The 144,179-nt window shown below is 41.1% G+C and overlaps 1 protein-coding gene across 1 annotated transcript; it reads left to right on the top strand.

The window, feature by feature from the left end:
• Nucleotides 1-35,099: 35,099 nt before the first annotated feature.
• Nucleotides 35,100-125,271, top strand: LOC124605753 (alanine aminotransferase 1-like). The gene is made up of 12 exons (XM_047137637.1): nucleotides 35,100-35,837; nucleotides 51,017-51,106; nucleotides 51,227-51,335; nucleotides 51,440-51,570; nucleotides 51,758-51,871; nucleotides 51,970-52,099; nucleotides 91,503-91,582; nucleotides 92,145-92,265; nucleotides 92,413-92,534; nucleotides 94,631-94,816; nucleotides 105,482-105,630; nucleotides 124,281-125,271. The coding sequence occupies exons 1-12, from the start codon at nucleotides 35,538-35,540 to the stop codon at nucleotides 124,369-124,371; spliced, it is 1,623 nt and encodes a 540-aa protein (XP_046993593.1). The 5' UTR covers nucleotides 35,100-35,537; the 3' UTR covers nucleotides 124,372-125,271.
• Nucleotides 125,272-144,179: the final 18,908 nt, after the last annotated feature.

Raw genomic sequence — 144,179 nt, 5'->3', positions numbered from 1 at the left:
GGCTCCAGTCCATTGTAGTTAAAAAGTTCTTAGCTGATGCATAACTTTAGGCCTGTCATGTTAGTGTAATTGCTGCATTGTGTAATTACGTATGTAATTTGTTAAAAAATGGTCATTGATGTAATTTTAAATTTAGCTATGGACCGATACCATAAGAAGTTGAGATGATTATCTTTGCCTTGTCATTATATTTATCTCTGTATTATCATCTTTGAGAAACAGTAATGTACTTGAAAATGGGCTTATAACTCGAAATCTAGGTTGTGCAGTAACATTAATAATAAAATTGTTAAAATTGTGCAACAAGGCAAAAAACAATGTTTAGTTAATTTACAATGTTTCACCAAGAACCCACAGTTGATTCAATGAAATGTTATTACGTACTTCAGTGTCTCCTCTCAGAGATTATCAAGATGTCATATTGTTGGGTTGTTTTTTGGGGAGGAGACCAGACAGCGAGGTCATCGGTCCCATCGGATTAGGGAAGGACGGGAAAGGAAGTCGGCCGTGCCCTTTGAAAGGAACTAACGCGGCATTTGCTTGGAACGATTTAGGGAAATCACGGGAAACCTAAATCAGGATGGACGAACGCGGGATTTAACCGTCGTCCTTCCGAATGCGAGTCCAGTGTGCTAACCACTGCGCCACCTCGCTCGGTCAAGATGTCATAGCTAATCTAATAATTTTTTTGCAAATGTTAGCGTATCCCAGAGTAAAAGACCTCTCAAATTGGCTCTGTAGAAGATTAGCAATGAGTACACTACAAAATACGTCAGTACCGGTATCAGAAATCTTATTGCATCTACTGAAATACAATCCTCAAATGGCGAACAATGTAAGAGTGGAAAACCTTAAAGTCATTTTCTGGAATGCAAAAGGTATAAGAAACAAAGTTCCATCAACTAAAACTTTTCATTAGTGAAATCTTACCTCTCGTAATCTTACTCACAAGGGGACTCCACGACGTTGGGATCACAGATTTACTTCAAACTTTGTACACCTTTAGTAGGCCATTAAAATCACATAATGTGAAAGCTGTAAGGTGCACTGCTCTGGCAATTCCGAGAAATTAGCAAGGGAACTTTTACGCGTCTATTATGTGACTAATGTATCTGTGCATAGGTACGGGACATTAGAGTTCATGGTGGCCAAGTGATAAACGTGAGGAACAAGACACCTGCATTATTTCTTCGTACGGTGCAACGCTATTGGAGAACCGAGCATGTCACCCTGGGGGGTTGGACGTCAAACGGGGCGACTTGGAGCAAGAGAGGCGCCACAGGACATTTTAATTTCCACTGTGTATACTTTTACAAATAAATTAATAAAACTTTGTCAGCATGACCTGAAGGAGTCAGGATTGACACTCATAGCAGTGGAAGTTCAAAAACACAATAAAATATTTTTTTTACATGTGAAATTTCATGATTTTTTGACTTTCTATTGGCTTCATTTGTTGCTATAGGTACACTCTTCTTCATAAATAAGAGACATTCTTCGACGAATTTTGCACAGCACACAAACCGTACTTACAGGTGTATGGAACTCTATAGTTTATTTAATTTATGAAAAAGTGAATGAGCTGTTACATTTTAAACTTCATGTTTAGAAAATACTCCAATTTTATAGTTAATTATCTCAGTTTTTACCACAGTTGTTCATAGATTTGGAAAATTCTAGAGTTTCATATAACTGTAAGTATGGTTTATACGCTGTGCAAAATTCATCGAAGAATCTCTCTTACTTAGCAGAAAAGTGTACCTATACGCAGCCAATAGTAAGTGAAAAAATGATGAAATTTCACATGAAAAATTTATTTTGTTATGTTTCTCAACTTCCACTGCTACGAGTGTGAATCCTGAATCCTACCTGGTCATGCTGACAAAGTTTTATGAATTTATTTGTAAAAGTATAGACAGTGGAGATTAAAATGTCCTGTGGCGCCTCTCCTGATCCAAGTCGGCCCGTTTGACGTCCAACCCCCTTTCATGGGCGCTGTGATCAACGAAGTGGCTCCACATTCACTCTGCCCACCAGTCCATGTTGGCTACATCACGCCACCGCTCGCATATCTTCGGGACTTCTTCGTCGATTACAGTTAAGTTCAAGACGGTTTGCAGGAGACTAGGCTGCCCACAATGGAAGACATATATCGACGCTTCCTTCAGTAACAATCTCACCATGCGGTCTAACAGAAGTGCCCGGCGATAAAGTGGCAGAGGATATGGAGAACGGTTCATCTCCCCTCTCTCCCTATGGAGGTACGTGCGTTGTGGTATGTAGTGGTGAACGGCAACTTCCCCAACCGTCAACGACTGCACTCTATTCACATGGTCGACACGCCGATATGTCCCCACTGCGCGGTCGTCGACTCCGACGAGCAGCGTTTGGTTTGTTGCACGGCAATCGACTGTTAGCTTCTAACGAGGAAAATGCGTATTGCGCGCACGTCAATCAAAGCTGACGACCTACTGTTCCCGGACAAAGTATACTTTCCCACCACCAGGACAAATGCCGTAAACTGGATAAAGGGGAGGGCGACGTGTTTCTGTATCGCGCCGATGACAAGAACGTCATATACTTCTGGTGCATACTGCAAGAGCAGCATGTAATCTTGCGGTGACACGTGAAATATACAACATGTTTTTCCAATTGCTTGGGTTCGTTATTCACGCACCGTCCGGCTAGCTGGGGTGCTCCGGGTGTGAGAAGTGAAATGAGAAGATAGCTCAACGTTCAGGAACTAATGTTCATGCCTGATGTATTCAGGGGACTATTTATCGCTTTAAAGTTAGGGAGAAGCCGATCTGGATACACGCCAACAGGGCCGTTGCAGGCTCCCCTCTTCTTTTATTTTTTTTAGTGAACTCTTTAAATCTAGACGGCGTTTGGATGTGTTGAATGGCACCTTTAGTTTCTGTGTTGTGCTTAGTACCTATAAAAGGCAAAAAGATCAATAGCCACAAAAAATACGACAAATAAAAAATAAATAAAAAAATTATTAGCAGTCGAGCTTTGAAAGACGAACGTATCTGAGGAGACAGTTCGAGCCATTCAACCTTAATATTTAATTATTTTTTCTCCTCTAGTCATATTATTTAATTTACATGACATTTGAGAGGTAATATACAGGAAAAAAATCGCGAGGCTTGCATGAGGTTTCAATAATTTTTTCATGTCTGCATGACAAACAGCATGCCGCAACGCGTGATGTCAAAATGGAACTTAACATCTGAGGTCATCAGTCCCCTAAACTATGTGGTACCAGCTGGGGCTCCTCCGCCTCTACCTTGCGATGCTCTGCTTTGGGACTTGTCTACTCTGCGGCGGAGTACTGTTTCCCCGTTTGGCTAAAGAGCGCTCACACCAAGATGGTGGACACGGTACTGAACCAAACTATGAGGATTATTTCAGGTACAATAAAATCAACCCCCATTCACTGGCTACCTGTACTGAGCCACATACCGCCACCTCACTTACGAAGAGAACATGCGCTTCTCAGAGAATTTAAAAAAATACGAGACAACCCGCAACTTCCGATTCGCGCTTTGAGCAATGGCATTGACAGAGACAGATTGCGCTCTAGACATCCACCTCTTATAAGGGCCAAAGATCTGGAGGAAAATGGTTTCTGTCTTGAAGAACGATGGAAAGTTGAATGGGAAGAATCAGCACCACCACAGGTAAACACCTTACTGAAACCGTCGAACAGACCTCCAGGCTTTGGCTTACCACGTAAAACCTGGACCATCCTCAACAGGATCAGGACGGGCCACGGTCGATGTGCGGACTCTCTACACAAATGGGGAAGAGCACCATCCCCAAAGTGCGACTGCGGCGCTGAGAAGCAGACGATCCGGCACATCATTGCAGAGAGCGCTCTGAGAGCCTACTCAGGTCAAACAACGGACTTCCTGGATGCGACTCGAAGTGCAGTTCGATATATTAAAAACCTAAATGTTAATTTGTAATTATATATATGTTGTTCATGACATAACTGTATTTAATTTTTTATGTCTTGTTTTTAGTGTCAAAGTTATAAAGTTATTGTAGCAGCTTATTTCTCTATAAACGTGATTTGTACTAGCCATACGCTAAATAATAAATAAATCAGTCCCCTAGACTTAGAACTACTTGAACCTAACTAACCTAAGGACATTACACACATCCATGCCCGAGGCAGGATTCGAACCCGCGACCGCAGCAGCAGCGCAGTTCCGGACTGAAGCGTCTAGAGCCGCTCGGCCACAGCAGCAGGCGGCGTGATGTCGCCAGCACATTTATTTATTTCCACGTCTAGTTCCGTAGGACCAAATTGTGGAGAAAATCTCCAAGATCATGGAACGTGTCAGCACATGAAATAACAGCGTAAAAGTAATAACAGATAAAATTAAATGTTTATGAACCCAAAAAAGTCAAGCCATAAGTTTAAGTAAACGCAATCAACATTATAACGTAAGAATAAGCTTAACTTTTCAAGGAACTCCTCAGCGGAATAGAGGGTGTGACCCATGAGGAAACTTTTCGGTTTCGATTTGAAGGCGCGTGGTTTACTACTAGGATTTTTTAATTCTTGTGGTAGCTTATTGAAACGGATGCAGAAGTATACTGCACACCTTTCTGCACGAGAGTTAAGGACGTGCGATCCAAATGCTGACTGGATTTCTGCCGAGTATTAACTGAGTGAAAGCTGCTAATTCTTGGGAATTAACTTATATTGTTAACAAGAAACGACAGTAAAGAATATGTTTATTGAGAGGGCAATGTCATAATACCCAGACTAGTGAACAGGGGTCGACAAGAGATTCACGAACTTACAGCACTTATTACCTGAACAGCCCTTTTCTGAGCCGAAAATATCCATTTAGAATGGGAAGAGATACCTCAAAATATAATACCATATGACATAAGCGAATTAAAATGAGCAATGTAGACTAATATCCGTGTCGAACGATAACTTACTTCAGATACCGTTCAAATAGTAAAGATGGCAGCATTATGTCTTTGAACAAGATCCTGAACGTGGGCTTCCCACGACAGTTTACTATCTATCAGAACACCTAGAAATTTGAACTGTTCCATTTCACTAATCATATGCCCATTATATGAAATTAAAACGTCGGGGTTTTGCTGAATTATGTGTTAGCTGTAAAACTGAGTTTTACTGTGATTTAGCGTTAGTTTATTTTCAAAACACAGTGAAGTTACGTCAGGAACTGCACTATTTGAAACAGAGCCATTATTGCACACAAAATCCTGTACTACCAAGCTAGTGTCATCAGCAAACAGAAATATTTTAGAATTGTTCATAATACTAGAGGACATATCATTTTTATATAAAAAAGGAACAGGAGTGGCCCCAACAATGATCCCTGAGGCACCCCCCATTTGACTATACGCCACTCAGACTCCACATCACAGCAATTCTCAACACTGTGAATAACCACCTTTTGCTGTATGTTGTTAAAGTGAGGTGAACCAACTGCGAGCTACTCCCCTTATTCCATAAAGGCCCGACTTATGGAGCAACATTTAGTCATCAACACAATCAAACGCCTTACTTAAATCAAAAAATATACCTAGCGTTCGAAACATATTGTTTAATTCATCCTGTACCTCACAGAGAAAAGAGAATATAGCATTTTCAGTTGTTAAACGACTTCTAAAGCCGAACTGTACATTTGATAACAAATTATGTGATATAAAATGATCAATTATCCTTACATACACAGCCTTTTCAATAACTTTAGCAAACACTGATGGCATAGAAATAGGTCTAAAATTGTCTACATTATCACTTTCTCCCTTTTTATAAAGCAGCTTTAATCTGACTACTTTAATCGTTCAGAAAACTGACCATTCCTAAAGGAAAATAACAAATATGGCTGAGTACAAGACTAACATTTGCAGCATAGTACTTTAATATTCTGCTAGGCACTTCATCATATCCAGGAGAACCCTTAGTCTTCTGTGATTTAATTACTGGCTCAATCTCCCCCTTGTAAGTATCACAGAAGATTATTTCAGACATCAGTCTTGTAAAGGCATTTTCCAAGAGAGTTATATGATTCCCTGTAGAAACCAAGTTTTTATTTAATTCACCAACAATGCTCAGAAAGTGATTTTTAAATACTGTGCGTATATTTGACTTATCAGTAACAGTATATTTTTACTACGAACTGACTTTATATCGTCGACCTTGTGCTGCTGACGAGACACTTCCTTCACTACTGATCACTTGGTTTTAATTTTATCCTGTGAATTAGCTATTCTATTTGCATACCACATAATCTTTGCCTTCGTAATAACTTTTTAAGCATCTTACAATTCCCGCTTTGTTCTACATGATATCCCACTAGTCAGTCACCCTGGCTGCCTTTTACTGTCAGTACCCCGTTTAGAACGTTCTAACGGAAAGCAGCTCTCAAGGAGCACGAGAAATGTGTTGTTGTTTTTGTCTTTAGTCCTGAGAGTGATTTGATGCAGCTCTCCATGCTACTCTATACTGTGCAAGCTTCTTCATCTCCCAGTACTTACTGCCACCTACATCCTTCTGAATCTGCTTAGTGTATTCATCTCTTGGTCTCCCTCTACGATTTTTACTCTCCACGCTGCCCCCCAATGCTAAATTTGTGATCCCTTGATGCCGCAGAACATGTCCTACCAACCGGTCCCTTCTTCTTGTCAAGTTGTGCCACAAACTCCTCTTCTCCCCAATTCTATCCAATACCTCCTCATTAGTTATGTGATCTACCCATGTAATCTTCAGCATTCTTCTGTAGCACCACATTTACAAAGCTTCTATTCTCTTCTTGTCCAAACTATTTATCGTCCATGTTTCACTTCCATACATGGCTACACTCCATACAAATACTTTAAGAAACGACTTCCTGACACTTAAATCTATACTCGATGTTAACAAATTTCTCTTCTTCAGAAACGCTTTCCTTGCCATTGCCAGTCTACATTTTATATCCTCTCTACTTCGACCATCATCAGTTATTTTGCTCCCCAAATAGCAAAACTCCTTTACTACTTTAAGTGTCTCATTTCCTAATCTAATTCCCTCAGCATCATCCGACTTAATTCGACTACATTCCATTATCCTCGTTTTTCTTTTGTTCGTGTTCATCTTATATCCTCCTTTCATGACACTGTCCACTCCGTTCAACAGCTCTTCCAAGTCCTTTGCTGTTTCTGACAGAATTACAATGTCATCGGCGAACCTCAACGTTTTTATTTCTTCTCCATGGACTTTAATATCTACTACGAATTTTTCTTTTGTTTCCTTTACTGCTTGCTCAATATACAGATTGAACAACATCGGGGACAGGCTACAACCCTGTCTCACTCCCTTCCCAACCACTGCTTCCCTTTCATGTCCCTCGACTCTTATAACTGCCATCTGGTTTCTGTACAAATTGTAAATAGCCTTTCGCCCCCTGTATTTTACCCCTGCCACCTTTAGAATTTGAAAGAGAGTATTCCAGTCAACATTGTCAAAAGCTTTCACTAAGTCTACAAATGCTAGAAATGTATGTAAATGTGTTAAGGAAAGCATTATATTTGTCATCTATGTTATCAGCACCATGAACATCCTGTCACTCCTGTTCCTTAACTAGATTTAAAAAACTCTCTATTGCCGATGAATTAGCTTTCCTACATAGTTTGTAATATCCGACGAGTAATTGTATGCTATTGTACATTGTGACTTACTGTATTACTGATTGTGATAAACGTCGTTGGCATCATTATTTATCGAGGTCTGTCTTGGGCATTCCTAACCTACACCTCGTCCTCGAAAATTTAATTAAAAATAGTAAATAGTCAAACAACAACCGCCATGGAAGCCGAGAGCGCGGCTACCTGGACTCAGGTAGGCGCGCCGGCCCCGGATTGAATCTGCCCAGCGGATTAATGACGAGGGCCAGTCTGGATGTGGTTTTTAGGCAGTTTTTCACATCCCGCTAGGTGAATACCGGGCTGTTCCCCATGTTCAGCCTCAGTTCCACGGCTCGCAGACATCTGAACACTTTCTCACTATCCCATGGATTACACTTGACGCAGACAGTTGGGGTACACTGATTCCGTCCCAGGGAATACGGGGTGGCGGCAGGAAGGGCATCCGGCCTCCCCTTAAAACATTAACATGCCAAATCTGATTAACGATGGCTGACCCTGCGTAACTGTGGGACAAGGCTCAAGCGATAGATAGATAGTAAATAGTCAAATAACATATGAAACTCACTAAGGCTTCATGAAAATGCACGGGTTTTTTTGGCTGTATTACCTCTCAAATATCATATAAATTATATAATGTGACCAGTGATGAAAAAAATGGAATAAAAAGTAATTGTCATCAGGACTCGAGCCGCTTCCTCGCCTACGACCCACTTGGGACGCGCGGCCTCTACACGCTCAACAACAACGACTTCTTACGGCTGGTACCTTATCACAGATACATCACTTACATAATAGACTCGTAAAACTTCTCTTGCATTTTCTCGGAGCTGCCAGGTAGTGCACCCTACTACTTGAAAATTATGGTGTTTTAATGGCCTACTAATGGCGTACATTTGAAGTAAATCCGTGATCCCACCGTTGTGGCCTCCCCTTGTCAATGAAACTCACTTGCGACCTTCGTAAACTTTTAAGATACCACGATTTAAATGCTATCGCACCGACAGAGAGCTCCGACGAGGAGTAGGCACTGCCATACTAAATGGTTCAAATGGCTCTGAGCACTATGGGACTTGACATCTGAGGTCATCAGTTCCCTAGAGCTTAGAACTACTTAAACCTAACCAACCTAAGGACATCACACACATCCATGCCCGAGGCAGGATTCGAACCTGCGACCGTAGCGGTAGCTCGGTTCCGGAGTGAAGCGCATAGAACTGCTCGGCCACAGCGGCCGGTTCCACTGCCGTACTCATCCGGCAAAACGTACAGGACTGGGAAATTCTTTTGCTGCAAAGAGTTAACTTAGAAGTGACAACTGTGAAGATAACGAACGTCTCAGGGTGACATAACAATAGCCTCCGTGTACCAGCCAGCCCAAAGAAAACTTCTACCAGCTGCTCCCCAATAGTTTGGACGGCGCTACTAAACCTGTAATAGTAGCGGTTGGTCTAAATTCTAAACATCCCATGCGACAATTAAGGACCACCAGCAACGGAAATATATTGTGTACCTAACATCTGAGGTCATCAGTGGCCTAGACTTAAGAGCTACTTAAACCTAACTAACCTAAGGACATCACACACATCCATGCCTGAGGCAGGATTCGAACCTGCGACCGTAGCAGCAGCGCAGTTCCGGACTGAAGCGCCTAGAACCGCTCGGTCACAGAGACCGGCAAAAAAACTGAGTTCTCACCAGATTTTCTGGACGTCATTGTGTACAAAAATGTGCTGCCCTTTATAACTGTTGATACTCTTTGTACCCTAAATTGTAATCATAACCTTTTATTAGTGTCCGTCGGAAGTTCGTCGTCAGGCAGGGAGGTAATTCATCCGCAGAGGAACATTAACTGGGAACTATACAAGCAACTACGTGAACCAATGAATGATGTCCCTCATATATAAACTGTTGAACAACTGGAACTGCAAGTTGTATTATTCACCTACCTTCTGGCCGGCTGGGGTGGACGAGCGGTTCTAGGCGCTACAGTCTGGAACCGCGCGACCACTACGGTCGCAGGTTCGAATCCTGCCTCGGGCATGGATGTGTGTGATGTCCTTAGGTTAGTTAGGTTTAATTAGTTCTAAGCTCTAGGCGACTGATGACCTCAGAAGTTAAGTCGCATAGTGCTCAGAGCCATTTTTTGCTCCGAGCCATTTGAACAAACCTACCTTCTGACCACGGCGGCTAACACCAGCCCTTGCCCCCCTCTCCGTCGCAGAAATCACACCTCCGAATTTCCTTCTAAGTTTCTTCGGTTAGAGAAAACTAAGAACTACATACGAAAACCCTGGAAACTGATGCATAATCCAGCAGTAAGGAATGAATAAAATCCGCTAACTAGGGAACTCGGCGAAAAAATAAAGTAACGTGAAAATGGCGCATGGTACTATACACTTCAACTGATAAACCCAGGTTGAAATTCTGTCTGGAACGTTACTCGGAAAACCCTTCGTAAGCCGGCCATTATTCCACGACCACATGACGAATCTACTATGGTTACTTCCCAAGAGAAAAGTCGCAGGCTTTGGTAAAAGAAACTTTATCATCCTTTACTACAAATTCTGCACCCTGCCTTACAGCACTGTTGCTGTTACGATTTCACTAATCAGTGAAAAATTGACAAAGTTCTGTCTCACCTATGGTCACGTAAATCCCGTGGTATCGATGGGTAAGCGACAAGATGTTACGAGATTTGCCTCCCAGTGCCTGACAAGTGTTGGTCATCATCATTAATTTAGTATTAAAAATAAGGCATTTTTCCACTCAGTGGAAGCATGCCAAGGTCATTGCTATACCCAAACTAACCAAAGGCCACAGGTACCCCAAAAATTACAGGTCAGTTATTATCTTATCATCAATTTCGAAAATAGCTGAGAGGGTCATACTTCTTCGACTTCACAAAGCATGCAACGATAGATCAATTCTCCCAAATACGCACTTCGGATTTCGACGAAAACATTCAGCTCCACTACAGTTGCTGGGGCTAGTGGATACGACTACAGGTGGTTCTGCTGATGCTCTCTCCACGGCAGTTACATACATGGACACTGGTCAAGTCTTCGATAGGGAATGGCATAATGAATGGTTTACTGTATAAGTTAATAAAATTCCAATCCCTAAGGTACATTGTCGGATTAATTAGTTCATACCTTACGAACCGTACTTTTAGTGTGACACTTCCTCTGATGTCTACCCTGTAAGCGCCGGCGTGCGACAATGTTCCCTTTTCGGACCGACACTGTTTAATACATATTTATCTGACATATGCGACACGCGACTAGTCAACATTGCTTCCTTCGCTGATGATACGGTGGTATACGAGGTGTGTTCTAAAAGAAACCTAATTTTGAAATAGCGCGCCAACCAGCAGACGGGGAAACAGTTTGCAGTTAACGGCAGGTTTAGACAGCAAGCTGCCATTTGCCTCGTGTCGCTCGGGCAATTAGCAGGCGAACCACAGCCGCTGAAGAAAGCACGTGTACAGCCTGCTCGTCGCATTAGTGCAATGAAGGAGCTTGAAGAACAATGAGCGTGTGTGAAATTGTGCTACAAACTTGGCAAAACTTTCACAGAGATATTTCAAATGCTTAGCCAAGCAGGACTGTATGAGTCGCACGCAGCGCTACGAGTGGTTTAAACGTTTTCAACAGGGTAGAATGTCGTTCTGTGACGATTCCAAGTCTGGTCGTCCTTCCACATCAGCAGATGTTGCTTATGTGGATAGCGTTCGTGCTGTGATTCGCGCAAATCGTCGTTCAACCGTTCGGGAAGTTCTGAGGAGGTGGGCATCAGTGTAGAATCATGCCATCAAATTTTGAGTGAAAAACTTGAGACGCACTGTGTCAGTGCCAAATTCGTACCGCGTCTGTTGTCTGAAGATCAGTAACAGACCGTGTTGAAATGTGCGACGAACTGCTTGTCGCTGTTAATGACAATGAAAACTTACTTTAGAGCATAATAACAGGCGATGAAACGTAGTTGCACGGCTATGATGCTGAAACGAAGATGCAGTCGTCACCTCGTTCAAAAAAAGCATGCACGAATCGGTCAAAGGTCAAGGTGATGTTGGTTGTGTTTTTTTACTACAAAGGCATTATCGATCATGAATGTGCCACGTGGTCACATGGTAAACAAGGAAGTCTACGAGGGAATCCTAATGCTCATGAGGGATGTCGTGCGCAGGAAGAGGCCTGAATTGTGGGAAAACCAAAGTTGGATGTTGCATTGTGACAATGCGCCAGCTCACGCGTCACTCCTTGTCTGCAGCTATCTCGCAGAACACCCCAACAGAGTTCTTCCTGTTTCCCAAACTGAAAAACATGTTGAAAGGGCGTCGTTTCCAAACCACAGAGGAGATTCATGGACAATGCGACGAGAAACCTGTACGCCATCCCACAAAATGTGTTCCAAGAGACGTTCCAAAACGGTAAAAAACGATGGGAACGGTGTACTACTAGTGGAAGGGACTATTTTGAAGAGGACAGAGCTTAAAATGTTGTACAATAAGCAACAACGCTGATACAGAAAAAGTTCGGTTTCTTTTTGAACACACCTCTTATTACACTGACAACAACGTACCGAACCTTCATGACAAACTACAGCGGACGCTACTACTGCTTGAAAAATTGTCTACACCACGGTAGGTCCAGATAAAAGTGGACAAAAGTCAAGCCATGTTTTATACAAGAAAAAGACAGGATTGACATACCCGCTGCTGCTATTCAATGAGGGTATTGCTTGGACTGGCTCCGCAAAATCTTGGCGTTCACCTGGATAAACGTCTCGCCGTTAAAGAAACATTATCATATAATCGACGTTGCGAACAGAGCAGACGGTGAATTAGATGCCTTGTATCCTTTAATAAATAGGTCTTTTCTAAACAGGAAAAACAGTCTGCTACTTTATAAACAAGTAACACGAGCAGTCATGTTGTGTACCTGCCCCATACGGAAACATACCGCATCTACACATCTCCATTAACTTCAGTTTGCTCAAAACAGGGCATTGCGTATCATATTTAGCGTTCCGTGGTTCGTTAGGAATACTACGATTCGCAATGACTTACAAATAAGAACTGTTCCAAAGGAGATCCGATCAATATCGGAAAGATTTTACGTCAAACTTCTGTCCTCAACCAACACAGTAATTCGTGAGTTATCCACGCATGATCTCAATGGCCAGCACAAACATAAACGTTCTAATCTGTTGCTGTTTCCGTGTCTGTAATCCAACTGAGGCTGACATCCGACATGTAATGTCCTAAACATTGTTCTCGCGTATTTATGTGCATGCCGGTCATACATCATAATATTGTAAACTACAACGTTATAATTGTAATATTGTGCACTGTAAATTACGTTGTGCTGTTTTATTTCACAACGTATGTTCTCCAGTAGTTATGTATAAAGCTATTTGTAAATCTTCCGTAATTTACAGTTACTAATGACCTAGTCCTTGCAACGCAAAACCTGTATGCAAGTTCTACACTCGTTTATATTTTGTCACGTTATCAGGCTTTTATTGGCTCCATGGCAAATGTTTTGCCCCATTGCTGACATGTTGCGCTAGATATACTGAACGTTATGTAGTTGAGGGTAAGGACCGTAGGGTACAAACACTACACAATAATAAGAAATTTAAAAAAGCCACACTTAGAACGCCACACTGAACACGTACTGCCTATTACCGGTACATCAAAGCAAGCAGGAAGTTAACGTGCGTTCTATCTATTAAAGAAAACCGTATCATAATCCCTACAGCAGTTACTGGGACTAGGTGCAACATAAAGATAGAACCGCTACAGTTACTTTAATCTGTATATGTACAGAAGAGGAAGATAGAATATAATAGAAGAAGAAAGGAAGAAGAAGACAGATAAAACACAGATAGATAGATCAGACATTTCTCCAAGATTCTGGTGCACAGCAACAATGATACTTTTCCTTTTCCATCTTTTAAAGGGCAATGTTATAAAAAGTTATGATGTACATTACAGCTAGAAGAACGTCTGATACAGTTATAAAGACAAAGTACAGTATCACTTGTCTTCCTATCTTTCCCACTCTTACTCTTACTCGCACTAGATTTAGTTTGGTGCAGGGCACAGTTGGCAGATGCCATACACACTTCGCAAGTCACTGAATGGTGCATGGCGTACCACCACTAGTCATTTCCTTTCCCGTTCCACTCGCAAATACGGAGAGGGAAAAATGACTGTCTATAAGAATTCGTACGACCCCTAATTTCTCTCATCTTGTCCTCCTGGTCCCTATGTGAAATGTACGTTGGCGACTGTAGAATAGTTCTGCACTCGGCCTCAAATGCCGGTTCACTAAATATCCTGAATAGTGTCTCCACGAAAATAATTTCGTCCGATTTGAGTTCACGAAGAATCTCCTTAATACTATCGTGTTGATCGAATCTACTGGTAACTAATCTAGCTGCACGCCTCTGAATTGCTTTGATGTCTTCCTTTCGTCCAACCTCATGTCTATCCCAAACACTCGACCAGCACTGAAGAATGGGTCGCAGCGGCGTCCTGCATGCTGTCTCTTTTAAAGATTAACTGCGCTTTCCCAAAATTCTCCCAATAAAACGAAGTCGGCCATTCGCTTTCTCCATCGCCAACCTGAGTGCTCACTCTATTTCATATCGCTCTGCAACACTGCAACCACCTATTAAATCGACGTGGCTGTATGAAGCAGCGAGCTATTAATGCTGTATTTGAGCGTCACAGGGTTGTTTTTCCTACTCATCCGCAATCTCTTACATTTTTTTCTACATTTAGAGCAAGCTGCTATTCTTCACACCAACTAGAAATTTTGTCTAAGTCGTCTTGTATCTCCCGGCCAATGACGTCACCTTCCGTACGTCACAGCGCCACCAGTGGACGGCCGCTGATTGTTTCTCACCCTGCCCGTCAGGTTGTTTATGTAGACAGAGAAAAAAAGCGGTCGTCTCACGCTTCCGTGGAGCACTCCTGACGATACCCTTTACTCTGATGAACACTCGCCGTCGAAGACAGCGTACTGGGTTCTCTTACTTAAAAAGCATTCAAGCCGCTCACATATGTGGGAACCTAATCCGTATGCTCGGACGTTCGTTAACAGTCTGCAGTGGAGTGAAGTGTGAAACGCTTCCCAGTAATCTAGGAATATGGACACCGCCTTTTGTCCTCCATCCATAGTTTGCAGGATTTCATGTGAAAAAAGGTCAAGCTGAGTTTCGCATGAGAGATGCCTGGTAATTTGTGGAAAGAGACTTTTCTTTCTCAGGGAAATTTATGATATTCGAACTCAGAAAGTGTTCAAGAATACTACAGCAAAATGACGTGAAGAATATTGGTCTGTAGTTATACGTGTCTGTTCTTTTGCCTTTTTTATCTGCCAGAATCACCTGCACTTTTCTCTAGTCGCTTGGGGTTTTACACTGGGCAATTCGTGCCAATTGCAAGCTAAGTAGGGGGTCACATGTCATTAACACAGAGCACATTGAAAGCTGAAATGCTAAGCCGATGGTAAGGCCGGTATTACATTATCAAATCTCTTTGTGAAAGAGTTGATCAAATATGTGATCAAATATTCTGTCAAATATATTTGACAAAGATCTTTGACGTAGCGCTAGAAGGGGTATTACACTGTCGTCAAATTTTTCGTCAAAGTTCAAGATGGCTGACAACAACTTGTTATTAACCGCAGCAGTTGCACGTACCACAGCTGCATTGTGTGCACATGCGGAAAAGAAGTGGTGGAAAAAAAGGAACCATACATACGAGGTTGACAGTCTTAAATTCCTGGGATTACAACTTGATAATAAATTCAGTTGGGAGGAGCACACCACAGAACTGCAGAAACGCCTTTACAAATCTGTATTTGCAATTCGAGTGTTAGCAGACATAGGCAACATAAAAATGAAAAAGCTTGCATACTTTGCCTACTTTCATTCCATAATGTCATATGGTATAATATTTTGGGGTAACTCTTCAAGTCAAACAAAAGTTTTCAGAGTCCAAAAGCGTGTAATACGTATTATTTGTGGAGTAAATTCACGGACATCCTGCAGAAACCTCTTCAAAGAACTGGGTATACTAACTACTGCCTCTCAGTATATTTACTCCTTAATGACATTTGTCCTAAATAATATATCTCTTTTTTCCAACAAACAACTCAGTTCACACATACAATACCAGGAACAAAAATGATCTGCACAAGGACTTAAAAGCACTTACTTCAGTTCAAAAAGGGGTCCACTACTCAGGAACACTTATCTTCAATAGTTTGCCAGCAAACATAAAAAATTTAGTGACAAATAAAGACCAGTTTAAAAGGAGCCTGAAAGACTTACTAGTGGCCAACTCCTACTCCATTGACGAAATGTTTAATAGAAACAAATGATGTATTGTATTTATTCATACTATGTTCCACATCCACGAGTATCTCCTCAGCACGGATCTGTGGAAAGAAAAACTAATCTAATCTGAGTGAAGCCGTGGGTTTTACGACGACACGATAAAAGCATTCAACAAAACTTGTTACGTGAGCTTACATTGGAAGACGTCAAGTCGTACATCAATTACTTGAGAATGAATGAGCATACATTTCTGTATTTCTCAGTGAAGTGTATCCTCATATCACAAAGCACAATATTCACTTAAGAACTGCTACGTCTTCAGAAGACAGGCTCACTGTAACACTCTGATTCCCTGCTACAGGAGAGGGTTATGTTAGGTTAGGTTAGGTCAGGTCAGGTCTCCAATCTTCTTAATCTATTTTTGTATTCAGGGTGCCTAACTATGTAAAGCGCCTCATCAGCTTCATACATCTCTATTAATTTCGTAGTTGCCGGCACACACCAATTGTATTTACCAGCAATGTTTATAAAAACACTACAGATGACAGAACACTGCAGCGATGCTAGCGCTCCATGTGGTAACATGTCACATTGCAGTCAACAGAAGACAAGCGATTTCTTTGATCAAATCTACAGCGAGGCCCTAGATTTGATCAAATATTGGACGACATTTGACAAAGTTCCTATTACACCATCAAATATCTTTGACAAAGAAATTTGATAGTGTAATACCGGCCTAAGGGACAAAACTGCAACAAGCACAGCATAAGAAATTAGTATTGAGGCAATTAACATTTTACAGACAGTTTCGACTTGTATCATATAGCTCTTCAATAGTAGACTGACCAATAGGATTATGGAAGACAAATAAAATTCTTCTGAACTCTGCAGCGGTAGGTGTGGTGGTTCAAAAATTCCTGGTACATTAAAACTACAAGACACAGAATCACTTTCTCCTACTTTCCAAACTTTACAGAAGTTCTCCTACGCACCTTGCAGGGTTAACCCACCAGGAAGAGACAATATTGCAGAGAAACAGCTTAGTCACGCCGTTTTAATCTGCCAGGAAGTTTCATATCAGCGCACAGTCCGTTGCAGACTGAAAACTGATTCTGGAAACAATCCCCCAGGCCGTGGCTAATCCATTTCTCAGCAATATCGTTCCTTCCAGTACTATTAGCCCTACAGGGTATGCAGGAGAACTTGTGTGAAGTTTGGAATGTAGAAGGTGACATACTGGCTGAAGTGATGCTATTTGAGAAAGTCATGAGACGTGCTTGGATAGGCAGATGCAGATAATTGCGTGAGAAAACGCAGCAGTAAGATTGAAAAATACAAATCAAACATTCCAAAAGCTGGTTCTAAAAAAAGCATCATTCTCACACAAGAAAACAGCAGTTCCAGATGCAAACATTGATCTCCTCAACGATGAGCTATTGCAACCAAGACCAGTCAAGATGCACATAAAATCACTGGAAATATTAGACCCTTGAGAAAAAGAATACCAGACGACACCTGTCACCTACATACACAGAAAGGTACTAATTTAAACATGCATAGCGAAGTTAGCAAAATGGTAGAATCATTTGAAATGAGTACATAGCGCACATTAAGTGCCTGTACCAATTTCCACCATCACCAATAAAAGTCACCCAAAACAGAATCACACAGCTTTGTACAGCAAAGAATGAGAAACGAAAGATCCAGTTAAATGATTTTCATGAAAAGGTCAAAAAAGTTCTCCATTAATGAGAATCGTATTTACTTGCACGACAAAGTGTTTGGAAATACATAAATGGAATAAAGTCACATTTATCTCTCAATGATTCAGGTACATACATATAGATATATTCTACGTATAAGGTAACAAAAGGAACATGCGTGGCAATACTTACTCTACGGCTTCTCGTAGAAGATAGGTTAATTAAAGGCAAACCTACGTTTATAGCATTTGTAGAAATAGAGAAAACTTTTAACAATGCTGACTGGAATACTCTCTTTCAAATTCTAAAGATAGCATGGGTAAAATACAGGGAGCGAAAAGCTTTTTACAATTTGTACAGCAACCAGATGACAATTGTTAGAGTCGAGGGGTGTGAAAGGGAAGCAGTGGTTGAGAAGGGAGTGAGTCACGATGGTTGTTCAATCTGATGTTATTCAATCTGTATCCTGAGCAAACAGTAAAGGAATAAAAAAAGCCTGAAGTAGGAATTGAAGTCCAGAGTGAACAAATAAAAACTTTGAGGTTCGCTGATGACATTCTAATTATGTCAGAGACAGCAAAGAACTTGGAAGAGCAGTTGAAAGGAATGGACAGTGTCATGAAAGGAGGATACAAGATGGACATCAACAAAAGCAAAACGAGGATAATGGAATGTAGTCGAATTAAATCAGGTGTCGCTGAGGGAATTAGATTAGGAAATGAGATACTTAAACTGGTTGATGAGGTTTGCTATTTGGACAGCAAAATAACTGATAATGGTCAAGTAGAAAGGATATAAAATATAGACTGGCAATGGTAAGAAAGGCGTTTCTGAAGAAGAGAAATTTGTTAACATCAAGTACAGATTCAAGTATCAGGAAGTCTTTTCTGAAATGTAGAGGGTGTAGCCATGTATGGAAGCTTTTGAAATGTGGTGCTACAGAATAATTCTGAAGATTAGATAGGTAGATTACATAACTAATGGGGAGGTACTGAACAGATTTGGGGAGAAAATAAATTTGTAGCACACATTGACTAGAAAAAGGGATTGGTTGATCAGACACATTCTGAGACAAAAAGAAATAACCAATTTCGTACTGGAGGGAAGTGTGGGAGATACAAATCGTAGGGGGAGGCCAAGAGATTACTATGGTAAGCAGATTCAGAAGGCTGTAGGTTGCCATAATTACTTGGAGATGATGAGATTTTCATAGGATAGAATAGCATGGAGAGCTGCATCAAACTAGTATTCAGACTGAAGACCACATCAATAACAAGGTAAAACTATGTATTATTGGTTTAATTTGGAGTAATTGTTTAATTGTTCGAAATAGCAGAATTTTCTTTTGTTGATTTGAATAGGACTATTAAATACAAGTTTTGTGAAGGTGTAAAAAAGAGGTAGCTCCATATACTGGGTGATCAAAAAGTCAGTATAAATTTGAAAACTTAATAAACCATGGAATAATGTAGATAGAGAGATAAGAATTAACATACATGCTTGGAATGACATGGGGTTTTATTAGAACAAACAAAAAACAAAGTTCACAAAATGTCCGACAGATGGCGCTGGACAGCCAAACTTCAGTGACTGCGCATCACAATCGTGTATAAAAGGAGCTGTAATGTTACAGAATCGCATCATCCCCATCCTGGCTGATAAACACCTGCTGGAACGTACAATGTTTATGTAGGATGGCGCTCCACCCCATAATGCTAGCCGCATGAAAGATCTCTTGCGCGCGTCGTTTGGTGATGGTCGTGTGCTCAGCTGCCACTTTCGTCATGCTTGGCCTCCCAGGTCTCCAGGCCTCAGTCAGTGCGATTATCAGCTTTATGGTTACCTGCAGCAGCAAGTGTATCGTAATCGACCGACATCTCTAGGGATGCTGAAAGACAACATCCAACGCCAATGCCTCACCATAACCCCAGACATGTTTTACAGTGCTGTTCACAACATTATTCCTCGACTACAGCTATTATTGAGGAATGATGGTGGACATATTGATCATTTCCTGTAAAGAACATCATCTTTGGTTTGTCTTACTTTGTTATGCTAATTATTGCTGTTCTGATTAGATGAAGCGCCATCTGTCGGACATTTTTTGAACTTTTGCATTTTTTTGGTTCTAATAAAACCCCATGTCATTCCAAGCATGTGTGTCAATTAGTACCTCTCTATCTACAATATTCCGTGATTTATTCAGTTTTCAAATTTATACTGACTTTTTGATCACGCGGTATATATAATTAAAAAATATTTGCCTACAAATTAACATTCACCTATCATTGTTACATGAATGGGCGAAATTTTATTATTATTACATTAACATATTATTGAGTGGTTGACAGTCTGTACTGGCTAAGGGGTATTTGTTATGTGATCTTTGAGGCTGTGTAACTGGTTTTTGTTTCATGGTGTGAACCTAAGGGCTCACAGATATACATGGTTTCTTATTAGAAATTCGCTTCACTGACAAAGGTTGTAAATCCTTTGCTGCTAGAGGGCTCCTAACTGTAGTGTGTAACAGGGTCGTGTAATGTATGTATATCAGTATGTGACAAACAGCATGGTATACTAAAGTTTCACGAATTCGAAGAGGTTGTCCACATACGGAGCTACCTCTCCTTCAGCATGACAATACCAGACCACACACAAACACTGCAACATCTACAACAGTCCTACACCTTGAGTTCACTGTCATTGATCATCCTTCATACAGTCTCGACTTGTCTCATCTGATTCTCATATGTTTCCAAAAGTTAAAGAACACCTTCAATGATATGGTTTCGATAATGACCAAGTGATGCAAGCAGAGGTGAGAGTGGCTCTGTCAACAAAGTCAAACATTCTACAGTGATGGTATCAACAAACTGATCTCTCCTGGGGTGAAATGAGGCCATCACTTAGTTGACTATATTGAGAAGCAATTATGTGTACATGAAAAATAAAGCTGTAGAAGGTTAATAACGTTTGTTTTATTTAAACAGCTTCAAGAGATTTTTGCACAAAAAATTTGGAGGCATAATTTTTCAGCATGCCCTGATAATATTACTCCCAGACTCACAGTATGTTTATTCATCTATGAAACTTGTTATCAAAAGTCCATCTCAGTCTGAGAGTAACAGAGATACTCTCAAGTACAATAATAGAAGGAAAAATGATGTGCATTACCCTTTAATGATTCTAACTTTGGCACAGAAAGGGGTGAAATATGCAGCAGTAAAACTCTTTGATAATCTAACCATGTAAAGAAAAGTTTAACAGACAGCAGAAATTAGTTCAACTGTAGATTGAATGGGTTTTGCCCTTAATAATTCCTTCTATAACAGAGAGGTAGTCTTGAATAGAAATAATTAGTCATTTATACAGAAACAATGTAAGTGGCTAGGATGTACTTTTTTATTCTGTTGACACATTCTACTTCAGTATGCTTATCGTGAATATGATCAGTGAAACAAGTAACTAACTCACTAGCTACCATGAAGACTGTTGGAATGTTGTACTCTGGAGCACTGGTACTACCGCAGCTCTATTGTGCTCCAAAAATATATAAATAAATAGTATCATTATGACCAACAGTGTACACAATAAATTTATTGACAAATGGAATAACCAAACATCTTCTCAACCTAGTGAAAGCCCTCATTGGTGGCAGTCCACCATGTTAATAATAAAACAGAGTTTTGTGAAAATTCTACTAGGGACCAGATTAGACAAGAGCAGCCACCTAATAAATTTTGCTATTGCATGTCTCTCATATGTGTGGCACTAGAAGACTTTGTGTCCTTTTGTTAAGGACGAAGTAGAAATCTTTCGACACATGCTCACCACATCATACTTCCAATTGGTTTCAGTAGTAAATTCTATGAACAAATAGTTTTTATGTACTATCCTCTAGCTTCAGAAGTTGCAAACTTATACACTGTGCAAATCATACACTGTTCCTCAAAAAGTTCTGAGACTATTTTTATCCCTTGCGTGTAATTGAAGTCAGTGCAGTAATTATGGAGGCAACTTGAACTAACAGCTTTAAACAACAGATGTGAATTTGACCAGGCTGTGTAAGTAATGGTCATGCATCTGTGGAGTGTCACTGCTGATGCATCACAAATCACAACAGAGCGACGAACTGTACACCTCTAGCTCTAGTGTTCAAGACATTCCTCAGAATGTTTCAAAGAAGAGAAAAGTGTGTGCTAAGTTTGTCAGGCATACCTTGACTCCCAAATAAAAACATCAAAGAATGAACACGTTCTGTGACTTGATTTAAATGAGAAAAGGGGGACAATTCTCTTCTGGGAAAAATCATCACATGTGCCAAAATTTAGTTTTATCAACATTAAACTAACACAAAACGTCAAAGTGCAGAAAGGGTGTCTGATGGTTCGTGAAGATCGAAGAAGGTGCGAATGTGATGCACAGGTCGAACAACATCGCAGAGAAGAACTTTTGTGACTGTTTCACACAGTTGTGTGAACGTTCTTTATGTTTTACTCAAGTGGGGAGGGGCTATGTGGAACATCTGTCGCCTTAATTTTTCTATGTTTTTTTTTTTTATTAATCCGGCCCTGAAACTTTTTGGATTGATGTGGTACAAGGAACTCTGGGAACCAGAAACCTGAAACCAACATCATTCTACGATTTTTCCGTGGTTTGGCCACGTGGTAAACTCCTTGAACTCCTCAATTTCGTACCTCATGCAGTAAAAAACATGGTGATCCACTCTAAAATGTTGCGAGCCAGTCAAAAAGAAGTATTAAGTACTTAACCGAACAAGAAGTTCACATGCTGCAGACTCATGGTAGCTTGTCCAATCAGCTGAGTTTTGGCTCACAGACCAGTGTATAAACGATTGTACTTTCAGGCCCATGCCTGTAATTTGGTTTTCAGCTGGGCTGACCTCCTCCTTGTCACGCTATAAGCAACTGTAATTCCCTATGGCGTTTTCCTGTACATGTTTCAATTCTTCTGAGATGGACTGTTCACATTGGTCATGACTTTGCCTTTGTGTTGTGGACTTCCTGATGACCTCTTCAGCATAGGTTGCTTCCCTCTTATGACAATCTGGTGCAGCATGGACATAGCTGTTTTCAGTAGTGGTTGATTGTTGTCATAACTGTCCTGTTTCTGAGAATGCAGTGTTTCTTGGGAATTCTAAACTCCGCAATGTGAACAACAACGATTAGGTTCATGTGGATGTAAAAGAAAATGGATGCCTTCTGTTCCAGAACATTCTTATAAAGAAGGATCTGGAAGCTATTCTGTAGCATTCCACCTACGACATGTAGCAGAGTACACCGAAGGATATGTGTTCACTTTTTAGCAAATGAAGGTGCTTTGTCTCGCCACTACGTTCTCTGACCTAATAAACAGCGGCTGGGTCGAAATAAGAGTAAAAGACTATTTTTTCAACTTGGAAAGCGTTTTACAGCTAAGTTCTGCATGAGATACTCCATACCTAATGTTTTGTTATTGTTATTACTTTCATAGTAGCTATTTATGAAATCATTAATACTGTACTGTTGATATGTAGTGAGATGGTAAGTATATCATGGATTAATTTCCAGCTAAGCCATATGTAGCTGTTGCATTACTGCAAACTGTGCAAGCTCATAGTGCTCAAGTACGGTACAAAATGGATAAATAATCCCGGGATTCAATGCATGGACCTTCCACTACAACACTCCCAGTGTTTGGAGCACAATCTTCCAGGGACACATGGTTAGTCCATCACAATCTGCCTCATGAGAGGAGGAGTGTGGTCCTTAATCTACAAAACACTACTTCCTACAGATAACTTTTCACTTGAGGACAAAGAATAGGAAATATTCATATTGCTCAACTGATAGCTTGAAGAGATTTTGTTAATATAAATGCGCTGAGAAAAACTATATTTTTAAATGATACTCTTCTGCCTGCTGCCATGAATTGCTGTAGAATGCTGAAAACCATGTTAAGATTTGCCACTTACCCCTCGCTATCTTAGCAGATATAATGCCCCATAACATGTACAAAAATACTTAAGACTAAGTACTCTTCTTCTAAGATTCAGTTATATTAATGAAAATTATTTTTGGAACAAGTTTCTGTGAAACACTCAGCAGCCATATACCACTATGCAGAGAATTCCTGCTTAACAATACACAAGGATATTTCATTTCATTGTAGACCCCAGACTCGGTGAACTACCACAGGTGGTAGGCACTGAAGTGTCTGGGAGGACCAGAACCCAAACCCCATCCAGCTAAACTGATTTAAGTTGTCTGTGCTTTTCCTAAATCATCAAACATGAATGGAAAGATACCTTCTATGAATAAGACCACAGCCAATTTCATTATCAATTCTTGGCCAATCCAAGATTTTGCTCCATCCTTAATGACCTTGCTGTTAACAGACATGGAAACCTAACCTTACTTTTTTTGCACTAAATGAGATGGCACAGTGGTTAGCACACTGGACTCGCGTTCAGGACTACAATGGTTCAAACTCATGTCCAACCATCCTGACTTAGTTTTTCCATGATTTCCTTAAATTGCTTCAGGCAAATGGCAGGATGGTTCCTTTGAAATGGCACAGCCGACTTCCTTCCCCATCCTTGATCAATCTGATGGGACCAATGACCTTCCATCCCTCAAATTAACCAACCACCCTTTTTTGCAGTGTCCAGCTCACTAGCCACTTTTGAACATAATGATGCTCACACAGCCATTTCACATTACTAGACATAGTATGTTAGAATTATGAGATGGACTGCATTATCACCTGATTTAACACCAATAAACCTTTTCTGTGTGTAAATGGTATGAATCAAAATTCCCTCTGAACACAATGTACGACAAATCTTTAAGCTTTAAAAAGATGAATTCATGTGGAGGGAAAATATTCATCATTCCTTTTACTTCTCACTTACAAAATTAAGCTGTCAACTGTATTTCTCAAAATTCAGTCAGTAATGATACATTTCATGAAATACTCATTATGCATAAAATAACCAATAAGCTCATTTAACTTACACAATACTTTGTTATTTTGTGAAATGTGTACTTCTTCTTATAAAGCAGTTATATCATCACTTGCAGAACCACAGAATGTGGTACTGTCTACAGGTACAAGAGTGATCAACATCAGAAGACAACCATATTGCTTGTACAGGAAATCTTAATGGCTTTGAGTGTTCACAATAAGCTAATATTGCTTCCAGGAACTGCTTTGTTGTTCTCATGTGGCCATGTACAGAATTATCAATTAGTCTACATCTCACAAACAGAATACAGTTTCAGAAATATTTAAGCTCAGGTAGTTCATCAAATATGAGTCATGCCATGTTATTAAACTACTGTCAAACTATTGTTCAGAAGGACAGCTCATAAAAACGAAAATAATCGTATTGGCGCTAAAAATACGGCAGTGAAAACATGTGGATAGTCTGACATGAGTCATTTAGCAGAGAAACAAAATTAACAAACTTACTTGAAAAAGTTGCATTTAATTTTCAATATATCTCTTTTATGCTTCATCAGCTATAAACTATTTTAACAATTTAAGATTGTATTATCTCATACACTTAAACTTTCAGAAAAGTTTGTAATATGAGCATCAAAAACTTAGTTGATTTATTTTCTCTCTGCTTCAAAAAGACTGGTGGAAGCTAGAAGTTTCCTTCGCCATTCATGCTGATATTTACATCTGTGAATGGTGGGCTCCATGTGGTTCCCAAGTCCTGCAGCGACCGTAAACCATAAAATTACGAACTATGCAGCAACCAGTCGCAAAATTTTGTTTTTATTTATTCACTTTTGCAAATCGATTTCAACTGATTAACAGCCATCATCGGTGCTACAAATACAAGAATAACAATAATTAATAACAGTGACCAAATGAATAAATGTACATAAAGCAAAGTAAACCAATTAAATGTATATAAACGAATTAAACTATTTAAAATGACCCAGAAATCGCGTTTCCCATACTGAGACCGTCTTTTTGCACATAAATTTCGACGTTGAACCGGAAAAAGTTGTATTTGAGTATAAGAGACAAAAGGACTATAAACTCCTCGATTTCATTGTCTGTCAAATTACTCAGCATTAAATTATTTTTCACAATATCAATAGTCTCATCTATCGGTTCAATGACGAAATTTGTGTGCAAAAAGACGGTCTCAGTATGGGAAACGCGATTTCTGATTTTTTAGCTGTTGTGTTAATCAGTCACCTTGAAACCAGATGGTTTCATGAGAATGTTGAGTTGGCAAAGAAAATTGTCTTTTACGTTAGGTAGGTTGATGAGACATTATTGCTTGTGAATGGCAATGAAAATGACATTAGCGAAATTGTGTCCTTATTTAACGCTTTACATGCTAAAATATATGAACTTGTAACGAATGGGGTTATTAGTTTTTTGGATCTATACATAAGGAATAGTGACGGAAGGCTTCATTTTGGCATATTTCGAAAAAAGACATATACTGACTGTATCATAAACTATCATTCATCCCACCCTAATCAGCATAAAACGGTGTTTTTCAGATTTGCATTTAATCGTGTTTTCTGTACTCCACTTTCTGGAGAGGATCGTAAAACTGAGTTGGATATTATTTTTTCCATAGCTAAATCTAATGATTATCTGCTATCCCTTGTTCAAAAAATTTATAAAAATTTGTCAATAAATATAAAGACATGGGAGCAAATGAAGTAATTGTAGGGAAAAATGAAAAAATGAAATATATTTCTTTACCATACCATGCGGCAGTTAGTCTTAAAGTTGCAACTATTTTTAGGAAACTCAGGGTTAAGATTGCATTTTCAACTAAGAATAATTTGGGACAAATTTTAGCTCATGGTGTAGATCATGTAGAAGTTTTACACCAGTCAGGCATTTACGGAATACTGTGTCCAAGCTGTAAAACATGTTACGTGGATCAAACTGGACGAAAAATTGAAACTAGATTTGCTAAACATGTCGCCATTGACAGAAAGGATGTGGCTGATAGGTCGAATATTGCAGTCCACATTATAAATAGTGGACATGAACTTCCTCGAATTGAGATACGTGTGAGGTTATTACATAGAGCAGAAAAGGGAAATTATCTTGATTTGCTACAGGATATGGAGATCTTTTGTCATCATAGATCAGCTAGCGTGTGCCTTCTCAATGAGCAGCCGACCGTGAGAGGAGTTCATTTTTGGGACCCCTTCGCCGAACGTTTGCTTGATGGAAATGGAAATGATAAGACAAGGAAAGATGAGAGGAGGTGGAGGAGGGAAGAGTGAAAGGGGGGGAGGGAGATAAATAGATTGGTGATATGAATAAAGTTATTGTGACTTACCTTGCGTTGACGCCCTTTAATTAGTCTTTTGCTGTCTTGTCAGCCACATCAACAGACATATGGTGTAGATTTATGTCTTATGATATACGGGCACACTGTAAAAGCCCATACGAGTTCTCAATTCATCCTATAGAGCCAGTGTTAATTTTCCCATGTAAGAAGTGTGCTAACACTTTATTTTTGCATTTGGCCTTGTTTCGTTAATACATTTGTTTCGTTCTTGTCCGTAATTTTCTTATCTCAACTTAGTTTACATTACATGTGCATTCAGGAATGTGGCGCCATCTGCCAGAAAAAAGTCCGATATTCCTGATTATCATTAACTGTACGCTAGATGGATGCCAACACCGTTTTACGTTTTGGCATTATGATTAACTTTTGCTCTTGGATAAAAATATGAAAAATATGATAAATAATTTTAAAAAATTTTAAATTTTTTTCGATGGTGTGCTTCTCATCTATGTTTGTTCCTTTTTACTAATTTGTACAATCGCGTTTTGGCGTATATAACTGTACTATGTGGTAGACAAAATCTTTGTCAATATATCCACTTCATGTAAATATTTTAGTATTACATCATTAAATTTTACCTCACTTTGCATGTCATACCTCTTTCTTCTTCTTCTCATTTTTATTTTAGCTGTATCTTTCCACATAGAGGGCGAGTTTGCTTTGCAGCGCCCCTTTATGGTTTCTCATTGTCATAGTCAATTCTCGATTTATCACTTTATGTTTGACCTCTGCTTAAGACAGTATTACTACTCAGGGCACATATTGGTTGAAAGGTAAATTTGTATGTTCATTTTAAATGGTTTAATGCATCTATATACATTTAATTGGTTTATGTTGCTTTATGTACACTTATTCTTTGGTCACTGCTATTAATTATTTTTATTCTTGTATTTGTAGCACCGACGATGGCTGTTACACAGTTGAAATCGATTTGCAAAAGTGAATAAATAAAAACAAAATTTTACGACTGGTTGCTGCATATTTACTAATTTTAATTTACATCTGTGTTTAAATAGGCATCCACATTTGCATCTGTACTCTGTAAAATGCTGGAAGGTGAGTGGCAAGTTTTTACATAGTAATATCATTACAAATATTTTTAACACAGCTGTGAAGTTCTTTTTCATGGAGGAGAAGGGAAACTGATCCATAGGAAAATGTCCTATGTATCCACTTTGTATTTTTTCATTCTTTATTGTTTAGTAGTATCATTGCACTTATTGGATGGTTTGCATTAATCACATAATACACTCTGAAGGTGGCAGGGGTAAAATACAGGGAGCGAAAGGCTATTTACAATTTGTACAGAAACCAGATGGCGGTTGTAAGAGTCGATGGGCATGAAAGGTAAGCAGTGATTGGGAAGGGAGTGAGACATGATTTTAGCCTGTCTCCAATGAAATTCAATCTGTATATTGAGCAAGCAGTAAAGGAAACAAAAGAAAAATTCGTAGTAGGAATTAAAATCCATGGACAAGAAATAAATACTCTGAGGTTCGCCAATGACATTGTAATTCTGTCAGAGACAGCAAAGGACCTGGAAGTGCAGCTGGAATGGAATGGACAGTGTCTTGAAAGGAGGATATAAGATGAACATCAACAAAAGCAAAACGAGGATAATGGAATGTAGTCGAATTAAATCGGGTATTAGATTAGGAGACGCTTAAAGCAGTAAATAAGTTTTACTATTTGGGGAGCAAAATAACTGATAATGGTTGAAGTAGAGAGGATATAAAATGTAGACTGGCAATGGCAAGGAAAGCGTTTCTGAAGAAGAGAAATTTGTTAACATCAAGTATAGTTTTAAGTGTCAGGAAGTCGTTTCTGAATGTATTTGTATGGAGTGTAGCCATGTATGGAAGTGAAAAATGAATGATAAATAGTTTAGACAAGAAGAGAATAGCTTTCGAAATGTGGTGCTACAGAAAAATGCTGAAGATTAGATGGGTTATCACATAACTAATGAGGAGGTATTGAACAGAATTGGAGAGAAGAGAAGTATGTGACACAACTTGACTAGAAGAAGGGTTTGGTTGGTAGGGCGTAGTCTGAGGCATCAAGGTATCACCAATTTAGTATTGGAGGGCAGCGTGGAGGGTAAAAATCGTAGAGGGAGACCAAGAGATGAATACACTAAACAGATGCATAAGGAGGTAGGTTGCAGTAGATACTGGGAAATGAAGAAGCTTGCACAGGATAGAGTAGAGTGGGGAGCAGTATCAAACCAGTCTCTGGACTGAGGACCACAACAACAACACATAATTTAATTGCTTTGATTTTAGTACTATTTGTATATAATACTAATGATCTTTTGTTGGTTGCTTGACAGTACATAACAAGGGCAATTAAGAAAAATAAAATGAGAAGAAGAGAATGTGGTCTGTTGAGTGGCTACAGAATTCTACAACAAAGTCTGTCATTAGTTTATCACTCAACAGAACTTAGTATCATCCTCATGGTTATGATCACATTTGGATATGGTTTATAATATAGTATATATCTTATTTCATTATATCTGGAAACTGCAAGATGCTTGTAAAGCAAAATAAAGGTGGCATACTAATGTTCGAATTGTAATACAAAAGAATAATTTTCTTTGCCCCCTTCATGTAAGACATTCACATATAGTGAAATAAATACTATCTTGGTACTCTATCATTGCATCAGTGTTCCTGTTCTCACTGACAATCAATGTAAATTATGTCTCAGTAAAACTTGCAGAATGTAGTTATTTAGTCTACTGTACCTCTAATATTTTGTGAAATTGGAATAAGGTGTAAGAATTGGTATTAAGGATTTCTGGCATAAATACAAGAAAATACTGTGCAATAATACTTAAAATATTTGGTACATCTATCGTAATTGTCGAATTTGGCTAATACAACAGATAAAGTCAATAATCATCACTTTCACTGGTGCAGATCTATGACCTATGACATTTAAATATTTGATTTGATTGTGACACTGTTTACTACTTATTCACGTGAACTTGTCTGTGTGGTCTCTACACCAACATGACATTGAAACCAAAGTATCAAGAGAACTCTTATAATATCAGGACTTTTACAGTGAAGTGTACAAATATAATTTTAGGTAAATACATAACGCAAGAGTAGAAGGCTAGCTTAGAATTTTTCATCAGTCTGGGACAATTGCTGGACTGGATTAATATAGAAGTAGATAACACTGTATGAAGATTGGTATGGTTTGTCACAAGGTTAATAAGTGGTGAAGTGTCATGTATTCACTAATCTAAGTCCAGTGGCAAACATGAGAAGAGATCATTGTACATCACCTTATGGTTTACTGTTAAAATTCTGAGAGCACATATTCCTAGAAGAGCCAGGCAATGTGTTAGTTGCTCCTGCATACATCTCACAAAAAGATCATGAAGGTAGAATTAATGAGATTTGAGGTCATACAGAAGCTTACTAACAATTCAAGACTGCATAACTAACTGGAAATGAATTGTAATTTTTAAAATCTTCTCCTAAGATGTTCATCAAAAGATCTGAGTGTAAAAGGCCCTCAATAAACCTGTGAATTTTTTTAAAACAACATATACATATGTAACTATCGATTAAATTGATGCAAAATATTATGGTTTTTATGTAAGGCAGAACCAATTCATTAGACAGTGTAGAGCAAGAAATATTATTATAATTACATACATGCAAGAGTTTTAATATTATGAACTTACTTTAATTTCAATTAATTCATCCAAATTTTTATGGAAATGTGAGAACTTTTAAATTAAAGTAACGACCATCATTTAACAATCAAACAAGTTTACTTTTAGCTATATTGAATATGTATGTTACATACTATGTTTAATTATGCATGTACGAATTTTGATCTTCACACACTCATCAAGTTCTGGGTTTGCATAGTGACTGAGCTATGTGCTCGTTTTGACAAGTTTAAAGCTCTTTTTGACTAGTTTCATATGTTAGTAATGCGGTATTCAAAGCATTTCCATTCTTGAAGGAATTACATCTCTTAGAAAGATTTTTGTGTTGGGTAGCTTTTAATTTTCCCTACAGATAATAGCATCAAATACATAAGAAGTTTAATTAATTAACACCTACATCCTTTACATTTGATACTTTCTTTTTTTCATTTCAAATTTATTTTTGTCTTTTACAGCATTAGGATGACATTGGAGGCAAAGATGTTCAGGTTTTGGTCTTTTTAAAATGGTTTATATTTTTACTTTTGTTCACTTGAGAAGGCCACCAGTAAACTAAGCTGCTATTAGCGAGCCTCTAGTATGAGCTATTGTGAAGGCCCTGCTAGAGAACGAAAGTCTTGATAATTCAAGATTGTACCGCCAAATCTACGTGAATGTGGATGTGCAATAATTTTTTTTATTTGTTTTGTATTGTTGTTTCTCATTACTCATGAGTAGTGGTCAGAAGTTAGTTATTTTGTGGTTTTGTAGGAATTTATGTTTGTCTGTTGCAGCAGCACATAGTTTTAAGAGTTTATTATAATCGAAACAAATGACCCAAGTCGAAAAAAGTGTTTCTGTGCATCAGGGGGCTAACAAAAACGAAAGTGTAGAGCTGGAAAAGACAATTCTGTTAAAAAAGGACAGATATTCTACTCTTTTTTGTGTCACTCGCTAAACCAACAGTGTTGGGAGAGTCAGAAGGATGTGAAGATGATACTGAGGTGTCCGTAACAAGATTCTCAGAAACAAGGTACGTTGTTATCCACAATCAGCATGCTAATGAAAGTTTTTAGTGATCTCCCTTCACAAATTAAGTGTTTAGCAGATGATGAGCTGTTGTCAAAAATGTTCTTACTGCAAGGGTCATTTTATGCTATAGAGGAGTTCCTGAACCACAATGAATAGTACCCATGTACCTGTAACTCTCAGATATGTTCCCAGATCTTTATTTCTGATCCCTCTATTTATTAGCATAAATTTATTTATTTTTCTATAATTTGTTCTCTGTGACATTTAATTTTTCTGTAATATGTAAAAGTTCTTCTTCTGTAATAGAACCTAGGCTGCCAATACTTTAATATGTAACTATTTACATAACACCATAAAAATTTGCAAAGCTGACAGTTTCCATATCCAGTGATATATTCACAACATAGATCACTGGAAACAGTGCCATTTTTCAGAATTTTGCAGATGTTAATGTGCAAAAAAGACACTTTTTAGAAGTATGTGTAGCATCGCCAGTTCAAAGATGGGACATCAGTCAAGAGATAAACGACAGTAAGAGTTACACTGAGGACAGACGTGCTACTCTTTGTGCCATTCGCTAAACCAACAGTGTTGTGGGATTCAGAAGGATTTTTTAGCTGTTAGACTGATAAGGAATAGGAAACTGTTAGATTTCGATATCTTTCCATGGAGTGAAAAAAGGCACCTCAGCAGTTTGGAAGTAGAAGAACCTACTGGAAGACAAACGGTTGGCAATTTTTCTTCTTGTGCTGCTTATTCGTTGCACCTTTGTGGCATTCATGCTGCGAAGAGCTTTTTTTTAATTTCTTTTATTCAAGTCACAAATGGAAAGTATTTAAAAAAATGGTGGATCGTCCCTTCAGGGTCTATAGGAAACGAAACAGTCTGCGTGGAGTGATGGCATGTGTACTTTTGCTAAGCATTTGTCATGATTACAAAGGTTAGTAGTTGCCGGCCGCGGTGGCCTCGCGGTTCTAGGCGCGCAGGCCGGAACCGTGCGACTGCTACGGTCGCAGGTTCGAATCCTGCCTCGGGCATGAATGTGTGTGATGTCCTTAGGTTAGTTAGGTTTAAGTAGTTCTAAGTTCTAGGGGACTGATAACCACAGCAGTTGAGTCCCATAGTGCTCAGAGCCATTTGAACAAAGGTTAGTTCAACTTGATTTTAACTTTGACTGCGGAGGCACATACTGAACTAAAGGGCATTCAGAAGTATTTTAAATCATTCTAATGTGTCTTGATGTCTTCAGTGTGGTTCAAAGTATTAGCTGCAATAAACATACAAAACGTTTTGCTTTAAGCAAGGAAAGCAACATTAGATGTTGAAAGTGCCAATTTTAGCAGGATGATGGAAGATTTCTGTAAGTGGAAAATATTTGGGAAATTATCAACACAGAAAGTTGAAAGGAGGCAGAAAATATTGGAATATCACCTGATTGAATACACTGAGCTGTGGCACAGAGAAACAGAAAGCAAAAGAAAATGCTTTGAAACCTGCGACCAGAGGTAGTTTGAAACCAAATGATTTCAGTGTTACTCTATATACAGTAGTAGGAGACTTTAAACTATAATGGATGTTGTAGTAAGCAACATTATGGGTGCATTTGGTTTCTTATGGAACTACACAAGCCTAGATGATGTTACGTTAAAATGGCGTCTTTGGACAGTATAGACGTTAATAAGCAGGATTTGAAAGAAGTTTTGCACTTAAAATAGATTCGTGCAATTAATTTTGGGTCTGAGATACTTGCTCCTCTGTGCCTCCTTAATGCTCTTCGTAAGTGCATTTAAAAAATGTCTTTATAATATAAAGTAACAGATGTTGTGATTTTCTGCATTTTACCCATCATTGTTGTCCAAGCAGAGGGTCAAACAGCTTTTCACAGAAGTTAAGAAAGGTCTGACAGCTACAGTGAGGTATGAACGGCTTGTTGGATTAATATGATCGCAGCAGTCAGAGTTAGTTCGCTGTTTGGGTTACACTGAGATTAGGAGAGTCGCTTCTAAAAAAGCTAGAAAGACAGTAAAATTTTGTCGTGTATCAAATTAATACAAATTGCGACCATTAAAAAATTTTCTTAAAAACGGCATTGTTTAAAAATTTGTTGCACAAAATTTTGCGATTTTATCCAAAAAAAAACAAAGTTTAAAATGAAAATTTGGTGGAGGAGCCTAAGAAAGCTTACCGGGCGCCCGAAAATCCTAACGCCAGCTCTGCGTAGAGCCAACAAGCAGCCTGAGCAACTAAATTTCTGCCACGATAAATCTGACTAAGAACAAATTGCATAACTTTTGTTAGAAATAACAGCACTGACTGTGAAAAACTTAAAATTACACCGGTGTTTAGCTCTTAACGTATTAATGTGGGATGAAGAAAGCAGTGGCTCTATCATACAACCTTAAGGAATGATTGACGTAGTCCGTGTCGTAGTGAAAATTATATCCTCGACAACTGGCTGACTCGAGTATGTAGAGAAGTAGCATTGTGACTGTGCATCTCTGTAGCCTGTTATGTCGGAATATTTTTCATACACGCTTATAATTCATACGTCAAAGTATCCAGATTCTACGATCTTCTCCCTCACACTACACGCTTAAAATTCATAGGACGAAATATTCGAATTCTATGACCTCCCTAGTGGACTAGACACATCAAATCAATTATCGCTGACCTCAATTGTATGGAAAATACAAAAATAGCTGCAGGCACACAGCATTTATTCAACGTAACTCTTTTGTTCCCATCTGTGAAAACAGAAAAAAAAAGCTGGAGTTGTGCTATTATGTTTCTTCGTAGGAGCTAAATAATTTTATTTACTCAAACACAGCAGAAACATTTGTACATTAATGAAATGTTGTAGGACTGGTTTACTGAAAAGTAATACCGATGTCGTAGGCCAAAAGTTAGCGCATTCTTTGAATCTAAAATAAGCCCGCGAGCTTCATGATCGTACAGCATGCACTCTTATTCTAAATAGTAAATAATGGTAGGTTTAAAAAGTAACCTGTGTCCCCACTCCTTATCGAAGCGTAAACTCGTCTTGTGTACTCTAAAGTACTTACGGCCACAAACACCAACTTGCATATTAACAGAATAAAAACATATTGCAGCAGGAAATGTACTTTCTCGTACCCTTGTGAAATATGGCTAAACTCTTTTAGGATATAGTACAAACTGTAAAGACACATTGCAAAATTTTCTCATACATTTCATCCATTTCCGAAATGTCTGAACTGCCGACTTCTGAATTACCGACTTCTTCTGCTTCATAGCACACGCGGAAGTCTTAAGTTTATTCTGTGATTTTATTTCAGTGGTGTTCGCAGTATAGTATTGTGTAGGGCAGGAGATGGCACATTGCCAGAAAGGTTATCAAGTGCGGACTTTGACATGTCCAGATGTGTCCTCAGACATAAATTTGGGAATGTGATTCTTGCACTGTTTTTACGGGTGTAAGATCAATTACCTGTAATATGGGTGAAGTGACATCTCGAAAAAGTATACCCGCGCATTAATGGTGATTGACGATAGATTGCAGTGCTTGCTTATCTGTATTTTGTATTTAAGTGATCCAACAGTAATCAGTAAATTTCCCAATATTTCAGACTGATTTATCTGTTGAGTGACGTGATCCCTTATACGCGCTATACATCCGTTGAGGTTAGGCACGACTTCCTTTCTGCTACATATAGTTATAATTCTTAACTTTGGAGATTGAAATTAGTAACATTGCGTTAAAATTATAAGCACAACCATGGCTGGAAGCAATCTGTTACTTTCTGTGCGGTACCTTATCGCGCGCAACGTTATCCCACTAAATGAATGTGCAAACAGACCGATCGTACTATTTAGAGATACCGGAGCAATTTCACCTCATTTTCCTCGCACCATGGCGACAGTCAACAGCTTGGGCGGCGACGATTCCAACAAGTGCGCGAAATCTAAACGATGTGTGACGCTAGAAACATTAAATCCATGCATAAAAGAAATGCAATATGCTGTTAGAGGGCCACTTGTTATTCGTGCATCGGAAATCGAAAAGGAATTGGAAAAGGTAAGTTGACAGCTCACATTTAGCTGCTTGGAGTATACATGTATGCTACCTGTGTTCTGTTATTCTCTGTAATCGTCACGGATTTGTAGTGTAGGCTGACTTAACTTCAGTGTGTCGTAAATGACATATAAATGGGAAGGAAGTTACATAGGAATTATGTAAATCATTGCTCACACTGATGTGGGCGTGCCGAAAATGTTACTCCATGTTTAAAGTTAAGAGAGGAAATTTTGCGTAGATACTTATGAGATACGAAGTCCTATTGTAACTTGAAAGTCGTAGTTTTCTGTAATCATGGAGTATCGTGAAATGATAGGGACACAATCGAGGATTGTTTATGTACACAGATGGAATAAGGCAGGTTAAACGTCACCACCAAGTTAATACAAATGTGATGAAGATTAGGAAAAAAATCGCATAGATTTATAGTGGAGTTTTTTTTGGGGTTGCGTAAAATATACTTTTGTTGATAGATTGTGACAAGCCGTGGGCTTCATGTTGCGAGATTTCTTGTGCTGTAGTTGATGTAAATTTTTGTTTTGAAACTAACATATTAAAGAAGAAAACCGCGTACACACATTTCGTCCGTGTTATGAAGTAGCTGTAGGCTGCTAACAGAAGAAACTTTCGTAGCAATTAGATTTTTGGCTTTTAACTCAGCTCTGCTGTACTGAAACATCTTAGCGCATCTTTTTTATACTACGCAGTTTAAGTTAAAAGTAATGTTTAATGTACAGAGCTCATCTATATCTGACTGTAATCCCCCCTTGCTCCTATCTTCTCCTCGCTCCAGGGAACAATATTGCATACCTTCACTTTAAGGAGATATGAAGCCTTTAGAAATGAAAAGTAACCATAATATGTTATATGTCAGTGACTGCCAATATCATTTATTCTGTGTTACACAATTTTTCCATACATAAATTCATTGATATGTTTTAAGAAATAATCATAGAGAGATGGCCTGTATATGAACATAAATTACTGCGAGGTGTAGCAATCTGTGCCATTGTTTTCATGAGACACAGTGAGAATTAATGTTTAGGATTGATCTGTGCAGTTAAAAAAATCTGTGTAGCCATTTAGTGAACTAATGTTGGTCTGTGTCCAATGCCTCCTTGCTAATCACCTCAGAATATTTTGTTGTGCACTGCATTTACTCTGAAAGCAAGAGTTACTGAGTGCCACACCTTGCATTTATCATAGTTGCCGAGCTAATAATGAACTGTTACATCAATTCCAGGGTTTCTTAAAAATTGCAATCTACTTTAAGGAAAGTGGTTTTAAAAAATATAATTCAAAATTCATATAATAAAATTAAAATGCTGCATGGAACAGTTAAGAACCAGAATATTACTTATGGAATGTGACATTTACTTTTTAAAAAGAATGGCAACATAATAATAAATTGGAATTCAGTAATGAACAGATGTATTTATCAACCCTGGCAATAGATAAGAAATGAATACAGTTACAGGGATAAACCAATATGCTACATAAAAGAAGCAGTGAGCACATATCTGCAGATCACAACTGTGTGTTCTCAGTGCTCTGCCCAAGACATTCTTAATGTAGTAAATCTCTCAAAAACGAAAACTGACATATAGTTGTTTATAACTGAAATTACTAAAATCTTTATCACATATGCGCTTCATCATCATGATGGTATGTATCTCTAGGCAAGCTAAAATATGGTATTGTGGGGTCCCTTTACAAGAGAGATAATAAGGCAGATATTAATTATTTCATAGTCTCACAACTGATTCCATCCTTGAGGGCAATAACAAAGATTGTGCCTGCAAGAACAGTAATATACCTACCCTGAAATAAGGTACTTAATAGTATGTCTCAATATGGATTTCAAAAGTGACTCTCAGAATGCTATTTTTCGGTTCACAAATCAAATTGTGCAAAATTTAAATGCCAAAACATCAACTGACTTTTTCAGTGATTTGACAAAAGCAATCAGTTTGGCAGTTCAGTATTTTCCTAGAGCAGCTCAGATGACTTTGTATATGATGATGCTGGTAAAGAGTTTTCATCTTCTCTAACGAAAATAAAGCATCATTTAGGCCTAAGAAATACTAGGAGAGTACACAATGAATCAGCCTCTTCGTTAGGTAGAATATACACCTTAGGTGTATTACAGGGTGTGATATTGGCCATAATCTTGTTTACAGGGTTGTTTTGGCATTCTTATGATTAAATAGCTAAGTAATATTTAACTACAATCCTACTTCATCACCTAAAAGAATGAGGAAGGGGATTGTCAGTTCCTGATTCAAAGAAACGTTCCAGAATTTGCTTGAAATGGTCAGTGGAACTAATCAAAGCTTAGATTGAGAAGGCCAGGTGGGGAATTAAACACCACTACTGATAAACATAGCTACTCAGGATGTAGCACAATTTGAGTTTGCACTATTTTACATAAAAATAATGTACGGTTGTTATGCTTGAAATGGTTAAGTCAAGATTTCTGTTTTCTATAGCCTGCAACATTTGATTCACAGCTAAGGCTGCTCACCAATGCATGACTAGAGCTATTAGTAAGAGGACTGATAATGCAGACTCTGCTTTGATCAGGATGCTCTGCTACACCAAAACATCACTATGAACCTAAGTATACCAGCTACAGTGTGATATTGGACCCATGAAATCTTGGTTCTGGTGTCAGACAGATTTATAGCATAGCCCGTGGTCTAGGTTAGGTTGAATAGTCATAATTGGAGTTGATAAAGCCAAGGAATGAGTGTGAGTGCCAAATATAGTTTCTGGTAATGAATTGACCAGTAAACATTACTTATTGCCCCACCCTCCCTGCCCTGCCCCCCCCCCCCCCCCCCCCCCTTGCATTTGTCAGTGTGGCACAGATGTAAGCATTAGGCTCTGCTATCAATCAGTTTGTTACCAAAACCAGATTGTCACATTCCAAGCTAAGCTAGACCTCAGGCCATGCTACAGATAAGTCTGGCACCACAACCAAAATTTTGAGAGGGGACAGGAATGGGGGAAGGGGGGAATCCAATATGTAACAATATAGTTAAGATATGGGTTATATAGCCCGTTGACCTGATATTTACATCATCATCATATGTAAATGGACTTTTAAATCATAAAAAAACAAATTGTGAAGTGAATTCAGAAAACGTATGTTAGATGAGAGACAAATCTCTCAAGTATTTTTGAGCATACTATGTACATATATCATTAATTTATGATAAAAAATGCGAGAGGGATCCACTACACAACGTTTATCCAAATTCATGAAAGGGGTAGATTACTACTCATCATATAGTGGAGATGTTGAGTTGCAGATAGATACAACAAAAAGACTGTAAAATAAGTAAGCACTTGGCAAAAAAGCCATTTTGGCTGAAAGCTTACCTGTTTGACAGTCTTTCTGTTGTGCCTATTTCCAACTCAATATTTTTGCTATAAGGTAAATAACAATCTATCCTTTGACATTATTCCAGCCTGGATTTTCCATAGCTCGATTTTTATCCAAATTTCTTAAAAATTTTTGTCGTGATACTGGTACACTACCTCTTGTTTTGTACTTCCCATCTACATAATTTACAAATTCTATCTGTAATATTGTGTAACATTTTAAATGAAAATTTTTATTCTAAATCTTAACATTGCCATTAGATTTCTCCTTTCATTCTCTCACACCTAGTGTTCCATAAATCCTAATATGAAGTTTGTGTGTTTCATGCTGAACTTATGAGCATAACTGATTTTTTGGGAAGAACCATAAAAGATTTATATAAGAGTAATATTACTTGAAACCTGAAATATCTTAATTGTTCGTCCAATCTTCAATAGTCGTCATGACCGACGATTTCATTTTTGTGCCTAAAACAAACTGTGAATGATTTGAAAGTCTCCATTTCTCCAGCACATTATAGTCTTTGACAACAGGAGATTTCAAGTAAAAACTAGAAGTTCTTGTTGTCTCTGTTAAAATTGTTGTCTTATCCTGCAAAGACGTCATTCATGTGTCTCGTTCGTCTGCAGCTTTGATAGTAGTGTTTGTCATTGAAATCTTGATTTATACTGTGGCATTTATTTACTTTCATTTAGGTTTGTATATTTATTCTTTTGTGTATCTATCCATTCATTCATAGATAACATGAACTGTATGAATGTTGCCAAGCCAAATGCATGTAATGTAGAAAGTTAGATACATAGCAACATACATTGTTGGTTTTACTTGTGCAGCATGTTTCCCTATTTTGTTAAATAAAGGTATCGTAGGACACTGTGTAATTATAGCAGTTAATCATTAGCATTGTTATCAGTGTAATTTATATTTTGTTTCAGGTAATACATGATAGTATCAAAAAGCTTTTCTGATGGATAAGTTTTTAGGATATGCCTGAAGGCATGTATTTTAAAAATAGTCTTTCATCCCTTGTGGAACTTTGTTCTGTGATTTTATACAGCACTTTTTTCCGTTGAGATGTATGGTAAGGCGGCTGGATCAGTTTGGTTCCATGTCCATGTAGAGATCTCTTTGTTGGGTATTCATAAATGTCTTTCTGTATGTAAACCAGTACTAGTAAAATCTATTCATGGAAAAACTGTCAGTATTACCATAGACTCGATCAATCAGAGCAGACAGTTCTCCTGCCACTACATGTTATAATCAGTATACGCCTTTTTTCCTTAAAAGATTGTTTGTATATTATATTTACTTGTTCCCTAGACAGATGTGCCATAACTAATTATGGACGGACATAAACAAACTATGTTGTTCTACTCCATGAGCTGCTACACACTGAAGTCATTATTTGAAGTGCATAGCATGGTAAAACTATTCACTATCAAAGACAGTAAGGTGCTTAGTCCCCTTCATCTGTAAATCACCATTTATCTCTGGAAGTTGATTCTGCAATTTCATCTTTATCTTGCAGAATGTGGTTACTGAGTGACTGCCTGCCTATATGAAAACGAATACTGTTGTTTTTTTCTTTTTTTTTCAGGAAGACTTTTGTTCTTTTCTATACACCTGCAAACATATAAAAGTTTTTCTTCAGCTTTATCCCTCATTATACTTGGTGATCTGTAATTGAGTAGATTGCTATTGTCAGCGACAGACGGAACCGTTCCATCGTGTTTGATTCTGCGGGCAAAATCATAAATATATTTTAAGAACAGTGTTGGGCCCAGCACGTTTCCTTGAGGGACTATGCCCCATCATTCGCAAACCAGCTTTGGAATGGTTTACATTCAAAATCTGACACGCCCAGTGCTCGTGCTGGAATCGTTGACTCTCAGAAAGGTAGCTACAAATCTGTACCAATTGACGTTTTCAATCATTTGTTCGTCATTATCTATTTATGCTTTAAGGTATTATACACTTCATTTTTTTAGGACTTACATTTTTTTGTCTGCATCTTGAACAAAATTTTTTGCTATTTGTGTTTTGTCAGTGAACTAATTTTCCCAGCAAGAAACTGTGCAGTACCCTCATACTAAGAAAAACTTTGGCATATGGTCTGACTTATCTAATGTCTTTCACAGTGACAGCTTCTGCTAGGGAATGTAGGTTTCATTTGCTTTGTGTAGATTGTCTTACATGGGATTTGTTGTTAATTTATTTATTCATTCCTCCAAGTTACATTTAGCTGTGACACAGGATTTGTTATATAATACAACAAAAATAAAAGGCTGCCCACTGGTGACTGTGTGAACACATGTCTCCTTCTCCTCCCTGTACACAGTGCTTGCAAAAGCATTAAATTGTGCTCACACATTGTAATGTGACAAATTGTTGTTGCTGCACTTCTTTTATTAAATAAGCTTTAATTTTGTAGTACACATTACTTATGAAATATGTTTAAACTGCATTTTAAATAGATATATTTTAGTAATCTTTTTCCTCTCCTTGGACAAATTATTACGCACTTCAGTTTGTTAATGTTTTATTTTTTCCCCTTGGTAAATGTTAATCCAGACTGGCTTTTGTTCTATAATTAGCTTTAGAACTATCAGTAAAATACTGACTAATGGCTGCCTTCTCTAAGCACGGAACACAAACTCTACTCAATGACAATAAATAACCACTTGACAAATATTACTGAAGCTGTAATTTGTGAACAACATAAATGGATTCACCTCAGGTTGTTCATGCACTGTATATCTTTTTTACTGGGAACATTATAGAAAAACAGACAGAATTTAATATATAGAGACCTGTATGACCTTTTTCAACCTTGAGGAGGGTTTTGACCATGTGAGCTGTGATAGCCCTGCAAGATTGTCTGAATGTTGCTATTCTTATCTCCCAATAGAGATAATGAAAAGTCTCTACAAAACTACACACATTGTAATAAATACAAGTGGGAATCAAGTGGAAGAAATAATTATTAACAAAGTTATATGACAAAGATTTAGACGGTAGTATTGGCTGAATAGGAAGAGAGATATTGGAAGACGTGAGAAAAGATGGAAATGCTTTTGTTTGCAACTTGGGAACAGCTAGTAGCCTGATCCTTGAAATGGAAGTCGTGCTGACTTAACTAATAGTTTTTCATGGTACGCACAACAGATTAACAGATGTACTCATTTCGCACAGGAAGGATACCCAGAATATTAAACAGATCCTTGCGTGAACCCTGTCTATTTTTAGATGTCATTCTTGTGCCTCTTTTCAGTATCCTTATTTTGTGCCTTTGATCGCCAGAAAAGAATCCCATAGCCCATAGTTAAGAAAGGAGCGAACGAAGCAATAATATGTTCACACACACACACACACACACACACACACACACACACACACACACACACACACACACACACACACCAGGGAGCTCACTGCTCTTTGGTGAGTAAATGCTTGGCGACCACAGGTCCCCAGCTCTTCACAGCACTGCTTCTCTTTCAGTGCTGCGTTTGTCTCCTCATCTTCCGTCCTTTTCCCCTCTCTTGGGGAGATGTCTCCTGCCTCCATGGGCTCTTGAAGTTCATTTGCGTTGGTTTACTTGTACGTCTCTTCTCTGTTGTACTGCTCTTTCCTTATACTGTCCTTTCCCTGTATCGCTCTTTCCCTGCACTGCTCTTTTCCCGTGTCGCTCGCTCCCTGCACTGCTCTTTTCCCGTGTCGCTCGCTCCCTGCACTGCTCTTTTCCCGTGTCGCTCGCTCCCTGCACTGCTCTTTTCCCGTGTCGCTCGCTCCCTGCACTGCTCTTTTCCCGTGTCGCTCGCTCCCTGCACTGCTCTTTTCCCGTGTCGCTCGCTCCCTGCACTGCTCTTTTCCCGTGTCGCTCGCTCCCTGCACTGCTCTTTTCCCGTGGCGCTCGCTCCCTGCACTGCTCTTTTCCCGTGGCGCTCGCTCCCTGCACTGCTCTTTTCCCGTGGCGCTCGCTCCCTGCACTGCTCTTTTCCCGTGGCGCTCGCTCCCTGCACTGCTCTTTTCCCGTGGCGCTCGCTCCCTGCACTGCTCTTTTCCCGTGGCGCTCGCTCCCTGCACTGCTCTTTTCCCGTGGCGCTCGCTCCCTGCACTGCTCTTTTCCCGTGGCGCTCGCTCCCTGCACTGCTCTTTTCCCGTGGCGCTCGCTCCCTGCACTGCTCTTTTCCCGTGGCGCTCGCTCCCTGCACTGCTCTTTTCCCGTGTCGCTCGCTCCCTGCACTGCTCTTTTCCCGTGTCGCTCGCTCCCTGCACTGCTCTTTTCCCGTGTCGCTCGCTCCCTGCACTGCTCTTTTCCCGTGGCGCTCGCTCCCTGCACTGCTCTTTTCCCGTGGCGCTCGCTCCCTGCACTGCTCTTTTCCCGTGGCGCTCGCTCCCTGCACTGCTCTTTTCCCGTGGCGCTCGCTCCCTGCACTGCTCTTTTCCCGTGGCGCTCGCTCCCTGCACTGCTCTTTTCCCGTGGCGCTCGCTCCCTGCACTGCTCTTTTCCCGTGGCGCTCGCTCCCTGCACTGCTCTTTTCCCGTGGCGCTCGCTCCCTGCACTGCTCTTTTCCCGTGGCGCTCGCTCCCTGCACTGCTCTTTTCCCGTGGCGCTCGCTCCCTGCACTGCTCTTTTCCCGTGGCGCTCGCTCCCTGCACTGCTCTTTTCCCGTGGCGCTCGCTCCCTGCACTGCTCTTTTCCCGTGGCGCTCGCTCCCCGCACTGCTCTTTTCCCGTGGCGCTCGCTCCCCGCACTGCTCTTTTCCCGTGGCGCCCGCTCCCCGCACTGCCCTTACGCCGGGGCGCCCGCTCCCCGCACTGCCCTTACGCCGGGGCGCCCGCTCCCCGCACTGCCCTTACGCCGGGGCGCCCGCTCCCCGCACTGCCCTTACGCCGGGGCGCCCGCTCCCCGCACTGCCCTTACGCCGGGGCGCCCGCTCCCCGCACTGCCCTTACGCCGGGGCGCCCGCTCCCCGCACTGCCCTTACGCCGGGGGGCCCGCTCCCCGCACTGCCCTTACGCCGGGGGGCCCGCTCCCCGCACTGCCCTTACGCCGGGGCGCCCGCTCCCCGCACTGCCCTTACGCCGGGGCGCCCGCTCCCCGCACTGCCCTTACGCCGGGGCGCCCGCTCCCCGCACTGCCCTTACGCCGGGGCGCCCGCTCCCCGCACTGCCCTTACGCCGGGGCGCCCGCTCCCCGCACTGCCCTTACGCCGGGGCGCCCTTTCCCTGCTGCCTCTTTCCTTGTTCAGTTTTCCTTGTGCTGCTCTCTTTTTCTTCTGCTTTGGTGTTTGAGACTATCCTTTATTGTTTCCATTCCCTGTTATCTTTTCTTCTCCTCCCTGTGTGTGCCTGATAGCCACTCATGCATTTAACACGACTTGGCATGTAGGGCCTGCACGTACCCCCTGATACAAGGCAGGCCCAGGGATGGGTGATTGTCTGAGCTGTTACCTTTCTCCTCTGCTTATTGGTCCCTCCGTCTGTCATTCAGAATGTGTGGCCTAAGGTGTGAACAATCACCTGAGTGAGGGGCCTCCCCTTTGGAGGGCCCCTGCTGGAAGGAGCACGCCATCAGAGACGCTGGCGATCATGTGGGACTTCTTCCCAATGACTGATTTTCCTTCTCTTTCGCAGAGGGTTTCCCATTAAAGTGGAATGAGGCTCCTGCCTCAATGTCTCTAACTGTTGCGCCTCAATACCTTGTAGTCTCACGTTTAGACAAAAACCAGACTTTTGCTTCTGTAAACTCCTTTTGTTATACAAAAAGGCGTAGATGGCATCGCCTGCCCTGTCTCCGCAATGGAAAGCTTCTTTCTGAAATTGATAGTGCTCTCTAGACCCAGAACCTTCTCAAGGCCCGAACCCCCCACAAATTTTATCCTATTAAAGTGTAAGCTCACAGGACACTTAACTCGTCCTGCAATGTTGTCTACACCCGGCTGTTGGATAGCTTGATGGAGGATGAAATAACTAATTATGTATTGGGTCAAGGCGTTACTACTGTTCATAGAGCTGTGAAGAAGGAAGCTGCCGATTTGGTGCCCACTCTCACATTATTCCTGACTTTCAATAGGTTAACACTTCACACCAAGATAAAGGCAGGCTATGAAGTCATCTCTGTGCACCGTTACATTCCCAATCACTTGAGGTGTTATAAATTCCAGCAGTTCAATCATACCAGCATGTCATATAAAAACGCGGCCAAATGTGTCACTTGTAGCAGGGATGCACGGCCGTCTATCTTACGCCATTGGGGATCCGTCTCGCCTCTGGTGCCTTCTGTACTAGCCCAGTTGAGAGTTTCTAGGCAGAAGTCGGTGAACTACCACCGTCATACTGGCACGATATCCTACTCAGTAGGTATGCATGTCGGCTTTCTTCCATGCCAGGCCACCCAACCTTTGACCCTTCTTCTTGATGAAATTCGTGACCGCCAGTATGAGATGTACTTTTCTTCTCTGCGGCCTCCTGGCACCCGCTTTCATCACCTGCTTCAGCAGCTGCAGTTCACACTTCCTGCCACTTTCCAAATGGGGGAGAGCCCTTCACCACCTTGGCTTCAGACACAGGTTGGTGTTTGTTTTGACATCAGCTCATCCCCGAAGGATTCGACTCCCAAGCCGACCTATCGCTGCAAATTTCTCGAACTTTGCTCACAACTTGCCGATCACATATTTTTGTTGCACACTGATGGTTCATGTCCACCTAAGGTGTTGGCTGTGCTTTTGTCGTCGGGGCTGGTAAGTTTCAATACTGGCACCTCAACCAGTGCACAGTTTGTACAGCAGAGCTTTTTGCCCTCTATCGGGCTGTTCACTACGTCCGGAGGCACCAGCTCACTCGCCGTGTGATCCGCTCTGACTCCCTCAGTGCCATTTAGAGTCTAGATGATCCCGATCTAGTCCACCCAATCGTTTGATGGCTCCAGATGTGCCTCCATTTGTTCCTGGATGGGGGGAGCCCAAGTAATATTCATGTAGGTTCCTGGCCATGTTGGTGTGCCTGGGAATGACGCTGCTGATGCTGCAGCCAAGGCCACAGTCCATCTCGGTTGGCCCACCTCTTACTCTGTTACCTTGTAAGATGTTTGTACTTTTCTCTGTTGGTGTATCACTTCACTTTGGCATAACCATTGGTGCTCCCTTCATGGGAACAAACTCAGAAAAGTCAAACCTCTCCCAACAGCCTGGTAGACTTTTTCCCAGCCGTCTCGCCCTGAGGAAGTCATGTTAGCTCGTTTGCGAATAGGGCACTGCCGCTTTAGTCACCGCCACTTGTTGAGAGGCGACCCTGCACCCAGCTGTCCTTTCTGTAGCCAGCAATTAAGTCAAACATTTCTGATCCTCTGCCCCAATTTTAGCCACTTACGTCTCAGGATCAGGTTGCTGCCCACTTTGGCGGACATTTTAGCGGATGAGGTGCGAGCTGTGGCTCGCGTTTTAAGTTTTTTAAATAGCAGTAATATGACACAACAGATTTGATTTCTACCTGGTGACTCCGGTGTCGTGTCAATGTCTTGTAGATACTCTTCTGAACATCTTGATATTTTAGATTTGTTTTTTCTTCCTTTTTGTAATGGACCTCGCAACGGTTTTTTTACCCTTGTGGTCCCAGCATTCTATGGTCCTATACTGGGTGCTTATGACCTTAGATGTTTTGTGCCCTAAAACCACACACACACACACACACACACACACACACACACACACACACACACACACGCACGCACGCAAAATTGCTGCACCATCTGAACCTTTTACTGGTACCTCTGTGAAATAGACTGCAAAACTTAATTTACGATTGGCCATGGGCTGGCAAGTCTTGTGACACTGCATGACCACTTGAACTACCTGGGGTATGTGCTGCGTGGTTAATTACATCAGTGAGTAAATCCATTTTAATTGTACCATTGCTAGTCTTCACTTTCTTTTTCTGCTGATGAATAGAGGGGAGATAGACTGCTTGTATCCCTTGGTATGAGCCCTAGTCTCCCTTATTTTGTCCTTACCAGAGAGAAACAGTTGAGCATTACTGCTGGTTGGGTGGTCTCCATGAAAAATTTGTTCTCTAAACGTACTTCCTACCAAGTTTTTTGAAATTGTTGCGTTATGCTACCTAGTAATTACTGTCTGGCTCATGAAGCATTTATATGCATATGAATTGAAGCAAAAATGTTATGCTTCTGAATTGCATGGGATCATTCTTAAATCTAATTTGGTGGGTATCACACACTCAAGTAGTAATCGAGAAAGTCATGTGTTTTCTGTAATCAGTCACTTTTGCAGGTGTGCTCCACATTCTCAGAAGTCTCCTAATGAACTGTAGTTGGTCATTTCTCTTTGCTACAGCTGACCATAGCTTCTAATTCCATTTCATGTCGTTTTGCAATGTTACATGTAGATATTTCATTAATGTGACTGAGACAAGCATCTTGCTATTAACATTACAGGAATTTTTCTACCACCCATCCACTTTAATAAAGAATCACTCACCTCTAAAGTGAGCTGTCATTGTCCTGTTAGCAATTCCATAAATAATTTGTTCTCCTGTGGTCGCTTCTCGATGACACTTTCCCGTTGACAATGAAGTCACCAACAAACAACCTTATTACCATCCATCCTATCCATGAGATTGTTAATGTTCACAGTTTACTGGAGCAATCGTATCACACGTATATAGAGCAATTCTAATGTTGCTATCATCTACGAACACTCGCCATCCGGAACAGTGTACTGGGCTTTACTACTCAAAAAGTAAGTGTACATACCGTAACATTCATACAATACAGAAATCTGATGCCATATTGTTACAAAATGCACAAAGTAAGGAAGAAAGTAGCTGCTGACAAAACTACTAGAAGATTTGAACAAATAGTTGCTGTATGTCTCCAGAAATGTGTAATATATAATTGTTATGCGATTATATGATTTAACAGATAGCACTAAATTTCCTGTGCTACCGGAAGATATTTTCTGTTGAAGGTGATGTTGATTTCTACTTACAGACTGTTACACACAACTGAATATGTGTGTGTGTGTGTGTGTGTGTGTGTGTGTGTTGCATCTGATGGCCGAAAATTAACCTAGATAAACCAGCAGTTGGCACTTAGAAGTGTTGTTATATGGCTCTCTGTATTTGCACAGATAGCAGCAATGCCCATCAGCATTTCTGAAATACTATCTGCTACCCACAAGCATTAAAGTTCTTGTGTATGTGCTGGTTAATTTGTTAACAAAATATTCCTCCAGCCATCATCACTGATGACGTTGCTTGCAAATCCCCAATGGTGATGTGACATTGTATTCTTTCTTGGTTCTTGTGTGTGGAATTCAAGGCATTCACCATCTGATTTTAGTCAGTCGTTTGTTGATACGTGCCTTGTGGATGTTGTGGTGATGTACACTGGTGTCCAAAATTAAACCAACAAACCGAAATTTTGCAAGGTTGCCTATGTTTTACCACAAAACAGTATAATCAGGTGATAGTAAAGTGCAAACAATATAAAAAAAAATTCAGAACATAAATAACTGCAACATGTGTAACAGTAGACAAAAATGTTCTCATTTTTTCCAACATAACGGACTTACTTACACATTCTGACAACTGGTGAATGCATTCAGTATGGAGTGACAACCTCTGGCAGAAATACAGGCCTAACAAATGGTGGAGCCTGCTCTGAATCATGTCATCAATCATATGCTGAGGCAATAACATCCATTCTTCTTGCAGAGCTGCTAAGTCTTAGAGAGAGGTTGGTGGATGCTGACATGATGCGACCCATGTCCCTAGTGCATCCTAGATGTGCTCTATAAGATTCAGACTGGGAGAGTGAGCAAGCCACACTATGCGTGCTACATCATCCATTTCAAAGAAAACATCAACCACGCTTGCTCAATGAAGTCAAGCATTATCGTCCAGCAGTACGAAGTCTGGGACCTCAGCACCTCGCAACAACTGCACATAAGGTCCCAAGATCTTGTCATGATACTTGACAGCAGTTAAACCTTGTCTGTTTAACTGCACAATTTCGTGAAGAGGTGTTAGTGGTCAACATAATCCATGCCCACACCATTAAGTTTCATCTTCGACATCACTCTCTTTCCACAACGGTTGGGTCCTAGAATCATGTTCCACATTCCATCCAGATGCAAATACAATGAGAATCACTGTCCAGACCAAATCAGAACTCATCTGTGAGAAAACATTGGCCCACTGTTTGACCGTCCAGGTAGCATGTTAACTCTACTCCAGACATTCCCTTCTGTGAAAACACATCAGAGGTACACACACGGCAGGTCTCCAACAATAAAGGCTACTCTGCCGAAGCCTTCTGTACTCCATTTGCCTTGGTACAGCATGTCCCGTGGATGCAGTGAGGTCAGATGCCAGTTGCTTTGCAGTATTACGGGGGTACCATCATGCCCTTACAGCCAAATAACTGTTCTGTCTTTCTGATGTTACATGTGATCAGTCCGGCCTGGTCTTTGGGATATAGTTTCAGTCTTTACAAACTGTTGCCACACCAAAAAACAATAGAACGATTCACGTTAAGCCACAAGCCCGCATCAGTTTTTGACTGTCCTGCTTCCATTCCTCCCATGGCCCTCCACTGCAGAGAGTGTGGTAGACAGTCTTCTCTGTGTCACACTGCACTGTCTGTCACTGTGTACACATCGATTGCGGACGTGGGACTACTCGGCAAACACTATCCCATTTCATAGGTTTCCTGGTGGCATCTTTGGCGTGGTTGTCCATTGACCAGAATGCCAACCAGTTTGCCTGATTATATAACGAATTAGTTGCAGGAAGGGGGAATAATAGTTTGTTGCTTTAATTTGGATTGGACACCAGTCTATTTACCTAGCAATGTTCCTGCCCACCCGGAGCTACAATGACTTAACTATACTTTCTCACGGGAAGTTATGTAGTCTAAGATAAACTGAGTAATCAAACGGACCGCAGCACTGGCTTGTTTGTCTGGATGGTGGTGTGTTTGCAGCAGTTGGCTAATCACGTTGTTGTTTGGTGGATAATGCGTTATGGTGAAAGATGATGGATAATCTGTCATGATGAGGTTTTCACAATAGAAGCCACATGACATTGCTGAGGTGAAAGCTTAGATGTTTAGCAATCTTTCTGTTGTGCCTGTGTGGAACTCATTGTCTTCTCTATACGGTGAGTAGCAATTTAACATTAAAAGATTACAAACATGGACTGTGCACTCAATCAGCAAATATCTGTAGCTTTCTCGATTCCAAAGATCGTAGGCATAACTTTAGATTGGACAGGTCAGATAGCCCAAGTGAGGGTAATAAATAAACAGCCTCAAACCAACTTGTGCTGGAAGAGAATGTTTGAATACATTCCAAAACAAAATTTTCATTGTAACTTCTCTCGCATATTTCTCATACTGCCCTCCTCTTGAAATACAGAAACTTCAGCAACTTGCACTTGTTCCATAGGTTGATACTGTCGCATAATCTGTATGGGATGAAACTGCTTTACAGGAGGACACAATAAAACTACTGATTGTGTTAAAAAGCTTTTGAAAACAATTTTATGGGTGTTCTACTGTGCAATATTCTTATTAACCACCACCTTGTGTGACTATTTCATTTGTTTTATTTTTCATGCTCAAAATTGTAGAATGTTAATAATTTTGTCTGTCTGCCTGAAAGCACAACTACTGTATAAAGACTGTGGGGTGCTTTGCAGTTAAGAATTTTCAAATTGTAAGAAACTTCTGTGTTTGTATTATATCCTCTGTTTGCTTCTGTGTCTCTAGGGTGTAAAGAAACCATTTACTGAAGTTATTAAAGCTAACATTGGTGACTGCCATGCCATGGGACAGGTGCCTATTACATTTATTAGGCAGGTGAGTTTTGTAACTGTGAGTTAATCATAAGAAAATTTTAAAATGAATCACCATGTGCAGTAATACAAGACGTATGGTGTATATATATATGTTGTCCTTTCAGTGAATTATTTATTTCAGGTGCTTTCTCTGGTCTCTTATCCAGTATTATTTGATGATCCTAAGTATCCCAGTGATGTGAAGTGTCGAGCAAAAGAAATTCTGGCTGGTTGCAGAGGTGGCAGTGTTGGTTAGTATTACTTCAAGACTGAATAAATTGGATTGGCTGCTGTAGCCCATGGCATTTTATCCGTTGCAGATTTCTGCTCTTTCTCAACTATTCTCTGTTTAAAGGGTCATATTCTGATTCTCCGGGAATTGAAATTATCAGGAGACATGTAGCTGAATACATAGAGAGGAGAGATGGTATTCCAAGCTGTTGGGAGAATGTTATTTTGTCAGCTGGTGCCTCTGAAGGCATAAAGGTGACTGAACAGCCTATCTTTTTTGTTAAATTGTTTGAATTGTAACAAATTATAAGTGGAGTTCAGTGTTATTGTTGAACACAGTAGTCATAAATTGGCGTACCTTGTTTTACAAATAATTTTTCCCTTAGTTGACAATAGCTAAAGGCAGCAGCAATTTACTTACATGTTTTGAATAATGTTTCAGTCAGTGATGAAGTTATTGATAGCAGAAGTAAATGGGAAGAGACCTGGTGTCATGATTCCAATTCCTCAGTATCCATTGTACTCTGCTACTCTTTCAGAATTTAACATAGCGCAGGTCAGTATAATTAACTTTTCTTTCACATTCTCTGAATGTCAAGTACTTTTTATGACCTATAGCCAGGTTAGTCGTGCGAGTAACTGTAAATATTTCAGGTACCATATTACCTTGATGAAGCCAAGGGCTGGGGCTTAGATGTAACTGAACTGAAACGGTCCATAGCTGAGGCTAAAAAAATGTGTAACCCTCGTGCCATTGTGATCATCAATCCTGGAAATCCAACTGGTAAGACCATTCGAAAATGATACTTTTAGAAATTTTGCAAGCCAGTTTTCATAGATTTACAAATTATAGATATCAGGAAACACTATCACATGGTTAACTTGAAGTGCCTTGACATTTTCATTAAATTAATACCAAATATTCATATTGCACACGTACCTTTTAAGCTAAACCCATGACTCGTCTGTGCAGCCATTGTTATAATATTCAGTTGTGCTGAGGAAGGTATATTGTTGGACAGTAGCATGCGGAACAGACTGGATTTTGGATCAGTGTAACACACAGAATGATGGTGCAGGTAGTAAGTGGATTTTTAAAACATGCTAGAAGTTTGAATGTTTGCATTGTAATGTTTTGTTGAGCTGTAACTGGAATTCTGAGATGTATTGTTCTTTCCATCATGCATCACTGTAGTGTTTCTGTAACATGTCAGTTTCATTTCATTTAAAATTTGATCAGACATCCGGTAGTTCTGATGCTATGGCAAAACTTCTTTTGAGGTCTCAGTTTTCAGTCCTTATCTAATTCTTATTTGATACAAACATGATCTGGCGAGACAGTGTATTTCACAGAAAGAAAAACACTATTGTTAGATTTTATTAACTTGTTTTGGACCACTATAGATAATTAAATATATGTAATTACGCACTGGTTAAATGTTTAGCCTGTTCACAACTACAGAAATTTCAGGGATTTAAAAGGTCAGATGCATGACATTGTGTCCACAGATCAGATACTGAAAATGCCAAATACCAATTGACGGGCAGTGTACAACCACAGTGTTGTTCTGCAGTAGCCTAATGTGGAGTAAACATTCAGATTGCCCTTAGTAACTGCGCCTCCGTTGAAACTGGCTGTTAAAAGTGGTTGTGGAAAGAAGGCTATTGTCAATCTATTCTACACCAAATTTGCAGTTCACACACTTCAGTACATTTAGGCACTGTGTGAACTACTGTTCATTGCCATTTAGTCTCGTTTACTGTAATTGTGGTACAGGTAAACTGACAGCCACATACTGCTCTGATATTCTGAATATAGTTACAGTACAGTAACCTAACATGTATATAATTAACCGCACAATGTATACACAGGGCCTTGGAGGGCCTTAAGATCTTACTTTTTAAAATATCCTGTAATTCTTGACTTGATTTCAAACTCCTTTCCAGCAACCTCCCACTTACCCTTTGACATCCCTCTTGTTGAGTCTGAGCTAATTTTTTTCAGTGTTTTTGTACAATTCAAAATATTTGCAAAATACTGTTAATGCATATGCAGGGCCTCAGAGGGGCCCCCCCCCCCTGCCCCCTCCCTTACAGTTGAACATGTTCTCCATTCCATATCGACTTCTACACTTGTTTACAAGCAGCAATTAATTCAACAATAATTACGGTAGAGGCAGTTATGTTAGCAACAGCGGTAATGCTATTTATAAGAGAAAAAATGAGTCACTTGTATTTGAGAGGTCAGTATATCTTCCAGCATTTTGCAGCCGCATGCTGTATTGTTGCACAGTATCATTGCTCTTTGTTGCTATTGTTACTGTCACAGTTAGTTTAGTTTGTATGTTGCCCCAATGCCAGTATTGTTACCATCTTGAGTTGTTAGTTTTGCATCACCTGTTAGTAGTGACATGCATATTTTTTTTTTGTTTTTTTGTTTTTTTTTTTTTTTTAACAAAGTCAGTATGTACAGTTGCGGCTAATTTCGAAAGTGTTGTCACTCAGTGGCTTGAAGTAGCCGATTCTTGTGAAGAAGTATGTATTTTTAAAGATAGAGATAGTGAAGAATTAAACTTCATACATATTGATGTGAATGTTCTGGAAGAGCACAGTACTTCAGATAATATTAGTTCATTGGAGGCTGAAATTGAAGTTCCACATCAAATACTCGGAGATGCCATCACATACATTATTCGTAATGGAACCATTTAATTTTAGATCCTCCTGCAAGTTCTTGCACACTTCTTCGCATTATCCTAAAGAAGGCAACTGGTCTAGTTTGTGTATTGAAAACCTGTAAACTTAAGGATGTCTGTGACTATCTCATGTCGAAGGAAATACTAGATGAAGTTATAAACTGCACAAATATAAAAGGCAAAAAGTGGTGATTCCTCATGGTAAAACATGGAGAAACATTTCACACGTTAAAATGGACGGTTTTCTTTACTTTTACTGTGTGCTGGGATTGAGAAGAGTTTGGATGTCCCTTTAAGAGGCTTATATTTGAATGGAAAGGCAAATCCTACATATAAAGCCATAATCTGAGTAAACAGATTTGATGATAGGTGCAGCTGTGAAGATCAATCTTTAGATAGCAAACTTACATCGATTCACTATAAATGGGAACTGGTTCTCGACAAATGTAGAAACAGGAGGATTCCTAATTTGTTCACAGTTGCTGAACAGCTATTCCAGTCTGTGAAAGTTCGACTTTCTCCAGGATACATCAAACCCACAAACTATGGCAGAAAGATACTTTAGTAATGTGATGCTGCAGATGGAATTGTGTACGTGGGAAGCTAGCTACATGAAACCGTAAAAAAGAATGTGGATTGAATGTGGTGAAAGATCTTGCTAAAAGTATTGGATCATCCATAAATATTACTGTTGACAACTTTGTCACTAGTATACAGCTGGGAGAAGACATGCTTCAGAAGCAAATTACAATGGTGGGGACAATAAAACAAAATAAACCAGAAATCCCCAATGAAGTGAAATCATCCATTTCAAGAGCAATGAATTCCTCATTATTTGCCTTTATAGGTGATATCACAATGGTGAATTATGTTTCCAAAAAGAGAGAAAGTCAGTAGTTCTCATTAGCACAATGCATCATGACAAAGACATTGATCAAACTCGCTCAAAAAAGATCCAGGTATAATGAAGTTCTATAGCTCCACAGAGGCTGGAGTAGGTAAAATAGACCAGATGGTTTGATATTATACCTGCAAAGAGGCAAACAAGGAGATGGCCATTTGCATTCTGGATGAAGATAATGAACGTTGTAGCAATGAACAGTGAAATTTTATTTTCTGTCCAACACACACACACACACACACACACACACACACACACACACACACACAAGTGATTCAGTAGAGAAAATAGTAAGATCGCTAATGCACTAATGGAGCTTCAAATTGAGATCCCTAGTCTCCCACAGAGCAAACCATGTAAAATCCTGGATCGAATGTAACAATGTTATAAAAGGAGAGTTGCTACTCACCTTATAGGGGAGATGCTGAGTTGTGCATAGGCACAAAAAAACTGTCAGAAAGTGAGATTTTGGCTATAAAGGCCTTGATGGGAAAATAGACAACCTACACGCACACTCACGCCAATGCAACTCTTGCACGCATGAAGAGTCTGGCTGCTGAGGCCACTGGCCTCAGCAACCATAGATTGCAATCATATGTGAGAGTTGTGTTTGCGTAGGAAAAGCACCTTGATATGTATGAAGTGTAAAAACATTGTGGCATTCTTTTTACTTCTTGGTTTGGAAAAACATTGTAAACTTACAGAAATGCAAGATTTTGTGAAAATTTTATAATTACTGTATGTCAGAATACGGCTTACGATTCCTATTTTTGTGAAAAACGAGGATGTTGTAACTAAAGGAACTGAACTTCGTAACTCTTGTAACATGTAGAACAGCAACTTATAAGTGCATTATTGTACACTGTCCCACCGCATTAAGGTGACCATCACCAATATTAGACATCAGCGTACAATGACCCCCCCACACACAGTAGGTGACAGCACTAGCAGTGGAGGGTATATAAAGTGTGTTGTTGAAGGGGGGATGCGGAAAACAGTGCAGTCGTTGTCATAATACAGAAATGAAGTGATTTATCTGATATCCGGAAGGGCATCATCATTGGCTTTTGGGGCAAGGGTAGAACGATTTCCAAAACGAGTAAATTTGTAAACTTTTTGTATGATGCTGTGATTGAAGTATACTGTGCATGGGAAAAGGGTGCTATCCAAAACTGGCACCAAGGCAGCTATAGTACACCATGGGCCATAGATGACGGGGGTAACAGCTGCATACATGTGTATGGGGGAATAGATATGCAGCTGTTGAGCAGCTGACATCTCACATGAACCAAGCAGCAATCAACAGCGTTTCCTCGACAACCATTCAGTTAATGTTGCTGTTTATGGACCTCTGCAGCTGGTGCCTGGTTCAGACACCCATACAACTGCTCTACAATGGTGACAAAGGTGGAATTTGCATGTCAATAACACAATTAGATGTCTATTGACTTTTCAGGTTAATCACATTTTATGCTGCATGTGAAAGGTGGCCATTGGCCTGTATAACATGAAACATCTGAAAGCAGACATCCTGCAACAGGCTGAAGGAGGTATCGTTGTTGTTGTTGTTGTTGTTGTTGCTGCTGCTGCTGCTGCTGCTGCTGCTGCTGCTGTTGTTTGGCCTAGACATGCTCTATGACCTCATTCCATTCGTCCCACACCAATAATTTATAAACCTTCTTGCATGTTGGTTTTCCCCCTGCTGCTTCATCCCACTGGGTTTGGCACCATGCAAAAAAACGCGACTGTCCCATTTGGGTCATTTATTTTAATGAATTTCATGATTTCAAGATCTTCATACAATCTGTAAAGTTCAAAATTATATCGTGTACACCACCCTCCATCTTCATGTCACCTCATAGATATTGATTAACGTATATTGTTCAAAACATCCAATTAGTTTTTAACACTGTTGTCACTGTCCATCTTTCTGAGCCATATGTTAATACTGGATGTATTAAAATTTTAAAACAAATACTAACAAAGAGATAGAGGGGCTGGCCAGCACTTACCTCAGCTCAGTACAGCCGATAGATACACAAAAACAAAACCGAAAATTTACGTTCCTGGCTTTCAGAACAAATGTTCCTTCATCAGGGAGGAGAGAGGGGAAAGAAAGGGAAGAAGGGAAAGTAGATTCAGTTACTCACAACCCAGGTTATGAAGCAACAGGGAAAGGAAAACGGGGAGGGTAGCAAGGATGGAGGCTTGGTTGTCAGAGGGAAGCCAAAGATATTCTACGGTAAGTACTGTGCCAGCTTCAAACCAAAGAGGATGCACACAGAAGTAAAGAGGTATATAGTATAAAGATAAACACAACTATGTAGGATGAAAAGATGCGTGAATGGCTAAAGAGGAAAGGGAAAGAGAAGACTGAAGATTAAATGGGAGTGAGGTGGTTTAATGTAGGTTCAGTCCAGGGGGATGGCAGGATGAAAGGATGTGTTGGAGTGCAAGTTCCCATCTCCGCAGTTCAGAGGGACTGGTGTTGGGTGGGAGAAGCCAAATGGCACATACAGTGTAGCAGGTTCCTAGGTCCCTAGAATTATGCTGGAGGGCATGCTCCGCTACTGGGTATTGGACATCTCCTAGGCAGACAGTTCGTCTGTGTCCGTTCATGCGCTCAGCCAGTTTAGTTGTTGTCATACCGATGTAAAAGGCTGTGCAGTGCAGACATGTCAGTTGATAAATGACTTGTAGTTTCACACGTGGCCCTGCCTTGAATTGTGTATGTTTTACCAGCAGTGGGGCTGGAGTAGGTGTTTGTGAGGGGGATGCATGGGGTAGGTTTTGCAGCGGGGTCGGTTACAGGGGTAGGAACCGCTGGGTAGAGAAGATAGTCTGGGAATATTGTAGGGTTTAACAAGGATGTTACGGATGTTAGGGGGCGACGAAAGGCAACTCTGGGTGGTGTGGGAGAATTTTGTCAAGAGGCGATCTCATTTCAGGGGTTGACTTAAGAAAGTCATGTCCCTGGCGGAGTAATTTGTTGATGTTTTCGAGGCCAGGATAATATTGGGTGACAAGGGGGATGATTCTGTGTGGTCTGGGGATAGGAACATTGTTGTTGGACGGGGAGGAATGTATTGCTCAGGAGATCTGTTTGTGGACAAGGTCTGCAGGATAGTTGCGGGAGAGGAAAGCGCTGGTTAGATTATTGGTGTAATTGTTGAGGGATTCGTCACTGGAGCAGATACATTTGCCACGAATACCTAGGCTGTAGGGAAGGGAGCGTTTGATGTGGAATGGATGGCAGCTATCAGAGTGAAGGTACTGATGTTTGTTTGTGGGTTTGATATGGACAGAGGTGTGGATGTGAGCTTCAACAAGATGAAGGTCAACATCCAGGAAGGTGGCTTGGGTTTTGGAGAAGGACCAGGTGAAATTCAAATTCGAAAAGGATTTGAGGTTATGGAGGAAATTAAGGAGTGTTTCTTCACCATGAGTCCAGACCACAAAAAGTCATCTATAAACCTATACCAGGCCAGGGGAAGCAGCTGTTGGGTCTTCAGGAAAGCCTCCTCCATGCGGCCCATGAAGAGGTTGGCATAGGACGGAGCCATCCTGGTTCCCATGGCCGTTCCCCTGATTTGTTTGTAGGTCTGGCCTTCAAAAGTGAAGTAATTATGGGTGAGGATGAAGTTGGTAAGTGTGATAAGGAACGAGGTTTTTGGAAGATCTTCGGGTGGGCGTTGGGAGAGGTAGTGCTCAAGGGCAGAGAGACCATGGGTATGTGGGATGTTTGTGTAAAGGGATGTAGCATCTATGGTAACAAGAAAGGTTTCGGGTGGGAGAGGAGTGGGAATGGATTTGAGGCGTTCTAGGAAGTGGTTTGTGTCTTTGATGTAGGATGGGAGTCTGCGGGTGATAGGTTGGAGGTGGTGGTCTACCAGAGCTGAGATACGTTCTGTTGGGGCTTTGAAGCCTGCTACAATGGGATGGCCAGGATGGTTCTGTTTGTGGATTTTGTGTAATGTAGAAGGTAGGGGTACGTGGCTCAGGTGGAGTGAATAAGTCTATGGAAGCCGTTGTGGGGCCTTGTGAGGGACCTTGGATTTTTAGAATTTTCTGCAGCTCAGTCTGGATGGAGGGAATGGGATCCTGGGTAACAGCTTTGTAGGTTGAGGTGTCGGAGAGTTGACGCAGTCCTTCTGCCACATACTCCACACGGTCAAGTACGACAGTTGTGGCGCCTTTATCCGCCGGGAAGATGACAATAGAGCGGTCTATTTTCAGCTCCTTAATGGTACGGGATTCAGCTGGGGTGATGTTGGAGGTTGTCGGGATGTTCTTCAAGAAGGACAGGGAGGCAACACCGGATGTGAGGAATTCCTGAAATGTCTGCAAGGGATGGTTTTGGGGGAGGGGAGGAGGATCCCTTTGAGAAGGCGGTCGGAACTGTTCTAAACAGGGTTCAACACTGGGTCTAGTATTTGGGGGCTGTGTTTGGGTAGTGAAGTGATATTTCCAGTTGAGATTCCGGGTGAATGAGAGGAGATCTTTAACCAGGGCAGTGTGGTTGAATTTAGGCGTGGGGCTAAAGGTTAAGCCTTTTGATAGAACAGATGTCTCTGGAGGAGAGAGGGATCTGGATGAGAGGTTTAGAACTGAATTGGGACTGGTGATATGTGGCATTTGACTGTGGTTATAGTTGAGATTTGGTCTGGGTGGGGTATGTGTTGGGATGGGGAGATTGAGTAGGGTGGCTAGGCTAGGTTTGTTGGCTATGAGGGGTGTTTGTTGAAGGTTCTGTTGTGGTTGGTGGTTGTGAGGGATAGGGATAGGGACCCCACTTCTTACGTGTTGCACTAGCACTGTGGATAGTTTTTTCAGGTGGTGTGTGGCACGTAACTCAAGTTTGCAGCTGGCTTCTAGGATGATGTTCCTGAGTGTGTTCTCCAAGCAAAGGTTTGAGAGGTGGAGGACTTTGAGGAGAGATAGGAGCTGTTGGGAGTGGTGGTTACATGAAGTAGTGTAGAGATTCAGGACAAGTTGGGTAAGGGCTAAGGATTGAAGGTTCTGGAAGTCCAGGAGAGACTGGTGGAAGGAGGAATTGCAACCAGAGATGGGAACTTTTGAGGTAAGTCCTTTAGGGGTAATTCCAAAGGTTAAGCAGGACCAGAGGAAAAGTATGTGGGATTGCAGTTTGGCTAAGGTGAATGCATGTTTCCGGAATGAATGTAAATAATGTGGTATAGGATTAGGGTACATAGTGGGTAACTGGTGGGTAGGGAAATTAAATAACTAAAGTAAAAATAGTAATCATAAGAAGGAATAAAACACGGAGGGAAGGACGAGAAAGAAAGCAATTGTGTTGGTAATGTTCAATACCAAAGGAAGACCACTAAATAAGAAAAATACGGAAAAAGTTGACCAGACCAAGCAAGTATGTCCAGATCAGGGGAAAAGAACACATTTTGCTAAAAAAGAGAGATCGCGCGTGCCGCGGAAATGTCCCAAAAAAAAATTTTACTGTGGCAGAGAAAGATAGCCAGGGGCACAAAAATATCGCCAGCAACACGAAATCGATGGAAATGGATGATACTGGTAGATGTGGAAGAGATTGTTGGCAGTGATTGTTGGCTGGAAATCGGCAAATAACGAACGTTAAAACTATGGAATGTTAAATAAATAAATCAATAAACAAAAAAAGAGATGTGGACTATAAACGGAACAAGATAATTGGAGGAAGATGAAACTAGCACAGTTGGTGACGAAAATATTTATTTACGTATATATAAAACACTGAAGAAGAGAAAGTGTTAAGATGACAGATGTAAGTGATAGCTAACAAAAGGGACAAAACAATGAAGGATGTGGACCATATAGGTGATCTAAATGATTAATGGAAAATCTCATATAAAGATGTGAAACAAATACTAACAAAGAGATAGAGGGGCTGGCCAGTACTTACCTCAGCTCAGTACAGCCGATAGATACACAAAAAACAGAACCGAAAATTTACATTCCTAGCTTTCGGAACAAATGTTCCTTCATCAGGGAGGAGAGAGGGGAAAGAAAGGGAAGAAGGGAAAGTAGATTCAGCTACTCACAACCCAGGTTATGAAGCAACAGGGAAAGGTTCTGTTTTTTGTGTATCCATTGCCTGTATTGAGCTGAGGTAAGTACTGGCCAGCCCCTCTATCTCTTTGTTAGTATTTGTTTCACATCTTTATATGAGATTTTCCATTAATCATTTAGTATTAAAATCTTGTACAGTTCCAGCCCACAATAGCATTTATTTGCTAGGTGGGTGTGCTACTAATTTTCATACTAATATCATTCTGTGATATTCCCAGTTTTCCCAGGTAGACGAATTCACTAATAGATTCTATTTGCACCTGGTCAATTTCTGGTGACATTATTCACATGTATTTGGTTTAATTGATGTTCACTTCCAGTCAGATTTCTGTTGCTGCTGCCGCCAGTGCCCTATATGTCTCTTCAGCAGCTAGTTCTGTTCTTGCAATAATATCCACACCATCTGCATAGGCCAGTGCCTGCACCATTCTACTGTATAGTGTGCCTGTTGTGTTGACTTGAGCTGTCCTTGTTACCTTCTCTAGGACTATGCTAAGAAGCATACATGGGAGTGCATCCTCTTGCCTCAGTCCAGTTTGTTTCAAATCTTGGTGTTAAATTTTCTTGTATCTGTAGTTCACATTCTATTTTTCCCATAGTCAAACATATGAGATGTATTAAATGTTGCGGTATGCCCAGGCCATTTGTGGCTTCAATAACCTTATTTCTTTTTATGGTGTCATATGTTACTTTCTTTACTCCATTACCTTGTTTTTCCAATATGTGTCTCAGGGTGGATATATGATAAATAGTTGATTTGCCAGGTGTAAAGCCTGCCTGATTTCCCCCAGTTGCCTTTTCTGTAAAGGGTTTTACATAGACACAAAGCAGAGGGGAATGTTTGATATATGGTGTTCAATAATGTAATTTCCCTCTAGTTTGCACATTCCAGGAAGTCCACTATGTCCCCTTTCTTATGAATAGCACACATTACATCATTATTCCAGTCATCTGGGATGACTCTTTGTATCCATGTATCTGAGATCAGGGTGTGCATTCATCTAACTAGATGCTCTCCACCACATGTAATAAGCTCAGCTGGCAGGTTATCATTGCCAGATGTCTTACTGTTGGCTTGTTCCTTTAGTGCTAAACAAATCTCTTGCTTTGAAGGCATCCCATTTTCCTCTTATTTTAGTTTTCAGTTAGTTCCCATGCTTCAGCATTCTTAGAATATAGTAATTCCTTAAAGTACTAAGACAATGTAACACTTCTTTCTGTCATGCTATTACTTCACTATTTTTTCTTCTTCATTGTTTTGTTTTTGGTTAAAATTTGTTTCTAAAGTTATTGATTGACCTTCCTGTAGAATTTCCTGCTTTCATTGGTATTATTCAGGGATCAGTGTCCTGCAACTGCCTTTTGAAAAAGCTTCACTTGTTTGCTTTCAGAATCTGCTCTTCTGCATGCTTTTTTTCCCATATTCATCTACGAGCATTCTTGTTCTTCTGGCCTGCATTTTTTATTTGCTTCATTCTTCCAGAATGAGATTTTCACTCTGCAGCGGAGTGTGCACTGGTATGAAACTTCCTGGCAGATTATCCCCCTCACGGGGGTAGTTCGCGCCTGCGTCCGGAGACGGACGGTTCCACGACCTATCATCGTGGTCCTTTTGGTTTTTTCACTTCTCGTTTCTTCCTTCCTTTTGTTGGTTCCTTTCTTTGCTCTTCTCCACCTCACTGTCTTCCTTACTCTTTCCCTTGCCTTCTCCTTGCCTTCTCATTGCCTTTTTCTCCTTGCCTTCTCATTGCCTTTTTCTCCTCGCCTTCTCATTGCCTTCTTCTCCTTGCCTTCTCTGGTCTCCGCCTCGGCGTTTGAGACAGTCTGTCCTCTTTCTCCCTCTCTCTCTTCTTTTTCCTCTTCTTCCTTCCTCCCTGTGCGTGTCTGAAGGCCGACCCACGCGTTCGCACGCGTAGCCGGTGACGGGGTAACGCGTAAGTCCCCGCCCTGGGTAGACATGTAAGGCACGCGCGTACCCCCTGGTAAAGGCCAGGCCCGGGGAGGGGTGATTGCCTGAGCTGATACCTTCTGACCATGCCGATTGGTCCCTCCGTCTGTTTCTCGGGAGGTGTGACCTGAGGTGTAAACATTCACCTAAGGCGGGAGTGCCCTCTGAGAGGGTCCCCACAAGGAAGGAGCGCGCCATCGGAGACGCTGGCAATCATGGGGGATTCCTCCGCAATGGATTCTACTCCATCTCTTTCGACTTCGACCCAAAAACGGAAACGTGACCAGCCAACAGTGACAAAAGTACTACCGCCTGCCCCACAGTTCCTCGTAGTTTCTCGAACTGAGGACGGAAAGGATTTTTCCTCTGTCAACCCTTTCGTTATTCAGAAGGGCGTAGATGCCATAGCCGGATATGTCAAATCCTGTACCAGGTTGCGTAACGGCACCTTATTACTGGAAACTGAGAATGCCTTTCAGGCACAAAAACTGCTTCGGGCCACCCTCTTGTACACGTTCCCTGTCCGGGTGGAGGCCCACCGAACTTTGAATTCGTCTCGTGGTGTGGTCTATACTGACTCCCTCGACGGATTGACTGACGAGGAGCTTCAATCATTCCTCGCTGAGCAGGGCGTGACGGCTGTCCATAGGGTCATGAAAAAGGTCAACAATGACCTTGTACCGACCCGGACAATTTTCTTGACCTTCGATAGTGTTAAGCTGCCATCGCGCATCAAGGCGGGCTACGAGGTTATTTCTGTTCGCCCCTATATCCCGACACCTACGCGCTGCTACCAGTGTCAGCGTTTCAATCACACTCGACAGTCTTGTTCCAATGCGGCTAAATGTGTCACCTGTGGCAGGGATGCCCATGAGGGTGACTGTCCACCTCCGTCTCCTCGTTGTGTGAACTGTCAGGGTGACCATGCAGCATCCTCCCGCGACTGTCCTGTCTATAAGGAAGAACGCTGTATCCAGGAAATTCGGGTCAAAGAGAAAGTGTCCACCTCGGCTGCTCGCAAGCTATTGGCTAGTAGGAAGCCCACGCTGCTCCCAGCGGGGAAATACAGTACTGTCCTCGCCTCTCCTCGGACTACCCGGGAGGTAGCAACCCAGACATGCGATCTGACCTTCAGCACCACGGTCGTCCGTTCGGCCATTGCTAAGATCGCGCGGTCGACGTCTCCTCTTCCTCCCATCACCCCACAGACACGAGCACCTTCTTCAGCTTCTGCTAAAACGAAGACACCGAAGTCAGATGCACGGGCCTTCAAGAAGGAACCATCCCGTGCAGACTTCCTCCGTACCTCGACCTCACAGCCTTCGACCGGTACTTCCACTACACGTCCTTCCAAAAAGGCGCATAGGAAGCACAGTTCTCCTTCCCCGCCACGGCGCATTTCTTCTCTTGCGCCACCCAGCGGCTGCCGCCCCAGGCCGTCATCCGTTTCGCCTGGCCGCACCGCTGGTCGCCGTACATCTGGCCGTTCACTGGCGGAGGAAGCTCCCCCTCCCGGCCATCCTCCCGAGATGGCCGATGACCCTATAGACCCAATGGACGATGACTGTCCGCCTACTGATAGCGGCGGCAGTGCTCGCTCGAAGCCAGGCCCTAAGCGGCCTTCGAGGTGACCACTTCTCTCATCTTTCTTTTCTTACGATGGCACTTATTCACTGGAATATTCGCAGCATTCGCTCCAACCGAGAGGACTTGAAGTTGCTGCTCCGCTTGCACCGTCCGCTTGTCGTAGCCCTCCAGGAAACGAAGCTACGCCCATGCGATCAAATTGCCTTGGCACACTACACCTCTGTGCGTTTTGACCTACCCCCTGTGGTAGGTATCCCAGCTCATGGAGGGGTTATGTTGCTGGTCCGGGATGATATTTACTACGATCCCATCACGTTGCACACCGGCCTGCAGGCAGTTGCCATCCGCATTACTCTCCCCACTTTTATGTTTTCCTTTTGTACCGTTTACACTCCATCGTCATCTGCCGTTACCAGGGCAGACGTGATGCAACTTATTGCTCAGCTACCTGCACCATTTTTGTTAACTGGAGACTTCAATGCCCACCATCCCCTTTGGGGCTCTCCAGCATCCTGCCCGAGGGGCTCCTTGTTAGCAGACCTTTTCAACCAGCTCGATCTTGTCTGCCTCAATACTGGCGCCCCTACTTTTCTTTCGGACACATCTCACACCTATTCCCATTTAGACCTCTCTATATGTACTCCCCAACTTGCACGCCGGTTTGAGTGGTATGCACTTTCTGATACATATTCGAGCGACCACTTCCCGTGTGTTATCCATCTCCTGCAGCATACCCCCTCTCCGTGCTTCTCTAATTGGACAATCTCCAAGGCAGACTGGGGGCTCTTCTCTTCCAGGGCGACCTTTCAGGATCAAACCTTTACAAGCTGCGATCGTCAGGTCGCACACCTCACGGAAGTCATTCTCGCTGCTGCTGAATATTCCATCCCTCACCCTACTTCTTCTCCACGTCGCGTACCGGTCCCCTGGTGGACCGCAGCATGTAGAGATGCTTTACGTGCTCGTCGACGTGCTTTACGCACCTTTAAGCGCCACCCTACAGTGGCGAATTGTATTAATTATAAACGATTACGTGCTCAGTGTCGTCGTATTATTAAAGAAAGCAAGAAAGCCAGCTGGGCTGCTTTCACAAGCACCTTCAACAGTTCTACCCCTTCTTCTGTTGTCTGGGGTAGCCTGCGCCGGCTATCTGGCACTAAGGTCCACTCCCCAGTTTCTGGCTTGAAGGTCGCGAATGAAGTCCTTGTGGCCCCTGAGGCTGTCTCCAATGCCTTCGGCCGCTTTTTCGCCGAGGTTTCGAGCTCCGCTCATTATCACCCTGCCTTCCTCCCCCGCAAACAGGCAGAGGAGGCTAGGCCACCTGACTTCCGCTCCTCGAATTGTGAAAGTTATAATGCCCCATTCACCATGCGGGAACTCGAAACCGCACTTGGCCGATCACGGTCCTCCGCTCCAGGGCCTGATTCTATTCATATTCAGATGCTGAAGAACCTTTCTCCTGCGGGTAAAGGTTTTCTTCTTCGTACATACAATCGCATCTGGATTGAGGGACATGTTCCCGCATGCTGGCGCGAGTCTATTGTTGTCCCGATTCCTAAGCCGGGGAAGGACAAGCACTTGCCTTCCAGTTATCGACCTATCTCGCTTACCAGCTGTGTCTGTAAAGTGATGGAGCGAATGGTTAACTCTCGATTGGTTTGGCTGCTCGAGTCTCGACGCCTACTTACCAATGTACAATGTGGATTTCGAAGGCGCCGCTCTGCTGTTGACCATCTGGTTACCTTGTCGACCTTCATTATGAATAACTTCTTGTGGAAGCGCCCGACCGCGGCTGTGTTCTTTGATTTGGAGAAGGCTTACGACACCTGTTGGAGGGCGGGCATTCTCCGCACCATGCATACATGGGGCTTTCGCGGTCGCCTCCCTCTTTTTATTCATTCCTTTTTAATGGATCGACAGTTTCGGGTACGTGTGGGTTCTGTCCTGTCCGACACCTTTCGCTAGGAGAATGGGGTGCCACAGGGCTCAGTTTTGAGCGTCGCTCTCTTCGCCATCGCGATCAATCCAATAATGGATTGCCTCCCAGCTGATGTATCAGGCTCCCTTTTCGTGGACGATTTTACCATCTATTGCAGCGCGCAGTGTGCACGTGCCCTGGAGCGCTGTCTTCAGCGTTCTCTTGACCGTCTTTACTCCTGGAGTGTCGCCAATGGCTTCCGTTTTTCTGCCGAGAAGACGGTCTGTATTAACTTCTGGCGCTACAAAGAGTTTCTCCCACCGTCCTTACGACTCGGTCCCGTTGCTCTCCCACTCGTGGAGACAATCAAATTTTTAGGCCTTACCTTTGACAGGAAACTTAGCTGGTCTCCACATGTATCATATTTGGCCGCCCGTTGTACCCGTTCTTTAAATGTCCTCCGTGTTCTCAGTGGTATGTCGTGGGGAGCGGATCGAACTGTCCTACTTCGTCTATATCGGTCGATCGTCCGCTCCAAGCTGGATTATGGGAGCTTCGTATACTCCTCTGCGCGGCCATCCATCTTACGCCGCCTCAACTCCATACAACATCGGGGTTTACGACTTGCGATCGGAGCATTTTATACCAGTCCCGTAGAGAGTCTTCATGCTGACGCTGGCGAATTGCCACTCACCTACCGGCGCGATATACTGCTTTGTCGGTATGCCTGTCGGCTACTGTCAATGCCCGACCATCCGTCTTATCGTTCCTTTTTTGACGACTCTCTTGACCTTCAATACGGGTTGTATGTCTCTGCCTTGCTACCCCCTGGAGTTCGCTTTCGTCGCCTCCTTCAACACCTTCATTTTTCACTCCCTGCAACCTTTCGAGTGGGCGAGAGCCGCACGCCACCTTGGCTCCAGGCTCAGGTCCGCGTTCACCTCGACCTCAGCTCGCTCCCAAAAGAGGTCACCCCCGGTTCGGTCTACCACTCCCGTTTTTTGGAACTTCGTTCGAAGTTCAACAACATGACTTTCATTTATACAGATGGCTCTAAGACCAATGACGGGGTCGGGTGTTCCTTTATTGTCGGGGCACAAAGTTTCCAATACCGGCTCCATGGCCATTGTTCGGTCTTCACAGCTGAGCTCTTTGCCCTCTACCAGGCTGTTCTTTACATCTGCCGCCACCGACATTCTGCTTATGTCATCTGCTCAGATTCCCTGAGCGCCATCCAGAGCCTCAGTGATCCGTACCCGGTTCACCCTTTCGTACACCGGATCCAACGCTCTCTTCAGCAGCTGGTGGACGTTGGTACGCCGGTTAGCTTTATGTGGGTTCCTGGCCATGTCGGTATCCCTGGGAACGAAGCTGCAGATGCCGCGGCCAAGGCTGCGGTCCTCCAGCCTCGGACAGCTTCTTGTTGTGTCCCTTCGTCCGACTTTAGCAGGGTCATTTGTCGGCGCGTTGTGTCGCTGTGGCATGCCGATTGGGCTGCACTTACCGACAACAAGCTTCGGGCCTTAAAACCTCTTCCCGTGGCTTGGACGTCCTCCTCACGCCCTTCTCGGCGGGAGGAGGTCGTTTTAGCAAGGTTAAGAATTGGACACTGCCGGTTCAGCCATCGCCATCTGCTGACGGCTGCGCCGGCGCCGTTCTGCCCATGTGGGCACTTGCTGACGGTTAGACACATTTTAATGTCCTGTCCTGATCTTAACACACTGCGCCTCGATCTTAACCTGCCTAATACTTTCGATGCCATTTTAGCGGATGACCCACGAGCAGCTGCTCGTGTTCTTTGTTTTATCAATTTGACACACCTCGCTAAGGACATTTGATGATGTTTTTTAATCCTATGCCTGTCAGTCTGTCTTTTATTGTGTTTTCCCTTTTAGTTGTTGTTGTCAACTTGTGCCTCGCGGTGCATTCTTAGAGTAGTCAGGGCGCTAATGACCATTGAAGTTGTGCGCCCGAAAACCACAAAAAAAAAAAAAAAAAAAAAATTCCTGGCAGATTAAAACTGTGTGCCAGACTGAGATTCAAACTTGTGCTTTTGCTTCATTCTTTGTTCTTGTTGCCTTCTCATACTCTTAATCATACTAATCACTTCCTCTGCAGCAACATATATTTCATTTCTGACATTATTCCACAGGTAATTTATGTTAAGGATATAGTTTTGAAGGATTCCTGTCAGTCAATTTTCCAAATTGATAGCTAAGTGTTAAGTCTCCCTTGGGTCCTTAAGATCTGAGATGATGTACTTAGTCTTTCCCTTTTAACTTTAGTTGCATTCAAAATTCTCTCTCTAATTTTTACTATGAGGAGATAATGACCAGAGTCCATATTAGCACCTCTGAAATTACAGCTGTCCAGCACATTAGAGCCATGCCTGGACTATGATCAATTTGGTTTGTAGTATTGGTGTGTGGTGACACCCAGGTAATTATAAGGATATTCTTATGATGGAACCACATGCTAGAAACTGTCATGTTCAGTAATGCTGCAAAATTTCATGCAGAGTTAAGTGTCATTACTCTCTTTATGAAGGCTGTATTTAGCAATGGTAGGGAAGCATCCATATTGCCTGTCATTTTTATATCTTTCTTTGGACATTGTCAGAAACGTGCATTTAGGAGACTGGCATTAAAGAACTTCCTCTTTATTCACTTACAACATATCCTTGGACTTATTGTTTTAAATCCTATCACTGGGTATGCAGTGCTTTGATTAACTATAAATCCCACCCGAAATGTGTTCACTATTGTTGCTCCTGCAGTAAATAGTACATTGTTGTTTCTGAATGATACCTGTCCAGTTCATCTTCTCTTGCAAGGCCATGTTGTTTGTATATTTTCACTATCCCAATCAGGCTTCCAAGGGCTCCAATTCTATATAATGTCTGTACATTCCATGATCCATTTCTCATATTCCTTGTTACCTTGTCATGTCTTTGCCTCAGTGTCCATGTGGCTGTATTTCCTTGAGCTTTTGCAAAAAGAATTTTTTTCAAGTATGGATTATTAGCCCATAGCCCAACTTCCTATTCTTCAGAGGACCACTTCTCCCCCTCCTGTCTGTGTTGACTGTGTTTACGATAGGGGTTGGGTGCCAATCTTCCAGAGGCTTGCTACGGTTCCTGAATTGAGTAGGGGAGGTTAAGTGGCCTCCACTTGCTTAGTCATATTTTACACATAACTACCCTGTTGAACCATAGAGGCAGCATTATGTCCCAGGGAATATTTTTGTGGCATTCCCTGGGTGACCTCATTCTGGAAGGCATACTCAATCAACACAAGCTGTAGTTCCACCACAGTTTGTCGCCTGTCGTCTTCTACCAGTTTGCCCAGCCTATGACTTTAGACGTGTATAGTGAGGGGTAGATGCCAAACCCAATGACATCTGGATGTGGTTTCACCTTGATTTTGCCATGTGTTAGACACTCAGCACAACACTCCTCTAATACCGTACAAATTGTGCTGTTTACTGAAATACTCATTCCGAGCCTGCGGACCATCAGATCTGCCCTCAGTCAAACACAGATATATTGTGCACCTTCTCCATTCTGCACACAGACAGCATGCTCACTGATACTATGTTGAGTGCTTAGAACCCCAGTTGTTTTTTGCACCCTAAGGCAAAACAAAACCAAACTGATACTACATGCTCCGTGCATGTATCTGACTAGCTGTCATTCCTTGCCATGTGACACTGCTATCGCATGGACAGGTTTATATAATAGGTCGGTTGTCATAATGTTGTGGCTGATCAGTGTACATACACGTCTGTTTCGGACACCATGCATCCGGGGGCTAAGCACAGTTATTAGCATGTGGCATATAAATTAAGTCACTGGATCACTCGTTACACTGTCCCATACTTTGCTAATCTTTCTAGTTTTCCCAGAAGATTTCTGGATTTTGGGGTAGGCTTCTGGTTTTCTGGATGGACATTGTTTTTTTCCGGATTTTCAACTCCCGGGCTTGTTCCCACCCTCTGCATTCTCATCGCATTTCAGTTCTGACTTGTTATAATAGCTGCTATTCTGAGATGCGAGTGTTTGAAATTCAGCTGAAAGTCAACCGATAATATTAATGATAATCCCTTCTTACAGAATATTGCTGCACTTTTGTCATTAACTCTGTGTGTTTGAAACACTGCCGGCGAAAGCCAATCGAATATTCTATTGATAATCACATCTCACTGATTATTGCTGCATACTCTTTGTGCTTCGACTGCATGTTAGCAGGAAAGCTTTTTGTTTATGCTTGCGGTATGTTTTAGTATTCGTGCAACTTTGTGATGAATTTTTGTGCAATTTAGTGTGCAATTATGTGATCGCGGAAAGGTGAAACATTCGCATTCTGTTCCATGTCTTTGTGTGATATAAACATTGCTTACGAGGAAGAACTGAAGTAATAAATCATATTAAATCTGTTAAACATGCCTCCAATAAGAAAATGAAGGGTAGCAGTGGGAAAATTGATTCGTTTTTTATCACTCCTGGAGTTGACCTTGATGTAATAAGATCAGAATGTTTGTTAACTTCATTTTTAATTGACTGGCTGCTGCTGCTGACCATGCTGGTGCCCTTTTTAAGAAAATTTTCTCTGGTTCAAAAATTGCAATAAGATATGGTTGTGGCCGTATAAAGACTTGACATATTTAGAAAGAAATGGCTACAGATTGAAGAAATGAACTCATTAGTTGCATGCAATGTGGACCATTTACTTTGGCTAGAGATGGGAGCAATGACAGTAATGCTAAGCTTTATCCCTTAGTAGTCGCGCCGGCCGGAGTGGCAGAGCGGCTCTAGGCACTACAGTCTGGAACCGTGCGACCGCTACGGTCGCAGGTTCGAATTCTGCCTCGGGCATGGATGTGTTTGATGTCCTTAGGTTAGTTAGGTTTAAGTAGTTCTAAGTTCTTGGGGACTGATGACCACACATGTTAAGTCCCATAGTGCTCAGAGCCATTTGAACCATTAGTCATCGCCCGTTTTGAGGAAAGCAGGAAAACAGTTACTTCGGTGCTGCCTGTCCCAGCCTTGGTGGTTGATTCAACGGGAAATAATATTGGGAATTTGTTATTTTCACAGTTCAAGTATTACAAAATACCAACTGAAAATTGTTCAGCACTCTGTTCAGACAATGCTCCAGTCATGATTGGAAAGAAAATGGGATTGCTGCTGTTTTAAGGGAATCACAGCCATATGTCTTTGTGCTGGGTTGCTCATGTCATTTGATTAACTTGGCTGCTGAGGTAGGTGCAAGCAATTTGGCTGTTAAGATTGATGAAATTTTAGTCAACATTTTCCATTATTTAGAAAAGAGTTGCAAGAGGAAGGAACGCCTTAAGAAATTCCAAGAGCTTCACGACAAGAAGATATTAAAACATGTTTGCACAAAATGACCATCTGTAGGGTAGTGCCCACAGAGACTGTTGGAACAGTGGGATCCATTAGTTGGGTTCTTTAAAGATGAGGTGCGTGCTAGTGCTCAGTGTGCATCAAGCAGCTTATCATCGTTTACACTCCCAAAAACTGAGCTCAGTGGTTCTAGAGACCATGGAAAGAGGAAGGCTATCGAGTCCTCAGAAGTGGTTGCCCCCAAGAGATTTCTATCTGCCTCAAACTCTGACACTCCTGTGTTGAAGAACAGTGACACTGTTCAAACCTGTTTGTTTCTCTCTTCGGGCTTAAACAAGTTGCACTGTGCTTTCCTGTGTGCTGTCATTTCTGTATTTGAGAATCTCATTTCTGCACTTCAGAGTGCTTCCCCTCAAATACATAAACTGTTAGAAAATCTGGGATCTATTTCTGTTTTGAAAACAAGAAGCAATGGTCCATGATAAATGAATGTTTTCCTTCAGAATTTCTGAAGAAAGCTAAGAAAGCTATTCATCTTCTTCTGTCCTCTGCAACCTGCAAATTTTGTAAATGAGTGTAAATAAATGTTCAGTTCAGCTGTTTTGACAGGATTGTTCATATTGTGGCTTGCAAAATCAAGTGCAGAAAAGCTCATTTTTGTGTAGTGTGTGAACTGTTCCCAATGTTATGTGACAACAAATGAACGCTCATCAGCAAGCAACTTGAATAAGTACCTAACTCCAGAGTTCGAAAATAGTGATCTTATATGTGTTGATATTATTTGTAATCTCCTTCTGTGTAGTCTTTTCTCACTATGTTTGAACACCTTGTGACGCATGGTGTACGTTGTACATACGAACAACGATAATGAAATGTGAAATTACTAATATTTATAATTAACACAGTTTTCAGGCAAACTAGCTAGATCATTTTACTCCTCATAGCCAAAGGAATGTAATAGATAATAAAGTTAAGTTGGTTAAGCTATGGGTCAGTATTTGAGATATTTAGGTACTGTGCACTTGTTACACAAATGACTATTGAAGCTATAACTTGAGTAAATAAATATTTTCTATTTTGGGGGGGAGGGGGGAGGAACATAACAGCTGGAAGGAATCCACATGCTTTGTTACAACATCAGTGACTATGTTTCTTGATCAGACGGTATAGCTGACAATGTGAATGGAAACATGTACCCTATATTCAGTGTGTAGACAGTCATCGCCAGCTGCAAGCACTATGCACTTCCTGAGAAAGATGTTGTCCTGTAACATTACTATAGTCAGCTAATATGTCAGTGACTATACAAGTTTCAGTTTTCTTCAGAAGGCAGAATTTTACTTACTTTTGCTAGGTGCGTAGACTTGCTGATGCCATCTTGTAGAGTGTATCTGTGTGTTCAGACCAATTAGGATTTCATCTAAAATCAAGTATAGCTTAAAGTTGTGAGGGTATGTAGCAGAGATGAGCTGTGATGCCCTAGCATGCAATATGTACTCAATTCTTTTTCATAGTTGTCTTTTACTTCCATATACGTAACAAAATTTTATTTTAAACAATGGAAAGTCCAGGACAGAGTAACAATAACATGAAAAGTATATATTGCTATCACCACATAGAGGAGGGGTTGAGTTGCAGACAGCCGAAATGAAAGAGAACATCAGAAATATTTTCAGCTTTCAGACTGTCATTCTTCAGAAGCAGAACTCTTCATACATTCAAAAAACTACAGTTCCCGCACTTCGCACTGTCATGAGAACTAAGACCCTAGTGCCCAGTGACAGAGCCCATGTATGTGCATGTTGCTGCTGTTCTTGTTGTTTGAATGTGCGAAAGTTCTATTTCTGAAGCTGAAAATATTTCTAGTGTTCTTTCTCATTGTGGCTATCTGCAGCTCATTGCCTCCTCCATGTACTAAGTAATAATCTATCTGTTCTGTATTGGTAAAATTTTATTTAACTAATTTAAACACTAATGTATGCTATGTATGTTGATTTTTGAACAGTTATGTTGGTAGGATGATAGGCATCAGTCAAGACATCCTGCTTACATTTTGCTCCATTTACATGAACCTACCAAGATGGCACACTGACTAGCACACTGGATTTCCTTTTGGGAGGATGACAAACCCACGTCCAACCATCCAGACCTAGACTTTCTGCAGTTTCCCTAAATCACTCCAGGCAAATGGCAGGATGGTTCATTTCAAAGGGCATGGCTAATTCCCTTCCCAATCCTCGACAAAATCAGAGCTTGTGTTCCGCCCCCAATGACCTAGACGTCAAAGGGATGTTTAACCTTATCTTCCTTCCTTCTTCCATTTACATGAGAAGGAAAAAATTCCTTCATAAAGTTGTTAACTGTCATCCTGTGTGTTGTGTACTTTACTAATTAGTTGAGCCTTACAGCTCTTTTTTACTGCTGGATGATGTTTTTCCCCTGTCATCTTTGTTATCCTCCCATTGCATGCTTGTACGTATGCACACGCGCGACCCAAATCTGGACATAACACTGTTAAATACTTGTAGTGTCTCAGAAGTGTGATTCTCGTCTATTCCCAGATTTGATGTAGCAAATTTCATCTTCATTCTGAAGAAATGTGTGTTTTTTAGATCCAACATCAAAGCATGGGGCTTTTATTAGTGTTGTTCTGTCAGCTGGAAGCATAGCATCTATTGAAAAAGTTCAGTACTTTTGTGTGTGTGTGTGTGTGTGTGTGTGTGTGTGTGTGTGTGAGTGTGTGTGTGTGTGTGTGTGTGTGTGTGTGTGTGTGTTCTCACCAGTTCTGTGGTATGCTGGATACTGAATTCTTTGTGTTGGTATTGTTCTGACTTTCAGATTTTTCAGTGAATTTCTGTTTGAGGAGTTGTGCCATATCAGTGGGTTCTGTAGGTCTTTTATTTCAGCTAGACACTGTCCACCTGACTTTGATGTCTCACTACAGTATCTTAATTTAAATTCAGTGTGATGAAATGCTAACGGAGACACCTTCCATTTTAAAGTCAGTGTTGCATATTATCTCAGAGTGCCATCCCTTCCCTTTGTCTGTTTTACGTTCAGTGCTAGGTATTAATTTGTTGTGAAAATATGCAATAAGTCTTCACAGCCACTGCCATAAGTGTATTGCTTCCTTCATTTTTTTGATTTAGTGTTTCTCCAAGCATTAGCAAATCTGCAACGGCAGTCCTTTGCTCTCCATAACCGTCTCCTTAATTCATACTCAGATTTTGCCAGTGTACTCTTATTTTCCTGATTTTCATTAGTATAAAGGCATGCTCACATGTAGTAAAATATTGCACACACTCACACTCTGTAAATAGTAACACACTTTAAGCCATAAAGTTCCATTGCGAGAATTGTTTGTAACACAATAGTGTATTATTGTAATGAGTGAGTAGTGTTAGATGTAAATGTGTACTCATTTAGAGCCAATAAAGAAGCTTCCTAATAGAGTGGGGAAAATAAATGTAACTGATAAACAGTAGGTCAGAAATGTTAAATATGATCAAGTTTAATCTCTCCTTACTGATGTGCTAAGTGCTTGGTCAACTAAAGTAATTTCACAGTTAATGAAAACTAATTGTACGTGACTCTACCAATGATTCCTTAAGACTGAACAGAGATGTGTTGTAAATGCCAAATGCAATAATTACCAGAAGAATTTCATTTCCAATTTATTATTTTCAATTAGTGAATTTCCAGTTCATTATTTTCAATTAGTGAATTTCCAGTTTATTATTTTCAATTGGTGAATAAGCTGGTCTTAAAGAGATGTTTTATTTCAACCCACAGAACTGTGACAATAAAGTTAGATTCTTAGTGTTCTTCTGTGGAGGTATTTCATACCCAGGCCATAGTTGCAAAGGAATTAAATAAGACTTCTCATGCTTTTAAGTGTAACTCACTCTTGGGGTTTAGTGTTACTACGAATGGAAAGAAACAAATGTGGAGCATACACACAAGGAACAACACTCCTCATGGTGGCATGAGATCAGCAGAACTGGAAAGAGTCAAAAACTGCCAAAAGTTTTACTACTATCCTCAGCCCTACATGCAATGCTGTGGCACTATTGCCACTTTTGCACAATAGCAGACAACCGAATAAACTCTGTTCTGTCTGCTAACAAAGACTGGAATGGTTGGTAACAAAGGAAAGTTATTGACCCTCCCACCTTCAACCATCACCTCACTATCTTTACAAGAAGTGTTCAAGTAATACTTAACCAAGGCTCTGCAATCATCTGTGAAGTGCATTGCAGATGGCACTGTTGAATGGTGCCACATGGTAGTTTCTTCTCATTCCAATGTGTGTGCTGTAATTAGTCTAATTCCTTCTTCACAGACCATGTGAGAGTGATATGTAGGAGAAATATCTTTAAATTCTTCACTTAGTTCAGGTTCTTGAAACTTTGTAAGCAGGCTTTTGTGGGACAATCAGTGCCTGATCATAAGTGTCTGCCAGTTCAGGTTTTTTAACATGTCTGTGCAGCACTCCTGTGAGTCAAACTAGCATCTGATCATTCGTGTTGTTCTTTTTCATACATGTTAAATGTCACCTGTTACTGCTGTTTGGTATGTCTGCCAAACACTTGATCAGTATTCGAATGACTGGACTCGCATTCAGGAGGATGATGGTTCAATCCTGCGTCCAGCCATCCTGATTTAGGTTTTCCGTGATTTCCCTAAATCGTTTCAGGCAAATGCCAGGATGGTTCCTTTGAAAGGGCACGACCAACTTCCTTCCCTAATCTGATGAGACTGATGACCTCGCTGTTTGGTCTCTTCCCCCAAACAACCCAACCCCCAATATTCGAATGTGGGATGTAAATGTGGTTTGCATTGTAGGCTAGCAGCATTTACTCAGTATCCTGCCAATGAACTGAAGTCTGCTGTGTGTCTCACCTACAACTGAGCCTATGTGATCATTCTATTTCATATCCTTTGTTAAACTCAAGTGTGTGTGTGTGTGTGTGTGTGTGTGTGTGTGTGTTGACTTACACCAGTTCTGAAACATTAATATTGTAGTCCTAAGCTACTACTTGTCTGTGTATTATAAAGTGGAAAATTTTAAATTACTGAACATACAAAACGAGTTTTATTAATCTGTGCACTAGTATGAACACGCATGAACATCTGATAAGATATTTGTGCAGCCATGTTCAAATAGTACTTCAGTGTAAATGGTTGCATCATCCGACAAAAGTGCAGGAGGGCAAGCATACAACTCTCCTGTTTTGCCAGGATGACTGAGAATCTGTGAAGCATCCTCGATGCTATTAAAACATTGTTAGAGTTCAGTCATTTTATTCATACGTTTACATCTTGGTGCTTTCCTCACCAGCCTCAGCTGAGCTCATTCAGCTGCTTCTGGCTTTGTGCTGAGACATTAGGTCAATTCAGCTTCTGCACACTGAGGCAGCTGCGTTGGTAGTCCATGTCACACAGATGGTGCCTGGCAAGCTGTGGCTGTTGGGACAGTGCATGTATTTTGTTTTACGCTGAGTTGTCAGACTGTACTCTACTCCACTCTGAAGTCTATAGTGACCCTCAATCACCCATCACTAATTTACCCAGTATCTGTAGTCGTGTGTTCGGTTGGTATCCTCCGTACTGCTCTGGTAGGTCTCAATACCCAGAGGTGCACAGGTGATGGATGGAAACAGGAGCCACAAGAGGCCCTCACTTCTGACATCTACGTTGAAGTTAGTGTGACCAGCACTTAGCAACATAGTGGTGCAGAAGGCAGAACATGGCAGGCAGTGAGCAATGTGAAGTTTACGAAGTGTGGGTCAGCATCTTGACAACACCCTGAGCTGGTTAATGGGAGGTGGTGGAACAAATCTTGGACATAGATTAACTACACTGTTCTAATCATTAAATCGAGTGCTAGTACTGTGAATGCTATCGATCCCAGTGATCAGCTCTCAGTGAGAACTGGAAAGGTGGAACATTTATAAGGGATGGGTGTGGTGGGTATGATGTTAGGTTCGGTTCGTAATGACGCACTTTATCCTGCTTATTCTTTGTCAGTGATATTTGTTTTGCACAATCCGTTGCAGGCTGTTAATTGCTGCATCTGGTTTTCACTGTGTGCTCTTGCATAGGAGATAATGTTTCTTGCATCATGTCTTATGTGCTAACAAAAATGTCTTTCTCTTATTTGAAGGTCCAGAATAGCTGCAATGTAACTACATTGCGGTTATTCTGGGCCTTCTTCATAACGATGTCGTTATGGGATTTTACTATGCTGTAGTCCCAAATGAACAAAAAAATATCTCTCTCTGCCCCCCCCCCCCCTTTTTTTTGTGTGTACTTGGAACTTGGCAGCTGGCAATGGTACTCAAATGCGTGTCCAGTTCTGATTCACTTGTGGCATTAATGGTTCACTTCTACTTCAGACTCTTGTCTTAACTCTGCATGACGTGTGGAAATGCGGAAATGGCAGATGATTTTTCAACAAAAAATTTTCGTTACTTTCCCTAAGAGAGCAGAAGGAGTCCAATACATAATGTTTACCAACAAGATGTATGGGATACTGTGCATGAAATAAAAACAGAAAATAGAAATAAACATTTGTTTCATATCATCTTCCCAAGCCTCAAACAGTGAAAATACACAACCACAGTATAATTTAACATTTTTTTCAATCTTTTGTACACTGTTACTTTTTAACAGAAGTTTCATCATTTCTCCTCTTGGTGAAATTGTTCAGCAAAATATTTGCACAGCAAAACAGTATGCAATTCATGACTGAATCAAGTGTGTGTGTATTTTTACAGTGAAACCCATAAAAAAGATTACTGGGAATGTTGTGGGATGCTACCTTCACAAGTACATTTCTCTAATTTGCCTGTTCTAAAAATAAAATTTCCTGGTCTTTCAGAATTTTCTGTAGAGTTAGACATATGTCTCTCTCTCACACACACACACACACACACACACACACACACACACACACACACACACACACTACTACATCATCTGCAGGATATGTCAACTCTCCTCTTTTACCATAATCAAATCATCACCCTGCTTCATTTCATCTGTAGTAAGGAATACCTTACAATATTCACAATGGTTGTTTTTTTTTTTTTTTTTTTTTTTTTTTTTTTTTTTTATATATATATATATATATATATATATATATATATATATATATATAGCTTGGTGTGAGCAGTAACCTGCTATGTAATGCAACAGTGGCCAAGTATTCTCATCTATTGTATCAACATCATTTTCATCTACTGCTACATTTAAAAATTCTGGTATTGATGTTTCTTTTAATCCCTGAATTTCAGTATGAGTAGAAAAAATATCAGTGGTCTTAATAACAACATCCCCAACTACTTTTGACCGATGCACAAGGAAAAACATAGACTGTACCCTTAGGTTTTGTTCAGTTTCAAAAACTTGCCTTAGAGAAACATGATAATTTCCCCCACATAGCAGGTGGCATTTGCCGAACCTGTCTTCTAAACTGTCTGTTTGTACTTTTCCTAACAGCAAATATGATCTGTTTTTCTCAGAAAGCCAGTAGATGTGTCTCTCGAGTAAGTTTTCTTTCATCACTACAATCTTCCCAAGAACATAACCATGAGATGAAACACTGTAAGAAATTCTTGTATGTGATGGGAATTACTAGTCACAGGTTCTTGGAAAGTATTTCTTAACCTCTGTTCCTTGAGTAATGTTTTTACATTTGCAATATCCCACCAACGATTTATTATTTTTATGAATGTTGCAGTACTTTCCCAGTTGCTAATTGCTTTCTTTGAACCAAATGTGTCCAAAGCAACAACTGTCGTATCATTGAAAATATGCAACACTAACTTGACATTTTGGCGCTCAATTGAGTTAGGAAATAGAGACTTCAAAGTTATGGAACTGCCATATTGCAGTAGTTCATCTTTTTCTATCAAGTGCAATGCTTTCAGTGCTCCAGCAGATGACAAACCTCCCTTCAAACTGTCACTGAAGTCAGGAAAACACAAGATCTGCTCCTTTTGGTTAAACCAGTTATTGCGGATACACTTAAAAATATGGACAGTGTCCACAAAATAATACAATGGGCGATTTGGAGAAGACTGTACAGGGTGATCTTACTTTATTTTCACATCTGGAGGAGTAGAAAACTTAGACACTGCTTTCTTATTGATTGCATTATTGTCTGCTACTATACCAACCACCTCAAATCCAACTGCTTCTAATTTAAGAATGACTGCTTTAATGTAAGAGAACAGAACATCACCTTGAATAGTAGGAACTGGCAGAATAGATACCACATCCTTGTAAGGTGATTCCATGCTCTGAACCAGAAAAACATAGGCACTGGCTGCACACAGAAGTTTATCAGTGTTAAAGGCACATCCTACAACATTTCCAGCTTTGTAATCAAGCTGAGACTTCAGATGAATTTCATCCATCAACAGGAGCACAGTTGTATCATCTGAGGATAAAGTACCTACTTTATTTGTGATATAGCTTATGAACTGATCACCCTGTTGCTCAATGACAGGATTTGTTGAGAGTTTACTACAAAGCCTTGAAAGGGTGTTAGGACTAGGCATAGAAAAACTATCAGTGTTCCTCAAAAATTTGTAACCATTGGGGCTAATAGAATGTACTAATGACCGCATTATCATAGAGTTAGTATCATACCTAAATTGAGTTGAACTTCTGCACTTCAAAAATGAAATCTGTTCCTTCACAAATGTAATTTTAGTTTCGTTTCCTGGCAACTTTTCTAATAAATTTTGCAGTAACTGGTCAATTAAAGACAAAATGTTATCTACAGAAGCCTCAGAACTATTATACAGAAGATAAATGTCCTTAAGCACATCACTTACCACCTGTATGTTGTTTACTTTCATGGGAAATTTCATGTTTCCAATACATTTCACTTCAGTATCATTATTGAAGACACTGAGTAATAAACCACTTCTTATAACTACATGGCAAAAAATTCTTGGGTAAGGATTATACTTTAGTAACACTAGGCTCACACTGTCAGATTTGTTTATCACTACCCAGTCACTGTGCTTTTCACATTCACTCAACTTTGTTTTCAGTTGTTCTAAACTATTGAACGATATCGCATCAATCATTTTCGCATGTGTGTCCACACTTTCTTGGATAGCAATTTGAAGAGCACGATTTTCTAAACGCCCCCTACGAATTTCTGGGTCCTCTCATACTGCAGCTTGATGACTCGACAAGTAAGATGGGCATCCAGGCAACTTCGATGGGATAGCATCTGAAAAATTAATAACTAAGTATGAAACGGATCTCACAGCATACAAGTGAAATAAAGATAGTTCTTATGCCACTGTACTTTACAAAGAGCGTGTTTCGTAACTCGCCTTCCAATCCGACGGTGCTGTCAATATTGTACCAGTTTTCGGGTCATACATGCTGGTACTGCATAAAATATCATCCTTTTTGAAATGCAGTTCACATATCTAAAACAAGCATACAGTCCTCTTTAAACATATAACGAAAATTAATGAGGTATGAGATTATAAAAACATTCTTCTGTTTACTGTATTTTGTTCAGCTGGACTACATTTCAAGTAACTATGACGCACTAACCAAACAAACACACTGATACTTACAACAGAGTACTTACTCGGTGTCCATTCTTGTCTGTGAACAGCTGATAACCATTTTCGTCTTAAATTCTCGTCGGATGGAAAATAAAATACACTGACTTTAGGTCCATTATCGTAATTGCCCCTGCAATTCGGCATACAACACCTTCGGGGCATGGTAACTGAGTATAGATCAGATAACCACTCACGATCAGCACAAAGTACAATATGGAAACGCTTCTAATCACGTGTGTCGGTACCTAGCTTCTCAGACCCCTACCCGTGACGTCGCAGGCTCCTTAGACTCACGATGTGAGGCCTTGTTCCTAGGTGGCGTTGCTCAGACTGCCTTTTCCCCCTGTCTATAGTCTTATACTTCATTTTACAACTATAATGCAGTAGTATATGTTTCTGTAGGAATTTCTTTACAGTGGCTGTATACCATGTAGTGACCCATCCATCATGAACTGTTGTATTTATGCAGTGCGTGGTAAAAGATTCTTTTACAGCCGAGCCACAGTTCTTTTAAAAGCTTGTGCCCAAATGTAAATATCATGAGTTACTCTTTATCATATTCTCGTACTGCAGATGTAAATTTTTGTAATCGTTGGGGGGTGGTGGTGGTGGTGGTGGTGGTGGTGGTGGTGGTGTCCCATACTCCGAGGAGCGTAGAGGGTGATGCGGGGAACCTGCACCGCTGTACTAGGCAAGGTCCTAGTAGAGGTGGTTTGATTTGGCATAAAGGTACTAGTGAAATTTCATTGTTAATCACAAAATAAAAAGTTTTTAAAAGTTGGGTGGTCTGTACATTGCGGCATTTTTACATCGGTTTGCATTCATGAGTAGGGTTCAGATTTGTTTATGATCAATGATTGTTATTCTTGACTGTTAGACTGTCAGTAATAGTAAGCGATATTATTGTGGAGTATGTTGCCAGCTGTCTGCAGAGAGCGAAGTGATATTGCGTAAACTTAATATCAAATCTTGGAGCTGCAAACATGGGGGATGTAGACACCAGCTGTTGTTGCATTTGGGCTGGCTTTGCTGTTGTGGAATGAAGAGAAAATATAAATGGGTGAAGGGATGGTATAAGAGGAGCAAAAGACTGACATGTGAAAGTGAGGATAAGTGAGCTAGTGAGGATAAATGAACTAAGTGATTATTGAAACTTTGAGAGTGGACACTAGCTCATTAGATGTACTGTTGCAAGTAGTTACACCTATAATTAAGAAAACTAAATCTTTTTTGTGAGATACTGTTTCTGCAACAAGGAAAGTTCTGCATATGTATTTAGTGGTGACATTGTGGTTACATATAAATCGGAAGGAGTTTCTTGTGTTACAAAAGGCTCCTGGTATTAAAAGTATCAAAGTTTTGGCTCCAGTGAATCATAGTGTCCAGTTCCATTCTTGTTGCAGTTTCTATAGTTACTCTGCATTATATTTAACTTCTGTACGAATTGTAGCTTCTCTGTTTCCAATGCATTTCCGTATGTATTTCGACATATGATTGTAGTGCTTGATTTTCTTCTGGTGATGGTTATAGCACTCATACAGTTTTATATGCTATAAGGCTGATAAACCCCTACAGATTTCCCATAAGTCTAAAAAGAATCTGCATACTGCAGATTCAGAAGTTATTCCACAATTCAGTTTATGCAACACAGTGAATAGTACAATATAAACAGTTTGACATTCGGACTGAGATGACAAAGATAATGTATTAGCCAGAGACTGTACAGTCAAACCAGTTTTTTTAACAAAAATCTAATTTCAGTATATTGGTCAATATATTGCCTATTCTTCAGTCACATCCACAGACATTTAGTAATACTGCACAATATTATTGATAAAAATTCATAACCCCCCCCCCCCCCCTACACACTCACACTCACACTCACACTCACACTCACACTCACTCTCTCTCTCTCTCTCTCTCTCTCTCTCTCTGAGCATCTATCAACCGGAGAAGCCGGTGTAAAAGAATATTGCCCTCAAGTTGTGGTTTTGTAATGTAACACACTTTATAACCCATGTCATATCTCTGAATATTATTGAAGAAAGATTGTTGATAGCAAAATTATTACTGAATGGATTAAACAGCTGCCATGTGTTTCCGTATGATGTATTCTTAAATGTTATCCCATTTTCCATGGTGGGGAGGAGGGGAGGGGGGGGGGGGAGAGCTTTATCGTCAGATGTGATAAAGACCATAGTTTTCTGTTTTGCTCCTTTCATGAACTACTTTTTTTTTTATCATTGCACTGCTGTGAAGATAAAATGAGAACAGTAACATAAAAGATTTAATAACAAAGAATTTACACCCAAAACACTGCATTGAATGTGGTAAAGGATAAGTTCCGTCACATTGTTTTACTTTAATGCCTAGTTCACCTACTGAACTTGTTGTTGTCAGATTCGGCTGTCAGATAATCAAAACTTCCATGTAAATTCAGTAGAGGTTGTCAAAACAGAAAAATCCCCCTGCGGGTCCGGGGTAAGAATAGGCCCGAGGTATTCCTGCCTGTCGTAAGAGGCGACTAAAAGGAGTTTCAACCGTTTCGGCCTTCTATGTGATGGTCCCCCTTGGGGTTTGACCTCCATTTTTCAAAATTCTACAGAAGTACGAGCCTTTTGGGGAAGGACACCTTACATGGTGTACCACTGGTCCTAAGTGCACTAAGACCTTGGCACTCAGCATTGCACCGGCGTTGTCACCATACCCATTATTCCTCAAATTGGGCCTAAACGCCTGATGGGTTGTCCAAGTTACGCCCATAGTGCATCTCCATCTGCACCAGCGATCATGATGGACTTTCCATGGCACCAGAAATCCAGCACGGTAGCCAGCCCGTTGTGGTGGGGTCATCATGTACCCTCTAGGTTGTAGCCCCCTGACAACACAGGGATCGTACTGCCGATACCTGAGCTGCACTCTCCCCACGTTGGCCATGGAGTAGATGCCCGTCTCCTTGGGGCATCAGGACTCCCGGCAATGGTCATCCTGCCAGGTGGCCCTTGCTGCGGCTGGGTGGCGCCCGTGGGGAGAGCCCCTGGTCGGAGTGGGTGGTATCGGGGCGGACGTTTCGCACATGAAACGTCAACACGTATCAGGTCGCTCTGCGGCCGAGTCTTCCAAAAGAAAAGGTACCGTTTCTAGTTCTGGTTCTCCTGCCCTTTCCCCCTTGGCCACTCCATGGGAGGAGGGACAGGCCCGCTGGCTTGGGGCGAAGTACTTCCCCCGCTATTTGGTCTGTTCTCGAACAGATGGGGGGACGTTCGCCACCTCCAAGCCCATGTTCTTTGTTCAGCACATTGAGGACGTCTTCGGGGAAATCGAGGCTCTCAGTAAGATGCGATCAGGGTCCGTTCTTATCAAGACCGCCTCTGCCACACAGTCGGCGGCACTCCAGGCGTGCGACCGCCTAGGGGACATCCCAGTATCCATTGTCCCACATCTGGCACTAAATAGGACGCAGGGGGTTATTTTTCATCGTGACCTCCTGCTACAATCTGATGAGGAGCTCAGGGCCAACCTGGAGCGCCGCGGTGTGCATTTCGTCCGGCGAGTCCAGCGCGGCCCCAAAGACCGTCGCATCGACACCGGGGCCTTTATCCTCGCCTTCGAGGGGGACGTTCTCCCGGAGAAGGTAAAGGTGATGTGCTACCGGTGCGACGTGCGACCTTACGTCCCGCCTCCTATGCGCTGTTTTAGGTGTTTGCGCTTTGGGCACATGTCGTCCCGGTGTGAGGCTGAGCCCCTTTGTGGCGACTGTGGACGTCCTCTTCGTGAGGAACATACTTGCACCCCACCACCTCGGTGCCCTAATTGTCCTGGCGTCCACTCGCCTAGATCCCCAGACTGCCCCGCCTATCAGAAGGAGAAAAAGATACAAGAAATCAAAACTTTGGATCGGCTCTCTTATTCTGAGGCCAGGAAGAAGTATGACCGCCTTCATCCCGTGTCACTGGCCACTTCGTTTGCCTCAGTTGTGTCCACTCCTTCCGCTGTATCCTCACCTCTATCCTGTCCCCCCTCCGCCTCCTCTGCCCATCAGGGGGCTCTGCCTCCGCCTCCCAAATCCCTCCCTTCCAAATCCTCCTCCCCCGCGGCCCCCACCCCCCCTGCCCCAGGGGCCACCCTTCCTCCTCCTCCTCCCCCCACGCCACCTGAGAAGCGATCCTCTTCTCAGGCGTCCATCGGGGAAGCGTTCCGGACCCCAGCTTCCGAGGTCCGGCGTTCCAAAACGGACCCCGCGCGTGAGGACCTTCTTCGGGTCCAGCCCACCATCCCTGTGCCTCCTCGGCCTTCCAAGAAGGCCTCCAAGAAGTAGTCTCTATCCCCCTCTCCACCCCGGCGCGTTTCATCTGACGCTTCATCCGTGAGTCGCTGCTCCCGGCCGTCCTCAGTTTCGCCAGGACGCTCTGCTGCCAGGCGTTCCGCCGGCCTTTTGTCGGCAAATGATGCGGCCCCTCCTACACAATCAGGGACAGCGGCCGCAGCTGGCGACGAGTCGATGGAACCGGATCTGCCTGCCGTCAGTTGTAGCGTTGTTGCCTCGCAACCTGGCCCTCCGCGGCCATCGAGGTGACCAGCTCTTCCCCGTCTCGTTCCCCCAACTTTTTGACTAGCAATGGCGTTGTTTCACTGGAATATAAGAGGTATTCGATCTAATCAGGAGGAATTTCAACTGCTCCTCCGCCTGCACTGTCCGCTCGTCCTTGGTCTCCAGGAAACCAAGTTGCGCCCGACTGACCGTATTGCCTTTTCCCACTATACCTCGGAGCGATATGACCTCACCCCTGTGGACGGTATCCCAGCTCATGGTGGGGTCATGTTGCTCGTTCGGGACGATGTCTATTACCATCCCATCCCATTGACCACCCCACTCCAAGCAATAGCTATCTGCATTACTCTTTCTGCTTTTACTTTTTCAGTTTGTACCGTCTACACTCCACCGTCATCTGCTGTTAGTCGGGCTGACATGATGCACCTGATCGATCAGCTTCCCCCGCCGTTCTTATTGTTTGGCGACTTCAATGCCCATCATCCCCTTTGGGGCTCTCCTGCATCCTGTCAAAGAGGCTCACTCTTGGCGGATGTCTTCAACCATCTCAATCTTGTCTGCCTCAATACCGGCACCCCGACTTTCCTCTCGGACTCTACTCATACCTACTCCCACTTGGACCTCTCGATCTGTTCTACCCCTCTTGCCCGTCGGTTCGAGTGGTATGTCCTTTCTGACACCTATTCGAGCGACCACTTCCCCTGTGTCGTTCGTCTCCTGCACCACACCCCATCCCCACGTCCTTCGCGCTGGAACATACTGAAAGCTGACTGGGGACTTTACTCCTCCCTGGCGACCTTTCCGGACCACGATTTTCCCAGTTGTGACAGTCAGGTCGAATACCTCACGGCTGTTATTATCCATGCTGCCGAACGTTCCATACCTCGTACTACTTCTTCTTCACGTCGCGTTTCCGTCCGCTGGTGGAACGAGGCTTGTAGGGACGCTATCCGTGCTCGACGACGTGCTTTACGCACCTTTCGCCGCCATCCTACGTTGGCGAATTGTATTGAATACAAACGACTCTGAGCGCAATGCCGTAGAGTCATCAAAGACAGCAAAAAAGCTTGCTGGGCCTCTTTCACGAGCTCCTTTACCAGTTTTACTCCCTCTTCCGTTGTTTGGGGTAGCCTGCGCCGGCTGTCGGGCATTAAGGCCCACTCCTCAGTACCTGGCCTGACCTCAGGTAATGAGGTCCTTGTTGATCCTGTGGCTGTCTCCAACGCCTTTGGCCGCTTTTTCGCGGAGGTTTCAAGCTCCGCCCATTACCATCCTGCCTTCCTTCCCAGGAAAGAGGCAGACGAGGCTCGGCGACCTTCCTTCCACTCGCTGAATCTGGAAACTTACAATGCCCCCTTTACTATGCGGGAACTCGAACGTGCGCTTGCACTGTCCCGGTCCTCTGCTCCGGGGCCAGATGCCATTCACGTTCAGATGCTGGCACACCTTTCTCCGGCGGGCAAAAGCTTCCTTCTTCGTACCTACAATCGCGTCTGGACCGAAGGTCAGGTCCCCATGCGTTGGCGTGACGCCGTTGTTGTTCCTATACCCAAACCCGGGAAGGATAGACACCTTCCTTCTAGTTACCGCCCCATTTCTCTTACAAGCTGTGTCTGTAAGGTGATGGAGCGCATGGTTAATGCTCGGTTAGTTTGGATTCTTGAATCTCGACGACTACTTACTAATGTCCAATGCGGCTTTCGTCGCCGCCGCTCCGCTGTTGACCACCTTGTGACCTTGTCGACATTCATCATGAACAACTTTTTGCGAAGGCGCCAAACGGTAGCCGTGTTCTTCGACTTGGAGAAGGCTTATGATACCTGTTGGAGAGGAGGTATCCTCCGCACTATGCACAAGTGGGGCCTACGTGGTCGTCTGCCCCTTTTTATTGATTCCTTTTTAACGGATCGAAAGTTTAGGGTACGTGTGGGTTCCGTATTGTCCGACGTCTTCCTCCAGGAGAACGGAGTGCCTCAGGGCTCCGTCTTGAGCGTAGCCCTTTTTGCCATCGCGATCAATCCAATTATGGATTGCATTCCACCTAATGTCTCAGGCTCTCTCTTTGTCGATGACTTCGCGATCTACTGCAGTGCCCAGAGAACATGCCTCCTGGAGCGCTGCCTTCAGCGTTGTCTAGACAGCCTCTACTCATGGAGCGTGGCAAATGGCTTCCGGTTCTCTGAAGAGAAGACGGTTTGTATCAACTTTTGGCGATATAAAGCGTTCCTTCCGCCATCCTTACATCTCGGTCCCGTTGTTCTCCCATTCGTGGACACAACTAAGTTTCTAGGGCTCACGTTGGACCGGAAACTGTGTTGGTCTCCACATGTCTCTTATTTGGTGGCCCGTTGTACACGTTCCCTTAGTGTCCTCAGAGTTCTTAGCGGTTCATCTTGGGGAGCGGATCGCACTGTCCTGCTTCGCTTGTATCGGTCCATAGTCCGATCGAAGCTGGATTATCGGAGCTTCGTCTACTCGTCCGCTCGGCCATCCCTCTTACGCCGGCTCAACTCCATCCACCATCGGGGGATACGTCTTGCGACCGGAGCCTTCTACACTAGTCCTGTCGAGAGTCTTTATGCTGAAGCTGCCGAGTTACCATTGACCTACCGGCGCGACATACTGCTGTGTCGGTATGCCTGCCGGCTGTTGTCTATGCCCGAACACCCCTCTTACAAGTCCTTCTTCGCCGATTCTCTCGACCGTCAGTACGGGTTGTATGTGTCTGCCCTGCTGCCCCCCGGAGTCTGCTTCCGTCGCCTGCTTCGACAATTGGATTTTGCCCTCCCTACCACCTTCAGAGAGGGTGAGAGCCCGACACCACCTTGGCTCCAGGCTCCGGTTCGTATTTATCTCGACCTCAGCTCACTCCCGAAGGAGGGTACTCCGGCTGCAGTGTATTGCTCACGGTTTGTCGAACTTCGTGCTCGCCTTGCTGGTCACACCTTTATTTACACCGATGGCTCCAAAACTGACGATGGTGTCGGCTGTGCCTTTGTCGTCGGGACCGCCACCTTTAACTACCGGCTCCTTGACCAATGTTCCAGCTTTACGGCCGAGCTTTTTGCTCTCCATCAGGCCATTCAGTATGCGCGCCGCCACCGCCATTCATCGTATGTACTCTGCACTGACTCACTCAGTGCTCTTCAGAGCCTTGGGGCTCCCTATCCGGTCCATCCCTTGATTCAACGAATAGAGCAGTCCCTCCATTCTTTCGCTGATAATGGCGGTTCTGTCGGCTTTCTGTGGGTCCCCGGACATGTGGGAGTGCCTGGGAATGAGGCTGCGGATGCTGCAGCCAAGGCTGCAGTCCTCCAGCCTCGGCCAGCCTCCCATTGTGTCCCGTCATCTGACGTTTGTGGGGATGTATGTAAGAGGCTTGTGTCCTTGTGGTGGGATGCTTGGTCATCCCTCCAAGGAAACAAGCTCCAGGCAGTAAAACCGCTCCCAACTGCTTGGACAACTTCCTCCCGACCATCTCGGCACGAGGAGGTCCTTCTGACCAGGTTGCGGATTGGGCATTGCCGGTTTAGCCACCGCTACCTGCTCTCTGGTGACCCAGCCCCGCAGTGCCCTTGTGGTCAGGCATTAACGGTGCGCCATGTTTTATTGTCGTGTCCCCGTTTTAGTCAATTTCGTGTTGTCCTGTCCCTGCCATCTACCTTACCGGATGTTTTAGCTGATGACGCTCGAGCAGCTGCTCGTCTTCTGCGTTTTATAACTTTAACTGGCTTGACCAAAGACATTTAACCTTTTTACTTATTTAATCTGCATCTTTGTCAGGTCCTTTTGATGTCCCCCCATCCCCTTGAGTTTTAGCAGGTTCCTTGTGCTCTAACACCAGTGACTGGGCGCTAATGACCCCAGCAGTTGAGCGCCCTTAAACCCTACAAAAAAAAAAAAAAAAAAAAAAATTTACAGCCACATTTTACAAGCAGTGTTTGATGAAATGTCAGCTGGAAATAAATAAATAAATCAAAGATTAGATTTCACTGAAATTTTTAGAAAAGACAAGATTGGGAAGCCATATTTTTTTGTCTTGAAAGTTTGCAATCAAAGAAAGTTGTCTTACAGACCTTAGTTCTAAACAAACAGCTACAGTCATACCTTCAGCCTGAAATAAAAAAGATAGTTTTCTGGATGAGAGTTGAGAAAACGATAGATCTCGTGAACCCAGTCATTCATTTGATTACAGCTGTAGAATTAAGTCTCTAGTTCACAAAATAGCCACAAAGTTCAGTAAGTTGGTAGAAGTTCTCATTGAGACACTACCGTCCTCTCCACTGCAATCTGCAGAAGAAAAGTGTGGCTCGTCTAAATTTCAAGCTAGGAAAAAATTCATTGTGTCTTCTATCCATCTTGGAGCTGATCATCTTGATCCAGCAGTGCAAGGTAGTAACCTGAAGCCTACCAAGATGCTGATCCAATACACTTTGACACAGTGAAGAATGCTGGACTAAATGTTATTCAGGTTAGAGACAATTTGGCTGATTATAGGGACAAACAAGGAATTTGGTCCACACAGTGTGTGGGAAGGAGTGGGTCCGCATCCTCAGAAAGAAGACGTAATCCTGTTGACGCCAAGGAAAACCCGTACTGAACAGTCCAAGCAAAGACAAAATGGATAGGAACCCGGTAGTCAACGAGGAATCAGATTCAGGAGAATCTGCGTCAGAGTCAGAGCTCCATGGTTCTTCAACTTAGGAAGATCAAGAAACTGATTGAAAACAATTTTTTTTTTCAGTTTCATGGTATACATTAAAATACTTCCTACAGGCCAGCTGCTTAATATAAACTAAACTTTAAAAAAATCCTTTCAGATTTGAGTGTTTCTCTTCTTTTTTAATTAAGTGCTACCCTAAGAATTGACCTCATTAAAGATATAAACAGTTATGTGTACAGTCCAATTTATTTTGCCTGATAACTCGCCTCTAATTCTCAAGCAGCTTTTTCGACTTGGTTACCCACCCACTAATGAAGTAGTGTTGCAAAAGCACTGCTCATCAGTCTTTAAAATGTTTATCATTTGTAATATCCTTTTTCTATTTGTAAGTTGTATTCTTCACTCTGACACCTATGTGCATCGGAGAGTGACGAATAGAATTGATAAAAAGAAAAAGGACATTATAAATGATAAGCAGTTGTTAGCATTATGCGCCGTTCCTTGGTACAGCAGGTTAAATTTTTTTTTCTTTTATCTTTAACAAAATCTCTTTTCTTTCCTTTCATTCTTATTTATTAAGGCAATAATGATATACGTAGGTTTACGTGCAAAAATTTACTAATTTTTGCTGTTGGGAATATTATCCCATCCATTATTTTAATTACTAAATTATATATTCCAGGATTAAGTACTTCAAGAAGTATTTCTTTTGTAAATGTGCAGATTTTAGGCGTTTAAAACTGCTTTGTGCAAATTCCAAGGCAAATGTCCATTTATAAATGTCATGCCCACTTGGACATTTATCCTGCCCACATCACTAGCCTAGGGGGACTCTGTACAAAATATTTATTTCCTTGTTACTTATTCGTTACAGGCCAGGTTCTTTCAAGAGAAAATATTGAAGAAATCATCAAGTTTGCACACCAGGAGGGATTATTTGTTTTTGCTGATGAGGTAAGTTTTACACGTTTCTATTTTCAAGTATCACAATGATGTAAAGTCACTAGTCCATACTATTACTTAAAATTACTGTCGGTTATGTGGAAGGGAAAAGCTATGTTGTGTACTGGGGGTTAATGAGGCTTTTATTTCACATCAGTTCATATTAAGAAATATTAATTGGATCAAAGTGTTTTTATTTGTGAGAAAATTTATATTGTTATTGGATACACTACTCTGGAATAATTTATACTTAAGCTCAGAATATAAAATTGGGGATCAGTTAGGGTCATTCTCAGGAATTTTATTGTGAGTGGAAGATAACAGAAATTTACTGGCAATATGGTTTTAATCTTGATAGAAACAAATTGAGAATACAGTAAGCTTCTCTTTCTCAGTTGGTGAAATCATTAAATGATAAAAATGAAATAAACTGTAAGTAACTTTTATTTGTATTTGGATAATGGTAATAATGATTAATCAAAACATTGACAGTAAATTTCATTCATCATCATGGATGTCTATATAAAAAGCAGATTATGTTGTTCTACAATTTCAATTGGAATTGTTTGGGTAGGTGTACCAGGACAACGTATATGCAAAGGGAAGCAAATTTCATTCATTTAAGAAGGTTATGATGGAAATGGGGCCACCTTATTGTGAAATGGAGCTGGCTTCTTTCATGTCTGCATCAAAAGGTAACTCAGGTTTTGTGTAATTTTGGTAGCTCTGCTAATTCTGTTACTGAAGCTTTAGTAATTCTGGTGTGAAATCAACAAATATCTAAGTGTAAGTTTATTGTTTAATGGTATTTCTATTATTATGCTGTGTTTTGCTGATTACAGGGTACATGGGTGAGTGTGGTCTTAGAGGAGGTTACTGTGAACTGATTAACCTTGACCCAGAAGTGAAAGCAATGTATTTAAAAAGCATTAGTGCTGCATTATGTCCTACTGTCCTTGGACAGGTAAAATCTTTGACTATAAATCTGTGAATTCTTCAACTGATACATTTTGATAGTGCTTGTCACTATATAGTAGTGGCTTTGTGATATTGGATTTATAGTTATTATTAAGCAGTCGATTGAAGTATCCTATCATGAAACATCAAAATGTTGGCTTTATTTGAATTTGAAATAAGAAAATAGCAGGTGTCTCAAAATACTACATACATTTTTAATTACAAGTGGGTAAAAAGGCCTAGTAAAAATCCTTCAGTACCACAGGAGATAAAGAATTTAACTGTTGAAAGGATAAAATATAAAAATGCAGGAAATGAAGCAGGTAAGGGGAAGGGAATACAAATGTCCAAAGTCTGGAATTCACCAAAAGTGAAATATGGCTAAGCAGGAATGCCTAGAAGATAAATCCAGGGCTATAGAAGCCTGTACAATTAGGGGAAATCAAAGAGCTGCATGTCTATCAAGAGCACAAATGGAAAACCTGTACTAAGAAAAGAAGAGAGTTGAAACATGAAGGAATATATTGTGAGCTATAAAAGGGAAATGATCTTGAAGACAATATTATAGAAAAAGCAGAGGAAGTAGATGAAGATGAAATAAGAGATATGGTATTGTGAGAAGAACGTAACAGAGCATTAAGACTTGTCAAAAAAAAAAGAAAAAATGCCCCTGGAGTAGACGACATTCCCTCAAAACTACTGATACCCTTGGGAAATCCACAGTGACAAACCTATCTTATATGTAAGGTACATGAGATACATGAAAGATACTAAGACTCCAAGAATAATATAATACCAATTCCAAATAAAGCAGAAGTGAAACATGGATGATAAGCAGTTTAGGCAAGAACAGAATAGAAGCTTTTAAAATGTGGTGTTATGGAAGAATACTGAAGACTGGATGGGTAGATTGGATAACTAATGAAAAGGTATGAATAGAATTGGCAAGAAACAAAATTTGTGGCATAACTTGACTAAAACAAGGGATCTGTTGATTGACACATTCTGAAAGATAGTCACCATTTCAGTAATGGAGGTGAGTGGAGTGGAGGGAGGGATTGTAGAGGGAGACCAAGAGATGAAGACAATAAGTGGGTTCAAATAGATATGGGTTACAGTAGCTATTCAGAGATGAAGAGGTATGCACGAGATAGGCTAATGGAGAACTTCATCAAACCAGTTTTTGGACTGAAGACCACAATGACGAATGGCAGTGTCACTGTATTATAGGTTGCATAACGGTCTTTTACTCTGCCGTTGCTTTTCAGATATTTTTCTTCTTTTTTTTTTTTTCATGAAGAATTGATGGAATTTGTTATTGTTGTAAATCTCTTAAGAAATCGTGTTACTTGTCATAGAAGTGACCTGAAGTGTGTCTGTACGGACTAAAGTTGGAATAGCATGAGCTTAAAACATATGTGAGGAAAGGAACCTAAAAGTACAGAAATGACTATAAATGGAAAAAAATGATAAAGAGCTTGGATCATTTAGTGAGAAAGGAAGATAAAATTATTAGTTACCTTCAGGTGGTCTGCCTCCTGGTGCAGACAGTAGAAACACAAAAAAAATTGGCAATAGTTATCGTAGCATCTGGAACCCCATAGATCACACTGTGTGGAAGGTAGGTGCTTATTGCTTGGGAGGGGATGAGAGGCAGATGACTCAGAACCAAGCTAAAAGGTAAGTGCCTTGTATGGGGAGAAAGAACCAACAAGATATGGCTTCCTGACTGATCATGAAACATGGGTTTCAGTAATGTAGTTGGTGATTTATATAAATGTTTATAAAATTCTGTACATATTATAGTTAACAACTCTTTATAGAGTGTGGATGTTTCACTTCCGTTTCCTTGTAACGAGCAGCGATTCTTTACCCAGTTCAGAGCTTATCTAGCTCCAGAGGACATATGCAATTCTACTGGTAGTTTTTATACTGAATACTGACAATCACCAATTACATTATTTATGACTCATTGTGGTAAACTGTATTGTTTTAGTTAAGCATTGATCGTATTTTATGAGTAATTTGATGTCGTGTTGAATTATTGTTTACCTGTAGTAACTACATAAAGATGCTTTGTATATGTATTTAATTTATGTGCAGACTGTGATAGACTGCATAGTGAAACCACCTCAGCCTGGAGACTTGTCATACGAGCAGTATGCAGCAGAAAAGAAATGTATCTTAGAATCACTTGCTGTGAGAGCAAAAATGGTTGAGGAAACATTCAACAGTGTAAAAGGGATGTCTTGCAACACAGTACAGGGTGCCATGTATGCATTCCCACAGGTACAACTTTGGTGTACTTTAAATTTATATATCTATTAATAATTATATAACTTAGTGTCCAGTGATTATATAAGGCTTGTTATGTTGATTACTCCCTTCCCCCTTCGTTTTCCAACTCCCTTGCCTGTTCTGTCACTCTGTGACCTGTTGAAAAATAACTGCATCTGTGCTTGTTCAAAATGGTGTAAAGAAAGAAGTTGGTTAGTGTTAAATCATGATTCATCATATCTGTGCAAAACTATTGACAAGTTCATTTTTTGTATGATATGGTGCCAAACAGTATCATACAACTACTGTGTCGGCATAGAGAACAGTGCTAGCTGTTTCTGCTGTACTTGACACATGCGTAGCTAAGTCATAGGAGACAGGCAGTAGGCAAAAGGACAAAGAGATTAACCAAAACAGCAAGTGACAGATGTAGCGCTATGCATCAAATGATAGCGCTATGCATCAAATGATAGCGCTATGCATCAAATGATAGTGCTATGCATCAAATGATAGTGCTATGCATCAAATGATAGCGCTATGCATCAAATGACTAAAATTGTAGTGTACATGGGTTGTCATACAGCACAGTAACTGAAAATTTCATTAGCAAATGGTTGTATCAACATGCTGTTGTCAAACAACACACAACAAATTCCTTTGTTCGCACTCACTGACAGCAGCAGACGCCGCACTGCCCTTGCCAAACATCAGTGGCCAGAGAAGCTCTTGTCAGCTAGTGTACTATGACTTTTCTCCAGCAATGACGCAGGTAATTTCTGCCACAGCTAGCACATTGTCATACACACTTTCCAGATGCCATACACTCTTAACTGTTATGCCCCAGTCTTTGCTCCTGCCCAAACAAGGCAACATCTCTGGGCTGCCCCCTCAAAAGCTCAACTCGCTCAGTACTAGCTGGTTTTTATATTGAGCTACTGGCCTCACCAGAGTTTAAAAGTGAAGCTTCATATTACAGTCAGTTGTCTTAGTTTCTGGCAGCTTGATGAGCAATAGATGCTCTACTACATTTCCCACATGTCTCACACACAGCACCCCTTTACTGCCAAGTGTGCCCAAAGAGCAGCTCCTCCCAAACTGTGCTGGCTCCCTTCACTGCTGGACAAATCTCTTCTTCAGTCTTAATTTCATCTTGTGTAGTAACTCAGATTTATTGCTTTTGTTTTCTTTGGGTAAACATGAGGTACAGACAGTAGCCAGTGAGCCTCCCAACTGCCCCTTGGTATAGCAGGTCCCATACACTGAGTTCAACCTAAATATTTGATAGCTTTTTGTTTGGAAGTGTAAGATATTGGTTGTTGGCGCAGCGATATCTTCTGTGGTTGTTTCAGTTCGTATCTGTTCATTTATGTTGTGGTAGCTAGATCCCCAGAAAAGTCGTGGTTACTTGTGTAAAATTCAACCAGTTTGCCCGTAGAGACGTACCAACCAACTTCAGTGTCCTGTTCAGTATACTTTGTTATTATGTTACTTATTTTCTTGTTAGATTAAAGAAGGAAATTGTGTTCCTTCACTGAAGACATCCTCTAAAAAGGCATCCCGTATCATTACCATAATGTGCTGGTCTTTACTTTATTCGTTTGGTATGCTCTACTTGGCTGCAGTTGCAGTTAGTTTCTGATAGTTTGGCAGGATGCATTCTGCTTGCGGCTGTCCCCCACCTACTCACCACCCTCTGCTCACATGCCCCCTCATCTATTTATTCCCCCACTCACTACCCCCCTGCCCTCTCCTCATTTAACACCCCCGCCCCCACTCCCAGCTCTGAGTGTCCCAGTCAGTCCCTACACATTCTGGTACCACGTACTTGGATCAGTCACTGTTTTATCATGCGGCGTACTGGAATATCTCCTTTCCACAGCATCACACAGTGGATATTTCACTGCGTGCTCAGCGCTGTTTGTGTCCTTCCCACACTCTTTTCTGGAATATTTTTTCATTAGTCTTACAGTGCCTCTGCAACAAGTCCCCACTACTACTGTGTCAAAGCCAGATAAGCCCTCCAACCAGCAGACTTCTGTCATTCTTCTGCCCAAATATCCATGAATAGTAGGGCAGTTTCAGAACTACAGAACCGTTGGGCCCAGATAACCAATGGGGCCACCGGTAGAGCCACAGCCAATCATGCAGGACTTTCCCTTGCCCCCACATATCACACTGCAGCCCATATGCCCCCCCCCCCCCAACCCCCCCCCCCCTCACCCCCACCCCTATCACCCCCACCACCCTTCAACTTGAGGGTGCCACATCTGCGCTTTCTTCTATCAAGGCCACTTTCACATGATGATCTATCATATGTGATGTAGTGAAGTTTGGGATTGTCATTGTCACCTTGACCCAACAAATGCCACCCAAGTCCAGGATGTTATGTCACCTCCCTCCCCCCTCCACCTCCATCTGGCAGCTACACGGAGCTAAAGGATTCCAGTTTTGCACCTTTGAAGGTTAAGTGAGCATGAGATATCTTACCCTCAGGGCAGTGCAGTGGCATTACACCTCTCTGTTGCAGGCAATTGCTAAACCACATGTACTTCCCCACTGACACTGCACTAGCCTTTCATGTGGGTTTAACAGTAGGCAATGCAAATGTTTTGCCTGATAAATTGTTTGAGATTCTAAAATCCTCCCTGTCCGCAGCTGCAAAACATTCCAGGAGCCACCAATGTGACAACTATAAACCCGCACCTCCCACTCTACTCCCCACCTGCTTGCACCTGATGTCAATTGCGTCCCACCACTAGCAACTTCCCATCCAGTGCGCAGGCCCCTGACCTCTATCAGATTCTAAAGTACCTGAGTTGCAAGATGACAATGACTGCCAGCATTGCCTCCTTTACTTACCCCTCTCTCAGCAGGGTACTGACTACCCTATTCCTGTGTTGCCAGCCCAGGCAAAAGAAGCCACCCACCTCCGCCCCATCTCGCCCGCTCCCTCCCCCTACTTGGCACGGTTTTAGCCACCCTTGTGATAGATTGCCGCGATCTTACTTCAGTTTGCTGGTATCACTAGGGGTCTGATGAGATCGCTACAAATGTTAAATCCCCTTGCTTCTGGTCCCCAAACCCCAACAGCCACCAAAAGTAGTTGCACCCTGTAACTGTGTCATTTCACAGTGCCTATTCATTCAGAACTTCAACACCAGTCCCTACCTACCCATATTTCCCCGCAACTACTTATAAACCCACGCCCCACCTCTCCTCTCCTGATCATCATCATCATCATCATCAACAACAACAACTCAGCCATTGTTACTTGCGGGATACGTACCCAGTCGCTCAACTTAGGCTTTCATTGTGAACTCCCGTGGACCTTCTCAGTCACAAATGCCTCCGACCCTGTTCGGGGTGCCGATTTTTTTTCATTTTCCACCCATTAACATCTACTGGGTGTCATAGCATTGTGTAGTTTAGTTGACAGTGGCTCCGGCAGGTCGATCCACAGCAGCTACCACTCCACTTCATGTTTTACCATGAAACAGCTTTTGTATTCAGACCCATATGAAAATTTCCCCTTCTCCACGACTATCCATTACCCCTTTCCAACTCCATCCCCACTCTCCTCAGAACATTCAGTACAACTCTGTGTATTACATTGTCACCATCCCAGCCCCCCCCCCCCCCTCTCCCCGCTCCCACCGCCCCTCCACCCTCTACCCCTCTGCTAAGTGCAATATGGCACAGAATGATTTTGAAGAGCTGCTCATGACTAGCATAATTTGCCTTTTCTAAAGCAATTTGGCCTCAGTTCTTCCCCTTGTGCCCAAGGAGGACAGTTCTGGTGTCTGTGTAACACTTACCGTAAAATCAGTGCTTGCACAATTCCTAACTGTTGCCCTGTCCCGCTCTTAAGCACCTACATTGATGCCATCTAACAAGCAACTTCCTTCAAGTAGACTGTGCAAAAGTTGATACCCAAATCCTGGTCGCCCTCAGAGGATGTCATAAAACAGCCACAATCCTGCCTTTGCCTGTTTCATGACTTTCAGTCCTAGCAATGCTGCACAGATATGGCAGCAATTTTTAGAAGTCATCGTCAGAGGTGCATAAGGTTGTTTTGCCTGTATTTGACATGTTCTTTTTCTCCAGAGACCCCGTGAACACAGCATACATGTTTGAGAAGACTTTTTCTGTCTACAGAAAGCAGGGGTGATCTCAAACACCACAAAATGTGTTATGAGGCAAGGGAGGTTGAATTTCTTAGGCACATAGTCTCTGATGCTGATTTATGCACACTCCCTGGGAAGGTGCAGGCAGTTGAAGCTATTCCACATCCTACCACTTTCAAAGGGCTTTGGTGTTTCATCGGCATGGTCAGCTTCTTTAGAGACCATTTTAAGGACGCTGCTGCCACTCAAGAATCTATTACTACTGAACTTAGTGGCAACAAACAGATCCCTTATACCCAGGCCATGATAGAGAGCTTTGAAAACACTAAATTGGACTTCGCCAACAGAGCACATTCGGCCCCACCACCACCACCACCACCACCACACCACCGCAATTGTTGCAGACTCAAACCAAACCGCTATTGGAGCCTTCCTCGAGCAACAAGTGCACAAAGTCTGGCAGCTGCTCACTTTCTCTTCGTCAGATATTTCTGGTGCACAGTGCAACTGAGTTGCCTAAGACTGCAAGCTCCTCACAGACTACAAAGCCATTTGACTGCCTGCTCATCACTGGAGTTTGTAGGAAAGATTTTAGATCAGATCCTGTCTCTGCACTCTGCTACTCTGGTAGCTGACTGTGTAGGATGCACACAAGGTATTTTTTTTTTTTTTAATTAGGTGATTCTCCATCCAATCCAGATAGCTAAAGCTGTAGGAAACCCCCCAGAAGTATCACCGTAAGATCAAAAGAAATGCCTCCGTAGGTGAGAGTATTAAACTCTTGGCACTTTGTTGCAAATGCTTCGACAGTTTACCATTAGGATTTTAAGCGCCCATGAAACACAGTGAAGCTCACATAACACCAGGTGCAGAGAACTGGTTGAAACTTGAAACTGCTAACAGTGAGATTTTTGGGAGAAATTTAAGTGTACATCAAAAGGCTAGATAAATAGTAGATGGCAATTGCATCTTTCAACACAATTGAGCACCTCTTCATAATGCGTGGCCTATGGCGGAGTGGTTACACAACAATAATATACCCTGACTTTGTACCAGGCCTCACCGACAGGCATCGATACCTCTCCTCAGTGCAGGACTCTGTAAAGAATGGGCTGCTGTTCTCCAAGAAACCTTTCAGCACCTGATTGAAAGTACGCCTACGAGAATGGAAGATGTCATAATGGCTAAAGGTGGGCCAACACCATATTGAATTCCAGCATTACTGATGGAGGGCACCATGAACTTTGTCATTTTCAGTCAGGTGTCCGGATACTTTTGATCACATTGTGTAAGTATTAGTGTCAGTGGTGTTGAGAAATAGCTCAGATCATTAAAATTGAACAATGCTCCAGGGCTCAACGAAATCTATCAGATACTATACTGAATTTACAGCCAAGTTGGCCCCTCTTCTAACTATAGTCTATCGTAGATCCCTCGAACAAAAAACTGTGCCCAGTACTTGGAAAAAGGCACAGGTCATACCCATCTACAAGGAGGGTAGTAGAAGTGATCCACAAAACTGCCATCCAATATCCTTGATATTGATTTGTTTTAGAATCTTAGAATATATTATGAGCTCAAACATAATGAGGTGACTTCCTCAGTGCCAACCAGCAGGGAGTTTGAAAACATCAATCGTGTGAAACCCAACTTGCACTTTTCTCACATGACATACTGAAGGCTTTAGATCAAGGCAATCAGGTAGATGCACTACTTCTTGAGGTCTGAAAAGCATTTGACCCAGTAATGCACCTACAGTTATTGTCAAAAGTACTATCATATGAGATATCAAGTGAAATTTGCGACTGCATTGAGGACTTCGTGGTAGGAAGGAAACGTGTTATCTTGGATGGAGAGCAATCATCAGATGTAGTAACTTCTGGTTTGCCCCAGGCAGGTGTGTTGGGACCCTTGCTGTTCATGTTCACATATATATCAATGACATTGCAGACAATATTGGTAGTAACATCAGGCTTATTGCAAATGATGCAATTGTATATAATAAAGTACTATCTGAAAGAAGCTGATATTCAGTCAGATCTTGATATGATTTCATTGTGGTGCAGAGATTGGAACTTACTTTAAATGTTCAGAAATGTAAAATTTTGCACTTCACAGAACGAAAAAAAAAAGATGTAGTATCCTATGACTATAATATTGTCACTTAGGAGGAGGTGTAATTAGATGAATGACAAACATTAACTTCACTTAATGAAGGTGAATCACTGTTGGAATTGGCCAACTCGTACAAAATACGTAGGTGTGTAACACTTTGTAGGGATATGAAATGGATTGATAACATAGGTTCAGTTGTGGTTACAGCAGGTGTTAGTGTTTTGTTTATTGGTAGAATACTGGAGAAGTGCAGTGAGTCTACAAAGAAGATTGCTTACAAATCACTTGTGTGACCAGTTCTAGAATATTGCTCAAATGTGTGTGGGACCCATACCAAATAGGGGTATTGAAGATACACATAGAAGGGCAATACAAATAGTCACAGGTTTGTTTAATCCATGGGATAGTGTCATAGAGATACTGAAGCAACTGAACTGGAAGACTCTTGAATATAGATGTAACCTATCCTGAGGAAGACTATTAACGAAGTTTCAAAAACCGGCTTTAAATGATTACTCCAGGAATATACAACGTCCTATGTATTGCTCACATAGGGATTTTAGGATAAGATTAGAATAATTACTGCATGTGCAGAGGCATTCAACCAACCATTCTTCCTGCACTCCAAATGTAAATGGAACAGGAGGTAATCGTAATAACTGGTACAATTGAACATACCCTCTGCCATGCACCTCACAATGGTTTGCAGAGTATAGAGGTACTGTAGATATCACAGCCACATCACTTCAGATCACAGGTGCCAGTTCACCTCCATACTTCGGCACACTTGCTGCTCTAGTACCCATTGTAGTACCATCTATCTCCTTGCTGCTAATGGCATGGTAGAAGAGTTTGGCGTCATCCCAGGCTTCATGCAACAGCTCCAAGATATCATCGCTTATCTACGATATCATTGTGAGCACTTGACTTCGCAGCATGCGTCTGTGTCAAGCTTTGAACAGTCATCACCATTTCATCCGCCGTACTTGCGACAATACCTGGTGTTACAATGTAGGGACAAGACGTTCTCCATTTATCCGAATAGGGTCTAAACTAATGTCCTTTTAGGCCTGCTTGAGCCTGTCTGTCGTGTAGCTACCCTTGACTAGTGAGCGCAGCACCGCTGAGCTGGAGTTTACTCCGTCTATAACTAGCCTGGTCACAGTGCCACGGACAGTGCCTCCGAAGCTGCTTCCAATGTGATGCCAGTCACAGTGATGTACCCAATGTGCCACTGGCTGACTTTCTCTTAAGCTGCTTCCAGTGCTCTGCCCACTGATGCCACTCCCAACTAGTTGCCAGTCGACTGCCCAACTGACATGCGTCACAGTGCCTTGGACCCCACTCCACTGCCATGCAGCCCATTTTCCATCTCCTGCCTGACACGAGCTGCTGCCCACTCTGTTGAAGCAGTGTTGATATTTTATGCATTCACAGCAGCATACACAGGAACTGGCCGTGCCCATCCTCTCAACAGTGGGAAAAGAACTCGTACTAGTGCAGCAATGGAAACCTGTGCTGGCACCTCTTAGTGCGAGTTCTTTGACTCACGCCAGCTATTGTGTGTGTTCCTGGCAGCACTGATGTCATGATGATGCACCCGGACAGTTGTCAACATCACACCACCCCACCCCACAGCTGCCTTGCCTCACTCAGCTCTTATTGAGATGCTTTCAAAACAGGCATCCTCTACCAAATTCAAGCACCTCTCCGCTCAGTCGGCCTTCTGGAAAGGGGAAACTGTGTGCAAACTTCATTTGTTCACCTCCTTTGACAGCCGCATATGATGTGCTGCACTTGCCATACACTGGCAGCATATAAAAAGCTCATGCCAGCTAGTGTACCCTGCCTTTCTCCAGCACCCAAGCTGGTAACTTCTGCTGCAGGTAGCTCTTTGATCTCCATACTCTTCACTGTTGTGCCCCAGTCTTTTGCTCCTGCTCTGATGAGGCACTTAGCTACTGTGCCTCACCAGAGTTTGCTTTATCAGTAAAGTGTCAGATTCAGAATCAGTTACCATAGTTTCTTGCAGCAGAGTGAACAAAAGATATTATACCACATCTCCCAAGAGCTGTTCCCGAGTCTCGTTTTCTCTGAAGATTCTCATGGTTCTTGAAAATTCTGATGCCAGACTCCCAGTTAGTCCCCCAGTATCAGTACAGGATTTCTAAATGTGTGAAGTGAAAACAGGTGAACTAGTTCACCAGTCCCACACAAACCGCTTTGGTGTACATTCACTGCCATGCATGCCTAGAGATCAATTCTTTCTTGACTGTACTGACACCCATCACTGCCAGATGAGTCAGTTCTTAAGTCTTAATTTCATCTTGTATAGTAACTGAAATATCTTATTGTTATTCACTTTAGGTAGGTGCAAGGTATGGACATTAGCCGAAAAGCCTCCCACCTGCCGCTAGTATAGCAGGTTCTGTACAGAGTGTTCAACTTAGTATTTCATAGCTTTTCTATTGAAATTGTAAGATATTGACTGTCAACCCAGCAATATTTTCTGTGGTTGGTTTTAGTTATCATCTGTTCGTGTATAGTGTATGTTGTTGTTGTTGTTGTTGTGGTCGTCTTCAGTCCTGAGACTGGTTTGATGCAGCTCTCCATGCTACTCTATCCAGTGCAAGCTTCTTCATCTCCCAGTACCTACTGCAGCCTACAGCCTTCGGAATCTGCTTAGTGTATTCATCAGTTGCTCTCCCTCTACGATTTTTACCCTCCACGCTGCCCTCCAATACTAAATTGGCGATCCATTGATGATGCCTCAACACATGTCCTACCAACCGATCCCTTCTTCTAGTCAAGTTGTGCCACAAACTCCTCTTCTCCCCAGTCCTATTCAATACTTCCTGATAAGTTATGAGATCTACCCATCTAATCTTCAGCATTCTTCTGTAGCACCACATTTCAAAAGTTTCTATTCTCTTCTTGTCCAAACTATTTATCGTCCATGTTTCCCTTCCATACATGGCTACACTCCATACAAATACATTCAGAAACGACTTCCTGACACTTAAATCTATACTCAATGTTAACAAATTTCTCTTCTTCAGAAACTCTTTCCTTGCCATTGCCAGTCTACATTTTCTATCCTCTCTGCTTCGACCTTCATCACTTATTTTGCTCCCCAAATAGCAAAACTCCTGTACTACTTTAAGTGTCTCATTTCCTAATCTAATTCCCACAACATCATCCGATTTAATTCAACTACATTCCATTATCCTTGTTTTGCTTTTGTTGATGTTCATCTTATACCCTCCTTTCAAGACACTATCCATTCCATTCAACTGCTCTTCCAAGTCCTTTGCTGTCTCTGACAGAATTACAATGTCATCGGCGAACCTCAAAGTTTTTATTTCTTCTCCATGGATTTTAATACCTACTCCGAATTTATCTTTGGTTTCCTACACTGCTTGCTCAATATACGGATTGAATAACATCGGGGAGAGGCTACAACACTGTCTCACTCCCTTCCCAACCACTGCTTCCCTTCCATACCCCTCGACTCTTATAACTGCCATCTGGTTTCTGTACAAATTGTAAATAGTCTTTCCCTCCCTGTATTTTCCCCCTGCCACCTTCAGAATTTGAAAGAGCGTATTCCAGTCAACATTGTCAAAAGCTTTCTCTAGGTCTACAAATGCTAGAAACATAGGTTTGCCTTTCCTTAATCTAGCTTCTAAGATAAGTCGTAGGGTCAGTATTGCCTCACGTGTTCCAAAATTTCTACGGAATCCAAACTGATCCTCCCTGAGGTCGGCTTCTACTACTCTTTCCATTCGTCTGTAAAGAATTCGTCATTGTATGCTGTAGTAGGTAGATACCTAGAAAAATGCCAGGAGTATTTTCATAAAAATGAAGTATGAGTTTAGTTTCTGCACCATTAGAGGCATGTCAACCAACTTGCATGTCCCCTGTTGTGTACTTTATTATGTTGCTTATTTTTTAATAGAGTGAATAAGGAAATGATGTTCCCTCAAACATAATGGTTCTAAAGGAACGACAATATATAATTTGTAAAAAATCTTCAGTGCTTTGTAAATAGTTTTACTTCCATGCGTGATTTTATATCTGAATAAATTGTAACTTTTTGCTTCTGCTCTCACATAATACATATAAACAAGGTGTATAGAAGCAGGACAAAAATTACTCAGTCTTGATGTAGCAGAAGAGTTAAAATGCATGATTATTGCAGTACCTGACTCCATTTCTTGATGGTCATTCGTGGATATCAGAAACATAAAATTCTACAGAACAATTTACTGTGAATCATATAATTGTAGCTTGATAATAATGTAATTTGATTTTTTAATAATGTTGAACACTGTTTCTTCATGATTCAGGGATAAACAATTATGTTAACTGCTGTTTTTTTGTTGGGAAGTGTTACTAGTTCTGTTTTGTTGCATGACCTGTATAACACTTGTTTCAGTTAAAACTTCCAGAAAAAGCAATACAGGCAGCCAAACAAAAGAATTTACCACCAGATGCATTCTATGCATTTGAGTTATTGGAAAATACAGGAATCTGTATTGTGCCTGGATCTGGATTTGGACAAAAACCAGGAACTTATCATTTCAGGTATGACACAAATATTGCTAGCATTTGTAAAAGTAATTTATCTGTAGCAGATCAGCGTATATTTAGTGAACTACCAAAGATGCAAAAGCAACAATGTAGTTAGTTGCTCAGCATCCTAATGTATGTTTAAAATTATCGTCACACTAACACAGCACATGGGCAATGTGCAAGTGGACCGTAAAGTTTATAGATAAGCCACTTGCTTTACCTGGTGCAATTTTGTTGAAATGGTGGTGGCTGCTGGGACATCCACCGATGTATTAAACATCTTGTGAATTTCCAATATTGCTTGTAATTCACAATCTTAGTTTTCAGTGGTGCTTCTAACACTCAACATGTAATATGGAAAAGTAATTAGTGGAACCTTAATGAAAAGTATTTGCCATCTAGATTATTTTCTTAGCAAATATCACATGTTACTGTTGGAAGTAGTAATGTAAGAAACAATGAGCACTTATAAGATTTCTGTGACTGAGTAATTTGTGTCAGGTCCATAGAACAGAATAAAATGGTACAGTCTAGTTACAGTTTTCTGTTTATTGCACCAAGTATAAAGTATCCAGTCCACACAGTAATCCAAAACCTTGGCCGAGTGACACAAACTTGGCTAAGTAACAGATAGTAACCTACTGATAGAAAAAAAAAACCTTATGTTCAGAATGAGTTTATTATAATGGAGAACAGTAATAGTGCACAGTAAAATCCTAACTAGAGTGCCACATACCTACCGCAGTAGTTTGAGCCTTGTTAAGTTATTTAAACATGGCTTCCTGAAAACAGCTTATTTAGTCCATTTGTTAATAAAATAAAATCACAATTCATTCCTGGGCCTCTAATGAACAAAAATGACTTTAACTAGAGTGCACATTAAACACAGTGAACAAGATTATTAAAAAAAAGGCAAGTAAAATCCATAATCGTGGCTATAGCGACTACATGTGTGTCTTAGTATAAATAACCATAGGTGATAAGATTTTCGTTGCAACCAATAAAAATTCAAAATCCTTTTTATGAAGCTAATTAAAATGCACTGAAACAGTAGAAATTGGACAATGATTGTAAAACATAAAAATGTAAGATAAGTGCCCAGAGTGAGTGTAAAAATTAGTCATAATGTAAGTATTGTTACTTTTAAGTTGTGGCAACTAAATGGAACTGATAACCTAGGGATAAATTATCCCTTGAAAATAATTGATGCTTAAGGGTGGTAGGACATCAAATGGGCTGACTTGGAGCAGGAGAGGCACCACAGGACATTTTAATTTCCACTGTCTATACTTTCACAAATAAATTCATAAGACTATGTGAGCATGACCAGGAAGGATTCAGGATTCACACTCATAGCAGTGGAACCTCAAAAACATAACGAAATAATTTTTTTATGTGTGAAATTTCATCATTTTTTGACTTACTATTGGCTGCATTTGTTGCTATATGTACACTTTTCTTTATAACTAAGAGAGATTCTTCAATGAATTTTGCACAGCATAGAAACCATGGTTAAAGGCGTATGAAACTGTAAGATTTTACAAATCTATTATAACTGTGGTAAAACTTGAGATTTGACCTTTTTGTAAGTATAAAGTTTAAAATGTAACAGCTCATTCATTTTTTTTTTTCATTAATTAAATAAATTCTAGAGTGTCATACATCTGTAAATAGGGTTTGCATGCTGTGCAAAATTAATTGGAGAATCTCTCTTATTTATGGAGAAAAGTGTACCTATAGCAATAAATGCAGCCAATAGTAAGTGAAAAAATGATGAAATTTTACATGTAAAAAAATTATTTTGTTATGTTTTTGAACTTCTGCTGCTATGAGTGTGAATCCTGAATCCTTCCTGGTCATGCTGACAGTCTTATGAATTTATTTGTAAAAGGATAAACAGTGGAAATTATAATGTCCTGTGGTGCCTCTCCTCCTCAAAGTTGGCCAGTTTGCCATCCTACCCCCCTTAAGCAAAACTTAACATGTATGTGGCAGATAGCATGTACCAGGTGATCAAAAAGTCAGTATAAATTTGAAAACTGAATAAATCATGGAATAATGTAGATAGAGAGATACAAATTGACACACGTGCTTGGAATGACATGGGGTTTTATTAGAACCAAAAACATACAAAAATTCAAAAAATGTCTGACAGATGGCGCTTCATCTGATCAGAATAGCAATAATTAGCATAACAAAGTAAGACAAAGCAAAGATGATGTTCTTTTTAGGAAATGCTCAATATGTCCACCATCATTCCTGAACAATAACTGTAGTCGAGGAATAACGTTGTGAACAGCACTGTAAAGCATGTACGGAGTTATGGTGAGGCATTGGCGTCGGATGTTGTCTTGCAGCATCCCTAGAGATGTTGGTTGATCACGATACACTTGCGACTTCAGGTAACCCCAAAGCCAATAATCGCACGGACTGAGGTCTGGGGACCTGGGAGGCCAAGCATGACGAAAGTGGCGGCTGAGCACACGCTCATCACCAAACGACGCGCGCAAGAGATCTTTCACGCATCTAGCAATACCTTTTTTTTTTTTTTTTTTTTTTTTTTTTTTTTTTTTTTTTTTTTTTTTTTTTTTTTCCCAGCCTAATAAAACCCCATGTCATTCCAAGCACCTGTGTCAATTTCTACCTATCTATCTACATTATTCAGTGGTTTATTAAGTTTTCAAATTTACACTGACTTTTTGATCACCCGGTAGTTTCTTTTAAAATAGAAAATTACATGTAGCAGTATGATAGCTATGAAACAGCCACAGCTGTTAGTGGTTTTCATGTAGTTATTGGATGCATTCTACATGCATTAGAATTATGAAATGACAAACAAATCAAGATTGTCATACATTACTGAAAGCTTGATGATAAAATGCTGTACACTTCACGCTATGATTCAATTAGAATGGCCATGTAGAATCTAAGAAATGAATTCTCTACTATAATATGGCAGAATAGAAAGATTCACATAAAAGTAATTAAACAACCTGGAGCAAACGCAAAATTGAAAAGGTGTTTTTGGCCAGCTTAAGATTGTCTTAAATACTAATCGTTAAGTACATTTATAGGTGGCAAGATTGTGTACACTTTTCAGTTTGGCAAAATTTGCCTCTTCAGACTATGTTCCATGTCTGCTCATACAATAGTGAATTCTCGATATTTCCTGAGACTCTTGTCATGCACACTGGCCAGAACTGTTTCGCGTGGAATTATGATGTCCTGTTTTCCAATGTCATCTAAGTGTACTGAAACACACATTTCTCCTTTAATGCTTCTGGGTCAGCAGATGATTCTTTTTCCATATACTTTGAGGCCGTGTGACACTGAATGGATTAACCAGAAAAATAGTTCCTGGAGCCTCTTGGATTTTGTCTGTTATGTTGAAAACTTTCCCATTCCATCAAAAATGGTTTCAGAGGTGTGCGCTAACAAGCGATTTGGTGCAGCACCAGTAATAGGTCTTCTGCTCTAAGCTAATCATTCCTTGAAAGTGAGGCAGGAAGTCATTACCAAAAAAAATAAAATCATGTCTTTTTCCTAAGCACCTCTACATCAGAATAATATTTTCCTTCATTGATCTCTCAATCAACTTGGCATGTTCCCAAAAGGCTTGTAATTGCCATTCCCCAATCCACTAATGTGACAGCAAGACAGCTTTAATGATGCCTGCTTATTACGTGACCGGGGTGTCAGCTGTAAAACTAAAAAGCTCACATGAGTGCCCATGTATATTAAAATCTTGACCAACCTCCCTTTGACAGTTGCCACCTCAGTTAACCTTAAATAACGGTTGGAATTAACAGGTTTTATCGGAAGCTTGGAGAGGCAGCTACACTAGCCCGTGTTCCCTTTTGTTACCTTCATGCCCTAGAAATCTTCTGCAGCCTCTACTTTGCCTGTTCAGCAAAAAGATTACAGTCGACACTTGGAGTGACTGATCTCTCTACATTGGGATCAGCAGGAGCCCCAACTACTAATGGTCATATGTCTGTGCTGCTTGCAATGCCTACAATTTGTCTCCAGAGTGAATACATGATAGGGATCATTCCCATGAGAAGAAAATGGGAAAAGATACGTAGCCCTCTCTCTCTGCACAGCAAGCTGCTCCAGCCTCTTGTAAAGCTGAGGGTTTTGTAGATTTTATTTCTGCTGACTTGTGTTTTTATTCCCTTGATAAACACACTCACAACTCTGGCCTCTACGTTCTCAAGGGGCACTTCATTCCTCTTCTTGTCTGACACTCGGACATAGGGATAGCACAAAACCGAGCCAACGTGCTCGGCAAAACTCTTAAAATCTTTCCTGGTTGTCCACTGACAGAGGTGGACATCTTGCCCCAGTAGGAAATATCACTCCTTTTCTGGCAGAATGTTATTCAGCTAACCACCTGTGATAGTCAATCAAAAGTGCTGGTGTCATGCAGTGACTCTACAAAATCTACATAGGATCTTGCATATCCAGTTAACTTGAGGTGTGCGACATGCAACAGGAACCTGTTGGCCCAAGAACACATTTAGCCAAAATCACAATATTCTACAAAAGTGTAGTAACATTTTCAGACATCTTCCCAACATGACTCTTAACGACTTCTTACTGGCCCTAGTTAGCTTGTGATGTCTAGCTCGTGCCAAATATTTCCTCAGAAATGCCTAAAATTTATGTCAGTAGGTCTTGGTCAGGGCCATCGGGCATGTGGGCATGTAAAGGGGATCATTAAAATAAACGAAGGAGTTTTAAACTATTCTTATCCTGAAGGAATAGAATTGGGCACATCCAAGTGAGAATGCTAGACCCATTAGTCAAGATGGTTAGCTGAGTTGGTAGTTTTTAAAGTTGGAACAATGTCTGGATAAATATAGAGAGAGACAGGAGATGGTACACATCATGTATAGTTACAGGCCAGAACCAGTGTGTCCTTTCTTGGACAAATGTGCCAGCTGTGTCATTCAGCCAACATGTGATTTTTCTCCCACGCTCCTGTTGACTGCTCAAAAAGTGAGACACAGGGGCTTGTGATTCAGTGAACAACTTCTGCTGAGATGACAGTCTTCCTCGGCACATAGGCCACAATGAATTTTGTTACATGACCTGCACAGTGCATTACTTTTGAAAAGCTAACATTTGGGGGCAATATCACACTGCAAGAGAGCTGCAAAAATGTATATTAAGCTCTGATGAGAGATAATACCCACATAGTAATAAATGATCTACTGTTTCTTGTAATATCTGTAAAGAGTTCATAATCTTCATACTACAATTGTAATGTTAATTAGTGGTCTCTTTCTCCCTAAGGCATGTCTCCTATGTCAGTACCTCTTAATGTCAGCATCTCCATGTGTTCATATTTTTGTAACATTATTTTTTGATGTGATGTAATATTATGCCTCCATCTATGTATGTGAATAGTGTCAAATTCAAAAAGCACCTTGTTTCAAGTTATGCCTAGGGACCGGAAAAATTTTGCATTTTGTGACAAGTATGAAATGATGTAAATTCTGCCTCAAAATGCAAAATTACTTAAGACGCTATTTTGTTACGAATTGTATCCATATGAACTATTTTGTCAGAGATAACTTAAAGTAGTTAATTTTCTGCATATAACTATCAAAAATTTAACCAGTTTTCAGTTATAGTTCAGTTGTACATCATTTGGTGAAATCCAATTTGGAAAGATAATTTGCTTAAGAACTTGTTTGCAAAATGAAGTGTATGAATGCAGTGATCTGGCGCCATGTCAACTCCGGACAGTTGAATGGTCTCTCTGAGATATACGCTGCATAATGCAATATAGTAGTTTTCAGGTGTGGGACCTAGCATTTTACAATAAAGAAAAGAGTACTTTTTTGTTAGCTAAAGCTCAAAAGATGGTATAATGCGGATACTTTTAACATTGCAAATTAGCTGGAAGATGCTTTGATGTGTGGCTGCATCGAATACTGCTAGAGGTCAGGCTGAACTACATTGTTAACAATACTCTGCTAACCTCAACAAGTGATTGCTCGGTAGCTGTCCCCGAATGTCATGTGTTGTGTGTTGCTCGTTGTTTTCTTTTATTATTTTGAAATAAATGAGGTGACTGACTAATCCTTGCCCATCATGGATTTAAATTGTCTATCTTACAACACCAGAAGAGATCGACAATACCTATAACAGCATGTCAGTTCTGCTGTATGCTGCTGCCCTGCTAAAGGTGGCAGCACTTGTTTGCCTGCACCACTCCTCTCCCATCTGGTGATCAAAATTCTAGTTTGTTTACGCTCACGACCACGTGCCACTACAACCTGTAGTGCCCGCATTCTACACTGTGGCAACTGGAAAACTAAATCTTTTAACTGTGCCGAAATCCTTTTCCTATCGTAAAAATAGTTATTGTACGTTTGGTTCTACTTCTATGCTAAGTACCTTGTCATTCAATCTGTAGCATTGTCATGCAAGAAATACACAGCTATGAATGAATGCCCATGAGAGGTCAAAATTCATACTCTGCAGATATTGTAATCATCGAATTGGACGGGAAAAGACAAGTAATGTCCAGGAACACCTTAATTCGTTGACGCATTCAGTTCACTGGAAGGGAAAAACCTGCTGCTTTTCAACAGAACAATCATTCCTGAAAGCTTAAATACTGCCAAATGAAGAAAACGAAGGGTGTTTCACAACAAAAAGATACTGAAGTTTTTGCAAAAGCAAGTAATAAAGTCAAAAAGTTCCCAATCAGCACTTTTTTAACAGTCAATTGCCAAGAACTAGGGCTTAGTTTGCCCTCACTCATGTAGCATGACAACCTTTTACATTAGAGCATCTAATAATTTACAAACAAAAAGAAAAAAATAGATGCGAATTTTGCCAAAAGTAGACACTACATTTTCCGGTCCCTTCTAAACAAATCACAAATGATTCACAACATCCTACGACAGTGTCAAGTCGCACTAAAGATAACATTATAAAAATATATAGGTAGAGAGATGCTGACCTTAGTAGATACTGACATATAGGGTGTGGCTTTATAGAGAGAGATTGTTTGATGCTGTCATCACATTTCATTAATGACAATTGGTAGATAAAAATTGATGTAAAACTATTGTAATTTAATCTAAATATTTTTAAATTGCGCTTTGAAATGAGAGTATTTGCTGGAAATAGTGGTTCATGGAACTAACTACGTAAGGCGTTTGTTGCCAGTCAATAAGCAACTATGAAGAAGACTGGATTTAGAAGAGACTTCATTGTCTTGATCATTGTCTTGATCATTGTCTTGATCATTGTCTTGATCATTGTCTTGATCATTGTCTTGATCATTGTCTTGATCATTGTCTTGATCATTGTCTTGATCATTGTCTTGATCATTGTCTTGATCATTGTCTTGATCATTGTCTTGATCATTGTCTTGATCATTGTCTTGATCATTGTCTTGATCATTGTCTTGATCATTGTCTTGATCATTGTCTTGATCATTGTCTTGATCATTGTCTTGTGAACACACTGCTGTGTATGTCTTTGAAACCGCTTACAGAACACACAAAACTTAAGTTGCTTTGTCATGTTTGTTGTTAATAATCTCATATATTGGCTTATACATTGAAAATGTCTGGTACCTGTATTATTGTGTGTTCATTATGCTAGGAAGCACTGACACATTGGACACTGGGATTAAAAAATGTGAACCTCTGTATTTTGACTGTTACAAATGATTAGAAATGTAGTGGGTTTACTGATGCAAACAGCTATTAAATAAGTAGCATAATAGTACATGTGAAATCAATACTTCCCATATGCCCTTGGAAGTGACAGGTCTGGAACTGGAGTGAGATTTGTGAAAGTGGCTACAGATAATTAAGAGAGAGCATTTTGCCAGAAATTTACTTCTTGTGCAAGTATTAGTTAATTAAAATGAAAAAGTAAAGATGGTAACAGCCACTTTTATTAATGCTATTTATTAGGAACGAGTAGCATCATTATCAGTTGTGAAATGACCCGGTCATACTTGTATGTCTGTTCACATTTGCAATTATATTTAGCTTATACTATATCTGAGGTGAGTGGCTGTTTTTTGTTGTGGTGATAGTTCCTTGTGGTGGTAGTAGAATCTAGTTTTGTTACATATAAATAAAATCTTTTTCATTTTCTAGCAATTTCATTTGGTGAAGTATGAACACAATTAATAGTGTTAAGAAATGGTGCAAGACCTCCAGTGTAGTACAAAAATAGGTCAGCTCTTATCTTTAAAAAATTACATTCTTCTAATTCATTGCTAAGCCCAAGTAAAGTAAAGAACTTCTTTTTCTTTCATCACTACCACAAGGAACTTCCACTGCGATGGAAAAAAGAAATCAATGCTGTAGGTACACTATTTGATAAAGTGTGTCCAGACATCGCTGTATAATCCAGAAATGACACCTAACATAATTGCATAGATAAAAAATATCTACTTGCCACCTGGCAGCAGGAGAACCCACGTAAAAAGAAATTTGCAAGCTTTCAGAGCCAATAGATCCTTCTTCTGCCAGCAAAGTTGAAGGGGGAGGAAGAGTGGTACCCCAAGATTCCTACTTTTGCAATCATTCCCAGTATAAAGCTTGCTGCATGCACCTTTCCATTACCACCTGTTCCAACACTAGCACTGGTAAATCCTAAAATATCAAGAACAGAGAAACGTCAAGAACCACATGTAGGTCATGAACAAACAGGTTTTTTTTATGTATGTTCATACACCAGTAAACTGACAGAGAGAATGAACCAGCACAAAAAACTGCTCCTACCAGACCATACAGGCTATAAAGGTCCTCTTGCCTGATCCTAGTTTCTGAACTGCAATACTTCCTTACATCTGACATCGTTCTCAACTTAACCTCTTCGGACACACCACCATCCGCTCCCCCTGCCCCCCCCCCCCCCCTTCTCTCCCTTAACCTTTTGTTTATTCATCTGTGGACTGAAGCAGAAATAGTACTGACCAATGTCATTAGTGTAGCTGCCTAAAGCAGAAGACTTGCATTATTACCCTTCACATTTACCACAATTTTTGTGAAATATAATGACACTACAGTGTTCATCTGCCAGTGTGAAAGGTATCACAAAAATAGCTAAGTATGAAAGCCTTGCGATTCACACATTTATATATTCATGTATATAAGCTGACTGACAGTGCTTCATGTGTCAGACTGATAAATTCAGCTTGAAAACGTGGGCCTAAAAACTTTATGTAAACTTTCACTTGCTCTTTGTATCTGTAAACTTTCACTTGCTCTTTGTATCTATTGGATCAAAACTTGTGTATGTCATGACATACTGAACAATGCAAAATCTGGGATGAGGTAATGACAGTATGAAATGGATAGATTGCTACTCATCATATAGTGGTGGTGCTGAGCGACAGACCGACACACAAAAAGTAAAATAAGACAAAAGAAAACTGGTGCGTACCCACACGTTTTTCACATAACATTTTATTATCATTGTCATGACACCACATTTCCTCTAGTTTCTCCATTACATCTTGTTTAGTGGTTATTGTAAATGTCCTTAGCCTCTGTTTCACAATAGCCCATAAATTTTCAGTTGGCTTCATATCAGGGCTATTCCCTGGCCAGGACAACACTTTCAGTTGCTTTTCTTTCAAGTACTTTGACACACTTTCGGCAGCATGTCGCACGTCAATGGTACTAACATCTAACATTTTTCCTGAATGTAAGAATTGGTCAACAGTTATGGCTCATAATTTCACATATTTATAATCTTCTCACAACTGTATTTCCTCCCCAAGTTTATAGAAAGCTTCCCTGCAGCAGTGCAGGAAACCAGTTATGTAAAACAAGAGTATACATATACGTGGGACATGGGCACTTCCATATTCTAATTGCAAGGACGTGCTATCCTGTAATTTCAAAATTTAATCACTAAATGTGCCCTGCAGGTATCCCTTTAATGCACTTACTGTACTGTTATGTGCACTGCAGTTTATCTGCACTTAACAAAATTAGTAAACAAAATATATTGTTCTCATTCATCAGCAATGAATTTAAACTTCGATTCTTTCCGGTGTGAACTTCTGAAACCCAATGTTTTTAGTGTAACTCCTCTTCAGTTATACAGGTTTTATTGAGCAATTAAGTACAAATAAATCACTCAGTATAACAGATCCTAACTCTTCTTAAACTAAACTGAATCAAAGACTTCGGGGCCAGCCGCGGTGGCCGTGCGGTTCTAGGCGCTCGAGTCCGGAGCCGCGCTGCTGCTACGGTCGCAGGTTCAAATCCTGCCTCGGGCATGGGTGTGTGTGATGTCCTTAGGTTAGTTAGTAGTTCTAAGTTCTAGGGGACTGATGACCACAGCAGTTCAGTCCCATAGTGCTCGGAGCCATTTGAACCATTTTTTGAAAGACTTCGGGAGATTGATACCTCTTATCCATTAAAGTACTCAGCAGATTTATGGAAATACTCAAATGTTAGAGCTAGAGAACGCTCTCAGGGTACCTCTGTTGGGGTCCACTCAAATACAGACCACTCTCTTGATGGATGTGCATGCAATCAGTTCGCTCACAAAACATATGTGCCCGTTGGAATGGAGAACTGATAAGTGGCAGTAGGGAATAAGAGACCAAATCAGTGGCCATAAAATAGCTATGTATCACTAAGTTGTCATAAACAAGTCCACAGGAGTGCATGTATTACATATTGGTGAGCTGAGACAAGTGAGGCCAGACAGTACACAGCAGTCATTAAATTTGCCATTCTCGTTTACCCATGCAAACTGGTGCCAGCATATGTATTGCTTTGTGCTGCACATAGTCTACATCTACACCTACATTTATACTCCGCCAGCCACCCAACGGTGTGTGGCGGAGGGCACTTTACGTGGCACTGTCATTACCTCCCTTTCCCTTTCCAGTCGCGTATGGTTCGCGGGAAGAACGACTGTCTGAAAGCCTCCATGCACTCTCTAATCTCTCTAATTTTACATTCGTGATATCCTCGGGAGGTATAAGTCGGGGGAAGCAATATATTCGATACCTCATCCAGAAACGCACCCTCTCGAAACCTGGCGAGCAAGCTACACCGCGATGCAGAGCGCCTCTCTTGCAGAGTCTGCCACTTGAGTTTGTTAAACATCTCCGTAACGCTATCATGTTTACCAAATAACCCTGTGACAAAACGCGTCGCTCTTCTTTGGATCTTCTCTATCTCCTCTGTCAACTCGATCTGGCACGGATCCCACACTGATGAGCAATACTCAAGTATAGGTCGAACGAGTGTTTTGTAAGCCACTTCCTTTGTTGATGGACTACATTTTCTAAGGACTCTCCCAATGAATCTCAACCTGGTACCCGCCTTACCAACAATTAATTTTATATGATCATTCCACTTCAAATCGTTCCGCACACATACTCCCAGATATTTTACAGAAGTAACTGCTACCAGTGTTTGTTCCGCTATCGTATAATCATACAATAAAGGATCCTTCTTTCTATGTATTCGCAATACATTACATTTGTCTATGTTAAGGGTCAGTTGCCACTCCCTGCACCAAGTGCCTATCCGCTGCAGATCTTCCTGCATTTCGCTACAATTTTCTAATGCTGCAACTTCTCTGTATACTACAGCATCATCCGTGAAAAGCCGCATGGAACTTCCGACACTGTCTACTAGGTCATTTATATATATTGTGAAAAGCAATGGTCCCATAACACTCCCCTGTGGCACGCCAAAGGTTACTTTAATGTCTGTAGACGTCTCTCCATTGATAACAACGTGCTGTGTTCTGTTTGCTAAAAACTCTTCAATCCAGCCACACAGCTGGTCTGATATTCCGTAGGCTCTTACTTTATCAGGCGACAGTGCAGAACTGTATCGAACGCCTTCCGGAAGTCAAGAAAAATAGCATCTACCTGGGAGCCTGTATCTGATATTTTCTGGGTCTCATGAACATATAAAGCGAGTTGGGTCTCACACGATCGCTGTTTCCGGAATCCATGTTGATTCCTACATAGTAGATTCTGGGTTTCCAAAAACGACATGATACTCGAGCAAAAAACATGTTCTAAAATTCTACAACAGATCGACGTCAGAGATATAGGTCTATAGTTTTGCGCATCTGCTCGACGACCCTTCTTGAAGACTGGGACTATCTGTGCTCTTTTCCAATCATTTGGAACCCTCCGTTCCTCTAGAGACTTGCGGTACACAGCTGTTAGAAGGGGGGCAAGTTCTTTCGCGTACTCTGTGTAGAATCGAATTGGTATCCTGTCAGGTCCAGTGGACTTTCCTCTGTTGAGTGATTCCAGTTGCTTTTCTATTCCTTGGACACTTATTTCGATGTCAGCCATTTTTTCGTTTGTGCGAGGATTTAGAGAAGGAACTGCAGTGCGGTCTTCCTCTGTGAAACAGCTTTGGAAAAAGGTGTTTAGTATTTCAGCTTTACGCGTGTCATCCTCTGTTTCTATGCCATCATCATCCAGGAGTGTCTGGATATGCTGTTTCGAGCCACTTACTGATTTAACGTACGACCAGAACTTCCGAGGATTTTCTGTCAAGTCGGTACATAGAATTTTACTTTCGAATTCACTGAACGCTTCACGCATAGCCCTCCTTACGCTAACTTTGACATCGTTTAGCTTCTGTTTGTCTGAGAGGTTTTGGCTGCGTTTAAACTTGAAGTGAAGCTCTCTTTGCCTTCGCAGTAGTTTCCTAACTTTGTTGTTTTACCACAATGGGTTTTTCCCGTCCCTCACCTTGCTGAATGTGTGCGTAATTGTATCTGTTGAGCCATCAGTACGTCTGGTGGGATTACAGGTGTTTCCTCACTAATATTTCAGTTAAATGATTGGTTGAATAAAAACCACTAGAGGCAGAAAAGCATTTTGTCTGTACTTATTGCCTGAGGATGTTCAAATTTTGGAAACTTTTATTTTTATTTATTTATTTTGTTGTATAAAGCTTACCTGCTGTATTATTCACAGCAAATTTGTCTTACTGTGTCCATTAAATTGCCAACATGATCAATTATTTTCTTCAGTCAGTGCACATGTTACAAAGAATGCAGCCTTAAGGTGTAAATTTTGGCTCCTGCACATATGAGAAAAAGTGTTGGTGTTCCAGTTGCTATGCGTTTATTGATAGATTATCATTTTTTACTGTTCACTGTTCCTACTTAAGATTACATATTGTTATTTGGAGATAGTGAGTGGAGCTTGGAGGCTAGAAAATGGAATGTCAAGTGGAGAAATCAGAACACTTCCAACATATTCTTGTCTTTGAGCTCAGTAGAGGGATGATGGCAGCAGAGGCAGTTGGAAACATTTGCACTGTGTATGGAAGTAATGCCATTGGACAGAGCGCAGCAAGGAAATGGTTTTCTCATTTTAAGGATGATTGTTTTGACATTACTCTCCGTGTTCAGGAAAACCTTCAGGGTTTGATGAAGATCATTTAAATGCATTAATCCACAATGATCCATATTTATGTACTCAAGAACTGGCAGATGTGATGAACTGCGGTCATTCCACCATCATGTTGTATTTGCATGCAGTGGGAAAGTTTCAAAACTTGGGTGTATGTGTACAACATGCTCTAAGCCAAAATCACAAAAATCAACAGATGGCCAAATGTAAATCTGTGCTTGCTAGTCATCAATTGGTCGTGAACAACACTGACCAGTGCTAACCTGTATGAGTACTGATGACAAGAAATGGTGTCTTCATGTTAAATAAGAAAAACAAATGAATGGTTGACTCCCAAACAAGGCAGCACTCCCCATACAAAAATGTGTGTGCTTCCACAAAAGATCATTATCAGCATTGTTATAATTAGTAGTGAAGTCTATAGAGTCAGACTAACAGAGTGGAAATAAACGAATAACTGGCAAGAAAGATTACATATTATCTTCTCAGTGTACCCAAGAAAATGAAATTTTACAGAAAATTTTTGGCCAGTTCACTACCTAGAAAGGGCAAGTTGTACAGTCCCTGGCTAGCAGCCACTTAAGTCTATTCTGGGAGTAGCACGGAAAACGCTTTGTACAAACACGTAATAACACCTAATCGGAGAATAATCGCAGGATAACTAAATTGGTGATTCTGTCAGGGTTAGTAGAGTTAACCAGAGAAAGTTTTGTCAGTGGTAGGAATAGTTACAGAATTAATGATAATATTGTTTGTTAGAATGAGGAAGGAGAATAAACAGAGACATCACACAAATTATGGAGGAATATGACTATTCCAAATTTATTCAAAAATTTCGTACTATTACTTTTTGATCTGATGCTTGAGAAACTGGAGCATATGAATGAAATGTGAAACTATTTCCTGTCATAAACCTTTTTGCTTGTAGTAGGCTAAATAGGCATTTCATATAGGTACTTCGTGAATTATATTCTGTCGTATTGTAAAAATGACCATTATTACCAAAACAGTCTCACTTATTTGGTGTGTGTACAATTGCAACAATATTAGAAAGGCCTATTTTAGAAGGAAGGTCAGCTTTGGCCGTAATTTTTAAGATTTATTAACAGCAAACTTGATTTTAGATCTCATAATGATGATCTTCAGTGCTTCAGCGTACAAGTTAAAGCTCGTAGGCAGGCACTGGTGTCTAGTTATTATCAGTACCAGAAGCTATGAAACGATTGTATCATTTCATAGCTTCTGTTACTGATAATAACTAGACACCAGTGCTTACGAGCTTTAACTTGTACGCTAAAGCACTGAAGATCATCATTATGTGATCAAAAATCGATTTTGCTGTTAATAAATAATCAAAAAAAAAGGAGAATAAATTTTTATGGTCATATTCTCAGAATAAATTCCAACAGATTAACTAAACAAATCTTTGACTTCTTCCGTAACTGAAAAACGAAGCCCAACTGGTTTAAAGAAACTGAGAAAGACCTAGTGGAATTAAATATTTCAGAAAATTCACTTATTGATCGAACTGCTAAATTAATTACTAAAGATGAAAACATAAGGTTCCAAGGCAAATCCACACAAAAGTCCAAATCCTTCATCTCGGAAGAAGAGAGGAGAAGAAGATCAGAAAGAATGAAGAAATACTGGGCCCTAAGAAAAGAACAACGCACAAAGAAATGATTGATCCAGCGTACCCCAAAGAGGGTGAAACGAAAGAAGAAGAAATAATCAAAATTACGGCCAATGCTGACCTTCCTTCTCATTTATCATATGGTCATTGTGCACATAGCACTCTATGGAGTCGCCAATCAATAAGGCTTATTTTCTTTTATCTAGTAGACAGTGAAAAAATAATCAGATCAAGAAACCACACCAGTCTTGGGCACTATTTGTATTAACAGCTTTTTCAGTATTAGACGACGACATTTCAGTTTTTCATGTTGCAAAACGTTTGCGGAATTTTGATGAGGTAATATATTCTTTCGCAGAAAGGAAGCAGCCCATGTGTACTGTAGCAAGATTAGACACAAAAAAATGCTAGGAGCTAAGGACTGAATAAATGTGTACTGTTTGGCTTGTCTATTGTCTATACTGGTTTTATGTATCCTATATTTAATTTTATGTCACACAGAACAGCAAGTTATTAGCTAATAGGCATTAGTGTGTCCAAATTTTCTGGAGTCCTTGTTCTTCTGGTTACAAATGATCCCATAAAGAGAGAGAGAGAGAGAGAGAGAGAGAGAGAGAGAGAGAGAGAGAGAGAGAGGGGGGGGGGGGGGGGGGGAGAGGAAGGAAAGAAAGAAAGAAAGAAAATGGGCAGGATGTCAAACCGGCCGAGTGGGAGCAGGAGAGGCACCACAAGACATTTTAATTTCGATTATCCTGAATATAGCTTGATGGCATCCATTACAAAATATACACATTTGAGTTCCACAGTGTGAAATACAGTGACGTGTGGTAGAAGAATGCTGTGTGAAGAGATGTGGCACTGCACTTTGTCACACATAAGACCAAATAATGCTTCTTACATTTCCTCGAAGTTATATGTTTTGTGCTTCAGACATCTTGAGAAAGATGTGCATTACAAAATGAACAAATTTTTGAAAAGTCCTTTTTCTTTCTTTTTCTTCTTTTTTTTTATGTCCTACCTCAAATGCTTTAGGGAGGTGGGCGGAGGGGGGGATGCCACTCTGTAGTATTGCCCTGGTTCAAAATATCGTAGATCCAGAGCTGTTGCGCAGAGCAGTCAGAGTTATAGTGGCGGGGGAGGGGGGGGGGGGGTAGGGTAGGTAGGTTAGGTAGGTTAGGTAGTCTCCACGTGATCCGTGTTTACATTTAGTGATTTTGCTGTTTCCTCTTAGTTTACTGCTCTCACATCAAATGAAGAAAAAGTGATTTCTGTGGTTAGGAGCTACCAAGTGAATTAAAATACATTCACATAATTATTTTCAGATTTCATTTTATTTCCACCTTTCTGGCAGTCAAGCATTAATTGCCTTGCAGTACAATGAAGTTATTTTTGTCGCTTTCCTAAAGAAATTAGACTTTTATTTATCTTTTCCGCTGAGGCAGCCAATTTATTTGAAACAAAGTGTTTAATTCCACACTGTTGGCTAGTTTCAACAGTTTGCCGCATTTCAAGTGCACATTTTCGTCTTCTAACATGTATGGCATTGTGCCATAATAAAGAAACAAACATGAGGTGATACAGTACTGGTTCTCCAAGAAAATTTATATCCCTAAAACCTCACTGAAAAGCTTAACATAGAGGTCTACTTCGTTGGGAGTCTGGATATACGAATGTGCGCTTTAAGGCGAATTTTTCATTTCAGTATGGTTCAAGAAATTCAGACGCCCTTGTGGTATCTTCTGATGTCTTGTTTCTTTTATGACATAATTTTAGATTGTTTAATGTTTTACATATAGGAACATACAGGCTTCCTATGTCATTGTAACTGTGCAAGTGCGGTGATGCCTTTTATCTCGCGCTCTCTGGCAACTGCTGGAACAAACCTGTTCCTAACAGATTGTGGGAAAATATTACGAATTGTGGTTTGAAAGGTGTTACTTTCGAAGTAAAATTTCCTTCCACGCAAGATGAACTATGTGCATGAATGTACGATGAATTTCTCAAGCCACAGTGTGTATGACTCTCATTTAAAAGTCAACTCTTTGGTGACAAGCCATTCAGAAGAATTTCAAGCCCAGAAGTTCAGAGATTTATGTCAGTGTTAAACATTTTACTGGCACATTTGTGTATGTATATTAAAAGTGTAAAACACGCAAAAAAAGATAAACATTATATGTGAAAGATTAGTTTCTTTTAGCTTATTAATCTTAGAGACAAATATTATATATGAAAGCTTTGCTTTTCTTGTAGCAACTATATGTATATTAATTTAAACCATTAACTTTTCCTGTTCATGTGTTTGCGCTACGTAAGTGATGTTGCTATTGACTGACTACATCACTTGTCCTGTGCTCTGAATATCTGCTGTTATTGGCTGGCAAGATCACATGACATGAGCTATGACTGGCTTACAAAAGCGCACCGCAATCTAGATTTCAGTGCTTCTGAAAGTAACATGTGGTGTTCAGTGAAGTGCGACTTTATACTTTCATAATACGAAAATCTGCAGTGTACATGTTGCTGCACATCAAAGAACATTCCAAAACATGTTTTTTCCCCCTGTGTTTCGTTTTCTAAAGTGCCGGGAAATAATAAGTTGCTGTATAAAACCATAATGAATCAAATGATAGACAAATTTTACAGTTCTGAGGGAAAGTATGCTGTTAATTAAAGGTGGAAAAAGTGTATTTTCACCTGGGAGAAAGTGTATTTTTAACTGGGAGATCCGGGAAAAAACCTGGGAATTTTTTTTTCCTTGTCCACATTTACACCCTGAAGTTGTTTTTGTTATTGATTGTAAAAATCAGTTTCAGCTGATCTGTGAACTGTATACAGTTTTTGTTTGGACTTTGTCTCCTTTTCCATGATTAAGAATGGAGTTACATGTTGTGGTGTTAAAATGTACAACAAATAAGATGTTGTCTAACATAAAGCAAGAAATTTGGAATCTCAAACAATCCAAAAGAAAATTAAAAACATACGTCCATAGCCACTCTTCCTACAAATTATCTGAATGGCCTATTAGTTACATGCCAAGTAGCAATGGTTATAGTAAAGCTGTATGACAAATAATAATGTTCTGTAAATAGGCATCTGTATTGAGAGATATAAGAAAGAAAAATTGGAAAATACCATTGTAATAAAGTAAGTAATTAGCTAGTAAAAGCAGGTAAACAGCAGTTACACAGTAAAACAGAGGTGGTAGTAACCTTTTTCAAATAGCAGCTTTCTTATTAATTTATTAGATTAAATTTATGGCATAATCAAGAATAGCAATAGTGGTATAATGCTAGTTCATTGTAAATACAGTACACACACTAAGTTTCTATGAGGTCTTTGCCTTTCGATAATGTGTACCTTAACTTGTTGCATATCCCTGAAGATTCTCATTGATGGAATCAGTGGAACGTGCTTAATGAACGAAATACAGCTTTAAGCATTTGACAATTTCTATCAGACTATTTAACTCAGTTTCACTTTCACCTGTCTGACTGAATTTGCAGCTTATTGCATGAAATTCATTCTGTCTCTGTCTGTCTGTCTGTCTGTCTGTCCGTGCGTGCGTGCGTGCGTGCGCACCCCCCTCAGAAATTATTGGAAGGATAACTAAGGCTTTCTCTTTTTCAGAACTACTATTTTGCCACAGCCTGATAAACTGAAGACCATGATGGACAAATTCAAGGCCTTCCACGAGAAGTTCCTGCAGAAATATGAATAATGTGTAAATATAAGGAAACTTGAAAACACTCTATTATCAGAGTTATTTCAAGTGATGAGTGTGTCGTGATGCTCTCTTTCTTCGTGGTGGAAAAGTCTTAAACACATTTGTTCAAACTAGCTCTATATAAAGAAGGAAAAAAATTGGTGTACTTCCTAATGAACAGTGCATTTTGTGTCCATTTTGTCACTGCTTCAGGCAATATTCTTTTTTCATTTTGTGCACATTCTCATGTTGAATAAATTCCTTGGATAATGTATCAAACAGAATTTTGAGAGTAGTTACAGAAAGTATACACAACAGTAAACAAGAAAGATAGGATCCAGAGTATGAAACTTTACAATAGGGTAAGAATTGGAAGCACATTTTTGAGTATTGTTCACAGGAGCTCAAAATGATGCACTCAAAATTGACAGCATTATCTTGAATTCTAATTTATCTTTAACAATATACTTTTTGCATTAAGTCAAATGTTACGTTTCATAATGTGGAACACGTCAGTGAAGAACAGTCTAGAATTGCTCTGTTGTTAAATTCATGTAATATGCATATAGATGGCAGAATAATTGTGACTTGTTACAGAGTCCCTAAGTCATTTCAAATTATTGTGAAGATTATATACAATTAAGTCAGAATTTTCCCGGCAAAGGAAAAATTTTTGAGTGACATAGTTTTTAATATTTTGCTTTACATTTTTTAGATGTGACTTTTTCCTAGCTGATGCTGTGAACAGTATTATTGGTGTATTTTCTTTTCTCATCCTTAAAGCTTCATGTTTTTGTATGAGACTGTTAGTCATATACCCATTCTATTGAATCGCTTGGAAGCGGAGTTTTATTGACTGCTTGTAAATGTTGTAGATATTCTACTGTCTGTGAATAAATAACTAATACTCAAAGATTTATTTGTTTAAATTGTACATTCAGAATGAATAAATTAGTATGTTGGGACTGTGTGTGTGTGTGTGTGTGTGTGTGTGTGTGTGTGTGTGTGTGTGTGTGTGCGCGTGTCCTACATAGCCTGCTCTGTAGTTCCTACTTTAATACACTAAGATCACTTAATCCACATACTTCCATACATACCATGCTACAGCCCACATTCTATGACAACTGGAAGACTACATCGATGTGTTTACTTAGTGAGGTATAGTCATCTATCTTCTGTAACTGTCATTAGTTCGCCCTGGATTTTCTGTCATTTCATATCAATTTTCATGATTCAAGCACTCGTTCATAAAATTTCTCCTACCTGTCTACACTCATCTCAAGTGTAGTAATTGTTTCTTTTCTTTTGGCATATATTTGATTTGTTCGTGCTGTACGTTACTATGTCAAACACGGCCTGGCACCGAGCAAAAATGATAAATTACTGCACCACTACTATATGAAGAGAGCTGGCAGCTGATATACCTATTCCTCCAATGCGGTATAATAATTATAATAATAATAATAATGATGATGATAATAATGTGGATGTTGACAATCTCGAATCTCGGTGCTGAAAAGATTTCGGGGGAAAGATAAAATTGTTCAAGGGTGGGGAAGTCTTCTAGTTTCTGACATCCATCAAAACCCAAGTTCATATTAAACATATAAGCAGTTGAAAAACATACTTCAGTTCAATAAAATCTTCAACTATAGCAAGGATGACATGATGGGAAAGCTGAACTAAATTTTCATGTCTTGCTCATTACAAAGTAGAGCTGATAAGGAGATTTGGTTCACCAGGGAAGAAAAGTTTCCAATTAATGTGTTTCCTCTATCTCAAGTACTGTTGTAGGAGGTCATGATCAAGTTGGAGGCTGGCCAGAGCAAAAGGAACAGACAATGCAGTCATTTGAACAGAGCAAATCCAGCCAACAGATGTAGAGTTACTTCATTGTGTATGAATAAATAAAGATAAAAGTGGTATCTGCTCATTTGGTGAAAAAGGGTGAGCATCCTTTAAAACTGGATGTTGTGGCACATAGTACAATTTGCATCATCATCATTTAAGACTGATTATGCCTTTCAGCATTCAGTCTTGAGCATAGTCCCCCTTATAAAATTCCTCCATGATCCGCTATTCAGTGCGAACATTGGTGCCTCTTTCTGATGTTAAGCCTATTACTTCAAAATCATTCTTAACCGAATCCAGGTACATTCTCCTTGGTCTACCCTGACTCCTCCTACCCTCTACTGCTGAACCCATGAGTCTCTTGGGTAACCTTGCTTCTCCCATGCGTGTAACATGACCCCACCATCTAAGCCTGTTTGCCCCGACTGCTACATCTATAGAGTTCATTCCCAGTTTTTCTTTGATTTCCTCATTGTGCACACCCTCCTGCCATTGTTCCCATCTACTAGTACCTGCAATCATCCTAGCTACTTTCATATCCGTAACCTCAACCTTATTGATAAGGTAACATGAATCCACCCAGCTTTCGCTCCCATACAACAAAGTTGGTCGAAAGATTGAACGGTGCACAGATAACTTAGTCTTGGTACTGACTTCCTTCTTGCAGAAGAGAGTAGATCGTAGCTTAGCGCTCACTGCATTAGCTTTGCTACACCTCGCTTCCAGTTCTTTCACTATGTTGCCATCCTGCGAGAATATGCATCCTAAGTACTTGAAACCGTCCACCTGTTCTAACTTTGTTCCTCCTATTTGGCACTCAATCCGTTTATATTTCTTTCCCACTGACATTACTTTCGTTTTGGAGATGCTGATCTTCATACCATAGCCCTTACATTTCTGATCTAGCTCTGAAATATTACTTTGCAGACTTTCAATCGAATCTGCCATCACAACTAAGTCATCCGCATATGCAAGACTGCTTATTTTGTGTTCACATATTTTAATCTCACCCAGCCAGTCTATTGTTCTCAACAGATGATCCATAAATAATATGAACAACAGTGGAGACAGGTTGCAGCCTTGTCTTACCCCGGACACTACTCTGAACCATGGACTCAATTTACAGTCAACTCTAACTGCTGTCTGACTAACCATGTAAAGACCTTTAATTGCTTGCAAAAGTTTGCCTCCTATTCCATAATCATGTAGCACAGACAATAACTTCCTCCTAGGAACCTGGTCATATACCTTTTCTAGATCTATAAAACATAGGTACAATTCCGTGTTCCACTCGTAACACTTCTCCATTATTTGCCGTAAGCTAAAGATCTGGTCCTGACAACCTCTAAGAGGCCTAAACCCACACTGATTTTCATCCAATTTGTCCTCAACTAATACTCGCACTTTCCTTTCAACAATACCTGAGAAGACTTTATTCACAATGCTGATAAAAGAGATACCTCTGTAGTTGTTACAATCTTTTCTGTTTCCATGTTTAAAGATTGGTGTGGTTACTGCTTTCATCCAGTCTGATGGAACCTGTCCCGACTCCCACGCCATTTCAATTATCCTGTGTAGCCATTTAAGATCTGACATTCCACTGTATTTGATGAGTTCCGACTTAATTTCATCCACCCCAGCCACTTTATTGCACTGCAATCTATTGACCATTTTCTCCACTTCCTCAAATGTGATCCTATTTCCATCATCATTCCTGTCCCATTGTACATCGAAATATGAAACATTACTGATCATATTTTCACCTACATTGAACAACTCTTCAAGATATTCCCTCCATCTGCCCAAGGCATCAACAGGATTCACCAGCAGTACAATTTGCATAGAATACTAATTATTCATAAATATCTCCAGAGTTTCAGAAGACACTGTGAAAACTAAAAGATGTCCAGAAAATACCCACACATCAGTGGATAGAGCATCTCCCAATGTTGTCAGCTCACACTACATGTGAGGCACAGACTATGAAACAGCAAACATCAGCACTTGGATGTTGTATGTTGAAGTCGCTGCTCATGTGCCTGGGTAGATGAAATGGCAGCACGAACTAATCTGATGCAGTAATGTGGAGTGGGCGATTTGACTGCATGTTCTGAATTGCCTCATCCTTATTGATGCACTCTGCAACTGTGCCAAGGTGGATATTACAAATCAGAACTTGGACAGATACTCTATCCGCAGAAAGATTTCATTTTTCTGAATGTCTTGTTTTCATGCAGTTGTGTTCTGTAACCTCGAAAGTACTTATGAATACCTGTAATTCTGTGTCAATAAAGATGAAATAAGTTGTGTTTAAATAGAGGAAGCAGGGGAAAATATTTGACTTAAATGTATGAGAGAAGGAAAGTAGCTACTCACCATATAGCAGAGATGCTGAATCGTGATAGGCACAATAAAGAGATTCATACAATCGTAGCTTTCGGCCATTCAGGCCTTTGTCAGCAGTAGACACATATACATGCGCGCGTGCAAGCGCAGGCGCAACTTGCACACATGTCAGCAGTCTCAGAGAGTTGAAACTACACTGTGAGCAGCAGCGCCAGTGCATAATGGGAATGGCGACTGGGTGGGGGTAAGGAGGAGGCTGGGGTGGGGAGGGGGAGGGATAGTATGGTGGGAGTGGCGGACAGTGAAGTGTTGCAGTTTGGATGGAGGGTAGAAGAAAAGGTGCGGAGAGGGAGGGGGGAGGGGGGGGGGGAGGAGTAAGTAGCGGAAACAAGAGAAATAAAAATATAAGAAATTAAAAGACTGGGTGTGGCGGTGAACGGTGGAATGACGGCTGTGTAGTGCTGGCATGGGAACAGGGAGGGGGCTGGATGGGTGAGGACAGTGACTAACGACGGTTGAGGCCAGGAGGGTTATGGGAATGTAGGATGTATTGCAGGGAAAGTTCCCACCTGCGCAATTCAGAAAAGCTGGTGTTGGTGGGAAGGATCCATATGGCACAGGCTGTGAAGCAGTCATTGAGATGAGGGGTATCATGTTTGGTAGCGTGTTCAGCTACAGGGTGGTCCACTTGCTTTTTGGCCACAGTTTGTCGGTGGCCATTCATGCGGACAGACAGCTTGTTGGTTGCCATACCTACACAAAATGCAGCACAGTGATTGCAGCTTAGCTTGTAGATCACATGAGTGGTTTCGTAGGTAGCCCTACCTTTGATGTGATAGGGAATGTTAGTGACCGGACTGGAGTAGGTGGTGGTAGGAGGATGTGTAGTACGGGTCTTGCATCTAGGTCTATTACAGGGGTATGAGCCATGAGGTAAGGGATTGGGAGCAGGGGTTTTCACACGTGTTTGGGTGTATTTTTGTATAATTTTTTGGACATAACTCTACTTTCTTACATATTGTTTTGCATTTTTTGCACCACCATGGATCCTTGCGCCTTCCATCTGCGTCAATACAGAAAAGTTTCCTTATCCCCAGCCAGATCCCAGTCCCACATACTGTTACTGCGTTGTTGCTTGGCTCATGAATTCCCCCCTAATGGCCTTACCATCAAATTACCCATCTCTGGTTGCCACCCCTCCTTCCACAATGACCTCCACCTGTTCAGATTCTGCCAATCCTTAGCCCTCACCAACATAGTCCTGCAAAAACCATATCAACCAAGCCCAATCCTCCTTGCAGCACCTTCTCTCCATCTGCAAGATTCTCATGCTATGTAATCCAAAATTTCTGGAACCCATAACACGCATTGAAACTCTTGCCCTGCAGGAACTTGAGCAACATGCACAACACCACCTCAAAAAGCTCTCCATCCTGCTCACTTCCTACTTCCGCCTAAGAGTACCACTGTCCACCACTTCTACAACAACCTCCAAACCTCGCCCACGCCCCCCTCATAGCTGACAAACCTTGTGTCGCAGACCTACTACACTTACCCCACCCTCCGAAACGCCCTCCCACCACTACACAGAAATCAAAACCTAAACAGACCCGCAACACACTCATGAACCTTTCCTCCAGAAGCCTTAGTCCCACAGAAATATGTCCTTTCCAAAGGCCTCACCTTTTGCCTCACTCCAAAGTTCAATCATGCAGGACTAGTTAAAGACCTTCTCTCCTTCTCCCGGTCCCTACAGTGGAAACACTTTTTCGCCACCAACCCGACCAATCAGGCTCGACCAAAGACCTACATTGAACCTTGCCTAACTCAGTTCACTCCATCCAACCGTGATCCACCCCCACTGCCTCCAAACCACCCCCTGTTAACTTTCCAGAATTTCTTATCCTTGAACCTTGCCTCACCATCATTCCACAAATCCCTCAGCATGCATACTAACCTTACATCTGCAGAAAGAACAGCAGTCCACCATCTATAAACTGATCCCAATCTTGTAATCCTACCTGCAGACAAAGGCTCCACCACTGTAGTTTTGAACCGCAAGGATTATGTGACAGAAGGACTCCATCAGCTGTCAGATACTTCCACCTACAAACCATGCCACAGTGATCCCATTCCAGCAATCCAGCAGGATCTCCAATCACTACCCAAATCCGTAGGCCCATTCCAGAACCTCTCCCCAGAGTCCATCTCTCTACTTACCCCTACCACTCCCCTTACTCCCACCTTCTACATGCGTCCTAAAGTCCATAAACCCAACCACGCAGGACGCCCCATTGTGGCCGGTTACTGTGCCCCCACTGAGAGAATCTCGGCTCTCGTAGACCAACACCTTCAACCTAATACCCGGAACTATCCTCTTATATAAAAGATACCAACCATTTCCTCGACCGACTCTCCACAGTTCCTTTCCCTTTACCGCATGGTGCCCTGCTCGTCACTATTGATTACATCTCCCTGTACACTAACATTCCTAATGCCTATGGCCTTCGGGATGGTTCCTTTGAAAGGGCACGGCCAATTTCCTTCCCAATCCTTCCCTAACCCGAGCTTGCACTCCGTCTCTAATGACCTCGTTGTCGACGGGATGTTAAACACTAACACCCACCACCACCACCACCACCACCTATGGCCTTACTGCTATCGAACACTACCTTTCCAGATACCCTATGGATTCCAAACCAGCAGCCTCCTCCATAGTCTCCATGACCAACTATATCCTCACCCACAATTACTTCTCCTTTGAAGGCATTACCTACAAACAAATCCACGGTACGGCTATGGGCACCCGCATGGCACCATACTATGCTAACCTATTCATGGGCCATCTAGAGGAATCCTTCCTAAAAACCCAGAATCCTAAACCCCTCACCTGGTTCAGATTCATTGATGACATCTTTGCTATCTGGATTGAAAGTGAGGACACCTTATTCACATTCCTCCAGAACTTCAACAATTTCTCCCCCATTTGCTTCACCTGGTCCTACTCAACCCAACAAGCCACCTTCCTAGATGTTTACCTCCACCTCAGAGATGGCTACATCAGTACCTCCATCCATATCAAACCTACTAACCACCAGCAATACCTCCACTGCAACAGCTGCCACAGCTGTAAGGAAGGGTCTTCTGCAGTGGAGGTATTGCTGGTGGTTAGTAGGTTTGATATGGATGGAGGTACTGATGTAGCCATCTCTGAGGTGGAATCCTGATGGTCCCATGCCTGCTGCAATCATAATTGATGATTTTGTTGGGCCAACATGTGAACATGCAGGGGTGGCCTGCTGCGGAGCTCCATATTCAACGATGTACGATGAATGGTGTGTTCCGAAACACTTGTGCGTACACCAGCATTGTGCTACTTTACAAATCAGGCAAGCCTCTTAGCGCCTAGTGGTAGTTTTACTGTCTAACTCTTTCAGTAGGTGCTCACGACAGTAGTACATGAACTATCGACTAGCTTCGCTGTTTTTGAAATACTCGTTCACAGGCTTTACATAATAATAATCTGCCCTTTGTCAAAGTCACTTATCCCAATCTTCAGTAGGTTGATCCCCCATCCATGTCTGCTACACTTGCACAATTTCATTATAGCGTCACTTGTCCACAACACCATCAGCCAGCATCCAACATCGCAGTTGGTAGTGGTCATAATGTTTTGGCTTATCAGTGTATAGACAACTTGTTTGACTCCATGCCCGACTTCGTGCAGACAGAGCATGAATCTCTGATGACTTTGAGCTGTTATATCTCAGGCAATATTTTGTTGAAGTGATGTTTGGCAACTGTAAATGTTCTCTCAAGAATAATAATGGAAAGAATTTTACAAGCCATAATTCAGCCAGAAAATTTTGGGCAAACCACGTGAAAAAAATTTCAAGGTATGGCTTCTTATATCTTAGAGACTAAAGGTACAACAAACGTAAAACTTGGCATGTAATAACCTAACACCACGAGGTTCTCAAATACAATAATTTCATGGATTACCACTTTCCAATGCTGAATAAGTTAAGTGCAAAGTGGAAGAGTTTGTAAAGACTAAAAAAGTGCTATTTCTTGACCTGGTTTTGCAAAAACCTTTGTCCTATAAAACTCTCCAACTCTCACTAGGAAGACCTTGGTTTTAACTGCGTAAAAAGGTGTATAAGGTAATCTAATGCTCACAATGGTAGATAATTCAAGTCAAAGTTCTGCGCAAAGATCGGGGTATGAAAAAATTTAAACTTTGGATTCTTATATCTCAAAGAGAAAATGCATGCTAAACATGAAACTTATTACGCAATAGTTCGATAGCATGAGGATGTGGAATACAAAATTTCATTCATTTACTACTTTCCAGTAATCTGAAAATTCTTCAAAAGATGACAACTGCTGTGAGTATTCAACACTTCTTTTAAAAACACCACTTTCCATTAAAGCTTCGAAACTAATCTCATTCAAAACCCTCAGCACAATGGGAAAAATTTCCAACATGACTATCAATGCTACATAAACTGAGGCAAACTATCTGGAAAAATTGTGTTGTGAATAACATTTTAACCTAGACTTCTTATATCTCGTTGATTGAAGGCATGATAAACATGAGGCACTGGGCACAACAAATAAGCAACATAAGGTTTCACAATATATAATATCATTCTTGTACACTTTCTAAATTTCTACAAAATTTGATTTTTGTAAAAGTTACAAAATTAGATCACATTCAGTGTGCTTTTAGAAAATCAGGTCTCCATAACTGATTTCAGAGTAATCATAATTGGAAAGAGTATGTTTTCAAGCATTCAGAAAATCACGTTTGATTTTCCAGTGTGCGCTAACAGTTCCCAAAAATGACAGATGACGTTGAGGGAAAGTACTGTGATAACAGTCTACATTGCAGCAACCTGTTGTCTGTATTTCTTTGGATGTGGATTTTATTTTTAAATTGACAAGTAATAACTGACTATATTGTGTTGGTTCATGGTGACACTGTCACTACAGTTTCAAGAAGATAAACCAGCAGCAGTGCTGCAGGGGTGACGCCCAATAGCCATGCAATACCAGCCATGGGTTGGTTTCTTTATCCAGGTTCCCAAGCCTCTAATTTGGTTTCTTAATTTAGGTTATAAAGCCTTGTGGTGGTATCTGTCTGCTTACAAAGCCATTTGCTAAGTACCTTATCTCCAATTCTCAAATCTGTAGGAATATCTCACATAGGTGACAAGCAATAAGTAATATCAGTTCTGATTTTAACTTTCTCAACATCGTAACATTATTGACTTATCAATGGAACAAAATGATGCACTGATAAAATTTATGCATCCTCAAGACCCATCTCATTCATTTTATTGTTTCAAAATAGTGAGTGTTTTTGGGTACCAGAACCAACACCTCATTTCCATGCTCTCTGATCCTTCAATATCCTCATCTGGCTGACAGTATCGATTTCCTGAAAATGAACAGCAGAAAGTGGCCCAAAAATTTCCAAGAATATAAACTGCAATGTTCAGAAGTTAATATTAAAATTGATGTTAATTTTCGTTTGCCACCTGTCTGAGATACACCTGTTGATTTGAGAGTTGGAGATAGGTACTTAGCAAATGTCTTTACAAGCAGACAGGCACCACCACATGTCTTTATAGCCTAATTAAGAAACCAAATTAGTGGCTTGGGAACAGGGATATGGAAACCCCATCCATGGCTGGTATTACATAGCTATTAGGTGGGAACCCGATGGTGATTGGGTTGTTGGTTCATGTTCTTGAGTTGGTAGTGACAGTGTCACCATGGATCAATGCAATATATTGACATACAACTTATTAATTTAAAAATAAAGTCCACATCCAACGAAACATGGCCAACAGTCTGCTGCAATGTAGCCTGTTGCTGTGGTACATTCGCTCAAGGTTATTTGCCATTTTCAGGGTCCATTAGTGCATTTTTGACTATTTTACAAACTCTTCAACTTTGCACTTAATTTATTCAGTATCAAAAAGTGGTACATAAATGAAACATTATATTTGAGAACCTTGGGTTATTAGGTTACCACGTGTCTAGTTTAGACCGATAACCTTGCTGTTTGATCCCTTCCCCCCAAATCAACCAACATTCCTAGTTCCGGTGTGAAATACTCATCATCCAATTTTAGGAAAGATATTTAGTAAAAGACTGGATTTTGTAACAACAAAAACAATCAATTTTTGACAAAATAATTTAATTGGATCAATAAAAAAAACCTACTCACCAAGCAACAGCAGAACACACACATAAGAGGGTTGCAATCAGACAAGCTTTTGGAGCCAGTGGCTCCTTTTTCAGGCAGAAGGGTTGAAGGGGAAGGAAGAGGTGTGAAGAAAAAGGACTGCAGAGGTCTAGGGAAAGGGATAGATTTCAGGAAAGTCATCCGGAACTGCAGGTCACAGAAGACTTACTGCAAAGAGATGAAAAGGAACGACTGATTGTTGGGGACTGCATCAGATGAGATTTTAAAACCTGAGAGCTTAGAGGTGGAAGAGGATAATATGCAAGATAGAGGTTATTGCTTAAACATCATGCATGAGTTAATAAGAGTGAAAAGCTAAGTGCATTGTACGTAATAGAGGTAGGAGGGGGTGATGAAAAATAGACAGATAACACAATGAAAGATGTAGAAAACTAAAACAGAGTGAAGAAAACAGTAGTTACCATGAAGAAATGTTGAGGTGGAAGAAATTAACGTAAATTAGGCCAGGTGGGTGGCGAGAACCAAGGATGTTTTGTAGCGCTAGTTCCCACCTGCGGAGTTCTGAGAAACTGGTGTCTGGGGGAAGAATCCAGATGGTGTGTGTGGTGAATCAGGGACCAAGGTTATGATTATTATGTTGTAGATCATGCTCTGCAACAGGATTTTGCATGTTGCCAGTATACACTATCTGCCTGTGGCCATTCATCTTAATTGATAACTTGGTCGTAGTCATGTCGATGTAAAAGGCTGAACAGTGTTTACATAACAGCTGGTATATGATGTGTCACTTCAGAAGTGGCTGTCCCTTTGATAGTATATGTTTTGCCAGTTACAGGGCTGCTATAGATGGTGGTAGGAGGGTGCACAGGGCAAATCTTGCAGCAGGGACAGTCACAGGGGCAGGAACCATAGGGTAGGGAGATGGGTGCTCACGTGAGCTCCTGAGGCCCACCACATGGCGTCCATGGAGACGAGGCACTTGCCAGAGCTTAAGTCTTAGTGGTGACTTAGTACCTATGTACCACATTTTTAAAATGTGACTACACCTATTCAGGCTGGTTTAGTTTTATTTCTAGACCATGCCCTCGTAGACATATTATAGAATCAGGTTTATCTTCTGAAGAAGGCTCAATTACTTGGGCTGAAACCTAGGTAAAGGTTGGTTTCATTACCGCAATCAAGGTTGATAGTTTCTTATATACCAAATGGCTTTACTTAAACTTAATGCCATTCCAACCAATTTCAACATCATCCAAGTATATGCGTCAACATCAGGTTCAACTGGAGATGAAATTGAGGTATTCTACAAGAAACTTAAACAGCTGCTTAGATTGGTAAAAGAACATGAGATAAGCTTAATAAAAAATTTTACTCTAAAATTGGAGAAGGAAGATTCAAGGAACTAGTTTGTCAATATGGACTAGGAGTATGAAATGATTGGGCAAATGGCTTTATCAATTTTGTCAAGAGGAAAAGATGAAGGTAACAAACACTTGGTTTAAGTTACCTAGACGTCTGTACACAGGGAGAGCTCCACGTAATTACCCTGACAATATAGTACGGAATAAAATAGATTACATTCTGATCAATGAGCACTTTGGAACCTCAGTAACAAACATATGCGCCTATCCGGGAGCCAATCTTCCCTCAGTCCAAGTCCAACTAGTAGCAAAGATAAAAATAAAAACTATAAAAGACAAGAGACATACACAAAAGTGAAAAATACAGGTTGATTCATGAAGATGTGCAAATATTTTAATACATTGTCCAACAAGTAAAACTAAAGAAAGAAGTTCATATAAACTTAGATCCGTAAATGTTTAGTTACGGAGCTATGGCTAATAAGAGATTTTGCCTAAAATTTAGCAACTTTGCTAATATGAAGCCATCAAAAAAGTGTACGAAGTTAAAGTAAAGCACAATTTCCATTTATTTTGTTGTTATTGATCTGCTGAATCTAATAAAACATGTCACAGACATGTATCTGCAGTGGTTTTCCAGAACATCCAGAGAACCAAAGAAGTAATTTCGTAAAAATTTTAATTTATTAACTAGTTGCCCCAATTTGTTTTTTAAGTTCCAGATAATCGCATGAAGTTTTCAACAGAAGTTGTAGAGAATTTAATTTTGGCAAAAAATTGAAAGGAATCCCTATTTCATAAATAATCTACAAACTACAAGAGTTACTATGTGGTACCACTTAAATACACTGTTGTTATTATGTTCTTTCATTGAACAATACAGAAAACTAACTCGTTTCAAGGTTAGGAAATGACTGAAACAATGGTTGCCAACAATGACATAAATGTTTCTACATTATTAATGGAAAGTGAACAAATTAACTTGTATAATAATCTCTGTTTCTCTGGATGTTCTGGAAAACTAGTACAGATACACATCTGGGACGTGCTTTGTTAGAGTCATCATACCAATAACAACAAAATAAATGGAAATTGTGCTTTGCTTTAACCTCTTACAGTTCTGTGATGGATTCATATTAGTGAAACATCTTTTACTAGCCATAACTCCATAGCTTAAACATTTGCACACCTATGTTTATATGAACTTTTTTCTTTAGTTTTACTTATAGAATAACACACTAAAATATTTGCATATCTTCGTGAATCACCCTGTAGAAAACAACTGACTTAAAGATAAAGGTATCAAAAACAGAGTAACCACAAAAATCAGGGAAAAAATTGCAGGTCAATCAAACCACAACTAGAAGACAGAATAGACATAAATGGTGTATGGGAGGAAGTGGGAAAAATTATGACAAATGTTGCGGTGAGTGAAATAGGTTACAAGTAGGAAACACGAAAGAAAAGTTGGATGAAAGATGAAATTTTGGCATTATTTGAAATACTAAGAAAATATAAAAATGAAAGAAACCTGGACAAATGTAGGGACACACAGAAAGTCACAAGAAAGGAGATAACAGCAGTGAAAAATAACTGGCTGAAACAACAATGTGAAGAGTTGGAACAACAGCAGCAAATACATGACTACTTCAGCCCTCACAAGAAGATAAAGGAAATGGTTGGCATATATCATAAAAAAATACCAAATATAGGAAATAACCAAGAAGAAATAGCACGGACAATCAGCAAAAGAAAACTATCTGGGAGGATTATATTGACAACCTATATGCAGATGAAAGACCTGAAATAGAAAATAAAGGAATTGAAGTAAGTAACAAGTCAAGTACAGATTTAGAAATAGCTGCTAATCAAATTTTCACTGACATTAATGAATGGTTTGAAACTAATACATTGTCATTAAACTTTGCGAAGACCCACTATATGCCATTCAGGACCTGTAAGAGACTTTCTTCCAGCATGTATATAACATATGAAGACATGCAGATCAAAGAGGTTGAGAGTGTTAATTTTCTGGGGTTACAACTTGATGATAAATTAAGTTGGGAAGGTCATACCACAGAATTGCTTAGGTGCCTAAACAACTCTGTATTTGCAGTGAGAATGATGTCAGATGTAGGAGATATAAATATTAAAAAAAACTTGCATACTTTGCTTACTTTCATTCTATTATGTCATATGGGATTATATTCTGGGGTAACTCATCAAACCAAGCAAGTTTTTAGGGTGAAAAAGCATGTGATAAGAATCATTTGTTGTGTTAATTCAAGAACATCATGTAGAAACCTGTTCAAGGAACTTTGTATTCTAACCACTGCTTCTCAGTACATTTATTCCTTAATGAAATTTGTTGCAAGTAATACATCTCTATTTACAACCAACAGCTCAATACATAGTATCAATACCAAAAATAAGAACAATCTACATAAAGACCTAAAATCACTTACCTTGGTCCAAAAAGGGGTCAAATATTCAGGAACACACATTTTCAATAAATTGCTAGCAACCATTAAAAACTTGGTTTCAGATAAAGCACAGTTTAAACAGAGCTTGAAAGACTTTTTGATAGGCCACTCCTTCTACTCTATAGATGAATATCTTAACAGAGACTGCTAAGCCAGCTTAAGTAAAAATGTCTGTTAGATTTCAGTTTTGACAGCACTTGGTCACAACAGTCAAGATTAGATATTTTGTATATGATAAATTTATTAATAGTGCATAAGAATGTTTCATTCCGACAGCGTGTTAATTCTGTAAATATTGTAATCACCTATTTTGACAATTTCCTGAAAAATGATCAGGGTAGTAAGTATTATATTCAGATGTTTTATGTTATACTTTCTGACATGTTCCACACCCATGAGAATCATCTCATTTTTTTGGGTCTCTGGAATGAAAACTGAATCTAATCTAATCTAATAGAGTCTCTCAGGTGCTGTGATCAAAATTGTCGAAATCAGAAGAGCAACAGGAATGGCAAAAGTTAGGAATGCAGTTGGTCCAGATCAAATACCAGTTGAAATGCCGAAACTATTAGATGATAACAGTATCTCAGTTCCCCCAAGAGTAATTTAATCGTATTTATAATACGGATAAATTTCCGACAAATGGCTGATGTTACACTTCATCCCTTTGCCCAAGAAAAGCGTTGCAATGAAATGCGGAGATTACAGACTAATAAGCCATACTCTAAAGATATTTCTCAAGATCATTCAATATAGAATCACTACAAAGTATGAAAGAGATATGGGATCTTCTCAGTTTGGATTTAGATGGGGTTTACATATGAGGGGACCAGTGGTCACAATTCAAATATGCGTTCAGAAGTACTATGATCAGAGGAAAGATGTAATGCTGTGCTTCCTAGATTATGAAAACGCAATTGACAGAGTGGAACAGTATAAACTTGAACAAATTTTGTGAAGACCTGACACAGACAGAAAATATATTTGCTGCACAGAAAATCTCTGTTGGAATCAAACAACAGAGGTTAAAATTGGCAGTCAAGTGGCAGAAGCACGAAGATTCTGTAGAGGAGTTGGACAGGGATGTGTGCTGTCACCATTCCTCTTTAGCCTGTAATCGGAACATATATTCCATGAGATACTTGAAGACTGTGAGATAGGTATCAAAGTAAATGGGGTATGGATTAACAACATAAGATATGCAGATGACACAGTCTTCATTGCTGATACCCTGAATGACCTACAAGACCTTCCTACTAGAGTTGGAGAACACAGAAGGAATGTGGGTCTCAGTATTAGCACTAAAAAGATAAAATTTATGATAGTCACTTGCAGTTCAAATTAACATTAAAATGTAGAACTAATGCATAACAATCACCCCATAGAAAGGAAGAATAGATTCAACTACTTAAGGGTGTAGTTATGGGAAAACTGGTCGTCCTACATGGAAATCAGATGTAGAACAGAGAAGGCCTGCAGTGCATCCATGAAACTGAACAGTGTTTACAAGCACTGACTTTGATCTTAATCTCAGAATTAGCTTTACAAAGAGCATGTACGGCATGGAAAGTTGGATGTTGAAAGTAAACCCTATGGACAAGTTCGAGATTATATCAAAGAATCCTTAAAATTCCTGGGACAGCAAGGAGAACAAATCTTGAGAATAGTAAAAAGAGACTGAGAACTGCTAACCACAATCAAATGTAAGAAAACAGCTTACTTAGGTCATGTGATATGAAATGGAAGGTATCACTTTCTTCAATTGATAATCGAAGAGAAGATTGAAGGCAAGAGAGGGATTGAAGACTTGTGGGAAAATGGGCTAACCCTCAAATGTACAAACTTATAGATAAGTGCTGCCATGCCATCTGTTGCTGGGTATGGGAACTATCAAAATTGACATCGGTCTCACCCCTAAATATCACATTAGGATGTAATACAACAGAGAGAATGACTTGCATTTCACTAGATATGATTTCTGTAATGACAAAAATGGGGTAACCTACCGCTACACTCCAGCTTCCCTCCAATGGAAAGAAATTGAGTAGCTGAGTAGCAGGATAACCAACACTGTACCAAATGATAAACATTAACTGTAATTTGGAAATGTTTGGAGGGAAGAGGTAGATTATAATGGAATTAACAGAAGGGTAAACACAAAATATAATCCTTATGTAATATGTGATATCAATCACTTTATCAACCAAGATGAGAGTGTATGAAGCATTAAGTTGGTACATTCAGTATGGAATAGAAATAGTAAACATGGCGAATGTAGAAATGCGAAATATTGACAAAAGTGTGATAATCAGTGGAAGCTATCAAAACTGGAATCATAATCCACAGAACTGGCACAAAGAAGTTGAGAAGAAGACACTAAACAGCGGTAAAGAGCACAGTAATTATGAGGTTGTAGTGAAACGAGCAAAATCGTAAGGTTCAAATTGTGACTATGTGAGAAAATGCTCCAGTATTGTATCTGCAGGTCCACAGGAGAAGTTGTTTCATAATTTCAGGAATCTAAGTAACACTGATCAAAACTCTTATTCATTTGGATATGGGTTTATGAATCCTGTCGGGCAGAGTTTACTGATAATCCAGAGAGGAGTAGGGGCAGACAACTAATGTCTATAATGTTGCCGTAGGTGAAGTAAACGTTCGGATTTGTAAGAAAGCTTGTGTAGCAATATTTGGTATAAGCAATAGATGCTTATCCCATGTGAATCAATAAAAGAAAGTGTCTGGAACTCCCGAAGTAAGTTCCTGTGTTTCATTAGGCAACAAAACACTAAACATACATTCATAACGATAGATTTATGTGTAAAATGACATCAAAAGCTAAATATTTTATTTAAGGTGTATAAGTGGGACAGAAGTGACAGTCTCTAAGTAAATGAAGTGAGGAAAACCAGGAACTTGGATGACCTCACATAAATAGTTTTCCTATGCAGTAAAGTCACTACTTCAGGAAAAAGAATCCCAACATGACGTATTTGTGTCCAGATCCAAACATTAGCAAGATGTACAGTCTTTTTCAAGATAAGTGAAGAGACAGCAGTAAGGGACCTCTTAGACATGTCATGTACTGTAAAATACACTGAAGAGCCAAAGAAATTGGTACAGCTGCCTGATATCATGTGGGTCCCCTGTGAGCATGCAAAAGTGCCACAACACGATGTGGCATGGACTCGGCTAATGGTTGGTGTAGTTTTGGAGGGAATTAACACCATGAATCCTGCAGGGCTGTCCGTGAATCCATAGGAGTATGAGGGGGTGAAGATCTCTTCTGAACAGCACGTTTCAAGGCATCCCAGATATGTTCAATAATGTTCATTTCTGGGGCGTTTGGTGGGCAGCAGAAGTGTTTAAACTCAGAAAAGTGTTCCTGGAGCCTCTCTGTAGCAATTCTGTACCTGTGGGGTGTTGCAATACCCTGCTGGAATTTCCCAAGTCCGTTGGAATGCACAATGAAAATAAATGGCTGCAAGTGATCAAACAGGATGCTTACGTACACATCACCTGTCAGTCATATCTAGACATATCAGGGGTCCCCTATCACTCCAACTGCACATGCCCCACACCGTTATAGAGCCTCCACCAGCTTGAACAGTCGCTGCTGACATGCAGGGTCCGTGGATTCATTAGGTTGTTTCCATACCCATGCACATCCATCCACTTGATACGATTTGAATGAGACTCATCTGTGAGGCAACATGTTTTCAGTCATCAACAGTCCAATGTTGGTGTTGATGGGCCCAGGCGAGGCATAAAGGTTTGTCTTGTGCAAACATCAAGGGTACATGAGTGGGCCTTCGGCTCCGAAAGCCCATATCGATGATGTTTCATTGAATGGTTCTCACGCTGACACTTGTTGAGGGCCCAGAATTGGAATCTGCATCAATTTGTATAAGGGTTGCACTTCTGTCATGCTGAACATTTCTCTTCAGTTGTCATTGATCCAATTCTTGCAGGATCTTTTTCTGGCCACAGCGATGTCAGGGATTTGATGTTTTACCAGATTCCTGGTATTCACAGTATACTTGTGAAATGATACACTCCTGGAAATGGAAAAAAGAACACATTGACACCGGTGTGTCAGACCCACCATACTTGCTCCGGACACTGCGAGAGGGCTGTACAAGCAATGATCACACGCACGGCACAGCGGACACACCAGGAACTGCGGTGTTGGCCGTCGAATGGCGCTAGCTGCGCAGCATTTGTGCACCGCCGCCGTCAGTGTCAGCCAGTTTGCCGTGGCATACGGAGCTCCATCACAGTCTTTAACACTGGTAGCATGCCGCGACAGCGTGGACGTGAACCGTATGTGCAGTTGACGGACTTTGAGCGAGGGCGTATAGTGGGCATGCGGGAGGCCGGGTGGACGTACCGCCGAATTGCTCAACACGTGGGGCGTGAGGTCTCCACAGTACATCGATGTTGTCGCCAGTGGTCGGCGGAAGGTGCACGTGCACGTCGACCTGGGACCGGACCGCAGCGACGCACGGATGCACGCCAAGACCGTAGGATGCTACGCAGTGCCGTAGGGGACCGCACCGCCACTTCCCAGCAAATTAGGGACACTGTTGCTCCTTGGGTATCGGCGAGGACCATTCGCAACCGTCTCCATGAAGCTGGGCTACAGTCTCGCACACCGTTAGGCCGTCTTCCGCTCACGCCCCAACATCGTGTAGCCCGCCTCCAGTGGTGTCGCGACAGGCGTGAATGGAGGGACGAATGGAGACGTGTCGTCTTCAGCGATGAGAGTCGCTTCTGCCTTGGTGCCAATGATGGTCGTATGCGTGTTTGGCGCCGTGCAGGTGAGCGCCACAATCAGGACTGCATACGACCGAGGCACACAGGGCCAACACCCGGCATCATGGTGTGGGGAGCGATCTCCTACACTGGCCGTACACCACTGGTGATCGTCGAGGGGACACTGAATAGTGCACGGTACATCCAAACCGTCATCGAACCCATCGTTCTACCATTCCTAGACCGGCAAGGGAACTTGCTGTTCCAACAGGACAATGCACGTCCGCATGTATCCAGTGCCACCCAACGTGCTCTAGAAGGTGTAAGTCAACTACCCTGGCCAGCAAGATCTCTGGATCTGTCCCCCATTGAGCATGTTTGGGACTGGATGAAGCGTCGTCTCACGCGGTCTGCACGTCCAGCACGCACGTTGGTCCAACTGCGGCGCCAGGTGGAAATGGCATGGCAAGCCGTTCCACAGTACTACATCCAGCATCTCTACGATCGTCTCCATGGGAGAATAGCAGCCTGCATTGCTGCGAAAGGTGGATATACACTGTACTAGTGCCGACATTGTGCATGCTCTGTTGCCTGTGTCTATGTGCCTGTGGTTCTGTCAGTGTGATCATGTGATGTATCTGACCCCAGGAATGTGTCAATAAAGTTTCCCCTTCCTGGGACAATGAATTCACGGTGTTCTTATTTCAATTTCCAGGAGTGTAGTATTTGAAAATCACCACTTTATCACTACCTTGGAGATGCTACATCCCAGCATTCATGTGCCGACCATAACACCATGTTCAAACTCAT

Source organism: Schistocerca americana, chromosome 3 (genome assembly GCF_021461395.2).
Source record: "Schistocerca americana isolate TAMUIC-IGC-003095 chromosome 3, iqSchAmer2.1, whole genome shotgun sequence".
Lineage (NCBI taxonomy): Eukaryota > Metazoa > Arthropoda > Insecta > Orthoptera > Acrididae > Schistocerca > Schistocerca americana.
The sequence above is the reverse complement of the archived record's forward strand: the minus strand, read 5'-3'. Positions and strand labels throughout refer to the sequence as shown.

Coding starts and splice junctions, on each gene's coding strand:
- LOC124605753 (XM_047137637.1), top strand. CDS start 35,538: ATGGCTGGAAGCAATCTGTTACTTTCTGTGCGGTACCTTATCGCGCGC. Junction 92,535..94,630: donor GTCCTACTGTCCTTGGACAG/GTAAAATCTTTG, acceptor ATTTATGTGCAG/ACTGTGATAGACTGCATAGT. Junction 94,817..105,481: donor CCATGTATGCATTCCCACAG/GTACAACTTTGG, acceptor CACTTGTTTCAG/TTAAAACTTCCAGAAAAAGC.